The sequence below is a fragment of the Tinamus guttatus genome, unplaced genomic scaffold, assembly GCF_059628265.1.
Source record: "Tinamus guttatus ecotype Peru unplaced genomic scaffold, ASM5962826v1 Tinamus_guttatus_pri_ptg000451l, whole genome shotgun sequence".
In the NCBI taxonomy this organism is placed as follows: Eukaryota; Metazoa; Chordata; class Aves; order Tinamiformes; family Tinamidae; genus Tinamus; species Tinamus guttatus.
The window spans coordinates 85,351-196,182 of record NW_028288985.1 but is presented as its reverse complement, the minus strand read 5'-3'; the positions used below and the strand labels follow the sequence as shown (position 1 = coordinate 196,182).

Genomic DNA, 110,832 nt, shown 5'->3' with positions numbered 1-110,832 from the left:
AAGGTGGGTGGGTGGGCATAGGGGGCTGGGGACACATCCCCAAACCCGTCTGCCTCTCCACAGAGGGTTTCTTCTCATGGCACTCTGATTAAGCCACATACACACACAGTGCCACTGGGTAGCGTATATATGTGTATATATATACACACACCAGCATGGCTGAATTGTGCTGTTATTGTGGGAGGTTTTCCTCAAAGCTTACTAGATACACAGCAAATGAGTATTTTTTTATATATAAATCTATTCAGCTTACATCTATGTCTCAAAGAGCAATGATAATAGAATCAATAAGAAACTCAGCATTCAAGTCTTATCAATTATTACATAACTTCATTTGTATATCAAGAAAAGATGTCTATTTTTGTGTATCTGTCTCTCATGATTATATTCCTGACTCAGGAGATACTGAGATCATCACATATCTGTTATGGAGGTGCTGTATAACAGCATTTTTGTGAAGGTTCCTTTACGAACTATTTATATCACACTGCAAAACAAGCACTCAGAAAAAAAACACATTCACAAAAAAATGAATCTGAATTTTATTATCATTGTAACCTAGCAGAGAAGGCTCCTGGCCAGCAGAATGTTGGATTCACACAGCTTTCTCTAAATATTTCAAAATATTTTATAAAAATGAATGGATTAAGCTTCCAATCCTACTTTTCAATATAAGTATCTCCATTTTACATGTAGGTGAAGTGAGGCACTAGGAGGTGAGGCAAATTTTGCCTCAGTTACAGGCATGAGGTAAGAATAAAGCTCCAAATGGTAAGAATAAAGCTCTTTCTTCTGTAGTATAATTACAGTAAAGCAAAATAAAGCAAGTGGGTTACTTGGACCTTTTCCCCTTAATTCACTGTGCTCTTATACTCCATGAGCAGCAGAATCTTGCCAGCAAAGATCCCTGTCCCAGAAATACAATACAGTTTTAGCTAAAAAGTCAGACATAATCCAGAAAAGGCTTTTACTACCTGTTTTGCAATTCTGATCCTCAGATGCTTTCTCTGATGATTTTTTTTTAACCTTGTTTAATCAAACCCACCATGCAGTAGCACAGTATCACCCCTACTGTCGCTGTTCTCACTTTTATCAGCATTGTCCCTGAAAAGAGTAACTACTAATGAAGAATTGGTGACAGCTGTCAGCTTAAGAAGTGAATTTATACAATTCAGTGTATAGAGAGCTTACCCGTCTGCCCTCTTAGGTGATGAAGGAGACCTTATAGAGAAAGAACGTTCTGAAAAAAATGCTGTTCCTTACAGAAAGGAGCTTGTCAACAGTGCTCGCTGTGTCAGTCCCATCTGTGCAACACAATTCCAGGACCTCTCCATATCATACCCCAAGGAATATGAGAAGTGATGTCCGCTACGTGCACACAGAGAGAGGGCATTTCAGTACTGATTCATACCTAGTCCATACGTTATTTGTGCTGTGGTAATGTCATAAATGTATTGGGCTACATCTATACACGCAGGGATGCAGACATCCCGCCTCAGACGACTTGGTCTCTAAAATATTTATGCCTACATTATCAGTGAGTATTTCTTTACTATGAGTGAAATTTTCTCACTGCTAATGTTTCACTCTCTGCTCGTTGCTAATTACAATGCTCTGTTTCTCCTTACCTCAGCCACAGGTGCATAAAACAAGATGTCATTCGAGTGACTGATGACAGGGGGCAAAGCCAATGGCAGTGCTGGGATGGCAATGTCATCCACAACATCTCGCTAAGAGCGCTTGTCCTCCACAGCCCTTAAACTTTTCCACACCTCTAAATGGAGAAGGGAACCCCTAGAGAGGAGCCTTCCACCCCACTGAACAATTTACTTAACTGCACAACTTCTAAGCCATAAACCACTCGAGTAATCCCACTGCTCAATGCAGGATAAAAGGAGAAAATAGCATTAAAGATTTAAAGTACAGAGCACAGCAGACAAAAATGATAGCTGCACCATTCACGTCATAGAGCGAAGGGTTTGTCAGCACTTTCATTATAATGCTCATTTCTCTGCTGTCACTCCAGGCTAAAATTTGGCAGAGCATAAAACTTAAAGCATAGACAGACACAATAAGAACACGGTGAAAAGAAAAGCAAAGGCTTCAAGGACAGCAGCCAAAGATACTTTCACATGTCAAGAACAAACAGTGTCTTACAAAGCATGATGCCAGAAGTTAAGCTGGAAGAACTATCCTTTTGCTCCTGAAGATGGTGGGATAGAGAGGGAATTGCACTGAAAGCCCAGTGAGATCCATTGTAAGGAAGCTTCTGTGAATGCCTTAACAGATGCAGAAGGCTAAGTATTAATGTAGTAAGCGAGATTAAAGTTATGCTACAGTACAATGGAAATCCATAAGCTAGAAAGAGGAGGCAGATCAAACACAAACAAATATTACATCTGAACAGTTGGTATCAGACTTCATTTAAGGAATGTGTGAAAATATGTCTGCTTGAACTGGTTTTGCAAGTGGAAGTGCCATTATCATAGGAGATTTCTTTCAAGCAATGTCTCCCTTCCTCCTTTCAGAATTGAGAATCCTGCTCCAACAAATGTCCAAATACAGCAAGAAAGCAGGACTGAGACACAAAATATCTCTTATCAGCAATAATAAATAAGCCTTGCATCGTGTTGTAAACATGAACTGGTACTGCCATTGAAAGAAAGGCTCTCGTTTGCCTCCTTCCTGTGTTCCTTCATCTTCCCTCTGCCGGTGCCCATGTGCATGCAGGATGGCCCAGAGGGAGGAATGGAGCTAGATTAAAACTCAGTTTTGGTGGTGGGTTAGTTTTAACTTGGAAAATGCCCTAAAAAACTTGGCCTGAGATCAGTGTTGATGCTTGCTTTGAGCAAGAGGCTGGACTGGGCGACTTCTTGGGGTCCCTTCCAAACCGCGTGATTCTCTGTTTCTTTAAATCATCTCCTGGATCAGCTTTGGAATGTGGTAAGATTAGAGGGATCTAGGATCACTTCTTGCTAACACAGATAGCTATTGCTAGGTTAAAATATGTGCAGATCTACAGTATTAATTATTACTTTTTAATAACATTTTAAAACTTTTTAAAGTTTTTAGAAGTTTTGATTTCTTTTATAGGGAACGGTAAGAATGATAAAGATGCAGTTAATGTTACAGAGATGTGGTGCAGTAAATGCATTATTCACTCCCAGCTTTGTTAGGTGCTGTGTGACTTAGCACAAGCCATTTAATTTCATTACAACTTCAAAGATGATGATCCTTATCTTTTAAAAAGCACTTAGAGAAGAACAGTACTATCTATGCAACATATGATTACTATTATCTTTAGCTAAATTTTAAACTGAAGAATTCCAAGAAGTAAAATAAGAAGATGCTCAGTTCCTATACTCATTATTATTTATAGCAAAGAAAGATCTTAATCTAACAATGGTAGAGATCGCCTAATCTTATTGACTATGTTAGGTAGCGGCTTCATTGGCTTCAAAAGAAATTTTACTTGCCTAATGCTGGTAGATTTGGAGTGTGATATTCTTTCAGCAATTCTTGAAGAATGGCAGCTCTGTATCCCTCTTAATACCCGTTCAAGAGTCCTATTGCATCATTCATCAGCGCTGCTTTTGATCAAGGAAAAAATATATTCTGTTCATTACCTGATAACTCTGATGATTCTAAGAAACAGGGAATTAGAGTCAGTATTAAACACACATTCACACAACACAGTTTAATTTGGTAATTGAGGGATTATTTTCATTGTAGTAGTGAACAATGCTGTTGCTCATGAGCTACGGTTCTGTCATAAACTGAAATGACACGTATGCCTGTTGATGCACCTACATCGTTTTGCAGCATTCATCACAGAGAAGAGGGAATCGCTCTTTAGATTAAAGGCTGAAGCCAGCAGCAGATGAGAGGCTCCCTCCTGCCCGTGCTGTGGGGAAGGACGCGCCGGCTGCATGCGATGCAGATCACACTTCCAGGTCTGTGCTCCTGGCACTCTCACCTGCTTCCTTTGTGAAAAATACTGGTGCTTTGGAGCTGCAGGGACTTGCTGTGTCCCTGTGCTGGTGTAGCAGATGGTGCAGGAGAGTGGAATGAAAGAACAGTGAATGAGGGACTACATTTTGCTTTTGTCAGTACGTGATCTTTTAACAGATTTGATTCAAAGCATCAATTGTTTAGGTTTTTTTTTTTTGCTAAATTTGCCCCCTTTTTTCATACTATCCCATTAGCAATAAGATATGAGATAGCAATATGCTTTTGGAAAAAAACACATTTTCATTGGAATTAGGTTTTCCTTGGGAAGAACTTCAGACTTTGCATGGACTCTTTATACAAGGATATCTCTAACTTAGAATAAAGAAAAGAGGAAGTATTTTGAAAGCTGGAAGTCTTCAAGGCAGCGTCCAGATACGTGGCCATATTTTCCCCTCAGTAGACAAGAGGAGCAAAGAAAGTGGTAGCAAAATGTTTTTCTTACTCACAGGTAAACAGGAAGTAGCTGCAAGATAAAATACGAAGTTCTCTTAGCTCCTTGTAGGGCTTAGGAATATTCTCGGGGATATTCTCAAGGAGGCTCAGGAATATTGTTACATTTTTTCAGACTTCAGGCTGCTGTTTCACGGATTTCAAAGAGTTCAGAAAGGAAAGAGTGATACTTTTAAAGACCAATGCATGTGTTAACAAGGGAAGAGGATGAATCAAGTAGGAAAAAATATGTAAGTTCTACAGTGTAGCTGTTAAAATATCAAGATATGAAAAACACTGCAGAGTGGTGTAGTAACAGCCCAAAACATTCTAAAAAATGCTACAGAAATGTATATGTAGCAGGACCTAATCCAACTCTCATGGACCTCTGTGAGACTAAGAATCTTGATATACCTCCTGTTTTCTTTAAATCATTTTCTGGAACGGTGAGAACAGTTCTCTGCAATTATTTGGAGACCAAGGGCTTCCCACTGATAAAAATCCTGGAAAAACAATTATTCTCTAAAGTTAATGGTGTCTCAGAAGATATATTAATGTTGTGTTAATTTAATTCCAAGCTGAGAATAAACTTTTTTTTTTTTTGGCCTTAATTTCATTCAATTTTTAAAAATTGTCCAAGTGATACTCAAACTTACATGCTACACATTTTTTCTCACCTCAGTTTTTATGCTGTAATAGCCAAGGCAGCCATAGGAAGGAGGCTGCTTGGTGTAATAAGGATCCTGCCTTAGGGAGCTCTGTAGAGAAAAACTCTTCAACAAATAAGAAGAAACAAATTTTCCATGCTGTGGGAAATTTAAGCATATCAAAATTTATTTTCATCCCAAGTGAGTACAAAATATTGAAATCTCAAAATACTCAAAAAAATGTAGATTCCACTCTATTTTCATTTGGAAATATCAACCAGGCCTTACTAAAATATTCATTACAGTAATATCAGAACTTTATAGTCTGTGCATCCACCACTCAGACTAGCATTAAAAAAAATCAAAAAATAGAAATATTGGAGAATAAGATTCAATTTTATTTTTTAAATGTTTTTAATATTTTCCATAACAAGTTTTTCTGCCATATTACTAAAAGATATTTTCATTTGGGTATTCTCCAGCAGTAAAAAATCTTTAATATTCAACTCTCTGGAAAATTTGATTTTTACCCGCTTTCAAAGAAACAGTAGAATAAAAAGAACTACCTGAAGTTGCCCTGAATTTTAGGAAAATGCCTGTTTGCACACATTTTATAAATAACATAGCCCATGCCAGTGATTCGTATAAAGAGAAGAAGCAAAAAAAAAGACTAGAAGCAACTGCTACTAAGTCAATGCCTACACCAGATACATAGACTTTGAAGGCACAGAATACTTTTTCAAGTCTATCTTTTACATTAATAGAGAAGGGAATCACGGCATCACTTTTACAAAGAAATTAATAAATATTTCGTTTTTATAGGTTTATTCCCCATGAACTGTTAACAACAGCTACAGATGGGTGCAGAGGGGAGAAGGGGTGTGAGCGGGATGGATGCTGGAGAACTGCAATTTTTTTCCCCCCAACAGAAACGTATACCAACTACTTGCTGGAGCCCATTAGATTTTAGCATTTAAGTGCAAGACCCACGGAGTGGACAGGAACTGTGATGGAAAGCAGCAGCCACAACAGCCCTTTGCCAGGATTCCCTTGGAGAGGGTCGCCAGGGGCCTTGGCCAAGGGCCAGGGCGCGCGGCGCCGCGGGGCTGTGCGGTGGGAAACCCCCTCGCGTCCAGCCCGCGGCACAGGCTAAACCTGGACAGTCTTACGACTGGTCTGTCAATTGGGACACAAACTGATTTAAAGGCGCCTTTGACCCCTCTCCACTCTTTTTGCAACATCGGAAGATCTTGTTGCAAAAAAAAATCATTATGAGGGCAGGAGCAGGATGACTTGGAAGAGAATCGGTTTGCTGGAGAATAAAAACCCAAATCTGGATGCTTTGGCAGGTCTTTGTCATACATACAGAGTGTCTGTGCATCACAAATAGTCAGCATGCCACTATTAAAGAATAATGAGTAATAGAAAGGCAAAGGCAGAGCCTGAGTGCAGTGGACAATGGCAGCTTTGATGACTTTCTATTTTACAAGTTATAGGTGTGCTTTCTAAAATACCTGAAGTACAGCTGACCTAGAGTCCACAGTGCAAGACACAAGCTTTATGGGACGTCAAATAAAAGGAATCCACAGAAGCTGCTTCTCTGAAAATAATGAGCTTCATGTATGCTGCTAAAACATTTCCATGTAAACAAAGCACAATGAAATAAATCTTCAGCTAGTTTTGCAGAAACAAACAGCAGCAGCTCCAGCTGTATGTGAGATACACGAACACTGACAGCAACCCTTTTTATCATGAGAGCAAACTGACACTGCCAGCTGAAAGGTTCCGAGTTCAGTGTAATTCTGTATCTAATTCCATTTAACTGGTTTAATTAAGGCTCAACAGCCTTTAATAGCAGCTCACTAAAGAGAGGTTTTATTAATAAAAAAGGTATCATCTTTGTTTCAAAGGATCATGCAGAAGACTTAAATACTAATTTAGAGAAAAAAAAAAAAGGCAGAAGCTGTAGAAAATCCGGAAGACCATGCGGTCCTACTTTTGCTTTACCTGTTTCACTCTGGTTCTGTTCTACTGACACCTGAAAAATGTTCTGAGCAGAGTCACCCTCGTCCCGCGGAAGCCCAAAGGCAGCCAAGGCTCTGCTACGGCCCACGCTCATCGTTCGGTCTCTGCAGCAATGGTCCAGCCCTGCTCTGCAAGGGAGTTTGGTCCTGCTGGGAAGCAGCAGCCTCCACTGGCAAAAAAGGCTCTTCTTGACAGTTTTGATATTCTAAAATCTTTGGGCGAAATGAGCAGCAAAACTGCCCTCGCACAAATGCTGCCCAGGAGTGGGCAGGTGGGCACTCAAGGAAGAACTACACAAACAGCCAGACCTGTTACTTAGCTCTCTGTCCACTGCACACATATATCTGAAACTACAGTTTCTTTCTTCTGCTATACACAGTTCATTAAAAGCAAACCTCCATGATTGCGCAAGGGTGCAAAATGTGACAGAAGAGGTCAAGGTAATACTAAAATGTAAATTATTTTAACAAGTAGACTGAGTTTTACTATTATTACTATTATTTTAATTGACTATACTTCACAGTCTCTGACAAAATTTGGGCTTTTGGACTCCTGGGAAGTCTCAACGAAGGGGATAAAGAGATGACAAATTTCAAAGCACTACCTTAACATACACACACACCTCCTTGCACTTATGAAGTAGATTTTCTATTTGGAAAGCATATAAAACAACTACATTATTTAAACCATAATAGTAACATTAAAAATAATGGCTGTTGTGGGAAAGAGGGAGAGTGGGGTGCTGTGACTTGAACTGACAAAATGACCCCATTTGCTGAACATACACACAGAAATGGAAAGAAAATCGCTGTGTCAGGCTGGTCCCCGTCACGAATTCTGGCCCTGCTTTTCCCAAACCCCTGGAGCTGCGGCGCGAGCAGCGGCTCTCGTGGCACCGGCTCTCCCTGCCTGAGCAGCCCTGCTAGGACCGAGTCAGTGATTCCTGTTTGAGCTGCTGCCTTTGAAATCCTGAGCACCCCGAGGCTGCTATAACCATGGGAGAAACAAGAGTCTTTTGCTCCTCCAAAATTCAATCACATCCTCAATGGGGCAACAACCAGATCTAGTTCACTCAGCTCTGTGATCCAAGAGAAAGGTGTGACAGAAAGGTTGGTAAACAATTGAAAATATATGCCCTTTATTTCCTTCTAACTCTTTTTTTCCATTAAATATACTGAGTAATTAGTGCTTTGCTCTAAAATACCACTTGGGCTGTCTGAATGGTCCTGTACTTATTTAATGAATTACCCAGCAAAGGAATGAATTTAGCCAGGCATCCACTGGTGAGAAGACTGCTAATTAACTGATTTCCAGGCAGGCAATAATTATCTTTCTCCTCCCAGGGGGAAAAAAAAAAAAAAAAAGAAAAAAGAAAAACTATTCCAAATATGTATCCAGAAAGAATTAAAAATATGGGTCTCTCTTAGTAGAAAGGGCTTTGGACTGAGGTAACAGTCAATTCAGACCCTCACGTTGCTCAAAATAAATACAGAACAAGATAAAATAAAGGATCTGTACTTTCTGAAGAGAGTGAGCAGGCTTCAGAAAATAAGTTTCCAGCTGGGACCAGATTGCAAATGCCTTTATTCACTCTGCAGGAGTAGTTACTCACACGAACGCTCTCTATAAAGCCAAGGAAACAAACTCATGTGAGCGTGTAGTCACGACTGCGAATGTGGAGCTTGCAATCTGACCTTCAAAACTCTCAGAATCGTTTTGGAAACACAACAGAGGTTTGGGGGTTTGTTTTTACTTTTCAATAAGTGTTATTTTGCTGTTCCTTTATATCAAATTAACTGGTTCCGGTTTTAATTTATGCAGAGTTTTTCATTCTGACACACTTGATCGTATAAGCCAATTTACAGATGGATGTCTCAACAACAGATTTCCAGAGAAGGGGATGCTGAGATTTATCAGGCTTGCACACATTTTGTTTTTGGAACAGACTTCCCGTGGCCTCCTGCAACGGAGGCTCTGCTGAAGGGCCCCCAGCAGCTCGCGGGGAGGCCAGGAGATGGTGCAAGTCCGACCGAGAGACAATCCTTGTTGAGTATCAATCAATCATACCTAGGGGAGGCTCCAAACGGCCACACATCCTCAGTTTAAGAATCTCCTGGAGACACTTTGGGGAAATGAGCAACACAGAGCTGATTACAAAAGAATCCTGACTCATTCCTATAAAGGTTGAAAGAGGAATGTAAGAAGTACAGTCAGTAACCTAAGAGGAAAATTCCAGAAGCACACACAAGATTTCTGTGCACAGCTGCAATAAACAGAGCTAATTCCTGAAACCAGAATCCAAGCCCAAGAAAGTCCATCTGGCACCCAAACACCATTGGAAACGGCTTTTGGAGTTTGAAAGGAGCCCGAGTCAGAAACCAAGGTACGAGGCAAAGGTTAGCAATGAAAAAGGGACTAGCTGCAAGTCGAAGGTCACAAAAAGGGCCTGATTGGTATCTACAGACTCAACGTGCTGCCGAGGCAGAGAACGCCTGGGTGCTCCCTGGAGCAGCCCCGGTGCCAGCAGGGACGTTCCCGGGGCCGTGCGCTCGGCGCCAGGCTCAGCGCAGCCCTGTCCCCGCAGCCCACGCCGCGGCCGCGACCGGCCCCCTCTCAGCGCCCGACTGCCGCGTTCCCACCTGCAGAACTTCCTCTGGGAAAACTCCGCCATGGAGAGCATACAACATTCCACCCATCACCTTGGTGGAAGTGCAAAAAGAGGCAATTCCATTTCAAAGACGAAAGAAAACTGAGCCCAAAAGGGGCACAGAAGCCCCATATCCACGGGGCAACATAACACCTGCCTGTTTTCTGCATTTTAGTTGCCTTTTCCTCTATTACCGCTTTGCTGAATTTAACAGATATGTACATATACATAGGGCTGTTACTGTACTTGTTTGGGAAGATATATCTATAAGCAAGATACTCTCTTGATAAATTTACAGGGTAAACATTTTCTAGTATTAGTTTTTTTAATGAAAAAACAGGTAAGAGAAGTATGAAAAATAACCTTTTATTATAAATTATATATAAATTGAAATGCTCAGTTCATTCTGGAATCTCACTATATACCCCATTAACATATCCTCTGGAGAACTCTTGATGCCTTTGGGAGCCTTTCAAGAAGCACTAGCACACTGCTTAGGTAATCAAAAAACATACAGTTAACAGATATCTTAAATAAAAATCTTAGTGAATCATTTGCAAATAGCCCATAGACCTGATTTTTTTCAATAAAAAAAAAGATTTTAATAATTAGATTTTGAGTAAAAATGCAAATGAAAATCCTCTTAAAGTGGCAGACTACAGACCACTTTTTTATCTCGCTCTGCACCTTTAGTTAAGATTATGAAGAATTAATGGGGAGTGGAATAAGTTTAATAAGCCCTTCTAATTCTGTCCGCTCTGCTGACATGCTGGTAATACAAAAATTCTGTTTGTATAATTAAATAATTAATAATTAAATGTATAAAACCAATATCAGATAGTAATATTTTGAAGATTTTCTAAAGGAGCAGGAATTCCAGGTTACTACTGTTCAGCTTAGGTATCCCCCATGGCTGGTTGTGAACCTGCAGACTGCACAGGTCTCGTGTCACAGCAGCCAGGGCTCAGGAGCCACTCAGGGGCCCTGAGGGGCTAAATCTTGCAGGTTTATACAGTGTACCTGGCCAGCTGAAATTTGACTGAATTCACAGGAAAAAAAAAAAAAAAACCACAGCCAAAACAGACTACACGGAGGGGAGCTTACCAAAAAACACAGGAAAGGGCCCAAGTCAGACAGGGCCCTTCCTGCACCAACACAGATGCCTCCGTATTTCTCCCCACTGTGTAAAAACACGACGTCTGCCTGCCAAGACCTTTCTTCAGGAAGCAACCCAATTTGTTGGTTAATCACCAAAGTTACATTCAATTGCAAATTGAAAACTTCATCACTCAGCACACAGAATTCTTTCTGTAGAAAGTATTTTCCTGGTTGACGCTACCATTTCGCTTTGCAGATGTCACTGCACACAATCCATCTGAAATGAATCAATGAGGTTGTTGCTGGTTTTGTCCGTAGAGTAACTCTAGACTACTACAATCGAATCTACTTATTTTCCAACACTCTAAACTGTGCTCCATCTTCTTTTTGAGGGCTGTACCCAGCAAGGAAAGCCTACTGAAAAACGCGTGTTTGGTAATAAAAAGCTATCTAGCCTATTTTGAAGCTGACAGCTCTGATACATGCATAGTTTGTAAGAGCACCAGCTAAAATTATTAAAAAGGAACTTCTGACTTTCCGTTTTACAACAAGCACTATTAAGATTAAGAATCATGTAAAGCCACATGTAAAACTTGGAAAGCTACATTAAGGAGCCAGATACATAGACGTATTTCAAAGTGGCTCAGGAATCTTAAAGAATACAATGGATGTTTACAAAAAAAACAAAAATATAAGTTCACAATAATGTCATTAAGATAACATGGCCTATTTAAGGTAAATGATTCTATAATTCAAAACTGGCAGAGTTTAAAAACTAACATTTTTCTCCTGAGACAGCTTTTTCAAGGCTTAAAGCTAATACTGATGCACAATTATTCCTGGCAGATATTTCTCAATTCTATACAGAGGAGAACCTTGCTAATCTCATCATCAATTTTTTAATATGTAATATAAGAAAACGTAGAAGGGCAGGCTACTCTGAGCATTTGTGATAGTAACTGCATATTGGTTTTCCTAATGTCATTATACAACAAAACAGAGACTGTGTGTCAAATGAAACAAGCAATAGAGAATTCCTGATGAGGCACATCTGCTTCTGCGTTATTTTTTTTCACTTGTTAAGTTGCCGCAACAGAGATTTGCAATAGAGCTCACTTTCATTAATGAAATTAGTATAGTTCTAATATAATCAGCATCAGCTCTTGTACCTACTGCTGGATAAAATACAATAAAACTGGCTAAAGAAGTCAGTTAATAGTCCTACATATTAGATTAAGTCTGTAAGTCAATAAAAGCAAAACTGTATATCTGCTTCTTATGTGCTTAGAGGGGCTATGATCACCAAAAGGTTTGTATTCAAAAATAAGATATATTTAAATTTTTAGACAAATATAGTCAAAAAGAACATGTTATTAGATGTTTATGCAAAATGCAGACACCCAGGAATAATGTATTCTCTCTAGATCTGGTTTGTGTCAATGATAAAATTCTCCCGTCACTCCATCCACTGACAGGTTATATCTAAAGGTGAAAATGATAAAATTTCTGAACTAAACCTCTGTGCTCTAGATGAAAAAGTTAGTTTCACCTGTCGCATTTCATTACTTACCTTCCTCAAAGAAGAGCTGTCATATTTTTCATGCAAATTCCAGCAATCTACATGTTTCAAGCTGGCAGAAAGACAGTGTCTTCCTAGAAAAATTGCCACCTTTTCACAATCCCCAGTGAAATGGCAAACCAGGTTAGAAAGATAGAGGAGATTGGATTACCTGTCTGCACCGGATCATTGTTTCCAGGAGATAATCCATAAATGATTAATCCTTCTAACATTCTTAAGCAATGTAAGGAGGGCTGCCTGTGACCTATTTCAACCCCTCTCGCACTGTTGTTGTGGGAACAGCTTTATTGGATGAGTGAAATTGACTGTTTTCATGCTTCTAGTTTTATTGAATTGTAAATGTAGTTTGCTGCCTTTCCTTTGCTTAATGGTTATTTAGCATCTGTTAGAAGGAGTGTAACTGTTGGTAATACTTCTGTGCAAAATGACAGTGAACAAAGAGATGACTATATGTTCTTCATGTCATTTAATTTGTACTTTATTAAATTACATGATTTCAATAATTTGTAGTTGTTTTTAATGCTTCCTGTTCCACATCAACTCTATAAGGATTTGCCAGCTGCACAAGGCGAAAAAAAAAATAATTCCATTGCTATTGCAGAATCATGACTACAACTGTTAAATGACAAAAAAAAAAAAAAAAAAAAAAAAAAGAGCCCAAAGTAATTTGTAGCTAAATTCAGATTTCGGTATTACAGGATCTTTCCCTAAGGAACTCAAATACTTTACAAAATGGTTACACATTATCTATACTTTAGGTAGAGCACAAAAATAGTAAAAAGCCCATACCTACAGCTGGATGGGTAGGAAGGTAGGAAGAAAACTGAATGTAATTGGAATGTACCAATGTAATAAATAATAACCAAATAAAAATGCTCATGGAATGCTTCCTGTGAAATAATTTTTTTTTTCAAGCAAAATGGCAACCCTAGAAAAATTCTAGCATCTGGTTGTTTTAACCACTTTTCAAAAACAGAGAAATTGCTAATCCCCCATAAAAAGGATAAATTCAGTATCTGCAGGCTCTTTCAGGGAATGAAAACACATAACAAAAGACCAGTAAGTTATTGGTTAAGAAAGTCATCATCAGGGCAATTTATCCTAGTTAGTACTAAAGCCAAATAGAGTCCACAGAATTAGAACCATTATCACTGAAATGTAAGGTATGAATACCAACGAAATTACTAATAAATACACCAAGCTACTGCAATTTAAGGAAAACATCACTAAGCAAACCAATAAAAGTGTGTCATTTGCAGTGTGTCGTACGATACTAGAAACTCCTGACAATTGTTTCATGTGATGGTATAAAGACTAAACTCAAGGGACTTCAAACTGCAGATTTACTCTCCATGAAGTCTGAAGGGAATGACTATGCTCCAAATACGCTTTGGGAATGTTTAAATATTCTGCTGTGTGTAAAACAGAGTTTGCAGAACTTCAATGAGCAGAGCAGACAGCAGTGGAAAGACCCAGCCTTGCTGTTCCATGCAACTGAATGGGTAAAAAAAGGAACTTCTTTTTTAGGCCATTTAACATAACTGTGCATTGAAGAGATGATGGTACTTAGGGTATAAATCAGCATGTCCTGTCCTGTAAAACCTCAGCTGAATAACTGAAATGCAGAACATAATGTTCTCTTCACTGGTTGAAACACAAATGGAATCTGTCCCACTCACAGAGAAAACATCAAAAGGGCATTACCGACATCATCCCACTGCTGTCTGGTTTAGCACAAGGATCAGAACCAGACTGATAGATGAACATTTCCCCAGTGCTAATTGCTCAATAACTACAAAGATGGACAAAGGTGCCTGCAAAATGCAATAGTCGCCTATTAGGACAAGCCTAAATGGATAAAACTCTTATTTCAGTTTAAACTGAGGTCAAATTTGGAGGCTATACTTTGGTGTACTTTAAGGTTGAGGAAGCAGATGGCAGGCCATATGACTCATTTCTGATATAAAATATTTCATTCTAAGGCAACAACTGTGAAAAATGGCAGAAAGAATAAATTCACTAAAATGCAGAACTGGAATTAGCAGATGAAGGAGAAAAACAATCCACAACCAGAAACGACCGCTTGCCTTTGTTATCAATGCTTCCCATGTTCCACTTTTAATTCAAGGCACAGCCAAGAAATTGCCACACTTGAGAAGATCTAGCACAACAGAAAACTGTCCTTTGTCTTGAAGTTTCATATTTTGAAAGGTATCTTTGCTTTATAGGAGTCTTGCTTGAGTTTGACCCAAATGAAAGGGGTGCTTTGGTGGGGTGTTGATGATGCCATTTAAAATCAAATGCTAAATGGCTTCTGCTATTTCGTTTCTGCTTCACTTAACACTGAACACCCTCTTAAAAAAAAAAATCAATTTTTAACTTCCAGGTACTTTCTTTTCCCAAGTCAGGGTGTTACCAAAACTAAAAGTTAGGGATTTAAAATCAAATTATATTTTATTTCATAGTGTTATTGTTTGTTCTCTGGTGGCAACAGCTTTACATACTTTACTAATAGAACCAGTGAAGACACAGATTTTATGGAACAGATCATCCTCTCGTGTGGTAAAATCATTAGAAGGGATGGAAGTGTCACAGAACTCTCCAGGACATACTGTATAATTTGTATGCTTTTCTTTTTTACTAGGTCTTGAGTGTCAGCTGTTATTGGAATGAGGTACATGGGAATTTTCATCTCTAAATTACACTTATTTTTTTCTCGCCTTTCAAAAAAAAAAAAAAAAAAAAAAAAAGCGTTCTTACTTTAAGTTAGAGCTATAGGCCACGGAACGAGATGGCGCTCGCTCGGTGGCACGGAGGCTGGTGCTGACATTTGCAGCCCGGGGTTCGTCCTGCCGCCCTGCACAAGCTGCCACCAGCGGAAGCGCCGCGTCCCCTGCGCGCCCCCCTGCCCCGTCCCGGGGGTGCTGCGCGCGCGGCGCCGCGGGGGAGCGGAGCGTTTGGACGCGGAATTCTTCAGGACACTGGGAATGCCGAGCAGGGCTGCGCCCTGCGGAGCCGCTGGCCACCAGGCCGGGGGGAGACCCTGCCAGCCCCTGAGCAGAGGCCGCGGCTCTGCGGCCCTGGCACTGCCTGGCAGCCGAGACCGAGCCCGGGACCGGCACCGGGCACTCCAGCCCGGAACGGTGCAGCCCGGAACTACAGGCGCGGGGCCGATGTTCCGCCCGGAGGCAAGGCCGGTGACGCCTCCGCGCCGCCGTTTCTTGCGCGCCGCCGCGGTGCATGTCGGGATTGAAGATGGCGGCGCCGGGCCGCGCGGGGCAGGAGATGAGCCTGGCGGCCTTAAAGCGGCAGGACCCCCTCATCACCAGCATCGCCGACGTGACGGGCCAGGTCGCGCTCTACAGCTTCAGCGCCAAGGACAACGAGTGGGTGAGCGAGCGGGCGAGGGGGTGGGAGCCGCGCTCGGCCCGCCCGGGCCTCGCCTCCCGCCGCCGCTGCCTCACCCCGGCCATGGAGGCGTAACGCGAGCGGGGCTTTGGCCGTGCCCGCGCCGCGGCCCTGCGCGCTCCCTGGCGCGGGAGCAGGGCCGGCTGCGCGGTTGGGCGCGTGGCGGTGCCGCTGGGCTGTCCGCGCCGCGGCCGTGGGCGCGTCAGTGGCAGTTACGGCAGGAGGCCCCTCCGCAGCCTCATGGGCTGTGCTTGACACCAGGAGTCGGGCAAACGGTGTTCGGTCCTGAGCACCCAGCCCCGCACAGCAGAGCTGTGGAAGACTTCACAGCACATTAGCAAGCCCATAGTGTGAACGAAGTCTTCCAGGACACAAATGTAACTTCCTAATCTTACTAAGAAAAAATGTGAGTATCCTCTAAAAACTCGAGATTATATTTTTATCCCAATGAGGGGAGGCTTTTTTTTATGGAAAGATAAGAACTTTAATTTCCATAGTTAAAGTAATGCCCCAAGCTGCATATTTGTGTGACTAAGCACAACCCTTAAATAAAATCCCTGTCTTTTGTAGGAGAAGACGGACATAGAAGGTACCTTATTTGTGTACAAAAGGTAAGCTGTTTTTAGGAGGAAAAAAATCAAATGTTATTTGGCTTAATGTGTAACTCATATTGAGTTTATTGCATCCAGTTTAAAATGACTTATTTATTCAGCTATTAATGTTTGTATGCCTGCTTGAAAACAATATATTCTTCACATAGGTAAAGACAATATATTCTGCCTATAAGTGGTTAACTTCATTAAAAACACACAAAAATCTTGCTGAAAAACTGTGGAATTTGATAAATTCCTTATATGTATCATAGAAAAAGATAACTTTCCAGGGAGTAAATGCAGATATGCTATGGAGATACTAATGCTGGTTGGTTATGGCTCATGACCCTAATGATTTTCCTTTTCCCTCTCAAACGTGAGTGACCTATAGAAGCAGGTCTCGCTGTCCCCCGCAGGCCCAGGTGCTGCGCGACGCAGGGCTGCCTGCGGGCACAGCTGGCCCTCCCTGCTGCCCCTGCATGGTGCAGGGAGGAAAACAGCTCGCAGGCAAGCAGCATTAGGAGCAGTTAGGTGTTTTCTTCTTCAGCCTGGCATTTAACTTCAGAGTATCTACAATTTTGTTATTTCACTAAGTCATAGCATTTAAAATGTTTTAAGAGCTTTTCCTTCCTCTTTAGGTATAATTCCTGCTGTTTAAGCTAATAGCTCTTTTATTGTCGCGTGTGTGTGCACTAAGCTAAATATTACTCTGTAGTGTAGCTTGTTTTCGGTGGAGCACGTGGAGGAGGAGTCCCTTGTCCCCTTTTCATCTATCTTAGGATTCTAAAATGCTTCAAGGTGGTTTATATTAATGAAGGATTGAATACACTTGAATTTTAATCCTGGCCTCGTCGTTTGTTTGCTTGTTTGTTTTGGGGCCTTGGGAGATGTCTTTGATTCCTTAGGTTAGCAGTGCAGAACTTGAATGTTCCCAGAATGTCCCTAATCCCAGTTTGGAGCAAGTGTGATGTGAAACTGTCTGATTTGCCAAGAAATGACACTCAAAAGCAGCTATTGGAGCTTCTGTACTGGTAAAATTTGAGCTAATTAAGCAGTAGGGATGCAAAAATTGATTTACAATTCTGTTTCAAAGAATGTTATATGTTGATCAAGGTACTAATTTTTGTTTGTTGCTCTAATTGATTCAATAGGTCAGCCTCTCCTTATCATGGTTTCACAATAGTGAATCGACTTAACATGCACAACCTGGTTGAACCGGTAAATAAAGACTTGGAGTTCCAGCTGCATGAACCTTTTCTTCTCTACAGAAATGCTAGCTGTGAGTATAACCTTTTAAAATCTATATAAATTTAATACATTGCTTTGTAATCCAGCCCACCATTTTGGTGAAAGAAAACAGCTTAAGGTAGGAAGGTTAACTTTTCATACATCTTTAGCAGTCCTCTATCTGCAGGTATAAGAGAGGAAAAAGGCAAAACTAGTCAGTAAGCTGAGCATTTCAGGAGACACAGAAAAGTTAATAATTAGTAAGGAAGAAATGGCGGGAGGGATTAATATTGAGTGGGATATTTAAGCAGGTTGCTAGGTCTGAGAGAAGAGGGCCCGTGGAGGGTGGTAGCAGGTCAGGGGACATAGCCAATCGAGTGACAGGAGATGAGAGCACTGCAAGTGTGAGATCGGGGAGGTAAGAAAAATGGGAAGGTGGTGGTGGTTGCTGGAACTGCTCATGGAATTAGGAAGCAGCAACTGATGTGGAGTGGTGGTGGTGTGGGATAATGGGAGTGGTAGAGGAATTTGTAGAATTTGTAGAAATTTGGAATTTTAATAGAGGAATTTGGAAAAGGTGGGCTGTGTGAGGAGAGTTCATTGGAAACCCCTGGAGCTACTAATATGCTCCTCTGTCATTGATTAAAAGCTCCCGTTTTCCCATGGGGCACTCCTGTGTAAAGTCTGTGAGAAGGCTAATGGGAGTTGGGCTACAGATGAAATAAAGTAGTGGAAGAAATTCAAAGATGTGCAAGGAGAACAAAGCAAGGCTTGAGAGAAACTTGAAATAAGTTATTCCATTTTGAGGTAATCAAAAATTACCTTTCACAAGGTATTCAAAACCTTTTCCTCAGCAAGTCCTTACCACTGTAATTAAAAAAAAAAAAAAGTTTCTTTTCTCTTCTTATTTTGTTACTCTGCTGCCTCCTAGAAGGAGGCAGCATATTCAGAAACAGTCTGCCCTTTCACTGGTAAATATTAACATCAGATGTAGTTAACTTAGTGTCCTGTGGGCCACAAATAAAGAGCTGACCACTTTATATTGTGTGCTCTGCTAGCTTCTTTTGAATACAAGCATGAATGTAAAAAGAGCAATATTAACATTAACAAAGAATATTCATTCTGCTCTCTGCCTCTGATACGATAGTGTCCTTAAATGATAAGATCATAGCAGGGTCAATAGCAAGTTGCATTTCATGCTTCTCCAGGATGTGGCAGTGATAGTAAAGATGATTGATTAAAACAAAACTGTTCCAGCACGTACTCAGGAAATGGACTGTGACAGTAATTGTCAATGAATGTGATGCTACTGTTTTATCAACTTCGCATTTCCACTTTGCTCATGGATGGTATTGACTTAAGAAGATAAGGGCACAGTCCGTTATGTATACGAGCTCAGGCCTCTGGCATTTCTCTCCCACAGTTACTGGCATGAGAACTGCTCGGAGTACATGAAGAATGGAGTACTCCAATCTGTGCAGAACTAGTAGCAAATTCTATGAGAAACTTTGTAAGCAGCATGTAAACATTATTTTTACTTGGCTGGAGGCTCTAAGAGGGATTTGCCTGTCATGCTAAATCATAATATTTTTAGTGTTTTTAGTTTGTGGGTTTTTTTATTTTTCTCTTTTAGTTTCATCTTTACAAATAAATATATACCTATATTTAATACAGCATAATTCTTAGCTTGTACATCAGAACTGATTTTGTTAAGCTGTAAACATGAGGTCCTTATCACTGTGCAATTGCACAAAAAATTTTTCATGCTTTTGGAGCAAGACTAATTGAGGAGATTGCCCTTTTATCCTGTTGCTGGAAAGGAGGCCATGCTGTCCTTTGATCATTGTCTTTTGTTTTCTTTCTTGTTTGCTTTTGCAGAGTAGGATAATAAGGAGTCTTTTCTGATTGAGCAGTGATGAGGAAGGACTAAATGATGGTTTTCTTATATGTTCATTGAGTGAACTAATTAATTGGGTCAATGTGTTATTTGTTACATTGACGAGAGGTAGAGCATACAGGTGATGTTTGCTTTTTGGTTTTATCTATCTTAGAATTTTTTTATATATATATTTTTACATTGTAATAAGGAGGTCTTTTACAACTCACTTTTTTTTCTCCCTGTCTTTCATATTTATTCTAATAGTATCACAGGATGTAACCTTCAAAACAATACTTAAACCTCCAATCCTGAGCAAGCTTATGTCTGTGTCTTTTATATAATGCTGCTCTAAAACTTCACCACTTATTCATCAAGTGTCAGATCTTCTTAAAGCAAAAATAACAAAGACTGGTTAAGAAACATGATACCAATAAAAGTAGCAAAAGAAAATCTTCCTTTTTTGTTATTATTGTTTGGGACAATTTAAAGAAGACAAGTATGATAAGTAGAATTAATAAAGAAGTGAAGTTTGTCTCTGGTTTCTGTAGTGTAGTATATTTTGGACTTAGAATTCTTACAGGGTGAAACTCATAATTCATATTTCTGTACTAATGCTGTTTAATCTAGAATATATCTTGGTGTATACGTTAACTTCCAATTTTTTCTCTGGATGCATTTGTGTTTTTATGAATAATTGTTCATGATCTAATGCATCCCCTTGGGGAGTGTTTTTTGTTTGTTTTTGTTTTTCTCTTTGAATCAACTTAAACTTGTTTTTTGTTCATCTTTTTGTAAAAAGTAGGCTAAATTCTGTACCTTAAACATATGATTCTATCAGTAAGAATAATAGGAGCCCCATATGAATGTTTTCTCTGGAAGTTTTTCTTCAGTTTCCTTAAACTTCTGCTGTTTGGCTAGGGAAGCTATTCTGCAGCAGTATTTTGACAAGCTGATAGTTTGCTTAATGATAAATGAAAACTAGTCAAAACTGTAAACAAGGCCAACTTACCTCTTGAAGTCTGCAGGAAGTCTTCTGCATCTTTCTCATTTATAACTTTTCCTCTGTATTCGTGGTGTTGATCTTGATTAAAAGGCTTTTTAATCCAAGCTAGCTCTCTTGAGAGGTCAGGCAGATTGATTTCCATGGTACTGAAGAGACAGATGCTAAGCACAAAAGTCTGGTATTACAAGAAAGGTCCTTGCTTGTGTTTTTTCTGCTTCTTAGGCCAAGGACTAAGATATGAGCTAGTAAAACAAAAAAAAAAAAAGGATTTTGGAGATTTCTGTGCTTTTAAAAACAAGATGCTGTCTTCTGGCTTGTTGTTTTATTATTAAATAGACTTGTATTCAGAGCAGGGGGGAAGTTAAAGCATTACTGCAAATGGCACTTTTCCTTTTTTTCCCCCTCCAAAAGTGCTTGCAATGGGTTTCAAAAGAGGATATCCTTATCCTCAAGGAGAAAGTCTCTGGTTATCCCCTGCAGCCACCAGACTGGCAGCACTATGAGTTTATAACACATCTCTGAGTGCTGGAGCTGAATGGCTGTCCAGCAAGCACATTAGCCCTGTCTTTCAGAGTGAGATAAGGAAGGAGCCTGTCCCCGATACCTTTATAGCACAAGAAGCCGTACGTGCTGGGGGAGGGGGAACCACTGAAGGCTGCTAAGTAGTGCTAAAAATATTTTGTCTGACCTGAAAGATGACACTCTAACTGGAAGGAGTTTTCTGCCCTGGTTCAGCGTTGTAAATGGTAATCCCTCTCGTTCCATGCTGTATTTTGTCGGATGGAAGAGTTTGTTTAAAATATCCCTGATCCTGGATGCTGTTTGCCACCTTCTGAGTTACTAGTACAACTGCTTGTGGAGTTGCACTATGATCTCTCTGTACAAGGCTTAAAATATTCCAGACAAAAAGAGTAATACTTCTTTTGTTCTAACTATTTATAAGTCTATGTGGCAGTATGAATCTATGAAGTATTAGAAGCAGAACATAGAAGAGAGATGGCAAGATCATGCCTTCTGGTGTCAGCTAGCTGGTAGACTTGAGCAGGAGCTATCTGTGTGGGAATATTCACTTGGCTTTCCTGTAGGCATTTCAGTGGGGTCTTAATGATTGATTCAGTCAAGTTTGGGGAGGAGCAGTTGGATGTTGCATGCTTAGATAAGTATTTGTGGATGACAGTGTTTCTAATAAACTTACATGATTAATTTGCCTAGGCATTGTCAAATGTGTGGCAGTAACTTAGATGAAGATAACCAAATCAAACTTAATAAAATCACAAGAAGAAATTAGTTATGCAGTGGGTTTATGTATGTCAAATCCCTACATAGCGCCAATTACTTGTGAAAGATGTTGCTGGTGAGGATTACAGACTGTTTCAACTTGATTACCAAAGATGCTGTCCCAACATTCAGCGCAGGAAAGCTGGAGTGGTAGTGTTGGAATAGATAGTTACACATAGTGACTTCTGCTGAAAGAGATAGTTAAAACAAGTGTAGTAGAAATATATCTGTGTGCATGAAGATTGGGCTGGATATGATAAAAACACATTTGAAAAGAATTGGTCCCTACCAAGTCTGCCTCTGAAAGAGCACTCACAGCTAAAAGTGCTTGCATGAGAGGTATCCATCAAATATAGCAGTGGTGTTTGGGGGAAATTCAGGGTGAGGGAACTGAACAGATAATCCAAAGAGTCTTTTCAAAACAGGGAGGTCAGCGCTCCTGTCTGCCGGACCATAACTAAGTTAACACACAGACTTACTTGTTAGTAATCTTCTTAACATCTTTATAATACTATTAATGTTTTGTAGTAACTCCCTGCGATTGCTTGCGAGGAATGCCCTGTGTGGGAGGGGGAACTGATACTCGGTAGACAGAACTGAGATTTGGATCTACTTCTGGTCTTCTGTAAGTCTGTTTCTGGCAGAATTGAGTGTTACTTCTATCATTTCTCCCATTAAGCTATCATTATAGGTTTTTATCTTTATTCCTTCAGCAAGCATGCGTTTGAAGAAGCTTCTTCTCTTGGCATCTTGTCTGATAATGGGTTGGGGAAGGGAAAGGTCTTTTAAGTGTTAAAACATGTTACATCTCTAAAGAAACAGCTCCAGCTGAAATCTTTTCAGAGCAGTGGACAACATAGTTGTCTTAAACTGTGCATTTTCATAAATATTTTATAGACATTGACTACATACATGAATTTTTTATTGGCTTATTCTTTTTCAAGAAAAATCTTTTTTTTTTTTTAATGGTAGTGTATTGATTTCTTTATAACCTGAAAGTGCTTGCTGCTTATTGCTGAAGTTGTAACTTCTCAAGAATGAAACACCTGAACATAGCTATTAGAAAGAGAAACAAGTTTAAAAGCTGAAACAAAGTAGAACTTCAGTTCCTGTTAGGATATTGTCATGGGAAGTAAGGTGAGTGCACGACCCCTTCAGGATTTTGATCAAAAAAACTAAGACTGGCATAACTAGAAGATCTAGAAAATTATATTTGGAAAATCATCTCCCACTTTGCAATGATTTGAAGTATTTTTGGGTGCATTTTGATTGAGATTTTTGAGCGTCTTATAGAAGCATGAATTCTATGGCAGGAGACATAGGGAGACAGGGTCCTCATGAATACACAGTTCTTTCTAGCTAGACTTATTTTTAAAAGCTCATTATTTTCCTTTCCTCTAAATCATATTTTACAATCAGATGGTGATTTCAATTTCATAAACATGTTGGCATAAACTGCAGAGCAAAGATAAGTGTTACCATGTTACTTGTTCATCTATTCAACTTAGTGCAGTGTGCAAGCACAGTAAAGGCAATTACACATTGTTTATATGTTTCCATTAAGATATTTTTCAAAACAAATAAAAAACCAAACCATTTTAAATAACCCTTTTTAAAAAAACAGATGAAGTAACATGGTTAAATACAATCCTGAAAATAGTTCTGGGGACTTGTTGTGAGGTACAGCTGAGATGGCAGAGAGACTGGCAGGTAGGTGGGGGCAAAGGGCCTCTTTCAAGTCTTCTTGCTGATGAAGGGCTGCTCACTTGGGGGTTCTGTTCAGCCGAGTGCTCAGGATCCAGTTTGGCTGCCTTTCAGTGAATCCCTTGTGATCCTGAATGCCTCAGCTGTGCTTGGCGCCTTGTTGGACTGGGACCTTTCTGAACTGATTGGCTTGTTCTTGCGGCATTTAAAGAATAGAGCTCAGCGTGAATCTGTTCCTAAGTAGCTCTGTGAATGGCTGGGGCATTGGTACTTCTTCCTTCCTATACAACTACACTTTTGCAAAAAGAATTTCACGATGGCGAGTACCAGGTAGCCTGTGGCTGAGCTGTCATGCTACATGTAGCTAAACCTCAGACTAATTAAAACAAACAGTGTTCAAAAACTTCATGTTGATTTGGGTGTGTGTGTGGGGGGGGTTGTTTGTTTGTTTTCTTTTTCCTCCTTAGGCTTTTGTCTTATACTTGCTTTTTTTTCTTATTTTTAAGTGTCAATTTACAGTATCTGGTTTTATGACAAGAATGACTGCCATCGAATAGCAAAACTCATGGCTAAGTAAGTACCTTGGTCTTGTTGTTCCTGCAATTCTTCTGGGGTGGGGGAGTAAAATGTTATATATGTTGAGTGCTACTGCTGTAGTTTAAGTGATTAAAATTTTTGGTTAAAGCATTACTGTGGTAGTCTAATGAGAACAAGTGTACATGTTTGTTGGGACTCCCTACTGTATTTTATGCAGGGATAGTTAAAGCAGAGCAACACTCTGGCATTCTTTATTCCTTTAAAATTTTCCAAGTCTTCTAGTCTGGAATAATAGGTGGAGGCTTGCAGAATTCAAGTGAAGTTTGGAGAGCAGACAAAGTTCTGGAAGTAATAGGAGCTCGTTGCTGGACCTATGTTGCAGGGAGGAAATAGCCAAAACAGGGTAGCTAGTCACTGTAGCTTCAGCGATTGGGAATCATTTACTTATTATGAATTTTGAAAACTAATGAAAACTCCACTGCTCTATTTGAAAAACTGAATATTAGAAGGGAAGATTTTTTTTTTTTTTGTAATATACCTTTTAATTAAATAGTGACAAATACTTGCGGTAGGAAAGAGAGGTAAGCCCCTCAAACTCTCCTGTATCCTTCCTGTCATGCAGAGCTAAGTGCCATATAGCAAAGTTTCCCTATCACCTGTAGGAAAGATGACTGCTTTTATAGCACTTTACAACTTCAAAAACACAACCCTAAAAGGTTTCAAGGGGATTTGCATTCTCTTCCCTGGTGTTTGACTTGACCTTATTGTGCTAGATTGAGTTAACAAGGCTGCAAGCCATCCATTTATGTATTTGACAGCTTATCTTTCAAAAGAAAACTAAATTACTCTTCATAGACTGTGTAATCACAGACCTTCACTTCTCACATTCTCTCCCTTGCTCTGCTGTGAGGTTGTGCCAGGTATATTTTCAATGCTGGAGTTGTAGATATTCTTCAGCAAACATTGCAGCAGCTATTGTATCCCTGAAGGAACGTGTGCCTTTTCCCCTCGCTTGTCCAGCAGAAACAGTAGGCATTGCTTAAAAAAGATTTAATCCTGATTCTGTGCAGAGCATTCTCACTATATGGATTTGCATTTAACAGCTTTTCTTTTGACTTCTCTTCCCAGCTCAGCAAAGGTATCTGATTTACAGAGACTGAGAACAAAAAGATGTTTTTTGAAATCAATTCCAGAGTTTCCTGGAATGAGACAAATTTGATGGAAAGGATCAGATTGGTAATTCTGGAACATATTAGTTTGGGCAATGTTGGTTTAGGAGGTAAATGATTACTTAGCTCTGGAAAGGGAGAGCTTTGGTGAAGTAGGATGAAGTCTTTGATAGTTGGTTTGTTTTGTTTCAAGGTTTTCTAAAATTCACTTTTGTGTAAAACTGTTGTGTTCTCACATGTAAATTATAGATTTATATTTTGAGCTTAGTTCAGAGGCTTCTTCTACCCTATTTCGTACAGTCAGACCTAACCTGACTTCTGAGGTGCAGGCAGTGAGCTTGGGTGGGGAGGGTATCTCTGCTTAGGGCAAGTACTGCTCTGTATTTATCTTCTTTATCTTTTGAATATAATCTACATAAAGCCAAGTTTCATAGGTAGGATTCTTTAGGAAATAAAAGTAAACTTGAAAAAGAGAAGAAGCACTTTCTAAAGAACTATAAGAAAAATACTGTGAATTATTTTGCAGGTATCTTAGTGAAATGGTTCTGTGAAGTGTGTGTACTCCTTGAAAACAAAAGCTTTTAAGCCACCTGCTGAAGAGCAGAAACAGTCTGAAGACCGAGCCTTGACTTCACCTAAAGGCAGCGTGTGCATGAATGCCTGGAATTTGCCCTTTAGCAGAAGTCCTTATTTATCCCAGGATAGTGACGCTGACGCTCTTCTAAGTCTCAGCAAAGTATTCGGAGTCTTTTATCTTGCCCTCTCTCATCTCCACGTCTGGAGTGGAGCTGAGAAGTCCTCAGTCAGGACAGCGTGACAGTGTGGGTGCAAGAACAAAATGTTCTCCGAGGATATCTCTGTAGAAATGTTTGTGCCCTTAGGAGCTGCTTCATCCAAGGCAATGCGTGCTGCAGCTGCGAGAGGTTTTCTTGCAGGGTGATGACTGGCCCGTGTGTCCGAGTTAGGTTTGCGGTTGCTGCAACACGGCTTTCCCCCTGTACACAGGCATCATAGACAGCTGGTTAAATAAGGGCCTTGCATGCATGTTCTAAAAGTATTGAAAGTAATTTTCCATGGCAATTTTTCTTAAAAGCCAACTCTAATTTTTCCTTGAATTAATGCAGTTAATTTCTAGTGAAATCAGTTGGCTTGGCTGTAGGAAAGCTAAGAAACTCCTAGGACTTGAGCTTTTTATCCTAAAAATGACACCATTGCGTGCCGTATCTATTTACTCAACCGTCTATAAAATATAGAGTTATTTCAGCATCCCAACTGAACTGGATAAACTGAGGATCTAAGTGACTGCCTCTGTGGTTGTTGTGGTGGCACCTTTTGGATCTCCACCAGCTGCTAGCTCAGCGGCATGAGAGGTCTCGAGGGACATGGCAGCACCAGAGCTCTGCCCTGTTTACAGTGCTTGTTTTTTCCTTAACGTATTTGATTAATACAGGCTTAAAAGAGGGGAGATTACAGGCTGGTGTGTGTTTATTTCAAGAGGATAAGCCTTAGCGTACTGCACAGCCATGTATATCTTGTGAACTGCATATGGGTTAGGAGTGGAAGTGTATGTTGCCTTTAATTTGTAAGCAAAATGTTCAAGGTACACATGCTCTTTTTGCATGTTAACCATCCTTTAAGTGGAAGCTGTCTGATGCTCAGGGTGGTAGGAGCAGGCTGTGGGAGCAGTAGACACCTGGTGTGAGGCGCCTTCCTTCTTTCCTGGGGTCTGTGCTTTGTTTTAGAAGGGTAGCTCTGATTCTAAATTGTAACTGGTTTATAGTGAACTTTTTTTTTTGAGTAACATGGCTCGAATTGGCTATATAAGGGAAAAGCTGCATGTTAGCAAGTAAATAATCAAAATCTTCCTTTGCTCAGTCTATGGCATAATACATATGCTCTTTGTATAATGTACTTGGGTGTCCACATATCTTATTGTAAAACTGTCTAAACATGACAGTTTTGCAGAGGTAGTGTTTACTGTAGGCAAACTTTGTGAGAAATAGAGCAGTGCTGCCTGGATTAGAGCTGAACTGTACAGACCATTTGATAGTTTGTCTTGTATAAACCCTGTAGCAGATGAAAACTTGTGTAACACTGGTCAATGATGTGTTAGGTTTTTATCGGATGGAATAAAATGTGTTTATATGTTGAAATATGTTCCTCTTTACTGCTTTTTGTGAGATGTTCATTCCAGATAAAGTTTTGAAATCCTATTCTCCTTTCCTTCTACAGAGTGGTGGAACAAGAAGCTCAGAGATCTCAGCAAGTTTGCCAAGACAGGAAAAGTCCCAGCAGACCCAATGGCTGCAGTGAAAGTAGGCCCATTGACATCCTGGAAATGCTCAGTAAAGCCAAGGATGAATATGAACGAGTAAGGATTTTATTTTATTTTTGTTTTTTTCCTCATTAAGAGCAAATAGAAATGCTACTGCTACTTTTGAATAAGGGGCCTCGTGTGGGAGGTACTAAAATGGCATGTCCTTTGATTTCTGAGAGGGAAATTATAAAATATGATAATTTTGGTATTTTAACATATCTTGTGTGACAGCCTCTAACTGGAGATCACAAAGTAGCACTTCTAACCCAGAATTGAATAGGCACATGTATTTGTATATTAAAATTGTTTCCTCTTGGGGGGCGGGGGGGATACAGTTCTTGAAGATAGATACTTGGTAATACAAACTGGATATTTTCCTGAAACAACTGTGCTTGCTGCTTAATTTTGGTGCTCATTTACTGTTCTCTTTTGTAAGATCATTGTCAGAGGAAACATGGACATATATATGTAACACTGCTGTAATCATGAAGTTCCATTTTGTAAATATTCCTTACAGTAACTTTTAGCTTTTTTTCTCTAGAATGGTTTTCTCTGGCATGGGTGATAACAGAATATTTATTTATTGCAATTGCATGTTAAAATGTTTTGGGGTATTAAGTAATGCAGCAGAAGTCTGGAAACTTAGTCCCATGTTCTTGATGTAAGCTCGGTTTATACCGGAGGCCTTCTCTGCCCTTGTTTCAGTAACCTTGTTTTCAGAGTGAGGCCTTATTCTTTCCTTGAAACTGTGCTATGATGAAGTCCCTTCCATTTCAGGAGAGATTTGTTGAATGGGTTCTGTAACCCCACTTGAAAATGTAGGTTACTAGACTAGTTTAACAGACTTAAGATCTCTACTGCTGTGAGGAAAACACTCCTTTCTGGGAACTGCAAGCAAAAGTTGCACCTGGTGTTGACTGTCTTGTCTTGGAGCCAGTCTTGCAGAGTTAGTAGATTTATACATTCTCGTCATTGGTAGACTTGATGAAGCATGTTTTTCACAGCTGTAAGCGAAGTACAGTCACTTCCTTCTGTTCCTCAGTTTACTGCTGATGTATCCATCCCCTAAGAGTCTATCCTTTTAATAAGTTACTTGAGTTCAGGATGGAGATTCTGTTATCTTTGCAAGCACAAAGTTCACAACTTTATGTAACTTTTTAGTGCCTGAGATCTGTTAATTCCTTTTGTGAATGTTTTAAATACATATATAGAAATGCCATGTTTCTAATACTCTAAGTATTGCTGCTGCTGGAGGAGGGTGTAGCACTGTGAAAGCAGCAGCTTTTTTGAGAGCATGGAAGGAAGCTTCAACAACCTGAACGCCGCCTCATCTGTCAGTGTTGTATCAATACGAAAAAGGCTTGCAAAAGGTACAGGAACTCGCTATTTTGACAGCGTCCTGTTGAGAATGTGAGGTCTCTCTTCCCTTCTGTTCTTGCAGTGCTAGCCGGTAGGTGTTTGCAACAGGTCTTTCTTAGGAATGACTTAGAGGATGTTGCAGAGTTCCTGCGCTTTCTTTTTCCTGGTTTTCAGATCTCTTTGAGGGAGTTTTGAAGAGCTTCTGCTAGGAACAAACTTCCAAAGCATCATGAATGAAGCTCCGTAGACGAGCAAAATGCCAGTGAAGGAGCAGTCGGGGGGCAGCCCCTGATGGCACTGTCATACCCTCAGAAATGCACCGGGCAGGGGCCACAACCTAGTTGTGAACATAGCTCGTTGCTTGAGACCCTTCCTATCTTAATATTTAGAAATTATTTTGTGGCTTTAAAGTAATTATGCATAAGTATGTATTTAGGAGCAGCAAGTACTTATCTGGCTGGTCCGTTCCAGATGGATCATAGAGTAATCCTCGTGTGCAGCCCACAGGAGATTGGCGGAGTGTCAGTGTGAGAAGGGGCAGAGAGAGTTTTTTTTTCTTTTTTTAAAAAAGAGGAGAGATTTATGGAGGTCTGAGTGATTTAATCTAGGACTGTAAATCAGCTTAATCCTTCAAATACTTGCTACATATGTGAACATGAATGAATTCTGAGTGTTACTGTGTGTGTGATTTGTTTGTTTTAATGGAACGAATGATTCCTTTTTATAGTGTGTTTTTGTGTGTGGTGTGTGTGTTCTTTTTCTTTTTTTTTTTTTTTCCTTGTTGTGTCTCTGTATGAGAATGGAATGTGGAAACCTTGCTACTTTAGTGAAAGGGGGAAAGCAAACATGCTTCGTCTGGCTTCTGTAACAACTAGGTAGCCTAGTATCCCAGGCTCAAAGTGTTTTTTCACCTTTTTTGCACTTTGTTGGCTCGCTGAAAAGGGGAAAGGGAAGAATTTGCTCTTCTCTTCTGCCCTATAAATGAGATTATGTGTATGAGATATAGTATGAGACTAGTATTTGTCTTTGTACCTGTTTTTTTCCAGTTGGAAAACAACAAATCCAGTTTTTAATAGGAAAAATAGAAACGGAAAATAACACAGTAACAAGTTTGGGTTGTATCTAATTTCTTCTTTAAACAAGATGCAAACCATATTTTGCTGCTCCTATGTAACAACCAGAGCAGTTGTCACGTGTTGTTTTGCTGGTCAGATAGGTCATGAGCATAAGCCATAGTTTTCTTGAATACTAGGCTGAGTTTGTTCAATACCTAAAGCTATAATACATAAATGTAAACTTTAGTAAAAAGTGGAAATCCAATTACACTGCAGATACCACCTTATCCATCATGGTGACTGCTTTGACTGTGTTTGACCTTTGGTCAGAAGGCCTTGTGAAATTGCACACACACATGGTTAAATAACTCTGATAGATGTAAGTTTGTGACACGCTCCCCTCTCAATTACTTGAAATCGTTTCTAACAGGATTTTATTACATTTTTTTTCTATTTTGGATTCTTCTTAGCAGCTAATGAAGAAAAGAAAAAGATGCAAGAAATCTGCCTCCCTTTTCTTGACTCGTGAAAAATAGGTGAAGCAAGTTGTCTTAGTGTTTTGGTAGTAAAGAGTAAAAACATTATCAATGTGTACCGGATGGTGGATGTCTTGGCATGGCTTTTATTTCCTAAAACTTGAGAATTCCCTACTATCTTCAAAAAATCAGTTTATCTTCTGTATTTCAGTTGAAGTACCACATAACAGGATTGCAGAATTGTAATAATGTATAGACATAGGGTAAAAACATACGTGTTTGTAATTCTGTTGTGTGTGCTTCTTTTTAAGAATCAGATTAATGACTTGAGTATCGTATCGAGTTCTGGAATGCAGCAGAACACCAGTCCCTCGAAACCAGAAAGCACAGAGACTTCAGAACAAGCAACTGTATTACAAGTGCAAGATCAGGTATGTTGCAGGCAAACTTACATAAGGGCCTTGGCTTCATCAGTACTTTGTTTTGGTACCAGAATACGTATTATTTTATTTTTTTATCTCCAAGAATGCCTGTAGTGTTGCCTACTAAATTTTTTTTGCTTCAACCTGAAAATAAATATATTTGAAAGTTTGATTTCAGTTTAAAATGTCTTTGTATCCAGTCCCATCTCTTATGCCTGTTCCTGTCTGAGATCACTTAGCATTTTCTTTGTTTAGGCTTTAGATGAGCCAGTGGATTTTATTTTATTTTTAGCCTAAATTGTCTTCTAAGTTAAGATTTGAAAATGTGAGGCCATGTCCATGCTACAGTGAATGTTCAAGCTTGTTTAAAGGGGCTAACTTGAATGGTTCTGCCACCATACAAGTCAGTTTGTGGTGGAGTAGGGCCCTGTAAAGAAGGGCTCGCAATGAGGGTGCGAGAGAAACTAATCTTTGCTGCCTCTGCTGACTGCATGTGGCATCAGTTAACTGTGCTTTGTATTCCAGTCTCACATGGACAGGAGAGCAGGGCTTGAATTTCTGAGACAGCTGCTTGCAGTGGCCTGGGCTGCTGTTGAGTGGGTAGCTACACTTGGGCCAGTTTCAGTCAGCAGCAAATGGCACAGGCGGGTAGGGAAGCCCTGCAGGCATTGCAGCACCCAGGCCTCTCTGCCACAAGTGACCATGTGTCTTCCCAGCTTCTGGCACAGCTCTCGCCCTAGTGTCTGTGTGTGTGTGAGGGGGATTTATGTATATGTGTATTTTTATACGTATTATAAAACTTGAATGGTGTATTCCTTCCTCTGCAGGAAGGAATAACATCAAAATTCTCAGTGATGATGTGATAATTCTAATATGTTGTAGATCGATTCAGGATAGTGTTAGATACAATGTGCTCGATCAGGATGTATCCAAATATCTGGGAATTCTAAAGCCTGGTGCTCTTCATGTGAATAAAGATTAAAGCCCAGTAAAAATGCTGGAGAAAACATTCATGTGTATTACAGCTTGTTTCACTTCCATGTTGTCTTTGAAGCAAAATATTTAGTAGCAGGCTGGAGTGGTTGGAATATAGGCAGTGATAGCTCAGTAGCTGGCACCGTTAAACAGCTGTGTAAGCACCTATGCTTAAGGGATTTGAATCTTCATAAAGTCTTGTAGAAGCTACATTTAAAAAAATCAAATTATTGCTGTAATTAGATTCCCTGCAGCATATGAGCTCTTTGTGCCTGCTTGCAGTGCCCTCCAGTGGAGACGTGCTCAGTCTCCACTGGAGGTCACCCTGTCTGTCACTGGAGGTCTCCACTGGGTCACCCTGAGAGGCAAAGCGGCAGCCGCGGTGGCTGCGCCTGCGCTGCGCACGCAGAAAAGCACCGTGCCTGGGCGGGGAGAGGCCCCGGGGAAGCCAGTGCTGCCTCGCGCAGTTCTAAACAAGTACTTGCTTTGTTGGAGTGGTGTATAGGGTAATATCTGCAGAGCTATTGGGGGAAAAAAATGCTAACCTAAGAGTGATAGTAGTGTACTTGTGCAGAGCTAGCTGTCTGGGTTCAAATGTGGCACGACTGAGTTTGTTCTAATCATGTTCTTTAAGAGCAGGTGAACAACTAGAGGCAGAACAGAAAAATGCCCTATTTCAGCTGTAAAACTTATTTTTTTAGTTTAGTTGAAAGGCATGGCCAGTGAATTAAAACCAACAGTGTTCATGTGATATGTACTATGAATTTCTGAAACCCCCCACACAATGTAGCCCTCGTGTTGATTAACTAACTTCATATTTCATGGCAAAATATAAGACACTTGGGGATCCAGATTGCCCTGTGACAATGTGTAGTTTGTTGTGGATCTTACAACCCATTTGCTTTCTGAATCGTTATCATGAAGTGCTTTTGAACTAGTGATCAGCAAAGCTGGATGGTTTCTAGAACACTGAAGCTAGGCAGTGCAATACCAGCTCTGACTAATTCAACCCTCCTAATATATCTGAAAGATGTCCCCAGAAATCATTATCTGCAGCCCTGTGCTCCTGTCAAGTAAGGTGGTGGTGCTGCCTTGTATACAGCTCATAGTGAGGTGAAAGACTCATTTCAAAATGAGATGGGAGTGATGTTTCTCTTAACATTATCTTTATAGATGAAGGGCAGGTCCCCAGAATGGTAAGATCAGTAAAGAAAACTAAGAGCAGCTTCCTAGGAAGAATTTCCACCATAGTAACAAGACTAGCAAGCTAGTCTTGCTACAAAATAAAGATGTCTGATGATGATCTTGCTAGTAGTGAGTGTCAGCAATGGCAGTACAAGCTGGCAACCCGAGTGGGAGGCAGCGATATTTGCTCTGGGGCTTCGTGTTTGCTCTTTCCCCTGTTCTTGGCGCTGGTGCCGCTCTGGGTGTCGGTGACCTGGGGCTCGGGGTGGCCCCTGTCTGCCGGGAGCTGCTCGGGCTGCGCCTGCGCCGCGGGCCCCGTCGGCTGCTGAGCACAGTGTGGCGTCGGGCCCCAGCTGCCTGGCAGAGCTGCTGGCCCTCTGCGCCCAACAGGGCACGAAGGAGCCGACATCAGCATGTCGGTAGCTGTTTCTCTTGTCTCCAGTAAAACACGCTTTAAATTACTTCAGCTAAAATATCTCCTGTATCAGACTGGTTTGGCATAAGGTTTGGGTGTACTAGGATAGAACTGGCAGGGTGTCTTATAAGGAATTAACTAGGACACTTTGCATAATACTGAAGATCTTTTGGCTGAATGTGTATTGCTGAAGAGGCACGCGCTCTTTATATATGTGCATGCATGCAGGTGTAGACACCTTCCCCTGAACGAGGTGTCATGCACAAATGGATGGGATGTAAACATTTACTGCAGTGACAAGTTGTTGGAGATCCGTCACTGTTACAGCTTGTGCAGACAGAGTTGGGAAAGCAACAGTAACGTACATGGGGGAAGAAATGTGCAACTGGAATAAACGAAGGAAAGTCCTGTGATAGCTGATGACTCACCTTCATTGAGGTCAGCCTGAAGCTGATTCTGAAATGTAGGTGATAGAAAGCTCAGTTATCTCAAATATCTCTGTTGGTGATATGTTTCATATTTATGATGCAGTTGGTCTTTGCACTTTAATGAGTCCCTGGTATTAGTCAAATGACTAACCAGCACTGCCAAGTACAGCATTGAAGCTGCTGAGCAGCTCATTGCATAACTTGCTCCATAACTAGTTTGTGTAGAGAAGTATTTTTAGTACATTGCTGGAGAAAGTAATGGGTTTTGTGGTTTAGTTTCTTTTGGCTCAAAAGATGCCACTAATGTGAGTAGAGAACTTCGTGACAAAAAGAACTTTTTCTCAGCTGAACACTTGGTTACACTTTCAGTAAAAAAAACATTTAGCTGTGTTTGCCAGGTAAGGTTCAGAAATGTTTCCTGTAGCCAAGGCTCTGTGGAACTTGTCCTGTCCCTCCATGAGGGGATGTTAGTGCTTCCTTTCCCTGTGCTGTCTCATGCGAGGGCCACCTCGTGTTCGTCAGCTGCGTCATGGGTCAACAAGACTTATCTTTTTAACCCTTGTGAACTTTTTGGGGTAATTAATCTGTGTAGAGAGGCTGTTTCTTGTAAATGAAATAAGCTTAAAAATTCTTGTAAATAGGAGGCGCTGGATATCCAGACTGTGCTTTAAAGAGTTCAGTAATACAAACTGTTTTATTTTGCGGGGATTCTTGTTTTGTTTTAAAGGCTGTAATAGGTTGTGTGAGAGGCACAAAGATATATGACTTATCTGTACTGACTCTAAATCCTTTTTACTTTCTATTTTAGCCCCTTCAGTCAAGACAGAAGCACCTGACCTTGGAGGAATTGTTTGGAACGTCTGTCCCAAAGGAGCAGGTGGCAGCTCCGTATCCCGGCCCGGAGCGCGCAGAGAGGCTGCAGCCCGAGGCCCCGACCAGGGAGCAGCGTGGGCTGCTCTTGCCCCTTTCCTTTGACCCATCGGCAGTCACGCACCAACCACTAGGGAAATCGGAAGGTCCCAGCATTAAAACGGGGCCCAGTGCTCTGAATCAGCAGGATATGGGTTTGACACCTATACTAATACCTCCAGCTTCGGTTTCCCAGCCTGATGTAAAAAATGTTTCAAGCTATTCAGTTCGTTTAAGCCCTGTTCTTAGTTCAGCCTCGACAGTGGAAGCTCAGATGCTTCCTGGCCTAAAACAAAACAACAGCATCATGCAAGTTATGCAGCAAGCTTCCCAGCACATCTCCCCACTAGTGAATCAGCTGCCATCTGACATGAACCACGCTTCGCAGGGTCTTGTGGCTGCCCAAAGCCACTTGATACCACCCTTGACATCAACAAATACAGGAACTGTCCCGAATACATCCCATACAAGTGTTGATCTTCTCCAGAAACTCAGGTTGACCCCGCAGCATGACCAAATGCAGCAGCAGTCTGGCACTAAGGCTTCCTTAACCCCAAACACCTCTGGCTCTATTGGCCAACTTGCAACACCAGAGAGCTTCAAAGAGTCTCACAGTAAACCACCAACCTTGAACAGCAAAATAATCTCTTCACTTCAGGTATTCTCTGGGTTTCTGTATGTTCATATGTTTTTAAAGTGTTTTTAGGCTACAAACACTTCCTTGTAGAATGTGCATTTATGTAGAGGAGGGGTTTTTCAAGGTGCTGCTGTTAGTGGTGAGCATATCCCATAAGGAATTTACCAGTGGTAGTGTCCTAAAAACTCTTAGGACTGACGATCTGAGAAATGATGGAAAATTGTCCATTGATCTGTGTTGCAAGAGCTGGTATTGTCCCCGTCCAGTCAGTGTTTTTTGAGGGTACTGAATTAATTCTTCCCTCTTTTCAGGAGAAAAAAAATAATTTCAGCAGCCTAAGCCCCCTTGTCTCTGTTGTTATTGATTTGTTGTCATTGTTATTTTATAAAGCTAATTTGAACCTCTCTCTTTGAGAGTAATCAATTCCTTGTGAATTTTTTCACTGTGGCTCAGGTAAACTGAGTATTCTCTGTAGCGAGGGTTTTTGCTTGAACACCTGTCCTCACTGCCAAGGTGTATGTGGAAGGGCTCTATTAAGCCTTTCTAAGAATGCCAGAGGAATTTAATAAAGTCTGAAACAAGAGTTCAGATCCTTTTTTCTTTTCCTCTTCCCATAGATTACATCTACTTTACAAAATGGAACAAGCCACTCGTAAACATATGTTGATAACTTGCATGTTTATGGTTTCATAACGAGCTACAACTACTGAAAGCCGAGTTGTTCACGCTAACTTGGGATTTTTTTTTTTTTTTTTTTTAACTTAGGCTGTGCAACACAACAAGGAATCAGAAGCATTTCCACAGCCAAAGGCTGGGTGTAAAGCAAGTCAAGTAAGTGAATAAACATTTTGCCAAATTTGGGAGAGAGTGGGAGGGGAAAGGGAAGATTAACAATTCTTTTAATTTGTGTGTCTGTGTTTATACGTATTTCAAAACAGATGACATCTCCAATAGCCATATTGTTCATCTGATCATGTTTAGAGTTTAACATGAATGCAACTCTCCTCACATGACAGCCCCAGTATAGGGGAGCTGTAAGATGTTGGATTGCTATTTAAGATAGTTAGTAAGTCAAGTCTTAAACTGTTTTATTTTTTTGGTATGTACTCCAGGATGCAAGCTGTTCTCTAGTTCTAATTTCCCTTTACCTGCCCTTTCATTGTTTAAAATATGTCAAATACTACCTCATTCTTCCCCAGTTTGCATTGTACAAAGCAATCTTAGCAGCAGGTTCAGGCCTGATTGTGAAACATGCTTGCGTGCCAAAGGATTTGCACTTCCTTTCTTTTGAGTAAGGTTCTTTTGTATTTCTTAGGCCCCCCCTACCAAGCTTGTCACAGTGGAATGAATAAGATGTAGTAGCATTATCATATTGAATAATTACAGGTACTTGGAGATCTTAGAGTTGCTCAAAGCCAATGCATAAAATTTAAGTGAAAAAGACAAGTAGAGTGGTCTGTATGTTTGGACTTTATGCCTAAAAGGAAAGGTATTAGTAGCAGTGTTGGGTAAATAAATAGGTGCCTGTAGAGGAAATAGGCAGAAAGACAGTTTTCTGAGTATTGCTCCAGGTTAAAAGAAGAAACTTATTAATGCAGATATTTTGGAGTACTCCAACACATAGATTACAGCTCGTCAGTCATTTTAAGTATCTTTGAAGTACTGAGATCCTTTGATTCCAATAAAAAATGTGTGTGTGTTCTTGTTTCACTGTTTTGTTTTTGCTTTCCCTTGCTTCTCCCCAGGAATTTCTCCAACCTTTCATACCGCGGTGGTTCACACAGGGCGCAGTGCTTACCTCTTGTTTCTTACAGGTTGCACCTCCGCCGTTCATTACAACCACGACTACAGGAACTCCTTCAATCCTCTTGTCTCCCAGCGTTTTCCAGCAGGCTGCTGCAAAAACTCCTGAAGTGGAGAATAAAGCCATTTCTTCTTCTCCTTTAACACTGGGAACAGCAGAGATCCAGCCCATGGCCCCTGCCGTTCTCAGCAGGGCTCAGCTGCAGGAAGCACTGATACACCTAATCAAGGTGCTGTCTCTGCAGAGCTCCCTGTTTGAGGCACAGAGTGCCAAGCACAGCAGCCAGTCCTGAGAAACACTCTGTCCTTAACTTCTTTGGACTTGCAGCCTTAAAATTGTTCCCTCCTTCTGAAAGGAGTAGAATATTCCTGGCTGTCTGGGTAGTGTAGCACAGCTTATTCCTCTTAAGTCATTTGGTTGTGAGATGCAGCCCTTGGAAGGGCAGAGACCCACGTTGGGTGTCCCTTCACATCTGTGTCAGCGTGCAGACATCTGAGCTGAGAGCTACATGAGCCACAGGCCATGGTGGCACGTGGGGAGAAGGGTGGTGGTGGGTTGTTTCTTTCTTAACTCTTTTTGCTGCCTAAGTTGAAAGTAACCAGTGTTTTCAGATGATGTTTTACTGTGGCATTTGTCTCTGAAGTGGAACTGTGTCTGTGCTAGCGGCTGTTCAGCTGAAGTTCTCCCAAGTTAGACTTGGGAAGTACCCATGTTATCACCACTTTGACCTCTCTTGTTGTGGGGAAATTTATGAAACATGATATGAAATATATCAAACCATTTTGTGTTAACTCGGGGGTTTGAACAGCTGGGTGGCTAGTTCCCTTGTCCTCGCCCTGAGGTACTGTATTAGGAATCCTTATGCACAATATTTTGCTGATTTTTGCCTCCTTTGACATTTTTTAATACTAATATTTCTGGTATTTTCTTTCCTGCAGAATGATTCCCACTTCCTCAGCACTATCCATGAAGTCTACTTGCAAGTCCTGACCAAGAATGCAGACAACAACAAGCTATAATCAAAATTACATCCACTTGGAATATGTCCACTTTAGAAACAATTATGCCTCATATATATATAAAACTAATATTTTTTTAAAAGAATATTTAGTTTTCAATGTCTTGAATTTGAACCTATTAGGAAAGACTGTTCCTTAAATACTTAGGAAAGTAGCGTTCTCAGAAGTGATCTAGGTTTTCACTGTGATCATCACCAGCAAACCTTTGTTTTTACTGGAAAGGGGGTTAAGTTGCATATGAGCTCTCATTAGCATTAAGCAGAAGTGCAAGTGTTGGCTCTGGCTCTCATTCCAAGCTCTCTCTGCTTTGCAAGAACTGCAGAATCAGTTCTGCTTCAGCCAGCAAACACATCATACACTACGCCACACCAGAACAGCAAACTCCATTTGTGTGAACCTAGGCCCAGTTCTAAGGACCAAGCAAGAGCAGGAGAGGGTAATGCCTTGTGCTTCAGCTGGCGGCTGTGGGGAGGAGAGGTTGGGGAATCCAGCCTCAGGAGCTGCATCTTTAATGCAGGGGTTAAAAACCTGATTTGCTTAATATGTCATCAGTAACAGTCCTGGGGAATGCACATGAATTTCTTCACGTAAATATTCCTTAAACCATATTTGTTTGTGCATTTCTGACATTAAATAGCTGTTTTGTGTGAAAAGGCAGAATTTGAAATATGCAAAATCATCAGAGTATCATCTTTAAGCAATAGGAATTTTCATTGAATGTTGAAGTTCTTATTTTACTGTTACAGTTGGAAGAGCACTGGAAGCCTGTGCTCTTGTTCAGTGTAATAATGGAAATGTTTTGTTTCCCTTGAGTTCAGGGATGGACCAGTATTCTAGTGGGGTTTCCTTCCTCGGTTGTGTTCAAACTGCAGTATTGAAAACCATGGAGATGGGGAACAAACATGTTCTTCTTTTGTTGCCCTCTCCCCAGATTTTTTTTTTTTTCATATTTCATAGTGTGAATTTTATCTAATTGAAATGCTACAGCTTCTTACATGTGACTTGGTAATTTACTATTCACCAATAGAAGAATTTAGCTTCCTTCCTTGCTGTTTGCAATCCAGACATGTCTAATGACCTCCTCCTGTGCAGCTGTCTTGGTCTGGCCAACCTCTGTGGCGTGCGAAGGGAGTCAGCAAAACTTGACCGTAGGGCTCAACTTCTTCCAGCAATACTAGTTTTAAAAAGTGCTTTTCCAGTAGCAAAGTTTTGGTTTATTGAGTAAAAAGGCAACTCGCAGTAAGTTGTGATGTGCTGCTTTCTGCCTTCCGCCCGCACTATTGAAATATGAAGGAAAGAAAGTTTGGCTCCTGGCAAAAAATATATATATTTATGTATATCCTAAGGATCAGTTAATATTGACATAGCCAAGGTGCACAGCCATTTCATTGGAAATTAGTAATTAAGCTTTAATTGTGACTTGTTCACAAATAATGTTTTAGATGTATCAAATATTTGTTTTATATATTTGGTCTCTTTTTTTTTTTAATATAGCTTTCTTTTCCTGAGGAAAATATATTTTGTTTAGCACTACCTGCCTTCTGTAAAGCTCTTCTCAGCCTTGAGTTCAGTGTTTTCCCCTTAAAATATAAGTTATTTTGTTAGGGAGAAAAAAGTACAGAATTCAGGGAAAGATGCTAATGTCATGCACACTTACCAAGAAATATACTGGCTTAAATGGTAGCGTTTGACTTCAGCAATATGTACTCTGTGAGCCTTAAGGAAGGTGGGAGCTTCCTATGTAAGTTGTAGTAATGTAATTCTGTGTATGTGTGTATATATATAAGCAATGAGAATCAAATTAGGACTAAGGTTTGAGGTGTGTGGTTTTTTTTTTTTTTTAACCTAAGGAACAGAGGACTAACAACTGGACAGATCCTACGAGGAGGAAAAATTGATAGCTTAAACCAAATACCAACCAAAATGTTTTTCCATTGGATTTAGCAAAGACTAAGTCCAGACTTTTCATTAACAGCTGGTAATTTCTTCAAAGGATTTTGAAAGATGTAATATAAGTTTCCAAAAATAGATATATTGGAAGCTGATAGCAGATATTTATGCTATTTGCTAGATAGTCTCATCCTTAATGTCATATCCAAAGATCTATAGAGATGACAGGAAGGGGTTGTGGTTTGAGTTGCTAACTCATATACAGTTGAATTGGAGAGGGGGGGAAAAAAAAAATACTCTCCAAAGCACCAATGTCCTGGAGAGGTGGACTCTGCTCTGAATGTCTTGTGTTAGTTTGTGGCTGCCCCGTAACCTCCGCGACCCGTTGGCAGGTCCCTGGTTTTTCTGCCTTTGGAGTGTCCTGGTTTGGGCCGTTCCCAAGGGAGGGGGTCCCGGGCAGCAGCCCCCGGCCGCAGGGCAGGGCTGGAGTGCGGGGGGTGTTCTGTGATCCGACAGCTCTTGGATTTCAGGCTGTTTTTGTTTGTTTTCTGGTCTCTCTGAACGGTTTGTGTGCGTTTAAAATGATCAGCCTGTCTCGGTTCTTGGTTTCTGTGAGCTGAGTGTAGGGATCGCTAATGGGTAGCAAGTTACCGTGGGTCCTCGCAGCAACCTCCTGTGGCTGCTTTCAGGTGACTTTGCTTTTGGTAAAACTACTGTCTTGAGGGGATTTTGCCTCTTAGTTCTGAGAAGCAGAAGATTAGTTTGGAGTCTATTCCCAAATCAATTATATTACCTAAGCATGTGTTCTGTGGCTACTGCTAAGTCAATTTAAGCAGAAGGCAAAAATAAAATTCAGATTTAATCCAAGACAGTTTTGAAATCTACTGAAGCTGCTGAAATTCAGGAAAATGAAGATTTGCAGTTTTGCAGCTAGAACTTTTCTGCTGTTGTTTAATAATGAAACAGTTATATGAAAGGTGCCTAAGAGCTATTAACTTAGAAGCAGTATATGTTTCTAAATAAAACAAAATTTGCAGAACGATTGAATGAAACTTAAAATGATTCATCTTAATTTCATAAAAAGTAAATGCTTAACCTATGTCTATGTATACTTACTCAATATAGTATTTAAATACTCGCTGCTGGATGTATGTCAGTTTTGCTTGCCTTTCTAATTGCTTCATTTTGGTATCGTTCTGAAACCTCTTATGCTAAGTGTAGTCGCTGATATAGTTTTCAAATTTTGAAGTTTTTCAAAGAATGGATTTTAGTTTAGTAATTTAAAATGTTCTAAGCAAATCAGCCACTTGGCCAGCTCTTTTGGGTTGCTTCTTAAGCATATCTTAACAGGAGGAATGTGTGCAATATATTTCACCTCAGTTTTGTCTGACATCATTAAAAAATGTTAAGATGCAATATCTGCCTTTCACTTCAAGTTAGAAAATTTGCAGTATCTTTAATTTGGTGGTCTATTTATTTTATCTACTTAGTGTTTGGGCACATGTTTAGGTTTTTGTGTGTGTGTTTTGTTTGTTTTTAAGTAGATATACTTTTTTAGCGGTGTCTGAGTTTTACCAACTCTGTGGATGCATGAGTTAGTACATTTGCATGTTCTTTAAGTATGAAGACCTTAGGGAAGGGGAGCTTCTGGAAAAAAATTCTGGGAATCTAAAATGAGAATAATTTTAAGTCATCAAATGTAGATACTGCATCATTAATATTTTTGGTATGGTATGGATTTTATAGCACCTATGTATGTTTGCAAATATTAAGTTATTGCATAAATGTTTAAGAATGAGCATTTTTCATCAAAATTTTGTATGTTTGCAAATATATTTTTGTAATAAAACTTCAAAATAAATATTTCAGCACCTCCTAAAATCTTGCAATGTTTCCTTTTATTTCTAGAGCTAGTAGCCCCCTTACAAGGGTGAGTTCAAATTTTATTTATGGCTAATACCTTGCAGATGAGGAACTCCATCTCCTCAGTAAATACTGGGGGCCTAGTTTTTAGTAACTTTTGTTAACACTCGTAATATCCTCTCCCTCCATGTAGTACATGGCATGTGATACTCAATGATTCTAGTGTTAATCTTTGATCGTAGATTTTTTATTATTATTATTTTCTTTGGAAACTGGAGTTGAATGTGTTCTATGTCTGATGGGTATCGGGCAAATCTGTTTTTCGAAACTTCATGAAGTAAAATAGGCTGAGAAAGAAGAGCCAAGCGGGGGTTCTGTGAGCTTAACTGACCTACCACTGGAGGGGGGTGGATTTCAGCTGTGGGTCCTGTACTTGAGATGCAACCGTTAACTGCTAAACTTGTCCTCCACTGTTAGAGAAGTTTTCACTTCTGTTCAGAATCTTTTTCTCTATAAGGCTTCTGAAAAAGTTCTGAAGTGCTGGAAAAAGGAGGAGTGAGGAGGTGCTTGTAGCCACTTGCTGCCTCTCCTGCAAGGGAGCCGCTAATAGCGCGAAAGGCAGAGGGCTGGTGATGAGAACGTTCCTGAGGAGCGAGTGAGGGAAGCAAGAGCAGAAGAGAGGGCAAGTAAATGTGACCCAGTATCAGACCCACGGAACCATCCATGAAGATGCTTCTTGAAGCACAGATTTAAGTGTGAGCAACCACTTTTTTTAGGTGTTTCTGGAGTTCACCTGAGGTTTGCCTCGAGTGCAGAATTATTTCAGAGTGTATTCACAACCTGGACTGGGCTGGGCGTCATTTCCCTCCTCCAACCTGTTAGGTAGCAATATATAATTTGCCAGGTCTGCTACAGGGCTTTTAAGCCTCCAGGTGTCCCAGAGCAGCATAATGGGGCTGCCTGACTCATAGCAGTATCTCACTGTGTCTTGGCTTTATGGCCTCACATGGCAGTTGAAAAATTGCTGCCTAGAAAAGGCAGCTCGTACTCTACTGCCCCTTTTCTTTCATTTTAAGTAAGCCTTTAAAAAACACTTCTATCATAACTTTTTTTTTAATTTAAGAAACAGCATTTTACAAAATCAGCCTCAGGAGCTAAAACCTTCCCTTACAGACTGACTGATGTGCAAGTGTTTGCCCTTCATCTTCGCTTAGAAGCACGTATGTACGTGATGCAAATGCACAACTTGTGTTTCTTTTTTCCTTATATGTAAGTGGAGAAGCTCTGAGTCATTTGGACTGTCTCGTGTATGCAGAGCTCTGCTACGTGCTCTTGATTTAGAGAGCATATGGCTGCACATCCTGCTTTGCTGCTTGGGGCCCCTAAGAGGGATGGGGAAGGCTTAGCAGGTGATCTAGTCTGTCTCTTTCTAGTGTAGGCTGAGTTTTATAATTAATGCCAACTGCCTTGTCCAGCTTGCTTGTCAAGCATGTTCTCTCTAGGGAACATGTTTCTTCTCTTCTCTGGGGATGCATTTTTTCCATCTGTCTAAGTCCCTATGAAGGAAGTTTGTGGTATCTTAAAAGAATCGGGATGTGAAATAGAAGTTTGCAGGATTAGGATGGTTGTGGAATTTGTTGGGGTTTACCCTGCTCCTGGTGTAATCCCCGGGATCTAAGGAGGATACAAAGCATCCATTAGAGAACCTGGCTTTGGGTGATTACACACTGCGTCTGCCACGGCAGATGCTCGTATGGAAACCCGAAGGCCAGGTCAGAAACACGTGCAGGACCTTGAATGAGGGGCTGGAAATAAATGCAACTTGGTGCCCCTCAAGAGGACAACTCCTTGGTCGGAAATGATAGGGGAAAATGCTGCATGTGAAAGCAATATCGAGGCACCCTGCACCTTGTGACTGAGCCCAGGCATGGTGTAGCTCAGTCTCTAGCTTCTAGATAGAGAAGACGACCTGGTTTTAGTCCTGTGCAGCACTTGGCTGTTCTTGATGCAATGTTCTGCTATTCATTATGCTTATGCTGCACAGAACTGGGAGATGCTGTTTTATTCTGCGAGTCCTCCACGCTCACTAGCAGCTAAGTGATCCCTCGGGACGGTCAGCGCAGGCCCAGTCCGGTACAGCGGGGCGGGCGCCGCTGGGCACGCAGGGAGGCGCCGGGGCTGCCCAAACCAGGGCGGCCGTGGTGCAAAACTGGCCCCTGGGCTCCTTCCCACACAGCTGCTCTTCTCAAGGCAGGAACTGCCACAGCCCGGACGTGCTGCAGACATCGAGATGTGGAAAATTCATTTCTACTTCCTTTGTGCCATGTATATTACAAAGCAAATAACCCCCATGTGTTTGTCCATTATAGCACTCTAATCTACTGTCTTCCTTCTAATGCCACAAGACCTGGGAAAGCGCTGCTAATTTATCTGTCAATAAATTATTGATAATAACTTTTTTTTCTGAGTGGTTATTTGAATGCAGCCATCCATTCCAATAGAGTTTGAAGTGGCTAAGTAACTTCCTAGGTGGTTTGAGGAGCACTTGGTAGGGAAGTTGAATTATTAGGAATCAAATAGGGAAAGCACATGCAATGAATTTGCTTTTAGAGCTGCAAGCTGTAGAGCGCTTATGCATTCAATAGGCAGTTGACGTGGAGGTGCAGGTGAGTGCCTTTTAAACTCCTTCTGCATAAATGTTTCATATATATATATGTATAAAATAGCATGAAGAAATATGGAACAAAGGCAAATCAGTTTGATCATAAGCTCCCTCAAACAATTCTTTTGTAAATACTAATATTAGCAATTGGGAAAACTAACCTAGTCCCAATACCCCCCAGATCCTCCCACATTAGCAATACCAGCTTTCACTTAACTCTCTTAATTTTGTTGGATATCTAGCAGAAGCATGTCTCTAAATTGCCTCGGGCAGGGTCAGTGTGAGCAATTATCAAACCTTGTTATAGTGTATTCCTTCTAGCTGTGCAAGAGACTTTGATTGCAAACTACCCGTTAGAGAGAAATCAGAGGTCTTTTTTCTTTGTTTGTTTGTTTATAACTTATTAGATTTATTTGGTTTAATCAAAAAATATCTTTGCTTCTCATAAAGTTGACATAGTGCGTTCTGGTTTGTTTTCCAGAAGGCCTTTTTTAGTAAATGACATTTTTGCACACAGTAATTTTTATATTGCCTTAAATTTATGATATTGAAATTATTTTTATCCAACTTCTCTGACTGCCTGGAGACTAAATATGGTTTGTTCAACTATGAAGTTTCTTCATTATTAATCTATCAGCTCTATCTAAGAAAAAGGTTACAGCTGAGTAAAACTATTAATATATCCCGCACATGTTCATCTTCTGCTTATATCCTGCTCCCCTGGATTTCCAGGGGGGATGGATTTCCCTGCCTCTGGGTAATTTGGGGTCAGGCGCTGCACGGGAAGGTTGCATTGTCCAGGTCGCCAGCAGGAGTGGCTGCTGCCCTGTGGGAACCAGAAGATGTATAAGAGGGATGTGGAGCTGCTGGAGAGAGTCCAGCGCAGGGCTACAAGGATGATCAGGGGCCTGGAACATCTGCCCTATGAGGAGAGGCTGAGGGAGCTGGGCCTGTTCAGCCTGGAGAAGAGAAGGCTGAGAGGGGATCTAATTAGTGTATAAGTACCTCCAGGGAGGGAGTGCAGAGGATGGTGCTGGCCTCTTTTCAGTGGTGGCCGCCGACAGAAATAGAGGAAATGGCCACAAACTGAAGCACCAAAAGTTCCACAGGAACTTAAGGAAAAATTTCTTAACAGTGAGGGTGACAGAGCACTGGAACAGGCTGCCCAGAGAGGTTGTGGAGTCTCCTTCTCTGGAGATCTTCAAAACCCGCTTGGATGCAGTCCTGTGCCACGTGGTTTAGGTGACCCTGCGTGTGCAGGGGGGTTGGACTAGATGATCTCTAGAGGTCCCTTCCAACCCTAAGCATTCTGTGATTCTATGATTCTATGTGTCTGTGTTTGCTGCAGGGGGATGTGCAGGGTGTGGTTGCTTCGCTGTCTGCTCAGCGCTCTTGTGCGCGAGCCCCTGTGCTCAACTAGAGCCCTTGCTACTGCTGGTGAAAATTCACTGGGAAAGAAATGATTTTGAGTGAGGCGTGAGAGGTTACGTTGAGCCTCTGGAGAACTTTCAGCACCAAGAAATACTGCATCACTGTACCCATACACTAGGCTGCAGTAATTGGAGTTACACTTCATGGTATTTTTTAATTCTTTCCTTCCTTTCTTCTATACTGCCAGTGGAATGGAACCCTGTATGTTATCCAGAAGTGTTCTGGGGATTTTTTTTTTTTGTAGCAATGTTGAAGGCAAAATAGAGCACACAGCTCCATAGGACCTAAATGGCTGAATTTTAGCAGCACTGAGCACATGGAGCTCCTACTCTGGTAAACAGCTGCATCTACTTCTGTCAGCAAGGCCTTTCTGCAGCATCTCAGCAAACGACAGCTCAGTGTCCCGGTCCTGCTGCACATCAAGGTCTGGCTGTGAAATGTGAGGGAGGAGGGCGGCAGAAAAATCCATTCGTTCTGTATGTGTATTTAAGCAACTGTCTAGTAGCTTACACTGAAGCTAATGAGAAGTGATGTATATTCCAGCGGAAGACTTTGTCCATACGTTTGCATCCTTGTTTTGATCATACTGCGCATGGTTTCGGGAGCAAACGCAAGAATGTGGAAGCAATGTTGGCTGTTGTACACGATGTATACCATGACTTTAGCCATTACTTTACAGTCCATCACACCTAGTCAAAGTTGCAGAAATAACGCGCTGCTTCAGCAGATCAAAGTGGAAGAACTGCACAAGGTGGAATTTCACCCCTGTGTCCTCGAGCTGCTGTCTAAACTGCACAATATTGCCAGCAAGTGCCCAGTGAGGCAGCACAAGGATTCTGGAAAGGAGGGTGAGTTGTGGGCAGTGACTGCTGAGCCAAGTGCATCTTAAAGAAAACCTTAGTGCCATCCGCATAACAACAGAGCAAACAAAGGAAGTTGGGGGCCATAGTAATGCTGCTCTTACCCTGATCATCCTCCTTATTTTCTTGCGGGAAGGGGAAAGGACGTGCCATATGTCCAGCCCGAAGGGGCGGTTGACAAGATTGATCTTGCTGAGCACCCCCAGGAGCCCATTTCCTGGGGAGCCTTCCTTACAATGGAAGTGCAAGAGCAGGAATTCCTGGTAGTCACTCACTTGATCACAGGCCTTGCTCTTCAGGCAAACTGTGAAAAGAGCCTGGGATGAGGAGGCCAGAATTGCAGCTGTGATCTTGTCCAGTGCCTATGTGAGAGCTGGGAGGAAAAATTGAGTTGACTGTGGAGCAGGGAGTGAGCCAACCCATTTCAGTTGAGCCCTGTGACAACCAGCGCTGTGCTAGGTGAGACACAGTGACAGCCTGGTGACTTTTACGTCTGGATTATGCTGCATGTGCATAACACATGGAGCAAGTTAATCTATTGAAAGAAAAAAAATATGGTGTGGAAATGCCTTGTTTGTTTATTTGGATGATACTTGTTTATTTCAATAATTTTCTAAGGAGTTTATAGATATGATGAGCTAACTGAAGGACAAGATACCTGAATCTCAGGAACAAGTTTTTGTGTCCTGATGCAAATGTCCAGTTCTGGGAAATTTAACATCCACAGATGGAACTGGAAGGTTGGACAGCCAGCTCTCATGGAGGCTCTACTCGTACCGTGGAGGTTTGTATCACGGTTACCTTATTGCCATCCTTCTCTTCCTGCCCCTACCCCAAGCCAGCTCCTTTACTCGGCCTATTTGAAGCACCCCGTGTAGACCACAGCTTCAGGCAGGCTGCTCTATCCTGCCTCTTCTTGGACAAGTGAGAGGAAATTAATTCATATCCATGACATGAACTGAGCCAGACAGCAACTGAAGAACACTGCTTAAAAAGCAGTGTGTGTTGGGTTTTTCATTTTTTTTCCTCTTTTTATTTTTCCTCTTTTTTTTCTGTTTTTTTTTCTGTTTTTTTTCTGGTTTTTTTTCTGTTTTTTTTTCGGTTCTTTTTTTCCTGTTTGTTTTTTTCAGAGTGTGTTTTTTGTGTCTTTTTTCTTTTTCTGTTTCTTGACTTTTTTGTTTTTTTTTTCCCCAAGTTTGTTTCTTGTTGTCTTTTTCTGTTTTCCTTTTTTCTCTCTTTTCTTTTTTTTCTCTTTCTTTTATCTTTTAGCTTCCTTTTTTCTTTTTCTTTTTTTTCTTGTTTTCTGTTGTTCTTCCTTTTTCCTTTTTCTGTTTTTCTTTTTCCTTTTTTCTCTCTTTTTTTTTCCTTTTTTCTGTTTTTTTTCTGTCTTTTTCATTTTTTCTGTTCCCCCCCCCCCAGTCCCCTCCCCTCCCCCCTGGGCTTTGTGCATTTTTTATTGTTTTTCTTTTTTTCTTTTTTCTTTTTTTTCTTTTCTTTTTTCTTTTCTTCTTTTTTCTTTTCTTCATTTTCTTTTTTCTTTTCTTTTATTTCCATTTTATTTTATTTTATTTTATTTCTCTTTTCTTTTCTCTTTTTTCTTTTCTTCTTTTCTTTTCTCTTTTTTCTTTTCTTCTTTTCTTTTCTCTTTTTTCTTTTCTTCTTTTCTTTTCTCTTTTTTCTTTTCTTCTTTTCTTTTCTCTTTTTTCTTTTCTTCTTTTCTTTTTTCTTTTCTTTTATTTCCATTTTATTTTATTTTATTTTATTTTATTTTATTTTATTTTATTTCTCTTTTCTCTTTTTTCTTTTCTTCTTTTCTTTTCTCTTTTTTCTTTTCTTTTCTTTTTTCTTTTCTTCTTTTCTTTTCTCTTTTTTCTTTTCTTCTTTTCTTTTCTCTTTTTTCTTTTTTTCTTTTCTCTCTCTTTTCCTTTCTCTTTTTTCTTTTCTCTCTTTTTTCCTTTTTTCTTTTCTCTCTTTTTTCCTTTTTTCTTTTCTCTTTTTTCCTTTTTTCTTTTCTCTCTTTTTTCCTTTCTCTCTTTTTTCCTTTTTTCCTTTCTCTCTTTTTTCCTTTTTTCTTTTTTCCTTTTTTCCTTTCTCTCTTTTTTCCTTTTTTCTTTTCTCTCTTTTTCCTTTTTTCTTTTCTCTTTTTTCTTTTCTCTCTTTTTTCTTTTCTCTTTTTCCTTTTCTCTCTTTTTCCTTTTCTCTTTTTCCTTTTCTCTCTTTTTCCTTTTCTTTTTCCTTTTCTCTCTTTTTTCTTCTCTCTTTTTTCTTTTCTCTCTTCTTTCCTTTTGTCTTTTCTCTCTTCTTTCCTTTTTTCTTTTCTCTCTTCTTTCCTTTTTTCTTTTCTCTCTTTTTTCCTTTTTTCTTTTCTCTCTTTTTTCCTTTTTTCTTTTCTCTCTTTTTTCCTTTTGTCTTTTCTCTTTTTTCCTTTTTTTCTTTTCTCTTTTTTCCTTTTTTTCTTTTCTCTTTTTTCTTTTCTCTCTTTTTTCCTTTTTTTCTTTTCTCTCTTTTTTCCTTTTCTTTTTTTCCTTTCTCTCTTTTTTCCTTTTTTTCTTTTCTCTTTTCTCTCTTTTTTCTTTTCTCTTTTTTCTTTTCTCTCTTTTTTCCTTTTTTTCTTTTCTCTCTTTTTTCCTTTTCTTTTTTTCCTTTCTCTCTTTTTTCCTTTTTTCTTTTCTCTCTTTTTTCTTTTCTCTCTTTTTTTTCCTTTTTTCTTTTCTTTTTTCTTTTCTCTCTTTTTTCCCTTTTTTTTCTTTTGTTTCTCTCTTTTTTCCTTTTTTTCTTTTCTCTCTTTTTTCTTTTCTCTCTTTTTTCCTTTTTTTATTTTCTCTCTTTTTTTTTTTCTCTCTTCTTTTCTTTTTTTCTTTTCTCTTTTTTTCCTTATTGTGTTTTTCTTTTTTACTCTCTCTTTTTTTTTCTTTCTGCTCTCTCTTTTTTCTCCCTCCCCCCCCCCCCCCCCCGGGACTTTGTGGGTTCTTTTTCTTTTTTTTTTTTTTTTTGGATTTTGGGTTTGTTTTTTTTTCCCTGTTTTTTTTTTTTGCTTTTGCTTTTTTTTTCTTGTTGGTTTTTCCTTTTTTTTGTTCTTTTTCTTGTGTTTTTCCTTTTTTTCTTGTTCTTTTTCTCTCTCTCTCTCTCTCTCTTTTTTCTTCTTTTCATCTCTCTCTTTCTGTCTCCCCTCCTTAGGACAGCCATTTTCTAACAGCTGCTCTCAGTTAGCCTGGGGCAGGGCTCAGGTTAATACGCAGAACTGTGCTGGTAACTACTAAATTTTGTGTCTTTGCCTACACCAACAGGTAGGAGATCCCAGCCATGCAGATCTGTTTAGCACAGAAGATGGTGCCAGGGGCTGGTTTTAGAGTTCTAGTCCAATCTGCTCTAAATACCCCAACATCAAGAGTGTGTTAGCTTTTTTTTTTTTTTTTTTTTCCCCCATTACTGGTGTGTTAGCTGCCTTCTCACAAAGAGCGAATTTTCAGCTTTATCTTCATTTGAAAAGAATCCAGCTTGAGCTCTGAGACCACTCTATAATATGAACAGAATTGCAGTAAGCCAGGATTCACCTCAGCAGTGAGCTTCGGAACTCAGATAAGTATCTTTAATGGGGCACACTGAAAATTGCTGCTGCCGTGAAAACACTGCTACTTTTCCAGTAGTTAAGGTAGCTTTTACAGTGTGAAGAGGAGACTCCTGAATCTGTAGATCTATAGATTTTAGTGAGTCCTTGGGTCTCTCCTAGTCTCCCTCATGATTTCCTTGGATGTCGCAGCTCCAGGCACAAGCAGAGCACAAGGAAGTCAAGTGCTGTTCCACCAAAAGTGAAAAGCCTCCTGCACATCTGGCAGCCCCTTTTCTCTTTCCTCAGCCAGGCTCTCTTTTACTATGGTCTCCTGTGCAATAGCCATTAATTAACAAGCATTACTTAATCACAAGCTGCTGTGTTGACATAGCACGGAGGTGCCTCAAGGCACTTGGAGTAACTAGCAGACCTGCCCAGTAACCCTTATACTTCTCGGCTGTCTGTGCTGATGTGGCTTTGCTCGTGTCATTGCCGTTACAGACTGCTGCTTTAGGGTTCCTAAATTCAAACGGAAGTTTACAGCCTTCCCATCAGGCTCTCCCACATTCCAATGTCACTATCCATGGTATTTCAAAGGGTAGCATTAAAGACAAAAGTGGTGGGTAACTGGTTCTGTAAGAAAAAAATCAAGTAATTGGCCTAATTACTTTAGAATATAGATTAAAGCCTAGCAAGTAGCAGTTGTAGCAGCTAACATTTGCATAGTGTTCTCTAAAATGAACTTGGAGCTTGGATGCTTCCAGATTTCCTTGTTTATCTCCATTCCTGAGTTTTTCCTTTTTCCTGAGTTTCTGAGGTTCTCATGCCAGTGGAGAGGAAGGATTTTGAAAATTTTGAGGATTTTGAAGTTTTTTTTAAAAATCTTCCATTTTTGAGTTGCACATTGTTACTTTTTAGCTGCACTTCGCCACAGGAGCATGGCTATTCTGTACATATAGGTACTTTTCTTTCCCTTCGAAGCCAAACCTCTTTGGTCTCGAAGACCAAATATATATATATATATATATATTTCTGTCCTCTCTCCTTCCTGTCAATGGTACACATCAGTACTGTCTTCTGAAAGTAGATGATGATAGCGCTCATTCGCTAATACGCAGGAGTTCACTTTTAAAGCATATTTTGAAATGTGTTGACATTGAGAAGATCATACAGCACCGCTGACAAAATCCAGGACCAACTGCTAGGAAGGGGGTGGAAGGTTCTCTGAAGGAGGACCAGACTTGGTGAGTGAAACTGCAGGTAGGTGAGTTTTTCAGAGATTTCTTTTTTTTTTTTGCTCCTTTTCTACCTATTTAAGCACTTTCCCCTCTTCCCCCAGTGTTGATCCCTAACACCACCAGGGTTTTCTAGAATAAACTCGAGCTGTTTAACTTTTGACAAGTTAAGTCTGTAGCTGGAACGACTGCCATGTCTGAGGCTTCAGAATTGTTAACAGAAGATATTTTCTGAAATGATTTTCTGATTTATGAGGGCCTGTAGGGTCGGTATTTCGCGCCCAGCGGCTCCGTCTTCATCAAACACCGCCCTGCGCCTCGTGCTGTTCGGTGCCTGCCCCAGCAGCCCCAGGCACGTCTCGAAGGGAGGCTCCCGCGGTCGCTGTTCGCCTCTGCTGGGCGCGGAGCCGCCGGCGCCGCCGCGGCGGGTCCGTGCGCGGCGCCTCTCGCCTCAGCGCAGGGCGGGAAGGCGGGAGCGCGCGGCGCGCAGGGCGCGTGCGCGGGCGGGCGGGGCGGTGCCGCCCCTGGCGCGGGGGCGGGGCGATGCGCGCTCCCGCCCTCCCTCCCTGCCTCCCGCGCCCTCCTGCTCCGTCTGCGCCGCGCGCTCCGCTCCGCACGGCCCGGCCGCGCCGCGCTGCCCCGGCCCTCGCCCCGCGCCGCTGCCCCGCCGCCGCCCCCGCGCCATGGAGGACTACCACAAGCCCGACCAGCAGACGCTGCAGGCGCTCAAGGACACGGCCAACCGCCTGCGCATCAACTCCATCAAGGCCACCACCGCCGCCGGCTCCGGGTGAGCGCGTGGGGCGCGCCCCGGCGGGCAGCGCTGCGCCGAGGGGCTGGCGGCAGCCGCGGGAGGCGGCGGGGCGCGTGCGGACGGAGGGGGAGGCCGCGCGGGCGGCGGCGCCACGCGAGCCCCTCCACGCTCCCCGGGGCCGTGTCCCCCGGGGCGGGCGGCGGGCGCTGCCTCACGCCCCCCGCGCACAACGGTCGCCCCTCGCGTCCAACGGCCGCCCCTCGGCGGGGAGGAGGGGGGCAGTGAATCCGCGGCGGCCCACGGTGATGCAGGGCTCGGAGGAGAAAAAAAAAAAAATACCAAAGAATTTTTTGCCCGAGGCGCGAACGGTTTCTTTTTCATTCTGTGCCCGTCAGTTGGAACTAATTCTGCACAGAATTTCAAGTGAGCCCACGGGGGATTATGTGTGCAATGCCGGCAGTCTCGGCTGGGCAGTTTATTCAGGCCTCTGGACAGGATTTAGCGCGGGCTCTGATGTGTGCAGATTCCAGGGTGAGCCTTCCTTTGATCCTGCCGTACCTACGGAAAAGGGGGGGAAAAAAAAGGAAATCACGGCAAACAATCCGTTTTTGCTCATGTAAAATTAAAGCCATTTTGTCTGCTTGAATAATACACTCGAATGCTTCACTATAGAATAATGGTCTTCTTTATCCCATCCTCCTGCAATTTCCTCTCTTTTGACATTTTTTTTCGAAGCCAGATGCAGTGTTTCCCTCCCCCAGCACGCAAAAAGAAGAAGGAAAAAAAAAAGGTTAAAGGATACTAAGGCTCGTGTGGAGAAATCTGGTCCCTTAACATTTTTTTCTCGAGCTTCCTCTTTGAATTGGCTTTGCCCTCTGCAACGTGTTTGTGGCGGGGCCGCGTCACACGGCGCTTCTCGGAGCGTGCAAGGAGTGAACTTTGCTCACTCCTTTTGCACGTAGCGAGCAGGAACGCGGCTGTGGTTCAGAGTGGGGCCAGGGAGCCCCCCAGCTCCGGGGATGGCTTGTTTGGTCCAGTCGGGCAAGAGAAGCACAAGATGCCCCAACAGTTGTGGTTCTTGACTCCTTTCCAGGCTACAGTATGATATTACACAAGCCTGTGTGACCCTACAGGTAGGGAAAATGGGGCTAAATCTGCGTAGTACATCTGGGGCTTTGCTGTTCACCTTCTAGTGCACGCACCAAGGTGGCCATGGAGGGGGTGTGTGATATCAGTCATGTTATCTATGGATGCAATTATCTCTGTTTTGCCCGACAGACAATTAAAGATATAATAATGGCCTTGGTGCAGCCTTTGCTTTCTCTTCGGCTGTCCAGGAAATTCAAGAGTAATGCCATTCCTCCCATATTTATGAGCAAATAATATAAATTATTTAAATTATTTTTTCCCCTGGTTTGTATGTGCTACAGTTGTGGTGAGTACTTTTGGCACTTCATTAGTGCATACTGTGGCTTATTTGGGGGCATTATTATGAGTTAGGTAGGGTATGAAATTGTTACACAACCTACTACTGAGCAGGTTATGAAAGATGGGCTCTAGAGGGAAGCCTGAGCTGTTAGGTTAGATTTTCTTTGGCTACCAAGATACTGATGTAGCAATGTGCCTAACAAAAGAAAAAGACATTTAGGGAATTCACAGCTGGTTGTAGCATTAGTCAAGTCATATGCATTTCTAAAGCAGATATGCATTAAGATTATGGTTTTAGATACCTGAATGAGACAGTGAGCTTAGCTTAAAGTAATGGTATTTGATACAAAAGTGGATAGTTGTTTGAATGCAGGCTATACTTAAATAGGCTTATTGTTAATAAAAGATTGAATTGTGCTTACTTTGACTCTTTTAAGGAAGTTGATGTTTATTAAAGGTGTCAGTTGTAAAAGTGAACTTACTTGCAACACATGAGCTTCAAATAAAGCAGAACCTGCCTACTTATTTCAAGGAACTATCTTCTGTAAACTGTGACATATTTTGCAAGAAACGTGGTATGAGGGTAGATATGACAAGCCAAGTCTTGCATCTTTACCTATATTAATTTTATTAAAGCAAATGCAGGCTTTGTCTGGACAAGGGCTAAAAAATCAGATAATCTGATCCTGAAAGTGCTTGAATATGTAATTTTGATATGAGGAGCACTTTACCAGCTGCAGTGGGGGGCAAAAAAATTGTTAAACTATAAATATTTTCATATACTTGATCATTTTTCTCTACCTAGGGTGTTTCAAGTTAGTTGTAAAGATTAAGACTTGCTTTTAGGGTGTAAGATTTTTTTTTCAATAAGCAGTACAGATGGTTGGACCAAACCAATAGAATCCTATCTGTAGGTAAACTTCTGCAGGTTTGAAGCAGTGCCTGGCTTCCTAGAATTCAACTGTTACGCTCTTAAAAGTGGAAGTTGCAAGAATTTCTTAAGAGACAGTTAAATTTCATAACATGGAGTGTTGTCACTTGTCACAGTTTATGCTCCATTTGAGTTTAGTTTTATTCTTCACTCCAGTATTCTGCTTTAGCATTCCAGCATGATTCTCTTTACATGAAGTATGTAGATGGAGCTAATTGAAATAGAAATTGAGTAAAAATACTTTTGTATGCTGGAATGATTATTTTGTCCATTTTTGACAGTCTAGGATTTCAGTTTTGAAGTCCAATTCTAATAGAGTGGGCCTTAGTTTCTTGTTAAAGGAATATATATATATATATATGTATGTATGTATATACATATATTCAAAATTAAGACAGTTCTTCAGTAGAGCCTCTCTGGCAAAGAAACTTATTAATCAGCCTGCAGCTTCAAAATTCTACATTATTTACCAGTTTGAGCGAAATGGGAAAGGGTAGAATAGTGAGGAGTCATTGCCTCATCCCCCGCTGCATCCCATGAGTGCCCCATGCACATTTCCCTAGGCCTAGCAAGGACTTCTCGTTTACAGAACTTATCAGAAAACCATGAGTAAATGAATATACTAGTAGATCTAGTTAAGATGGATGTAATTAAACAATGTTTTGTAAGTGGATTTCAGAATGATTTCTGGTGTTTGAAATATATAAATAAATTTTGGTTGATAACCAATAGCTTAACAAGATATTTCAATTTTTCAGGTAATTTATTAATTTTTTATACTTTTTTTTTATATTTCCATATGCTATCATTTTAGGTTGTTTAAAACTTTTTTTACCAAGACCAGGAGTTCATAGAAGTATGGTTAAGTATAAAGTTAATAAAATTCAAGGAATGAAAGCTTTAAACAAGCATGTAAGGCTTATCGATTAACTCATGTGTACAAATATTTACTAATATGTTTGAACCGTGGTTTAAGCCTAATTTTTCTGGGCCCCTTGTGTGAGTTCTTACTAAGGGATGGACACTAACCATAGTTCTTATTTTGCTAGTGTTTTGCATGTTTTTATTCTCAAATTACGGCACTATTGGGGATGATGGGAGGGAAGAATTATTATTATGAGAAGAAAATACTCTGATAATCTGTTCTGTTAAAAGTGTTGTCTAATCCTAACATGCATGGTAAATGTATTTGTGGAAAACAGTGAGATGTGACACTTGTGGTAAAATGGTCCTGTTTTACGAACAGGCTTCAAGATTTTAACAGAGTATATCACATTAAAGATGAGAATTAAGTATTTGTAGAAAAGAAAATGTGGTGAATTTGCACTTTCCTTTCAAGGCTTGTGCGAGTTTTTGCAGCTCTCGCTTTTATACTGTTCCTGTGCCATGGCAGCACCTACTCTTGTCAAGAATGATCCTGTTTATACCAGTAAATATCTGAAAAATGCTGCTCTATATGTTCAATAAAGACTTAAAAAAAAAACCCTTCTAAAACCTGATACCTTTTATGTTCTTGTTAAATGCATAAGGGAAAATTTAAGGCTGATTAAAAGGAATGGTGTAATCTTCTATAATAGTTTAAATGAAATACATACTTTTGGTTGGAATAAGTCAATATTTACATCTGGAAATAACCCTTTTTATGTTACTTTATTCTTGCTTGTTGCTGCCAAATGGCAGCAACATGGTGATTGGTTATGAACTGGGCCTGAATATTTCCAAATTACAGTGGAAGTATTCATTTGTGCTGCTGTTGAAAAATGCCATCCCAGTAAGTTTAGTGGAAAAGAAAGACTATCCCAAGTATTTTTTAAATGTTTGGTGTGCCAGCTGGATGAGTGTTTTAAAATGATCTCTATTGTAAATGTAGAAAGTATTAGTCCATTTGTTAGCTAAAGAGTAACCAAATTAATATTTTTCAGTGTGCAGTTGAACATATTTTTAATAAACTTAACACCATGAATTTCTGAATTCAATTTAAACGAAATGCAAGGAAGACATTATTTAATCCTAATTTTAGTAAACAAATTTCTAGTTCTATTTTAACAGCTCTAATGGTAAAATAATATAGATAAAATAGATGGAACTTAACATATTACAGTTCTAAATGTTGCAGAACTTTCTGCAAAAGTTAGTTCTGTGTTACCAGTTCCCATCTGTATAATGGGGTCCGAACAAGTCACAATGCCACATTTTAAAATTCTTCACCCAGTGGGTGTCTTAAGTACCCTGGAAAGCTGTTTTTGTTTCTTCTATGTTAGCATGGACTTTATGCCTTCAGATAAATAAATGCAGTGTTATTTCAAGCACATGGTGAATACTGTTTCCTGTGCTTCGTGGTCGTCAATGAGGGTGATAATGTTTGGCATGAAGAAGAACACAGAGCTCAGACAGATATGTCCCTGATTTCTCACCAGGGCCTGTCTTTTAATATCCACTTTGGACTAGATAACAAGGCTCCTTTTGTCACAAACTACAGCTAATTGGCATTGGGGTAGTGGTAGAGGGGATGGGTTTTCAGAAAATGTAAGGTTTTCATATAAAGTTGCATTTTTTAATGTTGAGGAATAGGGGACTGTTAAAGTGGTATTTTAAAGGTGAAGTTGTGAGCAAACACTAATCATCAATGATAATCTTGGGTCTGTCTTGACTTGTAGCCACCCTACATCATGTTGCAGTGCAGCAGAGATTATGTCTGTGCTGTTTTTCCATACCATGAGGTACAAAGTGCAAGACCCCAGAAATGCCAGCAATGACCGATTTGTTCTCTCAAAGGTAAAATCACAATTGTTACACTTTACTGTTGCAGAGATGTCCATAAGCTAAATAGACCTGTTTTCCTTGACATAGGGGCAGTTGAGGGGCCCTCAGAAAAGGTGCCTGTAGACAAAATGGTGGATGCAGTGCTCTAGGGAGGCCGATTTCATTTCTGAATCGGGCCTCACATGGTATGTCTCAGCAATACTGCATAGCTGATGGTGCACGCCTGTTACATTGGATGCAACTCCTGGTGGTTTTGATTGCTTTTCTGAATTAAGTAAATAGATAGGGAGTAAGTAATTAATGCTGAGATGGTAAAAGAAGTAAGAGAGGATCACTTCATAATATTTGCTTTCTTCCTCTAATTATTTAACACGTCTGCCCAGAGTTGCTAAATGGCTTCAAAACTCTGCGTGCTTCTTTACTTCTTTTTTTTTTTTTTCTTTTTTTTTTCTTTTCTCTTGACTCCTAATGAGTCTCTGATTATAAAATGGCTGCTATTTGCAGCTGTCCAGATGGATCTGGCCACAGTGATCCGAGTGTATGAAGTCTAAAATTTGATTATTGTCACTCATTGCATCTTGCCTTGAATCCGTATCTATTGAAGAATTTCTGATGGGAGAAAACTTAGTCATCCATCCTCTAATTGGTGGATGAAGTGGTCTGCTCTGGGAACTGATAGCCAGGCAAAACGAAGCAAAGTTTTTTGTTTTGTTACTGAAATTGCTCTCGGAATTGAATCTGCCTGGTTGATAGAGAGCTGTTTACTTTTTCAGTGTGTGTTTTCTTGAGGATGTCCTAAATGGCCCTCGAGTTCTGTACTCTTTCCAAACTAGAAATCTAGTTACTCTAGTCAGCTATTTGTGATGTTCCAAGCAAAGACTCAGGGGACTTGGAAGCAAGCATCGGTGTAAGCATTACATAAGTCAATCCCTTTTTAGTGGGCATAAGATTCTGACAGCAGAGTTCAATTTGTCAGCTTTGTAGACTTTTGACTTGATACTAGGATATTATGAAACTTGTGCTGTGTTTAAAACTTATGTTTCTTTCTAGGGTCATGCAGCACCAATTTTGTATTCTGTTTGGGCAGAGGCTGGATTTCTACAAGAAGCAGAATTATTGAACTTGAGGAAAATTGATTCTGTCTTAGAAGGACACCCAGTACCAGTGAGTGATAAGAACCTTTGCTACAAGATGGTGTTTTCTGTGAAGTGAGAAGTACATGTATTTAGCAGCAACTTTTATCAGCTATAGTACAGGAGAGATAACAACTTCACAAGAAGGATGACGTGTTCATATGAAGACTTAAAAAGCGAGCTCAGTGTCCTGATTGGAATGACTGTGCAAAATTACTTTTAGTGTTGATCCCCTACAGTCCTGTGTCTCAGTATTTTCCATATCAAAAAGGGTGGGATTTTCTGTTTGTTTTGGGGCTGGAACTTGGCTTTTCTGTCCTTTAAGCAGTTCTCCCATATTTCAAGAGTTTGCATCCAGCTTGGTTCATTTTTCCACGTCCAATAAGCTATCTCAATTGAAACATTTATATAGAATCACTGGATCAAAACTGTTGCTGTTAAGGCATAATTTAGAAATTACTAAGCCGCGGGTGCCACTCCCTTTCAGTGAAGGTGGTTGGCCTGTGGCACTGTGAGCATCGAGGTAGATGCATTGCTGGGAAACAAAAAGGAGAGCAGGACAAGATTTGGAGAGACTTCAGAGAGACTATATTGTAATAACTGAGAAACTGAATTCTGGTATGTGTTGAACCATCTTTTAAAATTTGCCTTAATAAAGGCAAAGGTAGGTTCTTTCTCCAGAGCCTGCTGGAATGAATGAGAGTTTAGATCCTCCGTTTCATAGCTGTAAAATAATAATTGTATTTTATTTTCAGAGACAAGCATTCACTGATGTTGCTACTGGATCCCTTGGTCAAGGTCTTGGTGCTGCCTGTGGAATGGCATATACTGGCAAATTTTTTGACAGAGCCAGGTAATTTCTTTTGTGAAAGGAAATATGTTCATATCTCAATCATAAATAAGTCCTTTTTTTCCTGCTATTCTCCATTCCCAAACCTAAACTCAAATTCAGGAATTAAGTGGCATTTTTAGTTTGATAATTACAAGGCCATTGCCAGGGAAACTGCCAAGGATTTAAGGATTAGCAAGAATTGGTGTATCTGTTCCTTTTGTAACCCAGCAGTATTATGAGATGATGTTCCTTAACAGAGAAGACATTAAGTTGTTGGAACAGCTTCTAACTTCCAGAGGGCAAATGATAGCAATTTTGAAATGTGTACATGTCTTCTTACAGGGAAAACGCGAACTGGAGGTATGCCTGTTCAAAGTCAGGCAGCAAATAATGGAGAACCTGAATCTAGATGTGGAAGTATTATGATCAATAACAGCACTATTGAATCATAAATTTGGGGTCCAAAACGTTACCTGAAGGCCACTCAGTTCTGCAGAGCCAGTAATGATGGCTTCTGCTGTTTGTTCTGCAGACAAGAGACGTAAATGTCCAAAGGCAAATCTGCATGAGGAAGAAAATAGCCTGATGTAGTTGATGTATTTTATGTGACAGTTCTAGTACATTCAAATCTTGGCTGCCCAGCTAATGTGTCCTACACTTCACTAGCTTAAAATCGTTGCTGCAAAAGATGACTTGCTGATTTTAATAGAGTTTAGCAGATGGTACAAGTGGGGGAAAAAAATCTAACCAGTGGTTACTTGACAGCAGAAAAAGGTGGTCTTGTATGCAGTACTGGGGAGCAGTTTGTGCGCAGAGTTCTGATTTAGCTAAAGGCAGGTGCCCTGTGAACTGCTTGAGAGAGATTCAAAGCAAAAGTCTGTAACAGCGTAATGACTAATTGCTTGCAGCTATTTTGATTGTTTTGTTTTAAAAATACATATTTCAAGTTAAATGTACCATTCCTTCTAAATTTTACTAGGTAATAATAATTTTGCAAGGATTTGCCATCTAAAAAAAATGAGAAAGCAAAGTGGGTGCCATAGATGAGATCAGGCAGTATTCCTTCAGTAGGTGGGCGAGTAGTCTGTCTATTCCCCAGATTTGGTTATGCCACGTGCTTTAATGTGTAGTTGAGCCCAGCTCCAGTTTATAATTTCCTGAAATGGAATTATCAGTAGCCCTTCTAGGGAACAGACATTAGGAATGAGGAAGGAGACAATAGCCTTTCATGCATTGTAGTGATACTGCTGAGTCACAGTGACAGTGGTTAATGGGCCTATTCATTCAAGCCATTTAGTGAGAGGTATAAGATCTGATTTTTTTTTTTCTTCTTTTTTTTCAGACAAGGGTTTGAAAAGGGCTACAATATATATATATATATGCTTACTGGCTAAAATATTTTAATTTTCTTTTCCTAGTAATGCATAGGTTTGAAATTAATGCATTAGGCAAAGTTTGAAATAAAAAAACCTAGCAAATTCTCACTGTAAAATGTCAGATTTTGCTTTTGATTTAATTCTGCCTACTAAAACACATCTTACTCAAATTTTTAATTTCTTTCTGTAGCTATCGAGTGTATTGTCTGCTTGGGGATGGAGAGTTATCTGAAGGCTCTGTTTGGGAGGCAATGGCCTTTGCTGGGTTCTACAAGCTTGATAATCTGGTCGCTATATTTGATGTTAATCGTCTTGGACAAAGCGACCCTGCTCCTCTGCAGCATCATGTTGAAATCTACCAGAAACGTTGTGAAGCCTTTGGGTATGTGATTGGAAGAAGTTTGGTGTTTGCTTTCGTTTGAGACTGGCTTTTATTTGATTTTTCTGGATTTTTTAAATGAGCCAAGGAAGATGGTTTTTCATGGTGTGTGATAGCTGGCCCTCTTTGTTTGTCACTTTTAATATTCCTGCTCTACAGAATGTTTGCTTAGAAGAAAAGGCCTGTTTACCCCAATAAACTTATTAAAGAATCTTCCAGCAGTTTTTATCAGATCAAATGCAAGATTTATAAATATTTATCTTGCCGAATGTGCTGTTATAGCTTGTAGATCCAGAAAAAGGGCATGAAAAAGCTTAATTCTTGGGGGAATTCTTTGTATTTTGTTGCATAGGCTTTCTGTTACTTTAGACATGTGTATTTTCATATAGCTAGAGAAGTTCATGACAAAACATCTGTCTTTTTTGATTATTTTGTATTTAAATTATTATGTATTTCAAGGTTAATATCTTCTTTCTTTTCATTTTTAACAGATAATAAATTTACAATTAGCAAATTTAGCTGCCATGAAGATAACCATGGACCATGCTTATGATTTTAATTGATTTTCAGTGTTATTTTTTAATTTACTTTTGTATCTGATTTGCTCTTATGATTAAAAATAGCTATTAAAGCCAAAAATATCTAGGATAAATGTGTTAAGTGTTGATTATCCATTTTACTGATATCTGCTTTTAAGCTCTCTGTGATCCGTTCACCTTATAAAAGAGAGGACTACAATATTTTAAAATTTGAAAACAATACAAAAGATGTATTTTGCTATCTTTTGGATTTTTGAAGAAAGCATTGCATTGGAACTGAATTATTGTTTATTATTGTTACTGTTAACTGCTGGGTGTCGCATGCTAAAACCCTTAAGAAACAGTTGATCTGTTTGTGTTCTTAGCTGGCATGCTATCATCGTTGATGGACACAGCGTAGAGGAACTCTGCAAAGCCTTTGGCCAGGCCAAACATCAGCCAACTGCTATCATTGCAAAGACTTTTAAAGGAAGAGGCATATCAGGTAATTAAAAATAATTCATTACTTGGCAGACAACATGTATATGCAGATTGTTGCAATCAAGGTGCAGTCATTAGAAGATTTATCACGCTTCCCTTCTCTCCATATGATCAAAAAGCAGATGTTCACGCTGTTTTTCTCTGTTGTTGCCCTGTGCTTATAGAGTGCATTGGCTTGGCTCTTTGCTCTTAAATATTTGAATCATGCAGCTAGATGCAGCATGGGTTGACTGGACTTTTTTCAATCTCACTTGCAGAATTTGTTTTCCTCTACTAGCAACTCTGCTTGAGTTATTGCTTTTAAAAGATGTTTTCTACTCCAGAGAAAGCCAAGGAAAGAAGCATGGGGCTGCATTACTTGGTCTTGAAAATTGCCTTATGGAAAGAAGGCGGGTTTCTTGGCTTGCTTTTGATCCTACGCCCACAAAGAGCACTCTGAGCAGAGAAGGGAGTAACCTTGTTACAGAAGCTCCTTGCTGCTCCCTGTGTCAGAGTTGAGTCTGTGTGTCACCAGCTAGGGAGTATAGATACACAGAGGCTAAAGGATGCTGCATTTACCATTTGGCAAAGTTGTATAAGACATGGAGAACTTAAGATACCTGATCTCAAACCACACGTTGTTTCATATGATCTAGTCTGTAACTTTCACTGAGATACAGTAGTTCATAAAAATGATGGAGTATGTTGAATACATAGAGGTACCACAAATTCCTAGGCTCAAACAGGTTCTAAGAGCCTCCTACAGTTTTCATGCAATGTGAAATTAGGTAAATGCCGTTGCCAGCAGTTAGATGTTTGCCTGGGCATTTGAGCCACATGTGTGTCATGCAAAAAGTTTTCCAAATTGTTTGTACTTCTCAGCAGTGTTAGTGCTAAGAAAATGATTTTGGTTCTTGTAGGTGGAGGTGGAGGAAATGTGTGTTGGCTACCTAGCATTCTCTCGTTAGACTGGACTCTATGTCTGTTCAGAATATAGAGATTTCTGTGATTCTGTTTAGCTACAGGTTTTAGCAGTGCAGCATGAATTACTCTTTCTGACCAGCTAAAAACTCTTAAAAATAAGAATGAGTATCTTGGCTCCTTTTCTTGAAATTTTCAAGCAAGATTCCAAGTCAAAGAGGCAAAGTTAACTAGAGATGCAATTTTGCCCTTAGTGCCAAGTGAATGAGCATCTTCAGAAGCTTTTCAAATCAAAGAAGTTATAAAATTTTAGGGCTTGTGTGAATTCAACAGCTTGATTAATCATGTTTTGAAACTTAGAGATGAGTTTGTTTATTTAGGCGTAGCTGTTGAAATTTCATATAAATTGTTCACATGTGCTTTTTATCTGAGTAAAATCCGCAGATAAAAACTTTAATAGCCTTTTTTATCGTTTCTTACTTGTAATGTAATTTTAAAAATGCAGGTGTTGAAGATAAGGAAAGCTGGCATGGAAAGCCCCTTCCTAAAAACATGGCTGAACAAGTCATTCAGGAAATAGATGACAAGATCCAAAATAAGAAAAAGCTTTCTCCTGCCCTGCCAGAAGAAGATGCACCTATAGTAAATATTAGAAACATTAAGATGCCTTCTCCACCAAGTTACAAAGTAGGAGAAAAGGTACTCCTTTTTTTTCCTATTTGTCTTTGTAGTGTAATACTTTTTTACAGAAGGTAGGAGCAGTTATTAGAAGTTATCTCTTGCCACAATTTCTCCTGGTTACCCATTCACTTCTATTTTCAGTATCGTGGTAAACATGTATCTCTGCAGTGTTACCTGATGATAGAGGCTCAACTTGCTGGTGTGGGGAGGATATGTTAAAATAGGGAGATTCAAATCACTCCTCAATTTCATGCCCATTTCAATTATCTTAACTGTTTTGCATGTGTGTAAAGTAGCTCTAGAAGGTCTATTCATGGTAGGATAAGTAGGAGCAGAAATTGGTCTGTTGATTTCAGAGACCTATCTGAATATGGTCTTCAAAATTTCCTAGCTGGACTGATATAAAATTAGTGTTTTCAATACAGGTGTTGTGATACTTGAGTGTATTTTCTCTTTCTGTTTATTCTGTGTGTAACTTCTCATATGTCTTTGCTAATGTGCTTTTGGGGTTTTTTTGTTTGTTTGTTTGTTTGTTTTTAATTGTGTGAATAGACTCATGGGGAAAAACAAGAAAAAGGAGCAAAGGAAAGTTACAGAAAGAGCAGCTTAAACCAGTAACTACTGTTATTTTTCCTTCCTAGCTGGCTACCCGTAAAGCTTATGGTCTGGCACTTGCAAAACTGGGCGTTGCCAATGATCGAGTTATTGCTTTGGATGGAGACACCAAGAACTCCACCTTTTCAGAAATTTTTAAGAAAGAACATCCCAATCGCTACATTGAATGCTACATTGCTGAACAGAACATGGTAACTGGTTGCCTGTTTTGGTGAAATATTAGTATTACACAACAGAATCTGAGACTGTTCTAAGTCTTACTAGAAAGAGTTTTTAATATTTATTTTTCACATGGTATTCATAAATATGTAGTTTTTGTTCACTGCTTAAGGAAAAATGGGACTGTTGCAGGTGTTTCCAAATATGATGCAACAGTAGTGCTACTAATCATTCTCCCCTAAATTCCTCAGTAAAAACACCACATGTAAAAACAATAATGTGTTCCATATAATGCTTTGTAGAGCGTTAACTCTGAAGATGCTTGTTAATTTTTTATTTCCACGACATGACTAGTTTAGCTGTATGCTAAACTTGAGTAAAAAGAGGAGGACTGGGAAATAATTAATAAAAAATAACCTGATGGCATTTGGGCAGAAAGGACTTAGATGATTTTGCAATCAATCTGGACTGAATCTTCAGTTGCACCTGTGTGGGTTCACTGAAGCAAACGAAATTAGAGACATAAATTCAGGCAGAAACTGGCTGTTGACTTTAATGGTTTATACCCTAAGAACCCACAGGCTGTCTCTTGCAAATTTTATGCTAGGGCAGTTTCATGAGCTTAAGTCAGACATTTCATCTTTACATTGGCTTAAGAGAAATTTAGCCATAAGAAACAGACATTTCTGAGTGAAGTAAAAATATGGGGCAATTCTAGCAATAAACAATTTTATTCTATTCTCCGTCATGTTGAAAAAGAGCCCTTCTAGTACATACGGGTTCAAATAGCATGGACGGATCCATTCTCCCTCTTTAATGCTAGCAGTTTCTGTTTGGTGGAGGTAGTAAAACCATGTCCTTTGGACTGAAAGTGTAAGCCTTTGATCCAGGCCAAGAAATAAGATAAGAAGGGGATAAGTCTTTAAACTCTCAGAATGACTGCTTGGAGTAGATGAAGAAAAGAAGCTGCTAGTAAGGATCAGCAATAGCACTGAGAAGATGAGGCAAGGAGTAGAAGAGTCACTGGAGGGTAGATGCTGGGAGAGAGAGAGTTGCTTCTCTTTCCTTTTTTTTGGAAAGGCTGTTGATGAGGAGCAAGACTGGAGATGGATCTTTTACCTATTTTGAGATTCTCACTAGAACAAACGTCGAAAGCCATAATGCCCATGGATAATTTCTTGGAAACAAGAATTTCACCTTTTCTGTATATTCTCCCTCTTTCCAGGTGAGCATCGCAGTTGGCTGCGCCACTCGTGACCGAACTGTTGCTTTTGCCAGCACCTTTGCCACCTTCTTCACCCGGGCATTTGATCAGATCCGTATGGCTGCCATCTCTGAGAGTAACATCAACCTCTGTGGGTCGCACTGTGGTGTTTCGATTGGTAAGGGCAGCCTGTGGCTATTTGTCACCAGTCCTCTATCCTTAATGCTAACTTTCTAGCATCAAAAGTGACCGATAATGTGTTCTGGGGACTATCAATAGTACAGCTATGATGGTTACAAAAGTGGCAAAGTTTAGAGAGAGTAATCATGGTTGTAATTTATTTTCATCAGATACTTTTCTGCATTTGGTAAGCATGAGAGAGATTTCATTTTTTTTCAGCTTATCTCCACTGTTTGTTTGCTTGATCAAAAAAAAATCTAAAACTAAACAGAAAAAAGAAAAAAAAAATTAAAACATCACTTCCTACAAACTTTACTACTCAACAAGGATTCAAAGCAAGGAGCTTAGGTTCCTTTGCTTCTTTGCTGTTGGCACATACTTTCCCTAGCTCTGTTTCGCATTCCCTAAAATGGGAAAATAATGGTAGTTATTCTCACACGGGTGCTCTTGTCTAAAGATCTCCAAAATATAAAGGATAAATACTACTATGTTTTATTACACCTTTTAATGTCATCCATTTGAAATAATTACTTAGACTCATCTTAGTGTTTCTTACTACTGGAGCAGTTAATATGTTTGTTTAAAAACAACAACAACAAAAGAAAAACCTCACAGTGCTAATGAAACAGGAACTGGGAAGCTGTTATGCAATTCAGGAACCTGGCAATATCTTCTCCTGTCTTTGCTTCCCATCGTATCTGCTTGGTACATGTCAAATCATATTGGTGTTTTGCTTTTGGTTTGAGGGAGGGTTATTTTTTTAGTCAAATGAATAAAGATCACCCATGAAAATAGGAGCAGACTTGCATACCAAGCAGGAAAATGCCAGTAGATTTTTATGCTTGAGAAATTACTAGGTATTTGTAGGGAAAAAGAACAAGGTGGATTGCTGACAGAGCTGGTGAATTAAGACTCTTTGTCTAAATGAGTTATTCAGTTGATTTAACGCTTTTGGTTAGCACAATACTGTGGAGGAGAGCTTGTATTTTTTTTTTTAATTTTCAAAGCAAAATAGTTTGACCTATAGTATTGGTAAAGTTGTACTGATTTATAAATATTTCATAAAAGTGTACAGTCCGGTCCAGAACCTACAGTGCTATAGGGTATGCTTTAGTAGTGGAGGCTTTAAGTCAAGTGTATCAGATTATGGCTTGTGTATGTCATTAAGGTAGGGATTCTGTTACAAGCCTCTTTTCTCTTTAAAGTCAGTCCTCCCACCTCTTCATAGTCCAATCAGTAGTTCAATCCAGTTTAAATCTTTTAGGAAGCAGCAAAGGGAATTGATGCAAAAGCCAATTATAGCTTTGGTCTTTGCTCATTTGAGAAGATGCAAGTCCTATGCGTTACCTGAATTGCCTCCAAAACTACACTTTCAAGGTTCAGTTTTCAACATTAGAAATATCCTGCTGGGGCTGTGATTGGGAAGTGCATAGTTAGAGTTATAAAGCTGTTTGAGTTATAAATCTGATTTGGGCTTCAGTTTGTTCTTTTGCAAACGTCTTTGAACCCTAACTTTTGCAACAAGGTTGTAAAAGAGAATTTGTTAGAAATAATCATTAGTAATTGGAAAATTCAATTTTAAATAGAAGGGTATGAAGTATGTATACTTCCTATAAGAACTTCAGGCTTGCAGAGAATTCCGAATCCCAACTAGGTCTATGATGAAAATCAAAGATTTACACAGCAGTTTTAGGTAGACCAGGGCTTTTGCTGTTTTGAAAATTGGGCCTGCTACTTGTGTTTTTCCTAATTTCACTTTTATTGTACATATAGCTCGTCTGGATACTTCCTAGGAAGGAAAAATTCCCATTGAAGTCTCATTCAGTCAAAATGCACAGAATGCATCAGATTTAATGAGCGACACTGAAAATCCTTTTGCATGTCATGACTGAAAGATGAGACTTTTTTCCTGATTCATGGCTACTTCATTAATAAATGTATAGTGGTAGTTCATTGATTTTTTTTTGTTTGTTTGTTTGTTTTTAATATTCTTAAAGTTCTTCAGGGTTTTGTGCTCCTCGTATGAAAATACTTTCCTCCTTCCTCGTGCACCTGTGGTTCTTGAGTAACAGGTAGTGGGTGCATGTGGGAAGGCTTATTGCCCTGCTTCTGCTCTGCAGGCTCTGACATGACTGAACTCAAAACTCTTTGCATGGTTAGTTTGGGATTGTGCCGTTCTCAAAGCACTGTTACATAAGATCTTTGGGGGCAGGGAGGCTGTGGTCCTTTTCTCTCTAACTATGGAGAATCATGGCACCTCACACATGTTCTGGCTAACAATTCTTTTCATAGATCTGCAATTTATGCTCTCTAGCGCTTGAGCAGTTAAATGATCAATATGGATACCCTGCTGCTCTAAGGTTTTTTTTCTTTTCTTTTTTTCTTTTCTTTTTTTCTTTTCTTTTTTTCTTTTCTTTTTTTTTTTAAATACTATCAAATCATACATACCCTTCATTTAATCTTGAAGTGAGCCTAAAATTTTGAGAGTAGTTGTTTGGCTCTCGGCTTCTGATAGAACACAAGCAATTCTCCTTTCACATTTCCAGCAGTTTTAACCTAGAATCACGTCACTGACTTGAGTGTAAATTTTGCTTATGCAGCCTTAGTGTATATAAATCTGAAGAAATTTGGATACCTTGTGACCCTTCTCCTGCTGTATTTGTACCCTTCTTAATTTGGCTGTTTTCCTTTTGCATTGTTTATTGTTGCACTTTTTCTTTTTTTTCCTTTTTTTTTTAACTGTAGTTCTCTTTCTTTTTAGTCTCTTTCTGTCTTTATTTACTATTTAGAAGGTTCCAAGTTTGAGAAGATGATTCTATTCTCAAGCAGGTAGACTTGCATGTCCTGTGTGTGCCTGATTTTATATATATGTATTTTTTACGTTGAACTTCACTATATTAAGACATCACCAAAAATTCTTGTAATTCCTTTAGGTGAGGATGGGCCATCTCAGATGGGACTGGAGGATCTGTGCATGTTCCGGGCTGTTCCCAATGCCACTGTATTTTACCCCAGCGATGCTGTAGCCACTGAAAAAGCCGTGGAAATAGCAGCCAACACCAAGGTTTGTATCACAATATTTCTGAGTTGGAGGATGATATTTTGGGTATTTTTTTGTACTTTTATTGTGGCTGCTGGCATGTTTTTTTCATGCTACTACCCACAGAAATTGTTTTAAGGACTCTAGCATGGCAGTAAGATGTTTTTACAAGGAGAGGTTGCAAAAAATTTTGTCCAGGCTAGTGTCAAATGAACTGTTTGGGACTCAGTCAGCTACATTTGGGGGAATGTAAATGATTAGGCAGTGATTGCAGGTTGGGTCTAAATCAGCCCAGAAATAAGAGCAAGGGCAACTTTTTGGTACTTGTCAAACTTTTGGCAAGTGCACCTTTACTGTGATATTCTCTTAGCCAAATTTCAAGGTGGATGTATAGAGAGAGATTTAACTGGAGGATTTTGATAATCAAGACTAAATGCATTGAAAGCTCAGGAATTCGATCTTCTAGTGACCTAAGAACGTCTGTTTTTTGGAGTTATTGAGAACTTATACTGCTCAAAAGCCTCCCTGGTTGTCTTTAGCTCCTCTGCTGATGATAATGGCTTGTGGTTAAACTAGACTATGTCCTAAGAGGACTCTTCACATGTAGCTGCAGTTTTCTGATTTAGCTTGCCCACCTTCAGCTAAATTTGGCATAATAATGATCAAACATCAATGGTAGTGTAGGCTGGATCCTTTAAGCCTTTTCTTGATTGATACTTCTCTTGGCTTCCATAGGAATTTACTTGAGCAAGGAGCAAATAATCTGGAAAAAATGCCTTGTTAATATGACTTTTATGTGAAGGAATATGGGAATTTAGTATGTAAGAACTGAGACTAGTGGTTTGTAGAAAAAGTTGAGGGGGGGGGGAATAGTAAAGAGGGAATGTAAAGAAGTGTGAGAGAAAGATTAGACTTAAGCAGTGATTAGTTATCCCTTTTGGGATGGCGTATGGATATTAATTGCTGGAAAGACTATTTCCTTTCTTTCAGCTAAATATTTCTTTAAAGTTTCCAGAGGAAATATGACAGAGGTATGGCAAAGCTTTAAGATCCTAATTAACTCAAGTAGAATTCTGTATTTCCAGAAGAGAAGTGGTGGTCTTGGAATTAGAAAGATTGTACATTACTGGTGTGCTTCAAAAAGAGGGTAACTGTTCTGTAGTACCTGAAGCAGCCAGCTGTCAAAAAAGCACTAGTGCTCTAAGCAGAATCAGGGGAGCAGGAAAGCAGTAGATCCTGATATAACATGGAAAGATTGAAAATAGACAACTGTAAAAAGTAATTTTGTTTTATTATTTTGCATTGTGTTTACATATTGGTATGTCAATACCTTTCTGTTTTTGTAACTCACGACATGTCTACTTTGTAAACAGGGCATTTGTTTCATAAGAACCAGTCGTCCTGAAAATGCTGTCATTTATAACAACAATGAGGACTTCCATATTGGACAGGCAAAGGTAAGGATTGTGTAGAGAATTATAGAATCAGGAAAAGCAGGCCAAGTTTCTCCTCTCAAAGCACTTTTTGCTTCTAAAGAGTTCCAACACCAAAGATTGAATCCTTTTAATTAAAGCTCAAAAAAATGTTAGAAATTTTTCCCATCAATTACACTTATTCTTAATAAATTGAAATATTTTCTTGCAGGTGGTTCTGAAGAGTAAGGATGACCAAGTGACTGTGATAGGAGCCGGAGTGACTCTGCATGAGGCTCTGGCTGCAGCAGAGCAGCTGAGAAAAGGTGATCAGACTGGGGAGTCTTTAACCTCTTCCCCCCTCCCCTTTTTTTCAATCATTTAACACAGCAAAGAAATCAATACCAGTCACTCGAACTGCTCACCCTCTGTACTGGTAAACATTGATTAATTAAAATGTTACAGGCAGCCAGTCAGCTGTTAGCTGATACAGTGCAACAGAGTATGTATCTGCCAAACTTAGCCAGTTGAGTAGGTTTTACTTAGCTTAGTGGCATCAGTAGTTGTGAAAATTGCCAAAATGGACAGATACAAGTTCTGCTTGGATTTCTGTCCATCTCTTAAGTTTCACCTCTAAGCAGAATCTCTAGGAGGAGTATAAGAAGTAGGAGTGATCCTTCCCTGGTGCGTTGTCCGTGCAGGCCAGGACACTGGCGTGGTAGAACACAATCAGCCTGTGGCCAGCTAATGAAATACAGCTGGCACTTGAACTGTAAAACTCTGTACCTTTACACAGTACTGTTGATACATAGTGCCTGCGTGTAGGTATCGTTCACTGCTAACTTGATTTTGAATAAATGTATCAACATTTAACTAGTGTGGAAGGCAATAATCCTGTGATCGAGCTCAAATGCACAGACCTTATCTACCAGAGAAAACAAAATTCCTTCAGTGAAATAAGAAGAGAAAGGAACCAGCAAAATCCATCTGTGAGTCAATAGCCTACACCCAGGAAGAGATTACAAATATTAAGAGGTAATACAATTAATGGTGTAGGTGGCTTAGGGATAGCTTTGCATGCTCTATCTAGATATTCTGTCCTGACCTTGGGCCATCAGGCTTAGAGCATTTGGAAAACTGTATTTTTAAAACTACTTTTTTTTTTTTTTTTTTTTTTTTTTTTTAGTGTGTGTGAATTTGTAGTACTTTGGAACACACTGCTGATCTTAGAGTGTGAAAAAACAGTCTTGTAGAAACACTCTCTTAGAGCAGAGTCAGTCTCATACTTAAAAGCTGATACAGTGGCTGCTAAGTATCTTTCAGACATAACGGTGTCACCAGAGTCTACCAGGGGGTTTCTCTGTTATATCAATTCCTGGATGCTGAAGCAGATTCTTAAAGTGGTGGATAAATAGCATCAGGCAGACTGGGCCATAAGCTCCTCTGCTGGGTAGGAGTTAAATCTGTATTCAGCTAGCCAGAAGCAGACAAAAGCTCACTTGATTTGCTATTCTTTATAAACAATCATAAGGAACTTGGGCCAGCCTGCTGATGGCAGGGTAAGATTTGTTTTTGCCAACCTGAAGGGTACTGCAGTATAGGCTGGGGAAGTTCAAACATGCACACATGACAGGGGAGCAGCCTGGAGCGAAGGGCTTGAAATGCTCACAGATGAGGGCTACAAATAAAAGAACCCAGAAGGAATCGTGCCTGACAACAATTAGGTTGATGGTAAAATAAAGCTTCATTCTGGGGAAATGTGATTAATAGCCTCAATAGGAAGGGTACCACTGTGGCTAGATTGAGTTCTTACCTGTGGGAAAGCCAGGGGAAGTTTTGCTTTGCTAATGAACACTTGCAGTACTCCTGAGTTGCTTACCCAAAGCTTCTGTGTCTCAGGTTTGTCTGTGAAAGATGAATATTACTATCTCATGGGGTTCATGAAAGGAGGGAATATATATAAAGGTCAGAGTTAGTTGGGCTCTGTAGTAGTCAAGCTGTTAGTAAAAATACCTGGGAGTTGGCAGAGATAATATTCAGAATTGCTTTAGGAGATTCTAGGCATTATCTTGTACCCTTTGTATTGTTCTACATTCTCCAAGGCTATATTGGAAGTAATTTCATTCTACTTTTGCAGAAAAAATCTTCATACGTGTCATTGATCCCTTCACTATAAAACCTCTGGATAAGAAAACAATACTTGAAAATGCAAGAGTGACCAAAGGCAGAATCATCACTGTTGAGGACCATTACCATGAAGGTGAGATGAGCCCAGGAAGTTATAACTCCTACATGAGGCCCCCAGGGGCTGCGTAAAAGCTCACAGCTTCCTCCTGGCCTGAGGCACAAGTATCTGGCCTTACTTGGTTCAGCTAAAACAGAAGAGAGGTTTTAAGTCTTTTCCGTTGCCCCCATGATTATAAGCTTGAGACTAAGTGTTGAAAGCTTTCTGAGATAATAGGTTAATCAGAGCTGCCTTTATGATTAATTTGGCTTTGTGTGTCCTTCTTTCTGTGGGAGCCAAGTGAAATCCTGGTTTTTGTTCCCAATTAGAATATAAATTCCGGCTGTGGTGCAGTGAATCTTCACGGAATAGATCCAGATTGGCTTTACAACGTCTGCTCTGCAGCCTCTTAGATTACAGGAGAGACCGTTGCTGTGTACTTTTTTTTAAAGCTTTCTTTGTGTCCAAAAACTTGCTCCCAATTTGCTTAAAGCTGGATGGTTTGAGCAGTTATCTCTGGGATAAGCCAACACTCGTTTGCTTCTCCTGGTTTAGGTTACCACAACTGTGATAGAGCAGATCAGAGTTTTGTGCAGCCTCACCAGCCTGTTTTCATTTCTTGATCTCATCTGCTGACAAGGCAGAATCTTGCTGGTGTTTGATATTTTTAAGAGAAAAAAGCGCGTATGCATTTGCAAATAGGAGTTTCTAAGATGATTTCCAAATAAATTCTTAATGAAAAATGCTGTGCAAGAAAAGCAGAATAGTTTCTATAGAACTCCCCCAATTTTTGTATCAAAATTTTGTTTTCATAGGTAAAATGACTCCTCTACTTCTGCAGGGCCCTGGCAGGGTTCTGCAGGACCTCAGTTCAGCAGTTGTTCAATTGATTAACTACTTTGCTGCCTCATGCTTGCTGGCGTATCTTGTTTGCACAGGTTTTCAGTGACTTGCCCCTGCAAACATGTCCCCTGAGGGTGAGCCCTTATGCAAACAGCAGCTGCCATGGCTTGCACATCAGGCTCACCCCTTGGAGGGGGGTTGGCAAAATTAGCAGAGGGGCAGCTGTGAATTATGGCATGGGAATTATGGAGCATTAGCCCTAGAAAGGGGAACGTCATCCTGCTCTAAAGGGAGCCCCAGTCAGGTGTCTGAAGTGACCTGCATTACCACAAGTCCTAGTTATATCATACTTTTATTCCCGACTATGGGTGATAGTTCATCACTGAACCTCATCATATTTTAGCTACCTTTTCAACTTGAGACAAGTAACTTGCTGTAGATTTGCAAGAAGGCAAAATCATGGCACTCAGAGGTGAAGAACACATTTACACCGGCCCAGCTGTCTGTATGATGCCATCAAGGCAGCTCAAGTGGAATTCATCACCAGCCCACATCACTAATCTTTCTAGCCACGTCCATAGAAGTGGCTGCAGGCTGAATGTGACTGGTTGTCACACGGAGCCCTGAGCAGGGATGAACCCTGTGTCCCTAGGCACAGCCCGCGGGCAGAGCAGTGCTGAGGTGAGTCCTGCAGGAGCCGCAGAGCGTGCGCTGCTGGCACCAGCCCTTTTCTTTTTCCCTTGTACTGCTGCCTCCACCATCTGTCTTGCTGCCGCCCAGTTCCACACTGCACCCCCTTGACCCTGGTGGTGACTCGGTTTGGGCTGAGCCACATGCAGAGGTTCCATGTATACATTGTATGCATGTATATAGACAATGTATACATGCACGTATGTGCGTTAAGTAACTTGGGTGCCCAAGAGGAATTACAGAAGTTGTAACAAGGTCACACACTTAAATGCTGTGAGCTTGACGGGAATTGATGCATTCAGTTCCTGAAGTATGTTTGTAAATATTCCTTTATTTAAATATATTTCTACTTAAAGTTTTGCCTTAGTGACCAGTGCTGAATTGTTGAGGGATTCGTGATAGTTCTGTCCATTCTAGAGGTATATTTCGCACTGCCAGTCTGTAAGTTCCTAAGAAGTGTCAGGCTGCTTGCCCTCAGAGTGCCTGTGAATAGGAACATGTTTTCACAATGGTGAACTTCGGCACTCACAAATGGTGGAATTGAGCATATGTTATATTATGATTGATGCTTCTCATAGGCATGTGCATTTGGGATTGAACTCACTTTGACTTCTGATCAGATATGAGTTTTTACAAATTTATAAAATCCTGTTGAAACAAGCACAGCAGAAGTCTGTGTTAGAGCAGGGTGTTAAGCTTACTTTTCTGACGCTGCAGCCTCTGGGACTGGCATCGTGATCCATCTGTCCCTCCTAGGTGCTCTCTCAATAACAGTCCACCCCTCAAGCTCAGCGCTGCTCTCCAAAAACACAGACAAACCTGGGGTCTCCTCTGGAGTTTTTCACTCCTTGGCTTTGAGATAGGAGCAGCCGTTGCCTATGGAAGCAATCCATACGTGGTGTTTGTCCTTCTCTTCGCAGGTGGCATAGGAGAGGCGGTGTGCGCTGCCGTGGTGGGGGAGCCGGGTGTCACCGTTCACCGCCTGGCCGTGTCTCACGTACCCCGCAGCGGGAAGCCGGCTGAGCTCCTCAAGATGTTTGGCATCGATAAAGATGCCATTGTGCAAGCTGTTAAGGTGGCAGTGTCCAAATCAAGAAATGCCGAGTAGTTTGAAGCATCTCGTGCTGTGTTACAGGAAAGCAGTGTTCAGAGAAGTATTGTAAGTTTAAGGCAAAGGTGCTTTGTGTAGAGAGTTCTAATAAAAATACCAGCTTAAAACAATGTTTTTATTTTTTCATGGGATTTGAGGCGGCGGCAATGTGTTTTTAGTAACTGAAGAGACCTATAGGTTATTTGGAAGTTGGTGGCTGCTGTGCTTTGTCTGCCTGCAGTGTGGCAGGGGGATTTTTGCTTTGCAACCAACCTCCCCTACTGCAAGCTCCAGCTTGGAAGCGGAGGAGTGTTCGCTGTAAGGCTCCAAGTAAACTCTGCTTCAACGGGGATATGGTGTAGTAGACATAGTGGCATGGAGTGAATCAAGTTACTTTTTTGTTTGATGTTTGCACCAATTTACTGGTGAAGATTAGAATTCCACCTGGAGGGGAGTTACTGCCAGAAGATTTCACTAGCCCCCTTTTTTGGACAGAAATGTGAGACATTGGATGGGGTAATGAAAACCAGGAATGTGTGTTGAGGAAGAGGGTCATTAATGCCTTTGTTTCGGTTCTTCCTTTCTGTTCTGCCCCCCTCAGACATTCAAAAGGGAAGACTCCATGCTGGATAATGTGAGTGTAGTGGAAAGAGATGCACCAGCTCTTGGGGAACAAGCAGAGGAAGGTAGAGGACCAACAGAGCTGTAGAAATGGTGAGCTGTCAGCCCTGGGAGGACTTGCTGGCCCCAGAGAGTGGTAGCTCATGTGAGCCTTGTGCTTATTTAAGAGGACAGATACTCTTCTTAAGCAAGGTCATATTTTTGAGTGCTTGGGCAGTATTGCAACTAGAGTGAGAAGGGACAGCAGAATCACAGCTCTGCTGTTGGGCAAGAGGCAGGAGCATTCCAGATACTGGGATGGACTTGAGACAACGGATCTGAAGGAACAGCAGGAACTCGATACCTGAGAGGATGCGACTGAAGAGGTAAGTTGTTCTTTCCACAGAGCTGACTGTTCTCTTGGGAGTTGTTATAAACTGGATGAACTGTTCACCTCATGATTGGTTCCAATGTTTGATGTTTTGCTACTTCTGTGTTACCCGTTAACAGTATCTGGTTGTTTTATAAAAGGTTATTCTCTGGATTGCAATGTACCAAACTTGAAAATCTGAAAGCATATTTAGGAGTAAAATATGTTTTCATCATCCTGACACCTTTCTGAAAGGTGTTATAGAGAAGAAGAAACTATGGCTCTGTATACAGTATTCAGTTCAGATAAAGGCCTTTTGACACAAAAAGTGCCACACTGGTCTGAGGAAGACTTTTATTTTCAGAGTAAAAACACAAAAGATGCGGTAGCTGTACATGACAGAAGATGACTACATGTAAATGAGAACATGAACATTACAAAATAACTTGTATTCTTCCTTACTGCTCAATTTAATAACATGTCCCCTGCCACATTTAGGTAGTTGTTTTGTTGGGTCAATGCAGATCTGCAGAGTACGCAGTATTTCATGTGCAAATTATGACAGAAGAAAAAAGGTGTGGGGGTGGGTAGATACAAGCATTTTTTGCCCTCAGAAAGGAAAAAAAAAATGCCGCTAATAATAATTTCATTACTGCACCATTATGTCAGTACATATAAAATCTCACTCGGCTTTCACTGGGTGCAATCATTCTACACCCACTATACTGAGTTCTGCCACAATAAGTTAATCTGCTTCAGTGCTGCTGCACTGTAGGGGCTCAGCTGTGTAAGCAAGCAGCTGCTGTGTGCCCGGTCTGCAGCATCACAAGGGGGGAAGAGGAGGTGGCTTTGTGGGTGCCAAGATTCCTACTGAAACATCCAGAGCCTAATCCACAACCAGCTGAGGGTAATTTTCATCTTTTTGTTGACTTTGATAAACTATGACCAGAGAAGCATGAGTGCATGGGGGAAGGAAGCTGAATGGGATATATTAAAACACATGGAACTGATTTATAAACCTAGACCTAGGTTGAATGAGCTCTGCTGAACCATGGAGAACTTCAGAAGAAAGAAAGGGACTCGGTATCGCAATTTTAGCTTTATTTTTGAGTAGAAGGAATGACATGTTTCCATGGCTTAGTATATAGTAACCATGAGGTTTCCATGTCTGCCTCTCATAAAAGCCAATACTTTTAATACCAGAAATCCCAACAGCAGGGATTTATGAAGCTCCCCTGAAATGCTCCTCCTGGGCAGCTTTCCTCATACCTATGTGATAAAGAAAGAGAAGACAGTCAGGACCAGCGTGTTCAAATGAATGTCAAGTGTCTGCTGTCAGCCCAGGGGCAGTTTTCTGCATTCTTCCTATCTTTTATTCCACAAGAACAAACAGACATGAGACTGGAAGCTGCTCCATTTTGAACTGAACTATACAATTCTCATTAGGTGTTACCAGCACAAGGGCAGATTAATATATCTATATTAATATATTAATATATCTATATAGTATGAAAATGCTCTGCCACTTGGAAAGTTAAGAATAATTCCTTTCTAAATCCAAGCAGCTGTAACAGACTAGTTAAAATCACAAATCCTAGTTTAGGGAAAATGAGTCAGCTAAAATGAAATAGCCAGTGAGGTCTAAGGAATATACCTGTAGTCAGTAAGAAAAGCACTATTACCTGTTGGCTTGAATTTCGCAATCAGAGGAACAAAACTGTCAAGTACGCTCCGAATTCGATACACTAATTGTGAAAACAAACCAGAAATGTTTTTTCAAGATGAGGCAAATAGCAACACCAAAACATAAGAAAAGGGCGAAAAATCAGCCGTGGCCACTTGCAATGCTAACGGGTGTGAGCTGACTATTTAAGTGGGTGCTTCTGTGCTGCCACTGGTAGCGGAGCTGTGGCGAGGCTGCCTGAACACAGCGCGAGATGAGAGGAGGCTTCTGATGTGGCCTGGGAAGCTGCAGCTTGATGCCAGCTGCATCCTTCCTGTCAACTCCCTGGGTTTCTGTAATTCCGGCGATCTGCTGCCCCGGCTCTGCCGGGCAGCGGGGGCCGCGGGGCGCGCAGCTCCGTGCGGAGCCGGTGGGAAGGAGGCCCTGCCGCTGGAATTAGGCGTTGTCATGGCAACGCAGCGCTCAGCCGCTGCTGCTGCGGGAGGTGACGCGGGGCCTGGGCATCCTTGGGAAGGAAAAATGAGGCAGCTCTGTCTTCAGTGTCGCTGAGACATGTTTGTCTCCAGCCACACTGTAACTGCGAGCGAGACGCTACCAAATAGTTATGATTTATAGAGTCTCAGCAATAGTATTTTTCTAGACTTGTGTAGTATCCTGGAGGTGCTGATACAAAACCGGCTGCTATCAATACACGTACCTAGACCGAAGTATATACCCGTGGTTTCCAGGGAAGCAAAGGTGATTAAACCAATTCCAAGAGAAATAGTCCAATCTGGGGAAATAAATAAATGGTTGTTTGGCCTTGTCTATCTTCAAGGGTGCAACAATTTATACTTGTGTTAAAATACTTCCTACCTTTGTAGTAGTAATAACAAACTAGTAACGCTCCAATGCCAAAGCAAAGAATGACAAAATGGAAGAATTCGTCTGAAACAGAAAGGGGAAATTGGGTCATGACTACAGGCATGGTCCTGCTGAGCGCATGTTCAGTACAGCGTGCTCCTCCGTGCATGAAGCGTGTTTCCACAGGAGGTGCCTCACGCATTACACTCAACTGCAGAACACACACGTGCTCTGAAGGTGCCCTGTCAGCAGTCCCTGGGAGCTTCCTCATACTGCTCATAAGATGAAAAGAATCTTTTCTGCCAGAGATCTAATTTTTGGCATAAGGGTTGAAACTAGCTACATGAAAAATAGAAAAGATTCTTACCATCCTTCCGTATGCCCATCCACCATAGTCTCCTCTGAGGGAGGTCAGTGCTGTCATTCTTGTGTGCTTGGAAAAAAAAAAAGTCTTTTATTACCGCAGAACTCTGAAATTTTGGAGCTTTAAGTTACTTTCCCTTTCTCTATTTGCAATTATTCTCTCAAAGCAAAATCTACATAAAAAAATCATCCTTTCAAAGGAAAGCTCTACAAAGCTTTCAGAAAGATCCAACTAGCAATTTTAAAATCACCCCAGAAGTTCTTTTCAAATAACTTGTAGCAGATTTAAATAGAACCATTGGATGGCTGAATTAACAATACCACATTGTTTTTAATGCTTGCTGGGTCTTTTACATCCAGTCTGATAGAATCAATATTCTCAGAATGACAGAGGAGGAGTAAAGCTGTAGGAGAAGGGAGCTTCTGTTTGGCTCTTAGGTTCTTCGTGCACTTACAGCTGCTTTAATAAAGCAATCTTTATCACTATGCTAATGATGGCACCGCCAGTCTACGTAAGTCTGGTGTTAGAGTATCTCTGCATCCCCCAAATTAAGAACTGTAACTGACTATTAGCCAGTGTATTTTATATTGCTAAATAGAAAGAACAGTATACAAATGAGCTAGACTTCTTTAGAGGTTTAAGTAGCGGGGGTTTTGCTGTACTCTAGTTGCAAGTAGAATTGCCAAATTCTGCTCTTTCTGTGACTGTGCTGGAAATCTGGTAAAATACCCAGTCTTTCCAACTTCTGCCAATGACAGGCCCAAAGCAGGTTTGTGTGTTTTGTTGTTATTTGTTTGTTCTTCTTCTGCTAGCTGAGTGTTTGGGAACTCCTCTGGGCAGTGTGCTGTGTTGAGTCCTTTGCGGGTTGGTTCCTTTCACGTGTTAGATGCTAACTTCACTTACACTAGGTTGTGTGTCCAGGCATCCATAGCCTGGCAGGGAATTCCATTTTATGTAATGAAGTGATGTAATAGAGTGTAATGAAATGATGTAAAGGACAGTATGAGGAGAAAAAAGTTTTGAAATTCAAGTGAACTACAGACTTTGGCTATTGTACTTTAAAACCAGGAAGCAACTAAAACTTACAGAGAAATTCTGTTCCGACACATGACTCATGTTGGTGAATTTTTGATTCTTTGAGGGTTGTGGACTGATCCAGTTCTGGTTTTGTGACAAACTCAATTTCCTTAGTAGTATTATGCTACTCTGATTAACAAACGTTGCTCTGTGTGTTAGCATGAGTGTGTGAATGACCTATATGCACAGAATTCATCAGGATGCCGCCACAGAGCTGCAACGGGGCTGTTTTGTACTGCTCTGCTTCCTCAGTGCAATAGGCTCATTGTAACTCCTGTACCAGTGAGTGACTTGCACAGGATTTGTTCTATTAAAGCATTAAATTGCATGTTAATAATTATCCTAAAACTTCAAGTATTCCTTTAAGAAATACGTAGGCAGCAAGGAGCTGGTGTAGTTATCATCACTAAGCAAATTGATTCCTGCAAGACAGCATCCAAAAGGAAAAGCACCCAGACTACTTAAAACAAGTCTTCTCCGTTTGCTTCTTTATATTTACCATCTGCAATTGCATCTTCTCTTCTGGTAATCTCTGAAAGGCAACACACAGTTTTATGATCTCTTTGTGATGGTGAAAACACCCCTATATGTGTAACAGTTAGAAGCAATTTGTCTCTGCTAACAGCTGATCCCAGGACAATCTGTTAATCCCCATTCTCAGCACCAGCACGGGGGGCTGCAGTTGCTAGAACAGAGCCCTAGGACCCGAGTGCTGTTTCTCTGCCTGCCCTGAACGTCCCTGGCCCTGAGCAGGGTGTCCTGCTGCAGCCACGTGCTGTCCCTAGCTGGAACTGAAGCAGCACGGCCTGGGGGCAGGTGCCACCTTGAGGCCATCTGAGTGTGGGACATGCGCCGCACCCCTCTCGCTGCAGCCGCCAGCTGTATTGTCCCCTAAAGGTGACACTTCTGCTGTGGGCTGATGCCACAGCCTGGGGCTGGCCCCCGAGCTATCAGGCACGTAGGGTCTCGATAGGCTGAAGCACCTTCTATGGATCAACAGCTCCCCGGGGTGGTGGGTCACTGTCCCCTGCAACTCTGCGCCATGCCCAGGTCTAATGCCAGGCTCTCGGGAACCCAGTGGATTTACAGCAAGGATTATTTTTAATCTAATAATGTCAGAAAGAAGAAATCACAGTTAGAGTCCTCCTTCCAGCAGGACAAGGTTGTTAACTGGGAACACTGACCTGAATCTCCGTAGGGAACAATCTCCCCTGGTGTACCTAGAATATTAGACAAAGTTGATGTAGATCAATAGAATGACAATGTATATCTTGCTGCCCATCCTACCCATGTGATTCTATTGAAGTCAGTATGATTGCAGAAATGGTAGAGGATAGAGTCCAACTCCCTAAAACCCTTTAGAAAGGGCAGCTCAGCTGGCAGTCAGGCAGTTTGGCATCTAAAAGAAACATGAGCAGAGCGTTAGCCCACCATGTTCCTTCTCACAGTCACTGCAGTCAGGTATAATCAGACTCTTGTTGGATAAATTAGATCTCCTGCTGACATTTTAAATAAGCTGCTCATAAATTTGCGCTGGCATCAATTTAAAATGTTAAGCGTGCAAGTGTAGCTTTAACTTTTATATATATATCTGTGGTTCTATAGCACAAGCTAGTACAATTTCTGTATTGACACAGGAGCTTCTCTTCATTTACATTGTACTTGTTTTCCTTTTTTTTTCACTTAGAAGGAAGGGAAAAGCTTTGGGACCAATATGCAAAGCATAGTCCTCTCTTAATCATCTCCAGTCAGTCATGGAGGCTGTGGTAGAGGTTTTTCAAAATACTTTTGCTGTATTTCAGTGGCAACCATCTCTGCAGACCCAGACAGCAGGGCCTGTCCAACAATTTTGCTGCTCTCCTGACCCCACTCTAACACTTAGCCACGCACTGTGATGTTGTTTCTGCCGTGTTTGTTCCGCTTTGCCTACGCCTAACCCTGTCTGTGGAGTGATAATGTACTTCTGCCTGAAAGTTGCACCAAAAGATGCCAGAAGTGACACTTCTGTTGCTCCATATGTGTTGATTCCAGGAAAAACAATACTCTTGGGACTTTGTCCCGCCTCTGCCTAGCTGGCCTTTAGTTTTCTCTCTTCCTAAATATCCCTCAATGTTGTCTGGGTAGAGAAAATGTTTTTTTCATCACACCTACAGAAAATGTGCCTTCAGGATCCAGCTGGTTGGCAGTATCAGACTGCAGCAGTCTAGCTGCTTGCTGATAATATAATATTGGGATATGTAGGCAGAAACCAAGGCTTTGGAATGCAAGGGCCATTATTAGCTGGTTTTGCCTCACAGCTCTCTGAAAGCTGCTTGAATAGGAGAGAAAGAACAAAGTCTTTCTGAACATAGAGTAATTGGCATAAGGGGATATAGCAATAAAGCTCTGACACAAACTCAAAAACACCAGGAGCATCACTAACCATTAAAAAAAGAAAGGGTTTATTTCTAAATGCAACTCATTTGGTCTTCATCCATCCTCAGTGATAAATGATCCTGATTCTGTGACAGAATAAGTCAGTGTCAGTATTAGCACCTCCATGTTGCCTATCACTTTCCTAGTCTCTGATTTTCCTTGAATGAGGAGGTTTAGTGGCAGCCAAAGGGCCTTCTGATGCACTGCTGCTATTTCCTATTAAGGAAATAAAGGCTACAGAAGGTCTACGGCATCACCAGGTAGTGCTGTACAGTCACTGCTGTTATCCTCCTGCTGCAGCACAGACTTCAGCTAGAGCACAATTCATTGAGAAGTTCTGAGCTCCTATGAATTTATTTAGGAGAGAATTTTGCAGCAGTTTTCTATACTTCAAAAGTATAGCTATTCTTCCCCTGGGATAGCAGACAGGAGACAGTCACTGTTTTGTTGCTGATGAATCTAGAGATGTTGATTATTTTCTGTGCGCTTTTGCACAGTTTCTTGCTTTATTCTGAGTTCTGTACAATTGCTACTGAATTCTCCTCTGTGAATCTCTTCTGAACACTCAACAAGATTAATTTATGTGTCAGGGAAAAGTAAAATAAATTGTCTTTACCTGGCGAACCTTCATCCATTGAGTCTTGGGATGAACTTTCTGCCCTTTTTTCCCCTTGTGAAAGCATGGCCTTCCTTTCCAGTCTCTTCAGGAATTTCAATTTTTTATCTGCTGTGACATACAGAGAAAAACATACTTGAAACAACTACTTACATTTTCTCTGTTTTACATGGAGGGATTAGCAGCATTTCACAAAGCTGCATTAAGGGCAGTCTGACAAGAAATGAGGCCCTTAGCCTTATTTCCACCCTGGCACGCGCGCTCGTACGAGGTGTAACAAAGGAAAGAGCGCAGGCATCGCCGCTTTAAACCACCATGGCAGGAGCCTTCTCCTGGCCCTTGCTTCACCCATCCCACACTCCCCTGAAAATCCCCCCTCCCTGGAGCGACAGAGGTTGAGCAGGGAGATGCTTTACCTGGAGAGGGCTGTTCACCTCCTCCTGGGCTCCTTCACCCATCCTCACTCCGCTCTCGGCTGGGTTCCCTGCACCGCGGCCGCCCAGCCAGCCCCCTCTTGTGGCGCCCACGCTCCTCAAAGCCGGCGCCGCCAAAGCTCCCAGGAATGGAAAACTTGCCGGAAAATCTCACGGGAGGGCTTGGGGCAGGCAGCAAAGGGCTCTTAGCTTGTGTGCCGCGGAGTTTGGGGCGATTCTTAATGGCTCCGACTTCAGCCTGGTGCCGAGAGCAGGAAGGTGTGTGTGTGTCTCGTCACTATTAGCTGTAATACCTGGACGTGCGTGACTGGGCACGAATGAATGCAGCCCGTGACGCATTAATAACAATTAATGATGGTGATGATGACCCTGCAGAGCTGCACTTGCTTCATTTTTATTGGGCAACAGGGCGAGCAGCGCAGCGGGGCCTGTCTGAGTGTGGTTACCTGGCCAGCACTGTGCGGCACCGTCTCTCTGCTCCTGTTAGCTACTGCTGCCCCTGCCAGGCAGGTTTGCAAAAGATTTTTTCCTCAGTTCAGCTCAGAATTCCTTCCACTTTTGAAACTAAGGGAGCTTCAGCCTGGGTAACAGCAAACAGTGTCTTTACGGTCAAGAATCCAGTTAGAGACAAAATTAGGAACCATGTGGATTCAGAGAAATTCCTTTAGCATCACCACCCCAGGCAATGTTTCCTCTTACCCTAAATGACCAAGGCTTTTCCCCTGAGGAAGCCAATTCAAGCTAGAATAAAATAGTGTCTATCTTCAGCTTCCATCACCACCGTACCCAAATGATTTTTACAAGCAACGTTCCTAGGCATTTAACTGTTATTCACTCGTAATCACTTCCAATTGGAGTCCTCTGGCAGGTGTCAGGTCCCAGGGGCTGTACAGCTATTCAGTGAAACGGCTGAAGGGCAGCCAGGCAGGACTCACCCTTTCCCTTGGAGCTGGGCAGCTGCCTGTACCCAGCCGGGTCCGTTGCCTTCAGCAGTAGGTAAAGGAGAGCCATGGCCTTGGCTCCTTGCTTCCCTCTGGCCTTCAGGCAGGCTGCGCTGCCTCCAGGCAGCACGTGGCCCCTGCTGAGCAGCTGCAGGACAAGCGAGTGAAGAGCAAAGAGCCCTTCCAGTAAAACCTAGCGTGTGTGAGTAGATCCTGCTTTGCAAACAAGTGTCTCATCCCATCTGTGGGAAAGGTAGCCCCTGCTTCCCACTGTACAAGGGGAAAACCTCATCTCCTTTCAGCAACCCATATGGGAGTCAGGAACCGGGAGGGAACTGTGGAGCACAAAAATTATCTTTGTAAAGATCTGGAGTGTCTGAAAACAGCCCTGAAAACAGCAGTCCCTTCAGTATCTGAAAGCAAAATGTCACCAACAATAGTCCTGCCTGGAAAAATAGGGGCCTGAACATGTTCTAAAGAGCATATACAAGGCCAGTTCCTCCAAAAAAAGTGTGTTTTGGTTTGTTTTCTTCTGACATGGAGAACAAGGAAGTAAAAAGTAGTGGCCTGAGTCTTACTGACATAATGGTCCTTTTATGCCATTTGGGATGTTTTAGCATCTCAGATAATTGGACTGGTTGTTTCTCTTTCAAAAGAAAGCAAGGAAGTACAAAATTATCTGTATAATGGTGATTTACAAAGAATTCATGTTTCTTTTATAACTTACATTGTCTGTTTCTTCAGTGTTCAGGATAGCTGGGTCTGTGGTGGCTAAACATCTTATGAGTGATTCCCAGAAGGACGGGTTCGTTTTCTCATGGTTCTCCAAGTAACTGGCATCAGCAGAAAAGGCCCCCTGAAAAACGTCTAGGAGGAGAAAGGGGCAAATCCCTGCAGCAGCTGCAGCCGCATCTTGCCACCCTCCCACAGGTGACCAAGGCCTGTTATGGGCCATGGTGTGATGGCAGGGAGCAGAGAGAGGGCTCTCAGCTCCGTTATTCACGTTAAAATGAAGAGACTAGAAGAATTGCAGCAAATCCATGTCATTTAGCCTAAAATGCACCACATTTAATGTCTCAGGAGAGGATATTTTAGAGGCAAGGAGGAGATGGAAGAAGCTAATTTTCACAGGAAAGGAGTTTCATTGATTCAGGACAACTACAGCAAAATCTGTTGCACAGTGGAGACAAGCAGGAGCTTTGGCTCTTGTGTGTTACTCTTACCCTGCAGTTCTTCAGTAAGATCTGGGAGCAAGACATTCAAGTTCTCCATTGCTGCAACTGTTTGAAAGAGGAAGGAAAATTAGATACTGTTTAGAAACACATCAATCTGACCTTTATTTTCCCATCATACACTTGATTTTCCGCAGACATGGCATCTATCTCCAGGCACTTCAATTTTGAAACCACCTCTCTGTTGTAACACGAGTTTCACAGGATGATTCATTTACCCTCGCATGACTTTGACTCCTCTGATTGAGTCTTGATGGGCTGGCCTTTGCTTATTAGGAAAGAATAAAACTCTGATCATCATGAGTAAAACCAAAAGAAGCCAGACTTGATCACTCACACTGTTGGATTTTCTTTTGCGGCTACCAAGGTGTCTAATTAACGATTTGCCACAGATGTGAGTAACTTACTAGGAACTGCTTCATTCATTAAAGAGAATGATTATTCTTTAGTTTAACATCCTTACACTTTAAATATGCAGATCAAGGAGAGCGGCAGAAATAGCTCATATTAGAACCCTGTGAGATTTAAAATTTTTGTCTCATAGAAAGTGTTGGCACTTCAATATTTGTTCATCCCAAGTTGGCATGAAGAGAAAATTTGCGCTAATTTTAAAATTATGATTTGGAAATATTGAAATGCTGATTCTGGGAGATTTCTCACTGACACTTGTCAGGGAAAGCAAACATTCTGATATCCCCCAAATTCAATGCTTCCTTTGTGATTGCTAAAATCACCCCGGAAATTTTGTTTCCAGGATGTTTTATTGCAAGGACGCATTTGTTGTTGTTTTGTTTGTTTGTTTTTTCTTTGTTTGTTTTCTGGTGGTTGTAGTTCTGGACACAACTGCATCCAATTGCCGTGGTCCAGGCTTCCTGCACAGAGTCCAGCTCCCCTCATGCAACATTTCAGCTGAAACACTGTAGTAGTGAGAAACGCAAAAGAAGACTGTGGCGGAATCTGAACTGCAGCTTCCAGTGTGCAGTGCAGAGCAGGAAAATAGTTAATACACTCACTTTTTTTTTTTTTTTTTGATAATATGATTTTTTGATACGTTCAGCAAAGCACTTTGAATACCAAGTATTTCCTTTAAATTTTCCAGATGGAAACCTGACATTTTCCTAAGGGCATTTTCAATAATGTAGCAACTACCATCAGTCAGAAAACTATTTTAATGCAAAATCCAAAAGATGTCCAGTTAATATCTTCAGAAGGTTAATGACATACAAGGTCAAGGTGAAAATGTGTTAATTATGAAGACAGAGCAAGGATTTTTTTAGCAACCAGCTCTTGTACAGAGGCATACCTGTGAAATCTAGCCCTCCTTTGCAAGCAGGGTCAGGGTCCCCCAGGGTCTGGGATTTGGGAGGGGTTCCCTTCTTTCCTATGCTGCAAATGTTCTCCAAGTGATGCAGTCCTTAGTTTGAAACTCTTTTTAGGCATGGATTTGCTGTTTGACTCTTGGTTTAATCACTTTAAAAGGCTGAGGCCAAAAATTTCTGTGCAGTTGTATATCTTGAGCTGTGCTTTCCAGCCTTTTTCATTTGCAGATCCCTGAATATCTTGCTTGGTCTCCTCTTTATTGAGCTTAAACCTTTTAACGTTTGCTCTTCTTAGGTACTCCCTACAGTCCTGCATGTGGGCTACAGTGTGTGGGCTGCTGGCTTGCAGGGTTAAAATACCAGGCCTAAGGGGACAAAATTACCCTAAATATGAATATTCCCTTTTGTACTGATAAATTCCATTTCATAAAGATATTTATAAAGATTTCCCACAGTTTTTTTTTTTCAGAGATTTTGCCTTGCGGGTTCCTAATAACTGGTGAAGGCCACTCTCACTGGCACATTCAGGACACGTTGTGTTATTCCCATGACACAAACTCGTTACAGCAGCTGCCTTATGCTGGCTCTGCATCATCCCAAAGACAGAGAGCGCCACGGGCACTAGCAGATCCATCCCATTGCACATGGAGGAGGAGCAGGCGCAGCACTGAAGGCAGAGGAGATGCTGTCAGCCTCATTAAGTGTCACCCCGATTTACCTTAAAACTTGACTTATTTGCTGAGCCCTAGCTGCTCAGCAGCAGAAATGCATGTGCCTGATGTACTCGTGTGTCCATGTGCGCTAGCTCCTGGAGCCAGACTTTGTGCTAGGCTAGATAGCATGAGAGCTGCAGGAGCAGCCAAGGTCTGCTGAGCCCGGCTGGCCACCAAGCACTAACTCGGGAGGCTGGGTACCTCATTTCCTCACATTGGGACAATTATTTCCTCTGTGGTTCTTCTGGAAAGATTATCAGCTCCAAACAAAGGATAACAACAGGTACTACATTGCACCATTGCACCGTGTTTTACAAATAACATGGGTGATTACACATGATAATGAGAGACGGTGTTGATAGACCCGCGCAGCTGGGCCATGAGCTCATCGGGCAACATCCCCGAACAGACCAAACCTCGTCCTGCTTTCCCACAGTGAAGGGAATTTAATTGCAGGGAGAACTGCTGAGTGTGTTAGAAAGAAAGAAAGAAAACAACAACAACAAAAAAAGGGCCCTACACAGAGTGGGACATCTCCTACCTTTTCAGAAAGGGAGGCTAATTCCTGCACCAGGAGAGGACCTCTATTTAGCTATGGAAATATTACTGAGAGAAATTCTTCCATGGCAGCAATTAAAATAAAATAAGGTTGTTCTGGCTTCAAGATGAAAAAAAAAAAAAAAAAAAAAAGTGGGCTAATTCTAAACCTTTTTTTTCCCTTTGACATAATCCAAGTATAACTATTTTTACCTTTCATTTTAAGTACTGATACCAAATCTGTTCCCCACCGGAGCCGTCCTGCTGCCTTGTGAGAAATGCTGCCATTCCGGAATGGTGCAGGAAGGAAAGGAAGCTCCGAGGAGGCGAGAGGCCCCCTGCAAATGCCTGGGCAAAGCCGAGGCAAGGAAGTCCCTCCCTGTGGGAAACGGAGTGCGGAGAGGGTGCTGGAAGGATTTTATATATTAAAAAAAAAGCAATGTGAAAGATTTGGAATAGAGGAAGTACTTAGAGGTAACACAGAAATCTTAAATGTTGCCGTAATTACACTTATTGTTAGTCCAGCAGTGTGATGTCTTGAGCAGCAGTAAGGAACGGAGGGTAGGAGAGCTGGGAAGCAACCCGGAGGCAGGGAAGGAGACACCGTCTTACCTGCAGGCTGCGCAGCGGGGCCGCAGCACTACCCGTGGGGCGCGCGCTGCAGCCGTGGGGCTGAGGCATTACCCATGGCTGTGGCGGTGGGCAGCCTCCTGCGTGCGTGGCCCCAGGCGGACGGCCTGACTCACAGGAAAACCGGGTTTGGTTTCATCACTGCGAACGCTGCCTGATGCCAGCCCCCGATGTGGCAACCCGGGGCTTTGCGCTTTCCCCAGGCCGGGGCTTTCCGCCCGAGTGGCGGGTGGGAGGCCGCCATTTTGTGGACATGTTGGGCACTCATGACCTCCCTGCGGCTGCCTTGGCTGCCCGGGCACAGACCCACGGCAGCCCTGTGACACTGCGGCGGTGTGCCTGGCCCCATGGCAGCCCCACATCACAGCGGTTACTGATTAGGTTGCCGGGAATGAGCCTGGGTAGCACCATGGGCCCTCTCGGGCCATGGCCAGCCAGGCTGCGAGCCTGCCAGGGCCAGGCTCAGTGCTGGCAGGACGGCCCTGCTGCCTTCCCTGTGCCCTCCCGAGGCAGGAGGCCGAGGAAATGTTTGTATTTTCTCACCCGACCTCCCATGCCTGGCCCCATTTTCACAGTGAGCCCCAGGGAGGGGTCCCGTGGGACTCCTGAAGCCTCTGGATCACTCCTTGCCTGCAGCTTTTGCAGCCACAGTGGTTTGTAGGCTGTTTGTGTGCTTTCCCAGGGAGGCATGTAATCCAAGTGAGTGGGTGCAAACCGTGCCATTTAGGAGGCCAAGTGCCCTTGTCCTACATTGCCTGTTTGCTCTTAGAAAGCAGGAGGGAGCAGCCCAAGCTGGATGCTGCCTCCCATCTGGGGTTAGCCTTGGGGAAGCATGGCAAAAAGGAGATTTTATCTTTGCTCTTCCACTGCAATCTGTTTCACTATCAGTAGGTCTAATATCAGCCCCCTAAGCTCTGATAACAGCAAATACCAGAGTTCAGGATGAATAGTCCTGAAAGACAAAGGCCTTTCAGATCCTGGAGTTGTCCTTAAGCAAATATCCAAGCACAAGGGAATGTCATTTGCTTTCACTCTGGACTAGGAGACCCTGTGAGCTGAGCAGTTGCTCCAGGCAGGCCGGTCTTTCCCAGCCCTGACCACCGCCCTTGCTGCTCCCCAGGAATCGCAGTTTCCTATTTTATCCTCTCTGACAGTTCTTTATCTTTATTAATCACTATTTTACCTTCTTGACTGCCTGCCTTTCCCCTTAAATTCAAGACAGCCCATGGCTGTACATCCTCAAGATATCATTCAGAGCACAAATTTATTTCACAATAACATAAAATCACTCATCCCAGCATTTGACTTTGCTTGACACCTGCACTGAGGTGTCAAGCATTTGAATTCTTAAGTACAACAGCAAACATAAGCCATTCTAGGATTGTTTTCTGTTTGGGAAACCTGCTTCTTCACCAGCAAAACACTCTCTAACCCAGAGGCTGAACACCCACTACCCAGAAACAGGCATTTTCTCCTCTGTGCTTCTCCCCACAGCTGTCCCTGGATAAATAATTAACTAATTAGTTAAGCCTTCATTAGGCTAGCCCCTTGTATTTGCTAGGGCTTTTGGATGCTTTTCTGAAGTGCTCTAGCTCCTGTAGCTTCTTGAGCCCTTCTCAGCTCTGTCTAGGGGTAAGCTAAGATTTCAGTTGGTAGCCTAAAATGTAGTTCTAAGTTTATTAATTTTATTTCAGTGAGACTCTTGTTACAGTCCTGATTTAAGCTTTTGTTTGTTGGTTTGTTTTCTGACTGAGCACTATGTTTAGGTCAGTTGTAAAAATGCAGGTGTGTATTGAGCACTAGTTGGTGTGTGAATTCACCAGGCAGCCTCCCGCAGAGCGGTGTGTCCTGCTGTTATCCAAGGTGTGCTCATGCTGTGTCACCTAGCGAGTCAGTCACAGTCTGTCCCAGGTGCTGCTGGTCCCTGTAAAGGGTGCCCAGAGCAGGTTCGTAGCTCTGCTCCGCTCCTCGTGCGGGGATGTTTCGTTGGTATTATGGAGAGGCTCGGAGATGAGCAGAGAGAGTAACTCTTACTGCTTGTGCCACGTGTATGGGATTTTTTTTTTTGAGCTTTTAATTTTTGGAGACCCAACCCCTTGTTAAAGGGCATAAAGTTTAGGGAATGACAGCAGTTTATTAGGAGGCCTGAGGCTCCACAGCCTTTCTGCCTTTGGAAAGCAGGTGGAGCTCCCTGTGCAGCTATGGCCAATTTTTCTGACTTTTTTTTTTTTAATGCTAAAACAAAGAAGACTTCTCCTTTCTGAAGTTCATTTATATATATACTCGAGGAAATAGGATGTGCTGTTTAGCCATTGGGCTTAGGTCACTCTGTGGTTTTCTAGTACAAGTGCTTGCTCTGTCAGTGCTAGAAACCTGCCAACCTGCCCATGCCCAGCAAAGCAGTGGGTGCCCGAGGAGAGAGCTGAGGTGCACAGGGTGGTAGCAGGGTGCAGACCAGAGCTGTGGCCTCTGGGGAGCAGCTCTCTTGGTCAGGAAAGACTCAAGTGCTTGTTAAAAATAAAGTAGGAGAAATAAACTGGACAGCAAAAGAGTAGTGTGCTGGAAGTCCTGCTGTTTGTTGCCCCTGTTGCTGATCTAGACCTGTTTTCTAGCAAGTCAGTGAGATTTTTTTTTCTATTGATATGAAGAGACACAGGATTGAACACCTGGAAAAACTTCAGTTCTGGATCTAGAAATAGAAGGAAAATCCCTTTTACCCAGAATGTGCTGATACAGAAGCAGGCTGTGTCATTAGTTTTCCACAGTCATTTGTTCTCTTTGTCTCACCTACCATGACATATTTAATTGCTTGTAATGTGTAGCACTTAAAGTAAGATAATGCTCTGCATCCTCAGAGCATCAAGAGAATAATACCTAATTAGAGTTCTTTATTGTGTGTTGCATGTGTGTTTTGCCCTTATTTCAAGGCTGCCCTCTGAGAGAGTTGAGTGACTTTTTTTTTTTCCCCTCTTTTCTTGGTATGCTAGAAAAATTGCTTCCCCATGCTGAGGAGCTCTTATGCTTCATGCTAATTGGGTACAGTATGTGCCCAGGCTTGCCACATGGGCAGATTGCATGGGGAAATGCAGAAATATCCTGAGCGAGTGCAGGAGGGGCCCAGTGTGAAACATATTCAGAGGAGTAATTACGTATTTAGTCATCACATATTTCTAGCAGATTAACAAACTCCCATGACACCTTTTTCTCTGCCCTGACTTTTGTCCAAAGGGTTGGTTCAATTATTCAAAGTCCCTCCTATGTGTTTACTTAAGTATTGTGGGTTGGTTTGTTTGTTTGTTCTTCCCCCTTCATATAAAGTCTGTTAAGGAGCTGCTGTGAGATCGCACAGTACAAACAACTGAGGGAGAGCTGTGCTTTAATATCAGTTAGGTGTTGCAGGGGCAGCTATTCCACAAGTGCCTTCCAGTCTGAACATCTCTGAGAAAGAAAGAGGTGGCAGCAGGTCGTAAATGTGGCCCACACTGCTAATCCTCCTCACTGACCAAAGCAGTCACGCAGGCTTTTGTGGGCACAAGAAAGCAACAGTTTTTCTTTTCCTAAGCTGTTAGGAAGTCTGAGGCTTAGACATGATGGCTTTTGCAAAATCATATAGGAGAGTGGATTGTTGTACCTTTACTGAGACTTTTTAGAGTTCTTGGTAATTCTGTACCCTTGTACGGAATTATTTATTTTAAGATTCATGTTATTCATAACATTTCAAACTAATGTAATAACATTTTGCCAGAGCTTCTTAAAATTTAAGAATTAGGCCTAATTTTATTTAATTTAGATCTGGCTCTGTCAGATGCCAGCATCTCTCCTAAATCACACTGCGTGCCAAGCAGAACACTACGTTGTCTGTATTCCGCCTCTTAAATAAAATCTTGACCAGATATAAAAGTTTCTTCAAATGCATTAGAAGTCTTTGGTAGAGGGTCAGTATGCTCTAGATATATTCCTGGTATAGTAGAAATCATTATTTACATTAATAATCTGTAATTTTTAGTGGACTGCTAAGATGCTGGTGGAAGAGCCTGCACTGCACAAGATGAAACTCCCGGCTGTTGCAAACGCTCTTGACAGACTCCAGAGGAATGACCTTTTCCTCTTCTCAGTTCCTCATTGCAGCAGTGATGAGATTGGTAATAACCAGGATACTGTGCGGGTTCTTGTAATTTTTCACCCTCCTGGACATGTGCTCAGGAGATGCGGAGCGGATGTCCCGCGCGCTCAGGGGCAAGCTGAGCACTTGCAGAGCTTGCTGTGAGCGAGCGCTGGGCTCAGGACAGCAGCGGGCTGTCCCGGCCGTGCCCTGGCGAGCGCTGCCTGGGTGTCACGCAGCCACGGGGACGTCGCCCCCGTGTTCTGTGCCCCTTGAAGGGGGGGCTCTGAAGGCAGCTGCGGCCGCTCTTGCGAGCGCAGCTCCCCCCACGGTGAGGCCGGTTTGTGGATGCTCCCGCTTGCTGCAGCTCTCGGAAGGGGTTTCGTCCCCCACGCTGGTAGTTTCCACATCCACCCTCCACGGGGGGAGCAGCTGCGGGGCCGCTCGGTGCCGGCAGCCGGGCGCGCAGAGACGTTTGTGCGGAGAGGCTGCCACCGTGCGGCTCGGCCGGGCCCCGGGGGGCTCCCTGGCTCCCTCATTTATTTGTTCCTCTTTGGCTTCTGTTTGTTGTTCCTCTTCCCCTGGCTGTGCGGGTGCAGAGTGTGGGCCGCCGGAGCGAGCCGCCCCTCGGAGAGCAGCTCCTCGGCTGCGCTGCTGGGAAACGAGCAGCTCCTGCCCTCCGTCTCTGCTGGCTTCCTGCGTGGTGGGAATAAAGCGGCACTGAAGGCCAGTTCAGGACAAAGCCCCGGAAAGCCCAAGTGCTCTCTGGCAGCTCGGGGTTCTTATGGCAACGTGCTGTGTTTCCTAGGGTGGAAGCAGCGGCTGAGGCGCTGCCCCGCTTAACGGCCAGGGCCGGCAGGCGGCAGCTGCAGCCTCTCCAGAGGGGCAGGCCCGGCCGTTGCTGTCGGGGCTGCGCTGCTGCCTCTCCCCAGTGACACACGCGGCGGAAATGCCCCCAGGCTGCCGCGGAAGGAGCGGAAATGGCCCCGCTCAGCCTGGCTCTGCCACCAGCAAAATGAGCTCGCTCGTTCCCTGGCCTGCGTCTAAGATACAAAGGACAAAGATGCAATTTGATTTCTGAACATCTCTTCCCTTTTACCGTCCCCAGGCTGTACCCATGTTATTTTATGGGATATATTTTAAAGGTGTTGCATGTAGGTATTGCAATCCACTGCAAATGATTTGCACAAGAAAAATGATCGTGAGCTGCCTCCGGTGCTGTAAACGGGCTGCAGTGCTCAAGGATTTCCAGAAGAAAAAGCTGGCTCCAAAGACAAAGAGAAAAGGGCATGGAAGCTCTGAGGGTATTTGAAATGCAGTTAAAGACCAATTTCAGCAAAACTGAACCAAAGCAAGGCTAGGTATGAATCACTATGATGAATCCATACCATTTATTTAGGGTTTTGAAAATCCCCAAAAAGAGGCGTCTGAGCAGTTTCTTTCCTGCCTTTTGAAATGGCTGTGAGATGAGAATGAGTCACTGACTAAAAATAAAAACAAGCCTCTTATGTTTTTGTGTCCTTAAGTAGGAAGTGGGATGTGCTGCACTAATCAAGGGTTGATTTGGAGCCCTGTGCAGGTCACGCTGGAAAGGGAGGCCTGAAAAAGCCTTCTTTTAGGCAATCTCCCCTTTTGGGGAATTTCTTAGCAAGAGGTACAACTGTTTGGATGAATCTCCTGCAGGGAAGACTCCTTTGCAGTCTGTGTGAGAGCCCCCTTCTGTGTAGGGAATATGCAGGGGATATTTGTGCACTGGAAATTATTCACTTGCAGTGTCTGTCTGTCATCTAGTATCCATCAGGAGAACGTGCTGGTGAGATTTGTTTATTAGAGCTGGAAAGTGGCTCTTGGCTTCAGGTTTGTTAAAGGCTTCCTGTGTTGGGTTTTACCTGTTTGGCAGGGACCTCGTGACTTGCCAAGATGCTCTGATAGCCTCTGACTTGGCACTTCTGAAGGCTGCTGTTGCAGGGTTCAGTGGCCCTGTTTGCAGATACTGTTAGGCGCTGTGCTGCTTGTGACCTGCCTGGTTATTGATGCCTAAGTTACAGAGCCTCCGGAGTTTGTGTTGTAACCAATCGCAGTTTTTAGATGCTGAGGTGACCGACTGACTCGTTTCTTCCTTTCCGCTCCCGAGGGCGGCCCGTGCTGCACCAGCAGGGCTGCAGCCCGAGCTCAGGCGCCCCGCAGCTCTCTGGGCCGTGTTGGGGTGCCCTGGGGAAGAGGCCAGGCCGGCTGGCGCTTCGGAGCTGTGGGCCCTCGTGCAAATACCTGAGGATCTGCTCCAGCGGGTGGCCCGGGGCTGCGGGCAGCTGTTTGTGCTTCAATGCAGACTTCTTTTTCTCTTCCACCTGCTATAATACAAATCAATGTGACTGAAATAGAACAGGGACAGATTATTTGGATCCTATTTTCTACATGTCTATGACTTTGAATTTTGTGTATGTGTTTTTTTGTTTGTTTGTTTGTTTTGCTTTGGTTTTTTTGGTGCACTACCACATTTTAGGGCTGGAAAAGGTCAAATTGATCAAATTTCAACTGCTGAGTCAGAAGCACAGGCTTTAAGAGGAGTACAGTGACACTCACAGGACTAAAATTGGGTTCTGATCAGTTTGGTCAGGAATAGCTGCCCTCCGAAGACAGAAAGTGAAGCTAGCACGTGAAACAGTGCACCTGCCCTGCTCTGGGAAAGCGAGCGTACGTTTAAAAGCAAATGCAGCGTAGCTCCTGCAGTGGAGATCTGCTGCTGCAGCAGCGTGGATTATTCCTCAGTGCCTTCTGCTTCAGGGGAGCAGCCTGGGATGAAGGGAGAAGACACATTATTTGGCAAAAGTATGTTCAGCAAATAACATTTAGTGCTTCTTTCCTGCAGCTTTGTTAAGGTTCAGGAGGCAGTGTGCCCAAGCCAAATCCGAGGAAAAGTTGGGCAGTTTTCAAATATCTATTGTTTTTAGGTGTCTTTGAAAAAGCATTTGCAGAAGCACAGACTCTGTCCTGGACAGGTGGAGCAGGGACCTCTTGCTCAAACAGCAGAGCTCAAGTAGCCTTTTCCATCCCCAAAGTGCTGCCTTAACTGCAGCTACACAACTGCTGGAGAGCCCAGGGAGCTGCAGCCTCTTCCTTTCCAGAGCAAACCCAGGGGAATGATGCCTGGACCATGTTCCCAGCTGGCAAAATCCAGCCCCGGAGAGGCTTGGGCAGGCAGTGAGCGGGCACCTAGGCCAGGATAGATGTCTGCAGCCCTGTGCTTTAAACTGTCTCCCAGTCCAGTTGCACAAGAATGAAGGGCTGTAAATTGCAGCGACTGGATGGGCAGTTCCTAGATTACAAACCTCAACCAGATTTCGTTAGACCAGCACAGCAGCTGGTGAGTGCACTGTGCTGGGTGACTGACACGGCTTAAGAGGTTCCCCCCATTTCCTTCCAAGCTTTGTAACCCAGGTGAGCTTTGTACCTGCTGAGGGTGCTCCTGGGCGGGCTGAGCAGGAGCTGGGCGCGTTGGGGCCTGTGCGGCGCAGGGGTGTCCGCTGCCCCTTCCTGTTACAGCGGTGACTTCGGCCACCCGAGGAGATTCGACTTGTTCCACGATCCCCCTGGGGCTTTGGGGAATCCCACCCACGATTCCTCTGCCTCCTCTTTTGCCCCTTTCTCCCTCTGTCTTTTTTCCCTCCCCCGTTCTTCGTGTTTCTGGGTTTTCTCGAGTTAAGCACAGCTCTCGGACAGGGCAGGATGTTGGGGCGTTCGGCACGGCGCGTGCCTATGGGTCTTGCCATCTGTGTGGGACAGCGGTGGAGCGCTGGGGACACGCACAGGAAATTGTTTGGATTAGCGGATTTATAATTGATAACACAACAATGCTATTTGTGTTCAGCCTCTCAGGGAAATGGAGCATAAGCACAAAGGGTTTTGGTTAAGCCTTTAAGGGTTTTAGGACATACACTATACGTTCCAGCAGACAATACTTAAATGGCCCTATGGACATATGCCAAACACCCAGATTAACTGTTTAACAAAAAACTCTTAAGAGCCAGGACCATGGGATTTCCTGGGTGACTGCAGCGTGCAGCGGAGAGCGACAGCACTGCTGCAAACGTCTGCTTTGCACAGGGGAATAACCACCCAGGAGAGCTGGCAGTAGGAAAGCCGTGTGTGTGTGTGTGTACATACATATATCCCATTATATATATAAATATCCATGGGCTCGGGGCAGCTCTGGTGGGCCCCCTGTGCCAGGGAGGCTCCTGGTGCTGGGGGGGCCTGGTGGCAGCGGGGCTGAGCAGCAGCAGCAGGCGGCTGGGGAAGGACCAAGCGGAATTTGGCAGAGAGGTACCGGGTTTGCTCTGCCCGTGGGTGGCCTTATCGGTCAATGGAAAGTCTTGCATGGGAAACAGTGTTCCACGGGGCTGCCGGGAGCTAGGACACGAGCTCCCAAGTTTCTAACCACTTTTTTTGCCAGACAAACCTAGACAGATTTTTCAACATCAGAGCAAATGCTAGTGATTGAGGAGCTGGGGTGACTGGTGGAGGAGGGTTTTACTTAAGTCCAATGCTATTAAAAACTAAACTGACCATCTCTGATTTAAAATAATAATAATAATTTTCAACTTCCGTAGCAGTTGCACTGAGCTATTCATATTTTCTCTGAAATCAGTTAAAATCTGATATCAAGCAGTTTTCTGTCTCAGATTGCTACTGGTTTTGATCAACCAAAAATGGACTATAAAAATAGTTTCACTTCCCAGCTGTTCATAAGTTGGACGAAAGAAATTAAGCTAAAAAATTTGGATTCCTTATAGTTTTCATACTGCTCAGCCATTTGTTATCCACTGCTATGGAAAACAGGTTTGTTCCATCTCTACGTGTAACTTTTGGCAGAAGTTAATGGACAGGAGCCAGTGGGGTCAACTAGTGATAGCCAAGATGGCAACTGTCTAGTTTCAGTGGAGAAACAAAATGTGGAGATGTTTGTAGCTGTCAAACTCATTTGAAACCAGGAGCTGTACCGTGTCAGTGTTCTTGGGAAGCCACAGCAGCATGACGTGTAATCCGCAGCCCTGCAAGGCAGGGAATGACTGGACCTCTGCAGGTAGCAAGAACACTTGCATACATGAGGGTATACATGTGTATATAAATATTGAAGATTGTAAACCCTCTGATTTCATAGCAAGTTAACAGGTTGGGAAACCTCTGCTTTTCAGTGGATTATTCTTCAATTTCCTCATCTTATGAAACATTTCTTGCTGTCTGGTGTGGCAGGTACAGTGCTGAGCCCCTGAGATGTTGGTGTGTCTGGGGATCGACACCAGCACAGTAGCCAGGAGCTTTGGAGAAGAAACTTTATTGGTAAATTAAAATAATGAATGCTGCAAAGTGGGCAGATGGAAATCTACTTAATTTGTGACTGTTTGTCCTTCATTCAACCCATCATCTTTGAAAGCCACTGAGATGATCTCACCGGTATCAGTCTATCAGCAGGTGGCTGGAAACCCCAAACCACATAGCCAGGCACAAACCTTTCCCTGACACCGAGGGAGCCGTTCGAGCTGCCGTTTGGATTCTGATCCAGCCCTATCCTATAACTGCCAGTGACCTTGAGAAAGGACAAGTCCTAAAGACTAATAATCAGGGTTTCCTAGGCCATCAGTTTCTCCCAGATGGTCATTAATCCCCAGAAAACGTGTGCGATGCCTCAGTTGTTAATGCCTCTTTAACCCCATAGAGGCAATACCTCTGCAATAGCTACAGGTTTTCTGTGCTCTGCTCTTGCACTTAAACGTATAGAAAACCCTGATACTTTGCAGTCGAGGCGTGCATTTTCCAAGAGGCACAGCAGCCTGTAACCTAATGATTACATCCCCATTTCTGGAGAAGAAATCCCTGGGGTGTATAAATATGTCAGATGACATTTCATACAGCTGAAGGAAATGCATTAGACTTTGAGAAGCTGCTGATGCCTGAATTGTGTGTGTGGTATTGCAGAGTCTTGTATCGAAATGTGAAGCTGTGATGCAGAGGAGGTGGTGTCAGTTATTCCTGCTTTGGAAGACTGGAGCTCCTGCATATTCCTACTTTCCCAAATTCCTGAGAACATGTGACTGTCACTGTCTCACTTGAAGCACGGAGAGGCACAAGAGGTAACAATCACAGGGTAGTTAATTTGTTTTTATTCACTCATATCCTACCCCTTGCATCTGTGATGACTTTGAGAATGACCCTTCTGGCTACATGGTGGTACCAGTGCTTCACAACCTCTTGTTTTTACCCTAGCCTTGGAAGAGGGGGATATTGTGACCCCTGTTTTGCTCTCAGCGCATCTGTCAGGAAAAGCTCAAGCTTTTCACCTTGTCCTAGCTCCTCCCGCCCCCCTTGCTGTGGTTTTCTGTCTGGGCTGCTTCTCTTGGGTCTCTTCACCACCACCCGCTCAATTCCTGGTCCGCAGGCCGGAGCTGTCAGCCTCCCTCACACCAGTTGTGCCTTGGAGTCAGTGTGGGAAGCGGTTTTTGCCCACAGCTCATGAAAGAGAGACATAAGTTGTGTCTCCCCATGCGAGTGGCTGTCTGGAGCCAGCGTGCATAGGGAAAGTGGAATAACTGTCCCTGTGCTAAGTGATTCCTACAGATCATCAGAACATGGCTAATGCTGGCCTGACTTTTGGAAGTTCATCTACACCAGCCAAACTGCATGGCCCTGACCAGCCAGGGAGAGGAGGAGCCCTTGTCCTTGTGTTTTCTGATGCTTGTTCCAGGCGCTTCCTTATGCTGACAGCCAGCAAACTCTAACACTTTCCTCCAGGGCTGCTCGTGGGGTGGCTGCTGGATAGTGTCACACTCCTGCAGTCTGGCAGTGGTTTTCCCTGAGGGCTGTAACGTTTTACTGGGACGCAGCTTTTCCTTTCCGTTAATACTCTGTCTTTCATGCGCTGATGAAAAGCAAATGGTCGCCTGTCTGCCGGGGAGAGGCCAGCGCATCCAAGGCAGCGCTCCGAGCGGCGGTTCTGGGCGCGAGTGCTTGTGCTGCGGCCGTGCGGAGTGACGGGGGCAGCAGGGCTGCAATCCGAACAGCTCCCTCCAGGGCCCGAGTAACCCTGTGCGAATCCACCGGCTGATTCAGCTCCTCGCCCAGGAGCCTCCCTGGCAGGCGGGAGGTGACCTGGCGGCCGGGCTCCCGGGGAGCCAGGAGGCCACAGAGGCGGCTGCCCTTGGGGACAGCCCTGGGGGCATCTGCTGGGGTCAGGGAGTTTGTTTCGTTCTGAAAATCTGCATGTTGAGGTATGACATAGAGGGTCTTGAGAAATATGTGTTATTTCAGGAATAGTTTGTTAAAAATTAAAATGAATCCTCCCAGCTGTGATAAACAGGAGAAGAGCTTATTCTTGCAACCTGTACTAAATGTGTTGAAGCTGTCAAATTATTTATTAGGGATTTACCATGGTGCATATATGACAAGATAGGAGCTTTTATTCTCAAAGCACAACAAAAGTTGGGTATTTCCAAGGTGACCCAATTCTTCCTTTTTTTTTTTTCTTCCGCAAGACTGAGTTTTATCACTTTGAAAAAATGCTTTCTTGTGACTCAGGATATATATACAAAATAATGTAAAAGATTTTTAAATCTGTTTTTACTCAGCCTGTAAAGCCTAACCTGCTTTAATCTAGTTGTTGATTTCAGATAGCTTGGATGGAACTGGAATGAGGTTTGGAAACTATTTGTATATTTTTAAAACCTACTTAAACCTCTTTGCCCTAAGTTTCACCCAAGAGTGCCTGGTTGAAATATGTGAGTGCAAGGTTAGGAGGTACTTCATTAGCAGGGAATGTGGAACTCCTCATCCTGAATTTGGATACCAATGCGGGCAGAAGCTCCAGTGCTGCTCTTCCATGTGAGCTGATAACCCAGCTGGTGTACAAGGAGAGTAAGAATTGGATACCAGTTTTAAATGACTTTTTATAAAATTGTGCAAAGTGGAAGGCAGCCTGTGGCCCATGTGTTTGCAGGGAAGGGCTCTGAGGGACTGTCCACTAGATGGAAGTGTTACCCGATCCCTGCGGGCTCGGGAACCGCACAGGGAACTAGGTGCTCGCGAGACTCTTCCTCCAGACACGTTGCTGCTGCCCTCCCCTTCCGTCCGTGCGTGGGGCACAGCGAGCAGACTGGTTTGGTCCACGGCCCTGCCATCTGCCCAGTGCTTTCTTTATTCCTCCTCTCTTTTCTTGCCTTTAGAAAGGCCCCGTACTGTACAAGCATTCGCTTGCTGTGCTACGGGCCGCCAGAGCGGCTTTCCTGGCTGTGCTGCTGCCTGCGATGCCGGAGAGCAGGGATCCCGCTGGGAGGGCGGTGGGGAACCGGGAGCTCTCCCGGTGTGCCGAGCGATTCAGCCGCCCCGCGTCGGCCCTGCTGCTGCTCACGCTGCAGCTGCCCCCGGCACCCTGGGGTCCTCTGCTGCGAGCGCAATCCTGGCACCTCCGCGTTCCCACACTCCAGTTATTCTGCATAATCCTCCCAGACAAGCTCCGTGCTCTAAGCAATGGCTTTTGCCTTTGTCTCTGTGTGGATAATCCCTGTGCCTTTCTGCTGCGCCCTGCTCGCAGGCCTGCTCGTGCTTGCCTTGAACGGGGCTGTGAAAGGGCTGACTGCAGCTCATTATCCTGTGGACGTTACAGTTCATCATGCTTTCAAGAAGGCAGCTGAAAGCCTGTGAAATCAATGATGCTAAGTGGAAAGGGAAGAATTTGTTTGACACTTTGCATACATAAAACTTTCCTCTCTCTTGGATATGTGTTTTTATTACCGAATATTTTGGGGACTCACTTGGCACTTGGACACGTGGCTAAGCCCGTTCCTCGTGACACAACGTGCTCTTGCTCTCAGCCAGGCGGGCGGCCGCCTCCATCCCACAGCGCTGCCGCTCGCGGCTCAGGGGCTACCTCTGCGCGGGGCCCCTCGTCTCTCCCGCCTCTCCTCTGCGCTGAGGGCTCCCGAGGCGATCTGCAGCCCCCCGCTCAAACGTGTTACACCAGCTTGTGTCCTCTGTGACTTCTGCTGTCCCTCGTTGCCGTAGGTGGGATTCTGCTACCATCCTGTGCTGTTTAAACGGCAGTCCTGCTCTGCGCATCTCTAGATAACGTAACAAGTGCAGGAGAGCAGACAGCTGGGGTTTGGCCAGTGAAGCAAAAAGCTCTGGCATGAGCAACAGGAAAGCTAGCAACACTAACAGGATTTGGGGAGCCTGTGCAAGGTTTCCAGGTACTGAGGGAACAGATGAGATCCTACCACCACCTACTGCGTTTTGCAGATTTCCTAATTTTTGCCTAAATATTTGGGCACCAACTGGCACAAAAGAAATGTCCAGCTCCCTCAGGACAGGCACGTGGGAAGTATGCACCCAGTAAGTACACCTGGTGATATTTTGGTAGCCTAGGTATGGTCACAAAGAAGGGTTTGCTGCAGTGTTTGAAGTAGGAAGATGAGGAATGTGGTTGTGCAGGAGGAAGAATTTGGGTGGGAACCGAACTGGGGCTTTGATGGTAGCGCTCCGGTGAAGAGGCTGTGGTCAGCTGTGGTCAGCTGCAAGCGTTCGATCCCAAGCTGGCGTTTGGCCTTTTAAAGGTTTGCTGGACAGCTCGTAGCCTGGAGAAGTGCAAGGCGAGCAGCATGAGGGAAGGGCAGAAAAAAGCTGCGTGCAGGGGAAATTCAATCCCGCAAGTAGCGCTGCCCCCATTCCCGCTCTCACCGCGAACATAATATATCTGCCAGGAGCAGCAAAGGCAGAAAGGGTGACCCCAGCATCTGTTTCTCAAAACGCTCTGGTTCCACTCATTCTTAGTTTACGAAGACTGTAAATAATTTAGCAGAATCTTTGGGAGCGAGGCAGCCAAGGCACAAAGCCTCTTTAAGGTTTCTCCAAGGGTCCCTTGCAAATCTCAGCTTTTTAATTGTCCCCCTTTCTTAGTTCTCACTCTCACCTTCGTTCTTGGAACTGGGAAATTAAGCTGTAAGCAGAGCCTGCTGTGGAATTGGGAGTAAAAGCTGTGGTAATTCAAGTTTTCTTTTTGCTGTTTATTTTATTAATGCTCAGAGGAAAGTGCAAGCTTCAGTTCCGCCTGAGCTCAGCGCTGGCCTGGAGCCTGGCACGGTGCTCTGCAGCTGGCACGTGCCGCTGCAGGGCCTTGCTTGTTTTCAGAGGCAGTGAAACCAAGCCCTTCACCTTACAACCGTTTTGTTTGCGGAGATCACTGACATATGCTAGGGGTTAGGACCATCATTAAGTACCGTTTATGTTCCCACTCTATGTTTTGTTCTAACCTTGGGGATCAAAGGGAAGGGCTTTGTATTTTTTAATTGATCTGTCTGTGAAATGATTCCTCCTACCTCATCTTACAGCACTTCCCTCAGAATGACTTTAGTTCCAAGGCCGGAGATGGTCATGGTTCAATCTCAGCCCTTTCCTAAAGGGAAATGCTACTTAGAGATAAAGGCAAATTGTCACCTTATGGTCAGCATCTTGTAAGCCAGGTCAGGAGCTCAAGATACCTAATTAATTTCTTGCAAATGCTTGTTAGGAAGCAGGAAGCCTCCTGACTTCCTCACCTTCCTGGACTTTGGTGGGGAATCAATTCTCCTTATTCCTTCCTCTACTGCCACTTCATTATTTGCTTTTTGTTTGCTTTGTTTATGCCACAGTGCCAGGGATAATAGTAATAACCACATGAAAAATTCAATTAGGGGATATCCTGTCTTTCTTCTGAGGGAAAGGGGCTGTGGAGAACAAGATTTGTCAATTATGTGTGTCTTGCCTTACCTGCCTAGTATTACTCAAACTGGCTGCGTGGCATTTTTGGAGGGCTACCCCGAAGGAGAGAGGAGGACAAACAACAGCTCATGCAGGCCCCGCACTGGCCACCGCCTCCTTTCCCTGTCCTGCCCGCCGGAGGAAACGTGCTCGGCTCTGGCTCCTGCTGCTCCGAGCCATTAGCTGCCTCCCATTCCCCAGCTGGGCGCCGTTTTCCTCAGGGAAGAAGAGGCAGTGACCATGCTTCAAATAATAAAAACACTCTGCGCCATTAAGGGGTTTTTGAGTTATGCCTTGAGGGAGAGGTTGTCAAAGGTGCTGAGCAGGGCCCCATTTCTTCCCCTTCTTCTGAGATCTTGCTCCTTTACTGCACAGGCTCCCAGGGGCTCTGGCTGCCCCTGTGTGACTAACCACGGCCCTGCTCTCGCCTCAGGCTGAGAGGTCAGAGCGAGCGCACGTGGGGCGGCAGCGAAGGGCTGGCCTGGGTCCAGAGTGAGCGTGGGGCGGCAGCGAAGGGGCAGCCCGGGTCCGGAGTGAGCGTGGGGCGGCAGCAGAGGGTCAGCCCGGGTCCGGAGTGAGCGTGGGGCAGCAGCGAAGGGGCAGCCCGGGTCCGGAGTGAGCGTGGGGCAGCAGCGAAGGGGCAGCCCGGGTCCGGAGTGAGCGTGGGGCAGCAGCGAAGGGCCGGCCTAGGCCCGCAGTGAGCGTGGGGCAGCAGCGAAGGGCCGGCCTAGGCCCGCAGTGAGCGTGGGGCGGCAGCGGAGGGCTGGCCCGGGCCCGGAGTGAATGTGGGGCGGCAGCAGAGGGGCAGCCCAGGCACCACGTGGCAACTACGCAATCTCTTGCCTTGGGGAGCGTGATGGAGCAACAGGAGGCACGTTGCTCCTCTGAAGAGTGGTTGTCCAACTTCGTATGACAGATATGGGATATATTCTTTGAAAGGATAAACTGAGTCTAATTTTATCGTTCCTGAAGTAAGGGGTCAGTGTCTCCTCACTGGGTTAACCAGTAGTAAAGAGCCATATAAAGCACTTGTGCAGCCATGCTGCTCCTGCATGAAGCACAACTCTGCAGACACTTAGGTGAGGAATTTTGCCCATGTGAGTAAGGGCTTTGAAGTTACTGAACTGAATTGCTGTTTGCAGAAATTGGCCTGTGGTTTGCCTAATCAGTACTGCATTTTGAGACAGATGCTTCTAGTCAAATCTCTGCTTTCCTCGGGCCTAGCTTGGGCCTAGCTTCTATCTTCTTGTTCCTAAAAACATATTTAAAACCCTACTTGACAGTCCCAGATGGTTTATTTAGTTTTTCTAGATATTGATTTGCTTTGATTGAATTATGCTAACCATAACCCTGTTAAACAAGTTACACAGCTCTACCTAATCAAGTGGCCAAGTAAAATGTATAGTTTATTCTTCTCTCCATGAGATCATCTTCAGGTCGCAATGAGAGCTTATTTGCACATCTGCGAAAGGCCTATAGCAACAGGAGTTTAATATTCAGTGGTTACAGAGAAAGGAGGAGGCTGGTGGATTTAGGAATGTTGTAACTGGGCGCGGTGCATGCAGGGACAAAGAGGTTGTGCATTTGGTGGGTGCTGGCACCCGCTTTCCTGCACCCTGAGCTGAGCAGGACGGACAGGGAAGCGCAGGGAGTTTAGAGAGACAGGGAAGAAACAAAGTGTAGGGGTAAAATACTGATAAATGCTGTTCTCCAAAAACCAATAGCCACGATAACTTAAAGGCAGGCAACAATGCAGCTGATTGCACTGAACTAGCCTAGCAAGTGTCCTGTTTTGTTTTCAGATGTAATTACTGATAGATGGGGGGCAGATCTGGGATATTGGTATGGCAGGTATATTTAATGTCATCAGGAGAATGCTGATTATGTCCTTGGCATCCAAGGCAGCATATGGGGTTTTATTTACGGTAGCACTTTGTCAGTGACCTTCTCATTGTAATAATGGGCTATAATTACCATCTAATTTGCATTCATTAGCACCTATAAGAATAAAAGGTGTCCCAGTCAAGAATAGGACTATTAGCATATCTTTTATTTGTGCTACATATTGAATGACATTACCTCATGTGGGTTTGCTTCACAAGAGGGTGCTGGAGGGTGGATCCTTGATGTGGATTCGGGTTTGGCTTTCACCTCTTCCCCTTTTCTGCTAGTTTTCTCAGATAACGAAAGATGTGGCTCGTGCTTTGGCCAGACTGCGATATTTCCTGACAAAGGGGGAAAATAAAAGTCTAATTATCTCTCCGTATGCCTCCTGACGTAGGTGTGCTCCACTTCAGTCCTGAGGAACAAAACTGTGGAGCTGAGCATGACCGTGGAGCGCAGAGCACCAGACGGACACCTCTGCAACCTCCGCCATGGAGAGCCCTGCTCCAACAGTGAGGACCAATGGATGGGGCCAAGGGCACAGGGCTTGCAGGAGTCAAGTAGTGGCCAGCTTGCACTGAACCCCCCTGCTCTGGTTTCTTTGTTATTCTGCTTTCTTCTTAGACCTGCTTTTTATACCCTTCTTTCCCTCTCCTACTTCTGCTCCTTGCAGGACACCTTGGCCAGGAAACTGTCTCTCACTGTAAGCAAATACAGCTCGGTGGAGAGAGGTCATCTCCTGTTGCGGATTCTTGACAGCCGCTCCGCTGTGAGGATCATGTTAATACACGAGCACGTGGCTCCCTTTGAAATGCTGCACCTGGCCCGCGAGGCTGGCACAAACCGCATATTTCTACCCCTGCAAAGACTGCTTAGCAGATCCATGTCTGCTTGGATCTTCCTGTGGAATTAGCTGTGTTTCTACCGGCCAAAAACTTGATTTTGGTGGATAAAAGCATATGTTTTTAAGAATAGTGCATATCTGTTTTCTTTATCACTGTAAATGTAGGCTCGCTCTTTAAGAACACCATTTCTCTGTAGAAGGGACCTGAGTCTTGGTGTCCCCCAGGGGCGTCCCCAGTGTGCAGAGCCCTCACTGCTCTCACGTGCAGAGCATGAGTAAAGCCAGAAACCGCCTCCTGCTCCGCGTCCCGTGCCTGCCCTCTGCACCAGCACTCCCTGTGGCTCCTTTGTACGTACACAGAGGCAGGTTTGGAAAATAATTCAGACATATAAAACTGCTACAGCAACAGAAAGTGCCCCATAAAGGTCTAGTTGTTTAAATGGCTGCATTTAACAAGGCATAATTAACTTGGTGCTTTATTTCCGTGTTTCCTTGAACCCACCCGAGGGGCCTCCGAACTGGGCAACAGGGCATTTTGTTAGGTTGTAATTGTGAGTTTTTAATGGCTGGTGAAACCATGCCCATGTCGGCACTACAGAGAGATCCCTTTTTGTGTGTATGAGATTTTGTGCAGTTGTTTGGCATTGGCTGCCTTTGGTTTTGGTTGGGGGGAGAGGACTTTTTTTTGAGAGCAGGTGTTTTTAATCATCTCTGGAAAGGCAGCAGGAGCTGAAGACTGGAGCAGAGGGGCAGGCAGTGAAAGACAAAGACTGAGGTGTAAATCTACTGATTTCTTAAATGGATGTGTAAAATAGAAATCTGCTGTTACAGTCTTAAGTCCACACAGTAATATTTCCAAGGGTTAAAATGTAACCCTGCCTCAGTATTACCAGGTACTAAAATGGGATGTAGTGATAAATTTTGCTTCAGTAAATCATTTTAATTCCTTTTGCAAAGGTTCCATACAAATTCAAGTTATTAGAAATTAATACAGGAATTATAGCAGATATAAATTATATCTGCTAATTCCCAGAATATATATAATATTTGCCTCAAAACTAGTACTTGCCTGTTCCATAACCCGCTAGCTCAGTGCTCAAACCCAGCCCAGTTTCTGCATCGCAGCCCGTTTCCTTTGGCCTCTGCGGGCGGCGAGCTGGGCTCTGGTAGCCCTGGCCATGCACACTGCAGTCTCCCTGCACACCCCTGCCAAAGCTGCTCCTGCTTCCCGAAGCGAAATCCCTTTGCTTTGCTCCCAGCCTGGGTGCCTTCGTCAGCCTTCTGACTTCTTTCTTTCTGTTTAAACCTGATGATCTTATAATTGGGAGTTAACACACCAAGGGAAAATAACAATGAACTCAGACCTACTGTGTCTTATTTAGATAAATAGCTTTTTAATTAATAGAATTAATTCCATTTTTTCCCTTAATCTGATATAGAAAATTGGCACTGAGGAACAATGTGCTTCAAACAAGACAATGTTCCTGGAGAAGGACGGGCAGCCTCTTCACACCTCACTGAGCTCCCGCAGTTGCATCGCTGTGGCTCGCTGTGGCTCCCTGATGTGGGGCACAGGCTCTTTTTTATACTATTCCCAGGAAGATATTCCAGCTGGACTGGATATCGGACTGTAGAAAGGTTTCCTAGTTGCTTCTCCCAGATAAGTTCTGTAGGAAAAATAAGGTAAGAGAAGGCGCTGCTGTGTCCTGGGATGACATCGTGTTGTGGGGGCTCTTTGCAGATTTGCTCAAGATGCTGAGGTCACCACGTGCCATCAGCATTACACAGGCGTCCTCTGCGGGGCCAAAACTCCAATGCACTGATCTTGCCCAGGCCATGTAAATGGAGAGTAATTCAGCTGACTTCAGGGGAATTCCTGCTCTCGTAACAGCCAAGCGAAGGCAGCTCCAGCTACGCTGGGCAGAGCTTAGGAGAAGAGAGGAAATATGTAAAGCTCTTTTCTCAGTCACTTATCTTTGTATGCAGAAAAGTGACACCTGCCCCTGCCTAAGCATGTGCTACATTCTGGGATAAGGACAAAGCTGTGTTATTTCCCTGTAGGTGAATGCTGGCATATGAGGCCTTTTTGAGTTATAATAGGAAAAGGAAGATGAAAACAGAGAAATAGCAATGCAGTGATCTACTCTGTTATATTGGTACGCCCCACTGTGCGGGCTTTTGTTTTGCTGTAGCTTAAACATGTGTCTAGATGATGTATCTAAAAGGAGGCAGGTTTGGTTTAAATCCAAATAAGGGTGTGTTTACCCCATCAAAAGCAACCGAGTAATGGCAGCTTATTTACTGCCTGTCGCTGGGCTGTGCAAAGATGATTTACAAGGAGAGCGTTTCCCTCACGTGTGCAAGGGCATGAAGCGCACGCAGGGTCCTTGGAGGTGACGGGTCCCTGGGGCTGTCCTGGCCCTGGAGCTGCCCAGGCCTGGCCGGGTTGTGGCGCTGCAGCCACCGTGCTGGGGACAGCAGCTCTGTGGGGCCCTGTCCCTCCACCTGTCACCTGCTGGGGCCAACAGCCACACAGCTGCGGCCGCCTAAACCCTTTGGCTCTGCTTCAACTCATCACACCATGGGGCATTTAAAGAGCCTTTCCCAGCTGAATAAGACCAGGCAGGAGAAATGTGGAAGGCAGGGAGCAGTGCTGCCCCTGGAGCGCTGAGGGAGCAGACAGGCTCACAGCGGAAAGGGAGGAAATATTTGGAGCGGGGGGGAGTCCTCCCTCCTTCTCCCACTTGTCCCCTCGGAGCAGGAAGGTATCTGGAGCGTGTGGCGCGCGCTCCGCCCGCAGATGGTGCGGCAGACGGCGGCATCCGAGCCCTCCGGTCAGCCCTGCCTGGAGAGGCCTGGCACGAGGCCAGGCACTTACCAGCCTGGCTCTCCAGGCGCCCGGTCCCTGAGCAGTCCCCATATTTGTTGTGTGCCCCCCGGGTGCAGCCAGGATGTGCCATCACATCTTGGAAGCTAGGTCACGTTTTGCTCCTCACGCTAAGGCATCCCAAGAACGCAGTTTCGGGACAAACGTCTGCAATTCCTCTGCTCGTCTCTTGCAGGCAGATGTTACGTCTGGCAGCTTTCTGCCCCTAACTCACCACGCTCCTCTTTGGGCAGCAGCTAACTCTGTATATCTGGTTTATAGTCCTTGGAATACATATTTTCAAGGCACCTGAGCCTCTCAGGTTCCTATTCTGAAGGTGGTTTTGTTTAAGCAAGGATTATCCTACCTTATCCAAATATCTAGCCAGACCCAAGTGTTCACATTCCTGTTTAATAGTTTGTTAATGGAAAAGGTGGGACTATGGAAATCTGTTACATGCCCAAAGCTTCTGGAGTAAGAGAGGGCTGAGGGTCTCGCACGTGGGAGCTGGTGTCTTCCCCAGCTGCAGGGACCCGCTTCCCTCCCGCAGAGGCTTTTCCCTCAGGTGGCCTGGGAGCCGCAGCAAAATCGCATAGTGTGAAACCTACCAACAAGTCCTGCTTTAAAGAACTGCTTATAACGCAAATAAGTATCAAGTGAAGCAACTTGATCTATGATAAACTGAGTAGCTCAGCTATTAATCATCTCAAATACTAGCCTTTTCTCACAGTTTCATCACGCGCCCTGCAAATTCAGGACAGGAGTGGAAGCCCCACGGCCTGAGGGCAAATCAGTAAGTGCAGATTTTAGTTTCTTAAAACAAGCAGCACAGAAAGTTAAATGTTTTTTTTCCAATCCATACTGAGAAGAAAAAAATGAGCCCAACAAAGGCTTAGAAAGTAAGAGGCAGAAGTAAACAATCCAGTGTTTACTATTAGAAATAACTTACTGAATCATCAGCTGTGAATGCTTGGGATTAGCATTGCTGCTGATAAGGGGGACAAAAAGAAAACTAGAAAATACAACGGATTTGAGAAGAATTATTAATAATGAAAAATATAGCAGGAAGAAGAATCTCATAAACAGTATTTTTATTTTTCTTACTTTCGTTTAAAAAGGAATCAGAATGCATGTGACCCTCCAACATGTTCTGGTTCACTTGGGAGAAGCAGTCACTGTGTTATGGCAGCATAAATC

General features: G+C 42.6%; 3 protein-coding genes across 3 annotated transcripts; 2 read left to right on the top strand and 1 right to left on the bottom strand.

Moving 5' to 3' along the window:
- Positions 1-15,628: 15,628 nt before the first annotated feature.
- DCP1A (decapping mRNA 1A) lies at positions 15,629-38,445 on the top strand. Its single transcript, XM_088532037.1, has 10 exons — positions 15,629-15,826; positions 16,415-16,455; positions 17,589-17,716; positions 24,035-24,101; positions 27,467-27,605; positions 30,753-30,872; positions 34,675-35,433; positions 36,178-36,243; positions 37,227-37,445; positions 38,155-38,445. Exons 1-10 carry the CDS (start codon positions 15,677-15,679, stop codon positions 38,233-38,235), a joined length of 1,770 nt encoding a protein of 589 aa, XP_088388163.1. The 5' UTR covers positions 15,629-15,676; the 3' UTR covers positions 38,236-38,445.
- Positions 38,446-52,337: 13,892 nt separating this feature from the next.
- On the top strand, positions 52,338-75,510 carry TKT (transketolase). Its single transcript, XM_088532043.1, has 14 exons — positions 52,338-52,516; positions 57,497-57,614; positions 58,653-58,766; positions 59,491-59,588; positions 61,134-61,325; positions 62,227-62,345; positions 63,747-63,940; positions 64,564-64,728; positions 65,922-66,078; positions 69,014-69,144; positions 70,494-70,577; positions 70,765-70,858; positions 72,670-72,792; positions 75,210-75,510. The coding sequence occupies exons 1-14, from the start codon at positions 52,410-52,412 to the stop codon at positions 75,395-75,397; spliced, it is 1,884 nt and encodes a 627-aa protein (XP_088388169.1). The 5' UTR covers positions 52,338-52,409; the 3' UTR covers positions 75,398-75,510.
- Positions 75,511-77,571: 2,061 nt separating this feature from the next.
- On the bottom strand, positions 77,572-85,995 carry TMEM40 (transmembrane protein 40). The gene is made up of 12 exons (XM_088532026.1): positions 85,947-85,995; positions 85,451-85,590; positions 84,718-84,871; positions 83,349-83,456; positions 82,380-82,433; positions 81,502-81,537; positions 80,817-80,849; positions 79,244-79,309; positions 78,889-78,960; positions 78,731-78,805; positions 78,032-78,094; positions 77,572-77,618 (listed from the first exon to the last, which is right to left on the bottom strand). Exons 1-12 carry the CDS (start codon positions 85,993-85,995, stop codon positions 77,572-77,574), a joined length of 897 nt encoding a protein of 298 aa, XP_088388152.1.
- Between the last annotated feature and the right edge of the window lie 24,837 nt (positions 85,996-110,832).

Excerpts from the sequence above, each read along its gene's own strand:
- DCP1A (XM_088532037.1), top strand. The coding sequence starts at position 15,677 with ATGTCGGGATTGAAGATGGCGGCGCCGGGCCGCGCGGGGCAGGAGATG. Across the intron at positions 35,434-36,177 it reads AAATAATCTCTTCACTTCAG|GCTGTGCAACACAACAAGGA; the intron begins GTATTCTCTGGG and ends TTTTTAACTTAG. Across the intron at positions 37,446-38,154 it reads CACTGATACACCTAATCAAG|AATGATTCCCACTTCCTCAG; the intron begins GTGCTGTCTCTG and ends TCTTTCCTGCAG.
- TKT (XM_088532043.1), top strand. The coding sequence starts at position 52,410 with ATGGAGGACTACCACAAGCCCGACCAGCAGACGCTGCAGGCGCTCAAG. Across the intron at positions 57,615-58,652 it reads ACCGATTTGTTCTCTCAAAG|GGTCATGCAGCACCAATTTT; the intron begins GTAAAATCACAA and ends GTTTCTTTCTAG. Across the intron at positions 63,941-64,563 it reads GTTACAAAGTAGGAGAAAAG|CTGGCTACCCGTAAAGCTTA; the intron begins GTACTCCTTTTT and ends TTTCCTTCCTAG.
- TMEM40 (XM_088532026.1), bottom strand. The coding sequence starts at position 85,995 with ATGGAGAACTTGAATGTCTTGCTCCCAGATCTTACTGAAGAACTGCAG. Across the intron at positions 85,591-85,946 it reads TCTTACTGAAGAACTGCAGG|ACGTTTTTCAGGGGGCCTTT; the intron begins GTAAGAGTAACA and ends TTCTCCTCCTAG. Across the intron at positions 77,619-78,031 it reads TGCGAAATTCAAGCCAACAG|GTATGAGGAAAGCTGCCCAG; the intron begins GTAATAGTGCTT and ends TTTATCACATAG.